The sequence below is a fragment of the Panthera uncia genome, chromosome D1 (genome assembly GCF_023721935.1).
Source record: "Panthera uncia isolate 11264 chromosome D1, Puncia_PCG_1.0, whole genome shotgun sequence".
Classification (NCBI taxonomy): domain Eukaryota; kingdom Metazoa; phylum Chordata; class Mammalia; order Carnivora; family Felidae; genus Panthera; species Panthera uncia.
Genome location: NC_064808.1, coordinates 67,633,982 through 67,778,160, shown reverse-complemented (window position 1 = coordinate 67,778,160; position 144,179 = coordinate 67,633,982). Strand labels below are relative to the sequence as shown.

At 39.0% G+C, this 144,179-nt stretch overlaps 1 protein-coding gene and 1 pseudogene across 1 annotated transcript; one reads left to right on the top strand and one right to left on the bottom strand.

The window, feature by feature from the left end:
* Nucleotides 1–15,422: 15,422 nt before the first annotated feature.
* On the bottom strand, nucleotides 15,423–15,908 carry LOC125938176 (transcription factor BTF3-like; annotated as a pseudogene).
* Nucleotides 15,909–30,524: 14,616 nt separating this feature from the next.
* On the top strand, nucleotides 30,525–87,626 carry RAB38 (RAB38, member RAS oncogene family). The gene is made up of 3 exons (XM_049653192.1): nucleotides 30,525–30,912; nucleotides 52,882–53,162; nucleotides 86,518–87,626. Exons 1-3 carry the CDS (start codon nucleotides 30,711–30,713, stop codon nucleotides 86,668–86,670), a joined length of 636 nt encoding a protein of 211 aa, XP_049509149.1. The 5' UTR covers nucleotides 30,525–30,710; the 3' UTR covers nucleotides 86,671–87,626.
* Nucleotides 87,627–144,179: the final 56,553 nt, after the last annotated feature.

Below are 144,179 nucleotides of genomic sequence, written 5' to 3'. Positions count from 1 at the left end.
TGGCTTTAGGGGGGAGACCTTTGGATACTTGGTTCTCCAAGGAAATAATTCTCTATTTAGGTTACCACTCACTGGTTAATCACAGTCAGTTTTGGGTATGATACATATAATTCCTAATATTGTCAGAAAGAGAGTTGGGCTGTGTATTCATCAGGATAATTAACACTAGCTGCTGAGGAAAACAAATCACACTGGATTAAACAATAAAGTGTTATGCCCAGAATTCGTGATCCCCAAAGACCACCAGGGAGCCGAGTCCAATGCAAAAGCAAAAGAGCCTTTATTCGAGCTAGCTCAAGCTCAATCTCCTACCTGCACAGACGCAGCGGTGAGATACCTGAGAGAGAGAGTGAGTTTCAAAAGCACAAAGGTTTTATATGGGTCTAGGGGCAGTTGGTGAGGTAATGGCTGTGGCCTGGGCAGATTGGCTAGGGAAGGGTCCGAGTCCTGTTAGGCAGGTTGCCAGGCGTGTTTTGATCGGGAAGTTTGAACGGGTGAGGTTACTCAAGGAGAGGAGGCGTGGTCTGAGGTTTCTGCAATTTTCCCGGAAGGGGGCCATGTCGGGGACATAGTCACTCAAGGTGGAGGACACAGAACAAGATGGAGTCGGCCGGCGTAGGTCCGCTCTTTCAAAAGGTTTATGTATTGCTTGTGTTACAGTCTGCATAGTGTCAGGTGCTTTTCAGGGGATTTGGGAGTAGTGCTGGCTTCCAAACAGTGACTCGGGGGTATTGATTTCCCATCATGTAACATGTTTTCCATCATCCATGGTCCCAGACCCCTCACTTCTAGGCATAAGGTCAGAGAAAATTAGATAAGAATCACTGGGGTGGTTAGTAGCCAAGCCTATATAGTGGTACATCTTCAGTCATTTTTTATAGCTCAGACTCTAGTCACATGACACCAACCCAAATACAACGAAAGCTGGATAATTACTTTTCCTGTGTTTCCTGGAAGAGGAAATGGAATCAATCTGCATCTGGCTAGTCTATGACAGGAGGCTGATAGATACAACTGTCTCCCCATAACCAATACCAAATCCTAGAACTACTGTGAAGCTGTTCTTTCCCAGCTACACCTGAAAAATAGATCCGGTACTAAGACAATTTCAGTCATTCCCAGATAATTAAACATAACTTTAGTTCTAAGAAAAAACTCAGTTGTAATTGAAATGTCCAGTATGAAAAAAAAAAAAAATGAAATTCCTGTGAAACTAAAGCTTTCCTTTTCATCAATTTGTATGAACATCATGTTGGAAAGCCAGTTTTGGGGTAGGAAACTTCTTTTCACTAGATGAGATCCTTGAATTCTCTAGCATTGGTGTAGGGAAACAACACAGAGGTCAGATTCAGGAGATGCCATGTTTCAATTGTATGCTTTTGATCTGGAGCTAGTGGCCTCTGGGCATGGTGAATGGTCAGTGATTTTCTTTTTCCCCTGTCATGAGGCACATTTGTGGCTTCCTTGGAGATTTCTCAGTTGGAAACATCGTATTTTTACACCCTTGATGTTGGAAATGTCTTCCTCTTGGCTATCCACTCATGACTTCTACCCTTTTCTTTATGAATCTAAGAAACACATTTGTAGTGAGGCTGACTCTTGGACAGAGTCTATTTTAAGGCCCTCTCCAGGCTGACTCCCTCCTATGCAGTTCCTTGTTGGTTCTTTGACAAACACACATCTTCTCCCATATCAGTGAAAGTGAAGTTGCTTCATGATGTGGATACCACTTTTCACTGTGGCACTGGGACAGTAGTTACAGATTCATTTAATATTTCTCAGATATTAGTTCCCAAACTCCAAGGGGTGTATATCAAGTTGTCTAAGTGGTCTTCTTACAACCCTTCTCAGTAGGATGGAAACAAGGAGAAACACACCTTTTGTCTGGGAACAAGTCATGGGGAGAAAATATCATCACATCCTCAATTACTTTCCTTCAAAACTTCTGTTTCCTTTAACCTCAACTCGGGAGGTGGCTTTTTAGTCATGTTCTTTGCAAAATCTGTATAGCATCCTTGTGGAATTTTGAGGGATTGGGTATTGGCATATATTGTTTTGTTTCAGCTACAGGGTTGCCCTCAACCAATACTGAGAAAATTACCAATTTAACATACTTTTAGGTTAATAGTAAGTAAAATTTCCAAGGAATGATTTACTTAAAAATTAAATTAGAATGGATTGGCTAAGTGTCATGTCATACTCGTTTGCTTTCGAACTGGGAAAGAAACAGAAAGAATTAGAACCTAATGCACTGAGAATTTCTGGACATCATCTTGAGTGTGCTCAAGAGATTGTTGTGAGTGTGGGAAGCTCATTGCTTGTATGTGTCTCTGCAAAGTGGATGTTGAGAGCGTATGGGACATGAGAGCATATAGGAAGGGACATGAAAGTCACATCCTATTTCATGCCTTTCATGGCATGGCATTCACACATATCCATGCTGGATATTCAGCATGTAATGTGAAGCCTTTTTGATCACTTATTAAGCTGAAGGTACCCTATCATACTATCAAATTATGAGAGAAACTGCCATGGGAGAAGGAGATGTGTACATTTGTACCTAAAACTAATCAAAAGCACTTATGTGACTATAGTAATGTGAGACAAAGTAGACTTTAGAATGTGGAATATTACTGTAGAGAAAGAGTGTCAATACAAAATAATAAAGAAGACACTTTAACCAGAACACGAAACAATCCTAAATCCTGGGGTTTAGACTGAGGGATTGGCAAGTCTTAGTCTCTTTGGTACTGAAAAACTGGGGGAGATCCAACTATGTTTTTCAGAGGTTTCCACATAGTTCTTGGGCCTCCTGCCTCATACTACTTCAAAATCTGGTAAATGTCTCTAGGGAGCGGTTGGCCCTATGCTTGATGCTGACCTCCTTGCACTGGTCTTTCTATTCTCATCATCCCAAAACTAAGGGAATTTTGACTTTCCCTTTAGAATTTTTTGCATAACTCCCAGCCTTTGTGTAGCCCCAGAATTTAGGAACTATTTTATGAGGGCTTTTGTGATATTGGAATTTAGTAAGAGATATATAGTTGGTCTTTGTCTCAGTTTTTGGCACAGAGCTCCTAGAATCCCTGGAATTTCCTAACTGCTGACAGAGATCAAGGTGTCTTTTGTTATGTTAATCAAGTGACTTAGAAAGCACCTAAAGGTAAGAAGCAGGAGGGAGGGGCTACTTGCCTATGAAGCCAACCTTGTGATTTGAGGATTGAAATTTTCAGTCCCACCCAACCTCCACCTGAGAGGAAAGGGGCTGGAGAATGAATTCAGTCACAAATGGCCAATGGTTTAATCATCCCTGTGTAATGAAGCCTCTGTGAAAACCCAAAGGACTGGGTTAGGAGAGCTTCTGTTGGCAAACATGTGGAGATGTGGGGAGTGGTGTGCTTGGAGAAGGCATGGAAGCTCTGTGCCTTTTCTCCAGACCTTGTCCTGTGCATCTATTCTATCTAGCTCTTCTTGAGTTACATCCTTTTATAATAGACCAATGATCTGGTAGGTAAAATGTTTCTCAAGAGTTCTGTGAGCCATTCTAGCAGTGAATTGAACCCAAGGAGGTAATGGTGGAAACCTCTAGTCTTTATATAGCCAGTTGGTCAGAGGCATACATGACAACTGGGGCTTTCAACTGACATCTGACATAGGGTGGGGAGTCTCATACAATCAAAACTTTACCCTGCAGAATCTGCTGCTGTCTCCTAGTAGATAGTGTCAGAATTGAGTTAAATTGTAGGACACCCAGCCAGTGCTGGAGAATTGGTGGTCATGTGGAAACCACCCACACCTGCCCATGTGCTCACACACACACACACACACACACACCCTAGAAATTGGGAGCAGAATCATTATAGCCTTTAGGGTCCCTCAAATTTCCAGTTTGTTTTATCCCAGCCATGTGTGGCTGGTAACAGCTTGCTATTTCTCTTTCTCCAGCAAAGGTCCTAGGCCTGGGCCACTCCCAATCCTCTGCTTGGGGTAAGAATGGGCCATAGCCTTAGTGGGGAACAATGACTGGAGATCATCAGTTCACTTACCCAGGACGCAAGCTTCTCTGAAATTTCAATCTAATCCTTGTTCCCACAGCATCTTGATGTCTTCAAAATTAGGATTTATATAATTTATCTGACTTTTTCTAGGCTTAATTTTTTAAATCCAGTGGAAGTCATTGTATGGAAACCAATTTGACAATAAATTTCATATATTGAAAAAAAAATCCAGTGGAATCTAGGTGTGACCCAGCCTACTACATTTGAAAGTAGAGATCCTTTGCTCTAGTAATTTTTGAAAGTTAAACTATCTTTCATTATATTAAATCTTCCCTAATTTTATGAATCATCTCTTGAATTTGGGAATTTCCTGTGTATAGAGATATAATCACCAAGCACAGTTTATCAAAATAGATTATTTTCTTCACTGTTTTTTGTTTGTATTTTGTTTTTGTTTTTGTTTTGAGAGAGAGTATGTGCATGGGGTGTGGGAGCATAGGGAGAGAATCTCAGGGCTCGATCTCACAATAGCTAGATCATGAACTGAGCCAAAATCGAGAGTCAGAGGCTAAACAGACTGAGCCACCCAGTCACCCCTGAAATAAATTATTTTCCTTGAGGAGCAATGTAAAAGGATTTCTTTGAAATTCAGTCTCTGTCTGGACACATGAATTAATAGTTGCAGAGTTGTGAAAATAATATAAAATATATGAAAAGGCTTTGGGAAAATGAAAAAGAATATACAGATCTGAAAGGTCTTTTATTATAAGGTGGAGGTAAAGAACAATCTGAAAGTAGGATGACTTCCCTTTATACTATTTATTTTTGTAAGAGCTATAGAGATATTATGCCCAAAGTAAAGTTATAGACACTCTTCTCCTAAACAAAAACGTCTCAGACATTTAAGTCCAAAAGAGGAGAGCAAATGTCTTTTTGAGCATATATTTTTTATTGAGCTATTTTCATGTAAATTATCTCATTGAATTTTCAGACTCTCAAAGATATCTTCTACATTATAAAAATAAGACAATTCAGGCTGCAAAGGGTTAGGAATCTTACACAGAGTCACACAGGTAGGAGATCAAAGGGCCAGCATTCAAACCTCTGGAAGTAACCACAAACCTAGGTAGACTCTTTGGACGATACCAAAGACGACTTTCTTAATCACAGAGAAATGAGAAATGAGATAATTCAAAGATTCTCTGCAGTCTGTCCTGTTACAGTTACAGGATAAAATACAAAAGAAAGTTAAATAGTGTCTCCCATGAAAATTACATGATCACAAAGCTCATTTACCTGGACATTGAAGCAAACCATCCTGGAAGTCTCCCTGTAAAATGATCTTTTCTCTCAACTACTAACCATGTATTAATATCTTACAATTATGGTGGTATGTTAGACAGCCATGGGGAAGGCAGGATCTTTCTCAAAAGTCAGTTTCCAGAAGGTGGAGAGACACTGTTACAAAGTAGAGGACTTTGGGGATGACATAATGGAGACCAGTTCCTGAGGATATCCTGGAAAGATTTCAAATGCTGAGTCCTCAATAAGAAGCAGTATCACAGTAGGGGATACAGAGCTACAGAGCAGTTGAGAGTCTAGAAGACAGCGAATGATCTGGGAGTCTGGAACTTCGGGAGGTAGCTGATGGGAACAAGAATAAAGACACAATGAATAGAATTAGTGCTGAAAGTTTATGAGGGAGATAGCGCAAGTGGGGCAGTAATGTTGGGTAGAGAGAGGAGTCAGTAGTAGGTGACAACTAGAATGAAGAAAAACAGAGTGGGTCTTCCTGTGGGGAAGTCATGAGGGTGATACTCAAACCACAAAAGGGTGGGAAGACAGCCCCAGTGAGGGCAAGGGACTCAGGTTGGCTCATGGAAGAAGCTGAATGAGAAACGCTTCAGTTTTTCAGCCATGATCTCCTTTGATTATCACTTGCAAGTCCTTACATTTGGCAAGATGTTGCAAATTTTCAGGCTCATAGTTCCAGTTTTTAGAGCTAAAAGTATCACTGATTGTCGTGATTAAGTAAATCTAGTATTTCCCAAGTATTACTTTTTAGTAAGAATAATTTTTCTTACTAGATTTCTATTAAAATATATTCATCTCAGTTTCAATGCAGTCAGTTGAAAGCTTTGCTGAGTAACTTCAAGGGCACTTAATCACTGATTTGATGATTGGAAAGTTAGTTTGGCTCCATTTACTAATGGTGTGTTTTACACCATTAGCTTCCCTTATTCTCAGGCCTTCAGACTCATACTGAATTATACAACTTGCTCTACTGGGTTGGCAGCTTGCAGACAGCAGACTGTGGGACTTCTTAGCCTCCATAATCAATGGGCCAATTCCTATAATATCTATCTATGTATCTATCTATGCATGTATCCATGTATCTATCTATCTATCTATCTATCTATCTATCATCCATCTGTCTGTCTCCTACTGGTTCTCTGGAGAACCCTAATACACCAGATGAAGTGTAAAATCGTAATGTCTGTAGTTTATATGCAAACATTTTAAAATATAATATTCTCTTCTTTAGTTTAAGGAAGAAATAAGTTTAGTTAAATAAATGTAGTACATTCAACTAGGTGAATTCAAATATGCTACTTAGTCTAAGTAAACATAATGTATTACTTTTCTAAGTAGTTTATTCTGTCATAGAATTCACCACTCCATATAGTTAGATTTTTTAAAAAATCTGGCCCTTGTTTTCCTAGGGCATGCACTCTCCCTATGCCTAGAATGATCTTCATACTCCATACCATTTAAGAAAGTCCTTTCAGCTTTTAAAAACTAAATCCAACCATCTCCTCTGTACATGTTTCCCTGACCCTTCTCCCTCTAATGCTACCATTCTGAAATGAATTATTCTATCCTCTGAACAATTTCTGAATATACATATTTCTGAATATATATATACACACACATGTGTATATATATATATATATATACATATATATATATATATATATATATATATATATATATATATATAATAGGGGAGGGGCAGAGGAAGAGAGAGAGAGAGACAGAGTCTTAAGCAGATTCCACACTCAGGGTGGGGCCCAATATGGCGCTCTATCCCTCGACTCTCAGATCATGACCTGAGCCAAAATCAAGAGACAGACGCTCAACCAACTGAGCCACTAATGCGCCCCAACATATATATGTCTTATTTTTACCATACTGTTTTATAGTTTCTATGTCTATCTCTCAGTGATTATTCATGGAGTTGTATTATATCATTTTCATTTGTATATCCATAGCACCTAACCTGATAACTGTTCTTAGTACATAATCAGTAAGTTTTGTTGAATTGGAATATGTGTGATCATGGACTAACTTTCCACTTCCTTAATTTTGACAGATTTTGGGATGCGCTTATTTAAATACACATACTAAATAAGATAGAGTATAAGATAATGATGAATCAGGTATGAAAACTTCCTTAAGGCACTTAATGTCTAAGATGGAGCAAGAGGCATAATATCTTCATTCATGGAAGGTTTTTAAAAATTGTCTGAGGTGTGAGAAATTTCTAGGTAGTATATTTCCATCCCATAACCCTCTTCTGCCTCTTTCTTCTTGATCCCATTTCTTCCAGTACTTTTCCTATCAAGCTTGAGAATCTCAGATATGTAGAGCATGCCCTCTACACATTTAATTAAGGAAAAGTTTTATATAAGATTTTGTCTCAAACTTGAGTAAAATGTAGACTTCCCTTAAAATGAAAACATTTTTATGGATTCCTAGTACTGGTTTAACTTACATTTATTTATGACATTGCTAAAATATGTGTAAGGATAAATCTGGATAAAAACACTGATATGCTAGTGCTTTTAGAACTAAAATATCAAAATACGTTTAGAGACTAGATACATAAATCTAGAACTTATTTAGGTAGAATTAGAATAATAATTAAATGTGATAAAGGATGTGATTGAAATTTAAATGCCAGTTTTGAATTTAATAGTACAAACTTGCATTTGCTTGTTTTATGTTTTATGTTTTGTGTACTTGGTTGTTCTTTTGAACTGCCCAGACTATTCTTTGGTTATTTTTCACTATCACTCTCATTTTAATTAATTAATTAATTAATTAATTTTTAGAAAGAGCACACGCTTATGTGTGAGCAGGGGAGGGGCAGACAGAGATTGGGGGGAGGGTGGAATCTTACACAGGCTCCATGCTCAGCACAGAGCCTGATGCAGAGCTCAATCTCATGACCCTGAGATCATGACCTGAGCTGAACTCAAGACTCAGATGCTCAAATGACTGAGCCAACCAGGCTTCCCTTAATTTCATTTTTAATAGAAATATTTTTGTAACTACCAAAACATTTTAGTAGGCCAATTTGATTCATGGTACATTATAAAATGCAATACTAAAAAATTTAAAAGACAATATAATAAAAATTCCTTCACTTTTTATGTACTAACATACATACTGCCAGTGAACTCATAAAAGCTGGTAGGTGCAAACACATGAGCTTCCCAGCATGTTTGCTTGCATCCTGAACTAACTGTTCTTCTACCAGCTGAGCTTGAGTTCAACAAGACCTACTAACATAATGCTATTATAGCTTTGAGCCATCACATAACACCAAACTGATAGAAACAAAAACACAAACCAGGGCACAGGAGTGAGTGGCAGCATTGATTTTTAATTTGGTTCTCTAGATGATTCATTTACGCCTACGTTTGAGCTCCTGGATTTAACAGGACTTCTCTGCTGCATCTCAAAAGTGTCTAGGAAACCTCCTGGGGCACTGCACCCATCAAAACATTTTCTCACTATTGGTCATTGTGGGATATAACACACCGCATGCTCAAGAATTCATTTCATTTCTTGTTTTGAGAGAAAAGGAGGTGGCATAGTAGCATTTGCCACCTAAGTACTTTCCACTCAAAATATAAATATTGCTGGAACTCTTTCTAATTATACCAGCTTTTCCTGTGTTGGCCAAAAAATGCTGTCTTCATTCAGTCCCACAGGAGTTTTGATTCACAGTCCTTCAACCTTGGCTCTCTCTGTGGTTGTATTCCTAATTTGTTACATGCATGTAATTAATTATAATTCAATGTAGAAAGTTGTAATCAATGTAAGATTTTTTATAAGATAAAATTGTGTAAGATTTCAATTAAGTGGGATTGCTTTCATCTAGGGTGTTGGAAAAGATATATAGAAATGTAATAAATGAATGATAGCCATCCCAACAATTATAACTCCATTTTTCTGGTTCACTTTGCCCCTAGCTAGCATTCAGTTCCCTTCCCTTCTCCTATTAGAGTCTATCTGCCTGACCACCAACATCAGAGTCTACACAAGGTTGTGTGTCAGCTCTGGGCAATTAGAAGAAGGTGCCCCTTTCTCCAGGTGAATGTAGCCCACCATCAGATTGCATAATTTGGTAAGCAGGGAATATGCTGGGTTTGAGTTCTCATTTTTATTTCCTTTGATTGGGTGTCCCTGTTCAAGGCATAATCTACACAATTGTCTATGATGGTGTTGACCATCATTCACTTAGATCTTGTAGCATAAATCAATTTTTTTAAAGATTTTATTTTATTTTAAGTAATCTCTATACCTAACATGGGGCTCAAACTCAAAACCCTGAGATGAAGAGTAGCACAGCATGAATCAATTTAAACTCATAAAATACAATGGAGGCTCTCAGAAATATAATTTCTTTCTTCAATGGAAGCTACTAAAAAAAAGATACTCTGTCTCATCAGACATGGATAAGAAAGCATATAGTCTTATTGACTCCAAGTTAATATCATGCGACTATGAGGTCTTGGGACAAACACTAATTAGAGGCAATATTGGTTAGGATATAACATACAAACAGGCAGAAATGGCTCAAATACAATACAATGCAGGTTTGTTTATAACTTACATAAAGACTAAGTGTTTTAATTGCTTTCCATATTTTCACGGATTAGGATCCTTAACATTTTTAAAAATTTACATTATTTACATCATTTAATATACATCACCATAAACTGCATTTGAAGTATACAATTATTTAAGTTCTTTTGTTTTGTTTTTTTTTGTTTTGTTTTGTCTTGTTTTGTTTGGAGAGAGAAAGGGCAAGAGAGAGCATGAGTAGGGGAGAGACACAGAGAAGAGAGAGAGAGAAAGAGAGAGAGGGAGAGGGAGGGAGAGAGAGAGAATCTTAAGCAGGCTTCACATCCTGCACAGAGCCTAATTTGGGGCTCGATCTCATGTCCGTGAGATCATGAGCTGAGCCGAAATCAAGAGTTGAGACACTTAACCTACTGTCACCCAGGTTCCTCAGAAGTAGATAAGTTTGATATATGTATATACTTGTAAAAGTATCACCACATCAAGAAAATTAACATATTCATCACCCCTAAAAGATTCCTTGTGCTCTTTTGTAATTCTTCCTGTCAAGCCATTCTCATTCTCTCCTCCTTTCCCTAGGCAACCACTATTCTGCTTTTGGTTACTATGCATTAGTTTGTATTTTCTAGAATTTATATACATATATACGTAATATATATGTATATGTATATGTATATGTATATGTATATGTATATGTATATGTAATATATATACATATGTGTATGTATATATATGTTATATATGTATATAGTGATTATATATATATATATATATATATATATATATAATCTATGGCATATATATATGGCACACACATGTTATTGCATGTATCCATATTTAATTCCTTCTTATTGCTGAGTAATATACCATTGTAGGGATATATGCCACAGTTTACCTATTCAGTGGTTGATGGACATTTGGGTTGTTCCCTGTTTTGAGCTATTACAAATAAAGCTGGTATGTACATCCACATATAGGTCTTTGATGGACATATGCTTTCATTTCTCATGGGTAAAGATCTAGGAGCAGTTGGATCGTGTGGGTGGTGTATGTTTAAAGTTTTAAGAAACTGCTAAATTATTTTCCACAGCATTTGCTGTATTTTACATTCCTATTTATTTCAATTTTTTTCTCTCTGTTTTTATTTAGGTTAGTTTCTGTTGCTATGGACTCAAATTCACTAATACATTCTCCTGAAATTGGTTGTTAATATCATCTAGTGTGGGGGTACCTAGGTGGTTCAGCTGGTTAAACATCTTACTCTTGATTTCAGCTCAGCTCATGATCTCACAGTTCGTGAGATTGAGGCCCATGTTGGGCTCTGTGCTGACAGCGTGGAGCTGCTTGGGATTCTCTCTCTTCCTCTCTTTCTGCCCATCCCCTCCTCACTCTCTCTCTCAAAATAAACTTATTTTTTTAATGTCATCTAGTGTAGTTTTCACCTAGAAGCTCTGATCTTTTTATTATCCCTTTCTCCAGTTTTACTGAGATACAATTGACATGTAACACTATGTTAGTTTAAGGTGTACAACATAATGATTATACACACACACATACACACATATGGTTTTTATATGCCTTATAAACCATTGTTTTAAGTATTTTGTCGTGTATTGATAGTTTCAGGAAGGAGAGTAAATCTGATCCCTTTACTCCATTCCAGTCAGAAGTTGAAGTGCCTGAGCTCCTTACATCTGGTGGCTCTTCCATTTTCGACATATAGCTTGCAAAATCTCTGTGCTTTTTTCCATCAAGCTGTGGAAAGAGAAAGAATATGAAGGATTATGTGTAGGTAATTTTATGAGTCAACTCTGGAAGTTGTTGCTCACATCTGTAACATTACCCTATGTTTGTAGGTCACATGGTTATATCTGACTGAAAGCCCAGTGGAAAATAATAGTCAAGCTGTAATCTCAGGGAAAAACAGGAAATGATTTTGGTGAATGGCTCACCAACTTCTACCACGTTGTACATTTATGGGCACCAAATACCCATTTACTCTTCCTCTCACATTAAAAAAAGACATTTATTCCATGTCGAGAGACACAGCCATCCAGGTATTTATGATCTTCAGGTGACGCTTTTTCTCACTATGAAATCTGAATTCCACCTCTAATAATTTTGCAGCATATAAAGTAAAAAAAAATATTTTTGCTCTCCCATGCCACCCAGTAGAAGGTATTGGAGCAGGGATAGGATAATTGCAATTAAAACTTCCATTCTGACAAAGAAAAGAGTGGGATTCTACTGTAGTGTGTGTGGTCCTTGCCAATGAAGTACATTCTGTCAGGCAGGCATTGTGCAGTCCCTCTTTGCTAACAAATGGAGGAGATTCCTTGATTTGATGTTTATTCTACTTTCTGAAAACATTTCATCTTTTGTTTTTCGCATGTCCTGACTCCTCTCCTGGGGGTTACCTTCCTATTAATTATCCTCCACTATCTTTCAGCAAGTTCGTTTGGGGGAAAAGTCCTTTCTTCAAGGTTGCACAACTTTCATACTTCTGTTCATGAGACTTGGGGGCCTGTATATGTTTGAGACATGAGTGTTCAAGACATTTTTAGTATCGGTTCATGGCCTCTTCAGCAATTCAATTTCCTCAAAAATAAGTAGATCTACTTGCATCCAGTCAGTTTCATCTGACTGTAGATACACCAACATTCTTTTCTAGACACCAGTCTAAAGCCTGATTCAGTTTTGTGCTTTCTCATCTACGTATCTCTTATTCTCAACTTAACAAAGCCTGGAAACCATCTGAAGGAATCTGTAGGAATGTCACCCATTACTAGGCTACTGTTGTGTTAAGCTGCTTTCAATCTTACTTTTTGCTATTTGAGGTCTATAATAAGTATCTTTTTCAGTCTTTTGGGGCCCTAAATTCTGGAATCAATAAATTACCTTTGATTTCTAATTGAGAAATAAGTATTTAAGCTGATCTCTTTCTTGCAGTAACTTGTGAAAAGCAACAAACAGTTGCAACACATACTAAGATTAAGGATCTTTTCAACCACTTCTCTGAGTGCTATAGGCTCATAACATACCTTTCAAATTACTGAAGCATTTGTTTCATCAAATGTTTTTTATCACATAATATGGATCACCAGTTTTCAAGTGTGTTCTATCAACAACTAACTTAACTAAAACTAAACAGCTAAACCAACTTTATAAAGTTTAGGTAATCCTTGGGGCCTCCTTCTGCTTCTGGTATCAATATTTTAGAGTAAATCAATAAAGTAATACAATGGCTTGAACATTAGAATTTATTTCCCTTTCCCATGAAGTCCAAAATGAGTATTCTTCATTAGCAGGTATCTTTCCTTCAGATTGCACCAACCCAGGCTTTCCATCTTCCACAGATGGCTCCTAAGATTTTGAAGCTTTTCTCCATTAGCTTGTGGGAGGAGAAAGCATGGAGAATCATGCATGGGCTGTGCATAGAAGTAGACATGTCAGTTTTGCCCACCTCTTCTTAGCCAGAACTCAGTCACATGGCCAGACCTAACTGTAAGGAGGGTAGGGAATACATACAGGGTAGTTGTGTCTAAAGGAGAAGGGGCTGAAAACTTTGGTGAATAGGTAACTAATTTCTGCATAGAAGCCAATACTGTGGAAGATAGAGTAGGAAAACCAACAAAATGGAATTCTTGACATCCTTCTTCAAGTTTCATGATCAAGTTTCACCACATGACTCAACTTTTCAACTATGTTAGCTAACATTCCTTTTATCGTCAAAGGTTGTTTTAGTTGGATTTTCTGCTACTTGCTATGTCAAACATTGTAATCAGTAGAGTTGCCAAATGGATTTTCCATTACAATCAACAAACAGTCTTTAACATAGCATCACCTCCTGCTACCTTCCTGTTATCTCTTTGAGTAAAGCAAGTCTTAATGTTGAATGCTTGAGTTTCCAGTAAAGCATTTGATGTATCAGGTTGCACACTGGGAGATTCAGCTCTGCCCAAGTGGTAAGGCCTCAACATATATCAGATAGGAGTTTGGAGGCAGGCTAAGGTCTGAAGAAGCCCTTGCAATTCATGTTTCTTTGAGGGTTAATCTTGTAGTAGGAATGTGGTCTGTGATGATCCCCTAAGGCCTCAGAACCTATGACCACACCTTTGAATTTCCCTAGAACAAAAGAAAATCAACAGATTAGTCTCTGTTTTAAACTTGACTCCTGTTTTTTGTTTGTTTGCTTTTTCTATCTTACAGATCATCTGAGCCCAAACTATTCTTCTTGGCAATACTCATTCTGAATTCATGTCTTCAGCTAAATTCAAACAGTCGTACTTTCTTTCCAAGGTCAAAATAGAGCTAAGCATTGTTCTCATCTTCTGGTGTCTGCCTCCTTTCATTTCCTTCATAACAACAGAAGCTCATTTTCCTATTTCTTTTTTCTGCTTTCAGGAATCATTTATTCATTCACTGATTCAGTCAACAAATGTTTTCTGAATGTCTGCTGTGTATCAGACACTCTTCAGTGTGCTAGAAAAAAGCCAGATTGAGCTACTTCCATAAATCGGACATAAGCTCATATAGCATTCAGGCAATTTCTAGAATGGTAATGTGATATATTGGAAAAAAATAGAGGCTTTGAGGTCAGAGACTATTGGGTTTAATCTCCAACTCAATTACTTACAGGTTGTGTTAATTATGAAATGAAGCTATCCTGTGAGCCTCAATTTCTCCTTTATAAAAATGTGGGTAATACCATTATTCAAGGTTAGAATAATAATTAAATGATACAAGGCTAGCAAAAGTCTTGGCACAGAGTAGTATAGTGAATGCTTCCTCTTTTCCACTTTTTTTCTTTCTTTCCTCTTTCTTACCTGCCCTCTATTCTTTCACCTTCTTTCCTTCCCTACTTCATTTTCTATTTTCCTTCTTTCTGTTCCAGCTTTCTAAGTTCCTAACTTCCTTTCCAGGTAAACATGCTAATGGCTACATTTTCATTTTCCAAGATTATATTAAAATTCTAACAGATACTCCTTAGCATAAACACTCCAGATTAGATGCTCTTTGAATGACCTAAGAAAGAATATAAATACTAATACTCTTTATGAGATCTGTACATTCTTCCCTTCCTAGATGGCTGCATAGGTAGTTTCTCTTTCTGACTCTAGAAGTACATATCACTGTCCAGTTGGGATGATGTCCACTGCCACTTTCCAGGCATATCTTTGAGATGTTGGCTGAGAAAGAGCAATTAGATATCCAAAATAGTAACCACAGAGGGCTGAAAACTATTTTTAAAAAATGACAGGGGGAAAATTTATTTATTTATTTATTTATTTATTTATTTATTTATTATTTTCACTAGGCAAAGAACTTTATTAATCTTGTTTCAAACTTTATTCCCAGGCCTCTTCAGCTTAATTAGCTACAAAGAATGAATTGTGTCTAAGCAAAAACTGAAAAGAGCTGCAGTGTCCCAGGGGTTTGGCTTAAAAGTATTAGAGATCCATGAACAAAATTTTAAAAAGCAGTCTTAGTATAAAATAGCAGCTCTCCAGAACTTCTTCAAGTTCTGTCTTCTTCAGAACTTGACTCCATTCAGTTTGCTTCAATTTTGGAAGCTTCATCAAAATTCTTCACAAGATCTGGAATTTCCTCCTCCTCCTTCTCTCAGGTGGCAAGTGGTCCTTTTCCATCAACGGATTGTGTGGGCAGAGCTTCAGCCAGTCTTCTTAAACTAGTCAGACTGTCTGCACCGAGTTGATTTAAGATCCTGGGTAGCATTTCTGTCAGCCATTTCCTCTCAGCATGACCTAGAATGGTCAAAGTGTTCGCTGCCAGGGATGCCTGAACTTTAGGCTTGTTGAAGTGGATCACTGTTCCTTGGTTTGTGAATGTATTTGCTTCTTCAATACGAGAGATATTGTTTACCTCTAACTTTAAGGAGAACTGAAGTTTTTTTATCATCTTCTGTAGCCGTTCTATGAGCCACTTTGTTCTTTTGGTGAGCGGTTCCTTTTCCACCGATGCACACTAGTGCTTGAATTTGATGAATTTCTCTTGGTTCATGATAGTTTTGTTCATCTGGTTGGAGCAGAAATAGGACCGCAGGGGACTAGAGTTGGCGCTTAGGGGGCTTAGGGCAGACTAGCCACGATTAGGTGCACATGAACCAGGACGCAAGATGGCAGCTCAACAGGGGAAATGTATTTTTATTTTATTATTATTTTTTTAACATTTATTCATCTTTGAGAGAGAGAGACACAGCATGAGTGGGGGAGGGCAGAGAGAGGGGAAGACAAAGACTCTGAAGCAGGCTCCAGGTTCTGAGCTGTCAGCACAGAGCCCAACACAGGGCTCTGAGATCACAGAGATCACAAACCATGAGATCATGACCTGAGTCGAAGTTGGAAGCTTAACCAACTGAGCCACCCAGATGCCTCAGAGGAATGTATTTTAAATGGAAGACAGAAAAGCATGAGGATTTAGTAAAGTTTTTAAGCCTATTTATTTATCTAATTGACTATACTTAATAAAGCTATTTGAATCTATTTCATTTTAATAGAAATTATCATAGGTAAAAAATGAGAATAAATGGGTTTGTTTGGTTCCATTTGTTATAATATTCATCTTGAAGTAGAGTATTCATTTTAGTGCTCTAGAAATTGAGTCTAACCATGTATTACATGTAGCATCATATAAAGGATATTTTTATAGAATTTCTTTGTTGAATATCACTCCAGATTAAATCTTTAATTAAACTGAAAAAAAACTTTGAGTCTTTATTGAGATGTGTGAAATGCTTTGATGCTCTTAAGATAAGAAGTGTTAAGTGCTAAGTATAATTAGATATAGAAAATTTGCACATGCTAGAAATTATGTTCAAAGACCACATTGATTTTTTGTGAAATTTGCATTTTGGATGAACTCCCAAAATATATGAAAGATAATTTATATAGCTCAAGAAGACTATTTTTATTACCCTCTATTTCACTATGGAAAAAAAAAAGAAACACAGATGTTTTATTATCTTTTGAAAAAGGAAATGATATTTTCTTAACATGCCACTTCCTGGGATATATCACTTCATACATAATGTGTTAAAAATAGGAAAAAACTCATTAAGTCTAGTGATGTTATGTCTAAAAAGCTCTATTTGAGTTCACAACTGATAATTTTCTGGGCTTTATCTTAAGTACGCTCTTAAGGGACAATGGACGATGACTATTTGGAAGAAATATGTTTCATGTTTGAAACAAAGGAAATCCCAATTATGTAAACGATTAAAATTAAGAAATCAAGGCACCTATATGATATCACTGTAATTGTATTTACATATCTACACATACACAAATACATTCCAGAGAAACAAATATAGAAATAAGTAATAAGATACAATGCGGTAAAATGTTGGCAGTGATTGTTGTTAGCTGATGAAATTATGAATGATTTCTTTTTTCTACTTTCTGTATTTGCCTCACTTCTTGAAAATATACTTGAATGAATGTATAATTTTAAAAACTTAAAAAGAATCTCTATTTGTCTCAGTGTGGTTAAAGAAAGAATTATTTCCTTTTAGTGACTACATTTTTCTCCTTCATAAAGGAGACAGTAATATATGTATAGTACAGATTGGTGAGCACAAGTTCAGAAAATTATTGCTGTTAAACACTTACTCTAAACATTTATATACATTAACTCAGTACACAGAATAACCTAACAAAGTTGCACTATATCTCCATTTTACAGGGGAAGAAACTGAGGCACAAAGAGACTAAGTTTCTTGCCAGAATGAACCCAGGAAGTTTGGCTCCAGGGTCCACCTCTTAACCAGTATCCTATGCCTGCACTTAACAAATATCTACTATGTGCTCTGAACTTTTGATGATGCATCATTGCTTTACGGTAAGCATGAATACCTCAGACCTGGATGGTTCTGCGTTTAAATCCCAATTCCAGTATTTACATGTAGTGTGTCTTTGGAGGAGGAACTTAGCCTCTCAGCCTGAGTTCCTTCAATAAAAGGGGATAATGGTACGATTCAGCCATAAGAAAAAATGGGGTTGCATTACATACTGGATACAGACACAAAAACTCCAAGATACATTGCTAAGTAGCTTTCCAAAGATCATATGGATACTGAGTGGGAGAGTCACAATTTGAACTCAGGCCTGCTTAATGCAACAGTAGCATGTGTTATAGACTCTTAGAGTGGCTAGAGAATCACTCTAGTTGGCAATGTTCAGTGATGCTTTCTTAGAGGAGGTTGAATTCTTTTGGTCTTTCAGTTTTATTGAATGGGCAATAAAGTTCTTTTAGCTCCAAATAAAGGTCTTATAGTAGAGTATTGGTATTTAGTCTTATAGAAGATTTCCTTTGGTCTAATAGTGGGGGCAACAGGAGTACTGAGAAATCATGACTCACTTTTGTATAGTAATCTCTTTAATTTCCTAAATAATTGCTCACCCATTTATCCAGTTTGATTTTTATAACTACAGAGGGTAGATAATATCACTATTACTGCTAAAATATCTGAGGCTCAGAGAGATCCAAGGACTACCCAACATCACACTGCAAATGAGTTGTAGAGCTGAGACTAGACCAAATAATTTGTCTTTTTCAGTGGAGTCTGAAGAGCCATGAATGCAAAGTGAAGAGTTCCCATTGGCCTCCCTGCTTGTATGTCCTAGGGGTCTGCTATATACATTTCCTTCTCTTAGCCAAGATGGCTGTCACTTCTCTTGTTGGGACCCATAATTACAGGCTTTTCAGTAATGCTTGTGGGCCCAGTGTTCCAAATCTTGTTTTTCCTAGTTTTGCTAACTTCTCTGTATAATAAATGCCAGGCAGCACTGACTAATTAGCAAACAGCAGACAATGCATGTTGATACATAACTTATTCTTCCGAGGCCCCTATTTACTGCCAGTGACTTGTGACCTCACTGTGAACCCTGGTGGCAATAAAGCTACCACTGTGATTAGGGTTAGAATACATGTAATCTTCTTAGCCTTAGTTGAAACTGTGAAAATCCCTTTCATCTTCAATTATTATTTATTTGGCCCTTTTCTCTGGAGGGCAAGGGGCTGTCTAATCCCCCGGGCTGAGCCTCAGGAGTCTGTATCAGCAGGAAAGAATGCCAGCCTTGCATACCAGGAGCTGGAAGACCTGGCCATGTATTGGAGAGGCCATGACCCTGGTGGGGGTGGAGATGGGGGAGCATCAGGAGCTTGCTTTCGGATGGTTATTCTCCAAGGAAACTGCTCTAAAAGTGGCTCAAGAAAACTTCCTAGCAGTGTAAAGTGTTCCTAAGTGGAAGAGAATGAATGAACTGTAAAACCTTTTATTAAAACAAAACAAAACAACAATATATAACATAGAGTAAACTGAAGTACTATGGAGTGACTCAGGAATGATTCAGCTGATTGAACTATTGCACTCCAAAGGATCTTGGGTCAGCACAGCCAAGAAGTGCTCACTAGAGATGCACAGACTCTATTCCAGAACGGCTAAGAGTGTTGGAGTATGTGTTCATCAAGGTCAAATGCCTGCATTTGATTACCTCGGAGTCCTTAACTTTAATGAGTCAGTAGCAAAGGCTTCGTTAAATAATCATTTCATTGAAGGAAGGAAGCAGTAGCAAAAAACACTCAGCAATGGCTGTCACCAGGAATACTAAACAAGACTGTTTCAGTGGAGGAGAAGACCCTTCTACCTATAGCTATAAACACTTGTTCCATGAGCCTGGAGCCTGGAATTTTGAATTTCTGTAGCTCTGATCTTCCTGAGCCTTCTGGTACCCAACAACCTAAGGATGCTCCCCTCCCTTTTTTTTTTTTTTTTTTTTTTTTTTTTTTTATCATGGAATTACCAGCCTTAAGAAGCCCAACAGACATGTCTGGGAGGCCTCTGGTCATCCTTGTGGCTCTATTCCTGTAACATGGACCAGTTTGTGTAACAGAATGCCTTCCCTGGGGAAGGTGATCCCAACTGTCTAGCCAAATATCTCTCTTCCAAAGTGAACTGGCTGAGGGAGGCTGGCTTCTAACCCAGGTCGCTAGCAACTGACAAAGATCTGGGATCTAAACCCTGATCAAAAGAAAGATATTTCCAAACCTCTTTAATGGGTTACAGTGGAGACTAAATGGACCAGAGCTAAGAGGTTTTATTACTCCCATCCTTCTTTTTTGCCCATATTTTCTTTTCTTTGACTGCTTCCTAACCAAAATTTCTGAAATAAAGAGGGCCCTTGGGTAACTGGGGAGAAAACAGCAAAAACTTGTCAGTTTTGTCCCCAAGGTGAGCTGCTATGATATTGTCGGCAAAAATCAACAAAAAAGAGCTTATTGATCAAGGTGTATATTTGTTTTTGAAAGATGTCACATTTAAAAAAAAAAGGAATGGCTAATAAAAACTTTCAGTGGAATACTTCGGAAGCAAGTTGAGCAAATTTTCTAGAAAGTCAGATAAAGATACAAAAAGGATGAAACCCTAAAAAAAAAGTCTTCATAATGGTGGTTAGATTTTAAAAAAACTTCAAGATACTGAACACAAATAAAAAGGCAAATCAAGTTATCAAAGAAATAATGCAAGAATGCTTCTGCAAAATGAAGGGCATGAGATTACTTAGTGACTTAACGGGTAATACTATAAAATTTCAAAATACCAAGAGTAAACGAAAATAAGTGGTAAATCCTAAAAGATTTCCAAAATAATTATACATTAATTTTCACTGATTTTAAAGTCAATACACGTATATTGTAGAGAATTTGGAGAAGGTATAAAGAAGAAAAATCACCATTAAGTCTATATTTTGGCAAGGTTCCTGCCAACTATACATATAATTATGCACATATGTTTGCAAAATTGGGATGATGGGAACGTCACTGGGCACTCGGAGGCCCATCTTCCCCACCCCAGCCTGGGAATGTGGGTCCTACTTGCCTTTCCTGCTCTCAGAGGGTACTCCAAGGACATAACCCTGAGATAGTTTTACTGTGTTGAGAACTGCACAGTATACCTGACTGAGCCCAGTTAGGACCTCTTCATAAACTTCTAAGATTTGGAGGACAGGTGTGGGAATCTACTCGTCTTGCTGCCACCCAAGGCAAGCGTCATACTTAAGTTCCCTTTGCTTATTAAAAATGCTACCTGTCAACCTGGAGTGGCCTACCTCTGTTCCTCTCTTCCTGTCCTCCACGTATGGGGCTGGTTTCAGATTATACCTGCGAAGTTCTCCAGAGGGTTGTAGGCAAACAGATGATAATACTGACAGCATAGATGTGTTTCATGTGTAATTTCATGTTTGCTTTTTTCCAGATTATATCCTAAACATCACATGGCACTAAATATTTTTACAAATGTGATATTTAATGGCTATAAAATACTAAATTCAATTAAAATTTTTGGATATGTCATTGTCTTTTTAACCAATTTTCTATTGATTGGTACTTGGGTTGCTACTAAAAATCTTTTGCATAAATCTTTGAAACACTGATTATTTTTTAGGATGTATTCCTAAAAAAGGAACGATTGATAAAAGGGCATTTACTATTTGTTAGATAATTATGCCTATTTTCAGGACTCACTTTTAATGCATATGGCCAGATTATCTTTGAAAAGGTCTTATCAATTTAGAGAAGGTATTTAAGAGGGGTCTGATGGTGTGGGGTAAAACAACCAGGCTGACCTGGGAGTTCATGGGAGAGTCAAAAATGGAACACAGCTCTTAAAACTTATAGTCTCATGGTGTGGGGATGCCTCCCTTTCCTTTGTTTTCTGTGGAAGCCAGCCGCAATGCTCAAGTTCCTTGTAGGAAAAACAAGCAGCTTACTGCATCCAGGGCTCAGAGTGGTTGGCACGGGCATAAGACATGGTCTCACGTGGTTCATATTTTCCATTGTCATTAAAACATTTACTGTCTGCTTAAGTCAGGACACAAAATGCAGCCGGTCTGAAAGAGGACACAAATCCATTGGAGCCTTCAGGTGTGACATGGCAAGTACTGTGCCAGGTGCTGATAGGTACAATAGATTGGGAGGAAATCTACGAAAATAATTCAGTTACGACACAGAGCAGTGAAATGACCTACGTATAAACCGCTGTTATGTGGGTGTGCTACAGAGGGAAATGACCTTGTTGGACTCTAGGAGGTTTTTCACTTAAGATGTGGTTTGGTTGCATGAAACAGAAAACAACTCAAGAAAGATTAAATAAGACAGAATTTATTCCTCTCAAACATAAAATAATTTCAGAGGTTGTGAATAGAGTGTCCTACTGAAAAAATGTAGTTTTGAAGGCGATCCATCTCAGAGTGGTAAGATAGGTCTAAGTAGGGGAAACAGAGCCAGGGAGATTTCCTTAGGAAGCAGCTGCTGATGAGCTGTCATGAGACACTGAAATGAAAAGCACAGGGTGAATGGGAGGGATTTTGGAGGGAAGAATCAGCAAAGGTGTCTGAGTGGAAAAGCAGGACACCAGCAGGAAGGAGACGAAGACGGTATCAAGGTTTGGGAGGGCCATCTCTTTAGGGGAAAGATGATGTTTCCTTGCAGGCACTTGGAGCTTGTGGGGATGCCTTCCATCAGGGCCTTGTGAGCCGAGCCTGGGCTGCTGTGGTGGTGTGTGGGGTGTGGCTGTTGCTCCAGGATAGCATGGGGACCTCGAGTGTCAGCCACCCGCGAAACGGTGCATAGGTTACTTTGGAAGGGCAAACATCTTGGCACTGATAAGATCAGTGGCATCAGGATGAGAAAGGTTGGCTGCAAAAATACTGAAACCTGAAACACTGATTCAGAGCATCTGGTGGAGAGGCCTAGAAAAAGTTATTACACAAAGATTGCTGCTGAAACCTGGAACTGGAGCTGGGAGTCTTTCGCCAAGACCCGTTCAGTGTATAGTCATTTCTTTTAAAACTTGTTTTCTCGCTTTGAAATCAATAATGTTCCCAGTAAAAATAAAATAGAAAATATACAAAAGTAGAAAAATATAATATAGCAAAGAAGTAACCTCATGATCCAGAGATCTATACCTTTCCATAGTTTTTGTATGTGTATTATGCCAAATGGGGTATTATAATATTTTATAATTTTTTTCCAATTTCAGATTTTGTGAAAAATATTATGAACATCTTTCTAAGTCATTCAGTATTTTTTCTTTCACCTCATTTATAAAGATTGTATAATGTGCCATTATATATTTATACCTTTATGATAAAGTTTTTAAGTTTTACTTATTTAAGTAATCTCTACGCCCAAATTCATAACCCTGAGATTGAGAATCACATGCTTCCCCCACTGAGCCAGCCAGGGACCCCTACCATTGTGATATTTAACCTGATGCATATTTAGGAAGTTCTCATTTTTTTCTGTGACAAACAACAGTATAATATGCATTCATGAAGTTAAATATGTACAAATCTCTAGTGATTTTGTTATCATAAATTCATACAAATGGAATCATTAGGGCAAAAGGCACATACGTTTTTAAGGTTTTTGATACATGTAACCAAATTTCCCTCCAACAGCTTTTTCTTATAGTACCACCACGATCACATGATAGTGTCCATTTCTTTGCATCTTCATGAAGACTGGCATTTTTAGTATTAAAACATATTTGTCTGTCTGAAGAGTGAAAAATGGTATCTCATTGTTTATTTTTCCTACTTCTATTGCTAGTGAAAAAAAATTTTTTTTTTTTTTGCATTATTACTGGCCTTTCTATTTTTCTTGTGTGGTGGTTGCTTATTTATAGCTCTGTCCCTTTATCTACTTGGATGTATTAAAATAATTTATAAGAGCTTTTTATATATAAAATATATTCCCTTTTTGCCTGTTGTAAATGTTGCAATTTTTTCCTCAGTTTGCATTTACCATTTGTCTTGCCTCTGGTAATTTTTAATATGTCTACATTTAAAATGTTTTTCCTTTTATGATTTCTGCCCTTTGCAGAATGCATAAAAATCCTTTGCCCGCAGTAATGCTGAAATAGATATTCACCTCTATGTCCTCATAGTACTTTCACAGAGTATAGGAAATGCACACAGGAATTTGTCTGAGATAGAATCAGAGGACTCAGATGATGCGATGTGTGGGTAATTCAGAGGGAGGAGTCAAGTGTGACTGAGTTTTCAGGCTTGGTAGACTTTGGTGAGGGTGGAACCACTGACTAAAACCAGGAATACAGGAAAAGGAACAAGTCTGTTAGGGTAGATAATGTGTTCGGTTTTGCACAGGCTGCTCTTGAAATGTCTGCCAGGGATCCTGGTAGAAATGCCCAAAAGGCAGTTGGAACAGCGAATGGAATGCACGAGTGAGGTTGGGGTTTTAAACACAGATCTAGAAGCCATCAGCAGACATTTGATAGTTCAACCAACATTTGCTTTTCAGTGAACATCCTGGGCCAAACACTAGGCTAAGGTACTTCACTGCCTCATTTCATTTAGGGTTCCTAAACACTTCAGGAGGTAGAAATTATTATCCTTATCAGGTTATAAACACCAAGGGACAGGTTTACAAAAGCTACATTTCTTTACTGAAGTCCTATAACTGGTTGGTGGTGAAATTTGAGTGTGAAACCAAGTTAAGTTGGCCTGATTCCAGAGTTGAAGCAATAGCCTTGTTTGCTCCATTGCCAGAGAGGTGGATGAGCTCAAGCAAGGAAAGGCATAGTCCCATTGGTAGGGACTAGCACACTTGGGTAGTGGGCAGCAAAGAAGGAAGGAGCCAGTGAAGGGATCTGGGGGAAGGTAGAGGCTGACATATATACCTGCTGACTGATGCTCTAACCAGAGGCCAAACATATTGATGGTGGGGACATTCTTGTCGATAAATCTGAGACCCCACTCCTGCCCCTGCCCCTGAAAACAAATTCTGTCACGGTGCTTTGCACATAAATACTCCTTGACTGACACTCCATCAGAAATTTTCTTGGGTTATCCTCTGAGCTAGACCATACCAGTCCCCGTGTCCCCACTTGTTGTGGGTTGGGGGCTCACTCCCAGAAGAGCCTTAGTATTATCAAACTATTGCCTCCTCTGAGAGCAACAGAAGTAGACTCCTTGTTTTATAGCAGAAACAAGGCCAAGAAGTCTGGATCTGGATTTTACCACATGCTACAGGAGTGTGAAGAGTAGGAAAAGCAGGGATTTAGGAATTAATGAGTTACAATTTTCATTCTGTCACTTTGGGTAAATTATTTAAATTCTCTGAGCCCATGGGGTGCCTGGGTGGCTCAGTCATTTGAGCATCTGACTTGGGCTCTGGTCATGATCTCATGGTTTGTGAGTTTGAGCCCCGCTTTGGGCTCTGTGCTGACAGCGCACAGCCTGCTTCCGATCCTCTGTCTCCCTCTCTCTCTGCCCCTCCCCTGCTTCCACCCTCTCAAACATAAATCAACATTGAAAAGATTCTCTGAGTCCCATTTCCCTCATGATAAAATGGAGATACCCACTAACAGGGTGGTCGTGAAGGTTAAATAAATTAACTAAGATAAAGGGCTTGGTGCATTGTAGGCACTCAGTACAAGGAAGTTAAAACTCTGAGTCATACTGAATTATTTCCCTCAGTGTTCTCTGATGCTTACCTTTTGGCTATCCCAAAGCTCATTTATACTCATCCATGTTGGGTGGGTTAGGAGGAAAATAAATCCTAACTCAGCCTTCCCTATTTGTCTAATGCAAGTCAAATGTGTTCAGCGAAAGTATAGAAGTTTAGATGGTAATAAATCTGCTGAAAATGATTTAGGTCATGATCTGCTTGTTTTGGTCCAAACTAAGTGGTGGGTTCAAAAACTCACCTGCAATCAATTTCTGATGATAATTAGTAAATATCCTATCATAGTTTTTCTTTCTGGGTAAAAAGTCCGACATCAAAATTCTCATGGACTGAAGTGTATTCATTTGAAGCACTTTCCATACAGAATCCATCCTGGCCTCTCTCCACATAGTTTGAAAATGGTTGCCTGCTTCCAGACACCTGCTCTGTCCTGAGTCAATACTGGATATAACTCACATAGCAAGTTAGCACAGGCTTCAGACAAGCCTAGTAGATAAAAGGGGGGCTCTTTGCATTGAACAAGAAATTAGCACAGCCTTCACTTGGCAGAACTATATATTAAAATGGTGATTTAGGAGAATTTTCAAATGTCCCTCTTTCTTGTGGATCTCATCCTCTGCTTCAGGAATAAACATTCTTTTGGACAACCCTGGCTTGTTCCTGGGGCTTGGTGTAATTATTAATAGCCCCCCCCCCCCCCCCCCCCCGCTTTCACTCTCAAGGGTCCCTTTTTGGATGATAAATTCTATTGTTATCTCTTACAGGGCTTTTTTGAAGATATATTATTTGCATTAATCTAAGAAAAATTACCATACCTTTCCTCCAGCAGAGTCTTTGGTACCCTATCTTGAAGTCATTGAAGTATTTCTTCAGAGCAATAATTAAGAGCCATATAAACTAATGAATAACTCCCTACTGCTCTCTTATTGGTGAAAGCAAATAAGGTAACTTTATAAGGACTCATCTAATAGAACAGCCCTAGGAGGGAAATATGTGGACTTCGTGTTTATGTTTGCAAAAGCAATTCCCAATTATTTTATTTATTTATTTTTTAAAGTTTATTGATTTAGTTTGAGAGAGAGAGCATGAGCAGAGGGAGGAGTAGAGAGAGAGGGAGAGAGAATCTCAAGCTGGCTCCAGGCTGTCAGCACAGAACCCACTGCAGAGCTGGATCTCACAAATGGGAGATCGTGACCTGAGCTGGAATCAAGAGTTGGACACTTAACCGACTGAGTCACCCAGGTGCCCCATTTCCCAATCAATTTAATTAGTTTTGCCACTTAATATGAGCAGAGTATGCACCTACATTGAATAGCAAGGGAATGGAGACTAGAGAAATCTAACTCTATGCTTTCTGGAATGCCATTCCGTTCCTGAATTCTGAGAACTCTGTGGTCACATACAGCTTTTACAGACTTGAGTCACCTCCCTTCCTGTTCTTCAGGAGAAGGTGTTCTGTAGTGTAGCAACTTGAGGGCAGTAAGATTATCAAAGCATCACCAGAGATGCTTTGAGGGTTACTGCGGAAAACAGGTTTCCATGGTGCAGTGTGGCTGCTGGGAGGAGCCACATAGCACAACCCCAGCCATTCTCTCTGGAGGGAAGGAAAGCCAGCTTGTCAGGATAAAGCCAGGCTTCCTTCTGGATAGACTCAAGGTATCTGAGACAGATGGATTATCAGGTTGGGCCAGATGGGTTCTTATGGAGTCTCATAATTTGGGGGGATAGGAAGGACAGTAGGCAAGGATGATCTACCTATTTGCTAATATTCTTTTCATCTGAAGGTACTCTAGCCTGAATCTAGCTTATGGTCTTTCCTCAGCTACCTGGTTTGCTATTTGCAGCCTAGTTCTGAGGGAAGAAAAGTTCAAAGCAAAGCAAAGGAGCACAGGAATGGCTTGCCATCCAAAAAATGTGCTTGGAGAGCTCTTATCTTGGGGGCAAATGCACAGCAGCTAAGGAGAGAACAGAGCCATGAAACCGGAAGAGAACCATGTCATGATGCTTGTTTTGAAATGGCTTTTCCACAGTCTTTCACCCAAATGTCCTAATTGGGGGGTGGGAGGAGGAGGGAGCAAATGGAGTACAGGATAGAAAATGCCACAGCTTTGGTAATGGTGCCATTGTGGGAGTGATTAGAATCAGCTGAGTGTCACTCCTGCCGGAAGGTGTGGCTAAAAGACCCAGAACTCTGACAGGTCAGTCACAAGCACACTCCACAGATCTTGTAACCCAACTCCCTCATTTTACGTCGGATCTTTCAGGATGTCACTGAACTGCTAGCCTGGCAGGATCACCAAGCCGCTTTAGTCTAAAAGATTTAAAAAAACATAAACCAGGAGTTATTTCTCCCCACTGTGAAGAACTGTCATGAGACCTAAATGAATGACTCTGGAAACAAATTGCAGTACTTCCTGTCTGGCCAGGGAGCTTGCTCTCCACAGTTGCCCACTGCCCCTAACAGAGAGGCCCTGTTAGAGGCAGTGAGGCTGAAGCTTTAGGATCTGTTCCTTAATTTTGTATTCTTTTGCTTAAAGACCACTCTCCACCCAATTTTATAAGCTTTAGATCTCAGAAAACCTGAATCTTGGTCTGCCTGTCCTACATGGTAAATCTAACTATCTGGTGCTCCAACATGCTTGCAATCAGAAGAGGAGACCAGGGACGCCTGGGTGGCGCAGTCGGTTGGGCGTCCGGCTTCGGCCAGGTCACGATCTCGCGGTCCGTGAGTTCGAGCCCCGAGTCGGGCTCTGGGCTGATGGCTCGGAGCCTGGAGCCTGTTTCCGATTCTGTGTCTCCCTCTCTCTCTGCCCCTACCCCGTTCATGCTCTGTCTCTCTCTGTCCCAGGAATGAATAAAAAACGTTGAAAAAAAATTAAAAAAAAAAAAAAAAAAAAAAAAAAAAGAAGAGGAGACCAGGTAAGGCTGGGGATGGCTCAGCTTGGACTAGGCTGGGAAACAGGCTGGGGCCTGTAAAGCAGCTGGGGCAGGCATAACACTGAGGGCTGCTGGCTCATGTAATGTCTCAACCCTCTACCCGCTCCTTGTTTCCACCCCCAGTTCCTTGCCCAGACCAAACTTGTCTTCAGGTCTACAGACCCAGGATTTTAGACCTAGGGAAGGCCTTTGTCATCATCCCTCATTCTGCAGGCTCTCAGAAGGGCCTGACCCCTTGAGGTTTGTGAACTCCCCTCCCTGCAAAGTGAAGCCACAGCATTGGCCAATACTTTAAGCAGGAAGACTAGTTGATTCACTTGTTAGATATAATCTGCGTGCTGTGTCCCTGCATCGGTGGAAACCAAAGAATGTGTCCACCTGTCTAGGCAGTCAATAAAACACAAAGCAGTGCAATTCTGCACACCTTCACTTAGTGCCCATTGTGAGCCAAGCTACTTCCTGAAGGGACAGAAAGCTGACAAGATATGATGCTGGTCCTCAGTATTTATATCAGAGAACAGGGTGTGAAAAGTTTGCTCCTCGTTTGCTATTTATAGCTGCCATTTAGTCAGCACCTGCTATTCAGCGGGACGTTTTATTATACATATTGTCTCTACTTTGACCGACAACTCTAGAAGGTAGATACCATTATTCTCACTTTGTGCATGTGGAAACTGAGGTGCAGAGAGGTTATGTGACTTCTCTAGGTTAGGCAGCTGGGGCATCGCTCTTCTTGTTAGGGGCTCATGGAGGCTGAAGGAGAGCATGTGTAATGTCAGATGAAGGCAGAAAGATGATGGGCGTGCCTCACCTTCTATTCTCTGTTTCACACAAGCCTGTATTGAAGTCCCAGTTGTAACACTCTGCGTGGGTTTGGGAGAACTGCTCTCTGTCTTGCTTTCCTCCTCGATAAACTGGACAAAATACTTCATAATATAGTTGGAAAGATGAAATGAGATAATGTGGACATGGCTCAGTTCCTGGCACTTTCGGGTACAAAATGATTCACTTTGGTACAAAATGCTCATCACATGGATCTGCATGCCACTTCCTCAGAAATTTATGTTTTTACTAAATTGTTGCCTTCTCAGGGAGGCCTTCCCTGGCCACCCTATCTAAAAGGCCAGCCCCATTCCAACTCTTCATACCTGTAGCCCTACCTTATTTATCACCAACTAATATGTTACAAATTGTACTTATTTATTTTTGTTTTTTTCGTCTGCCTCCACCTACAAGAAGGTAAAGTTTTTGAGACCAGGAATCTTTGTGTTATTTCTGTATCATCCCAGGCACAAATATATATTGGTTAAAAGAATAAATTAAAAACCAAACAAAAACTCCCCCTTTGGCTTAGAAAATTGGCTTTTAATTTGACTTTTTCCTATTTGACCCTGGGTACATTACTTAAAATGTCTAGGCCTCAGTTTCCTCTTCTGTAAAGGGGGAAGAATGATGGTATCACTTTTAAGACTGCTAGGATAATTAAGCGACATGCATATAAAAACTGGCACATAGCAAGTGCTGGGTAAATGCTTGCTATTATTATCACTTGAAGTATTCTGACCAGTTATTTAAATCGTCTTTCAATGTCGCCCAGAGCTTTTAGGATAGAAGAGGAGGCTAAAAGCCAAGGATACCCTCTGCGTTTTCAGCCCAGTGATTCCCCTTGGTAGACCACTGACAAAGAGTCAAAATGCTCAGTGTTCTCACTGCAAGGCTGCTCACATGTCTGGATTACCCCTACCACGTCACTGAGGAAGACAGCAAACTGAGGCTTGCCCAAGATCAAAGGACTTGCCCAAGATCACTCACCTCTAAAACCAGGGCATGCTGAACCCAACCCCCCATGTTGGGTCTCCTACAATTGTATTATCCGCTGCCTCTCTTCCAAGCTCTCTCTGCAGTGTGGGTTGGAGACACGGCTGTGAGCTCAGGAGCCCTGTGTTCACCAGGCTTGTCACTTTCATCTCCCGCAATACACTGAACTTTTCTAACTCAGTTTTCCCGCACGCAGAACGTGGGAAATAAAGCCCACACCACACAGCTTTGCGTTCAGGATCACAGGCGAGGAAAGCTCTTCGGAAACTGCAGAGCGCCCTACGAATAACCTCCGCAACAGGCATTCACACTCGAGCTCCCCCACTTCCCAGTCCCGGGAGACGCTCCCGTCTCCGCCCACCTCCTAGGCGGCGCGACGCGGGGTAGGAAGGAGGATTAACCCCTGGGCGCCTGTCTGGGCGTTTCTCCAGGCGGCCGGGGAGGAGTTCGGCCTCTCGCCCCCGCCCCGCCGCTGGGCTCCCTGGCGCCCGCACTCGCGCTCTCGGAGTCCCTCTCCCGCCCAGGCCCCTGCTGGCTGCGCTCCCTCGGTCCGGCACGGCACGCGGGCGGCCCGCCAGGATGCAGGCCGCGCACAAGGAGCACCTGTACAAGCTGCTGGTGATCGGCGACCTGGGCGTGGGCAAGACCAGCATCATCAAGCGCTATGTGCACCAGAACTTCTCCTCGCACTACCGGGCCACCATCGGCGTGGACTTCGCGCTCAAGGTGCTCCACTGGGACCCTGAGACAGTAGTGCGCCTGCAGCTCTGGGACATCGCAGGTGAGCACCCGGGGAGGAGGCGAGGGCCGGAGGGCCTCGAAGCGGGTCTGCAGGCCCCAGGCAGCGGGTTGAGGTCTAGTGTAGTTCGGGGCGCTGAGCCTCAAGAGACTTTTTCTGGTGGGTTGAAAACTTGTTTCCAAAGAAAACAAAAAAGTTTTTTTTTTTTTTTTTTTTTCTTTCTCTCTCTTTCTCTCTGGCTGAAACTTCAAGTGCATTCCCTGGCGCTTTGGGATTGTTGCTTGAACACCCTCTCACACCCTCCCCTGGGATCACTCTACCCAGCGCGGGCCCCCGAAGGGACCCAGAGACACTATCTGGAGTTGCATTCAGTTCTCCCTCTCCAGCTCTTTTTCCGGGCGTGGGCAACGCTGCGGGTGACGAGGCCCTTAGTGTCATGCCAGCCACCAACGGGGGAGTCTTCAGACCTGTTAACAGCGGGAACTAGGAGAGTTCCAGGCTAGAGGGGTTTACTCACTGCTGTTTTTAATTGCTCCTTGCTCTTGCCTCCCTCTTTACCCTTCAGTCAAGAGAGTTTGAGGTTCTCCGCTTTGGTGAAGCCAAGGATCTTTGTGTGTATGTACTGGGGGCAAAGTATTATTTCTCTCTTTCTCTGACTCTCTGTGGTCTATGAAAAGGAGCCTGTGCACATACCTTGAGGTCACTTTTGTCAAAGAGTCTATGACATTAGTCATTTCTTTCTTTCATTTTTTAAGTTTATTTATTTTGAGAGAGAAAGTGCAAACAGGTGAGGAGCAGAGAGAGAGGGAGAGAGAAAATCCCAAGCAGGTTCCAGTCTGTCAGTACGGAGCCCATCCAGGGGCCACCCAGGCACCCTGGCCGTACGATTTCTTGATTTGGCCTTAAAGTTTTCAGTGAGAAATCTGCAAACTGTGAAGCTTCATTACAATGTTTGAAACCAGAATTTGATTCTGAGGGTTTGTACCCAGAGCTGGGCAGGGCATTAGGCAAATGTATGTCTGCCCCAAGCGTGAGTTCTCGGACTGAAGCTGTTTGCAACCTGGGCATGTCCAACCCCTCATTATAGATCCTGGCTCTGCCACTCACTAACCTGCTCAGTGGCTTCAGACAAGTCCCTTCAGCTCAGTTGCATCCTTGTTAAGTGCAAAGGGGTTGGACATGGCAGCTCAGGAATCTTCCTGCTCAGTTTTAAGGTCCTCTGGGATTCGTTGTGAACAGTCCCACCTCACCTGTGACTGTTCCATGGTCTGTGGTACCAGGAGTCTTTGTAAGTGCTGGACCCAAACCCGGCACTTGTCCTTCAGAAAATAGCTTCATTTTTAGCTGGTGTATTTGACTGGAAACACTTTATCATGACTCGAAGCAAGAACAAATGTGGAAAATTTTTGAAAGGGCACTTCAAGTTCTGGGGACTGTGGTGCCTCTTTAATCATGAGCTGCCAAGTCTTATGATAAACCTTTTGGCATGTGAACAGATTCATGCATTTGAAGTCATCTTCAGCAGCTCCAGTAGCATAGGGGTTATCAGAGACCGGAAGATGTTAGCAGCCACTATCTGATTGGGTTTTTCATCTAGAAAAGCCACACTGTGTCTCTGCACTTGGTTGCTGCATTTTTTGGTGTCTGAAAACTCTCCTGGCTGTACTGGAGTGTCCAGGACTCAAGTTTAGAATTAGCTTACTGTTTCAAAGGGGATGTAGCTATAATTTAGACTTTTGTGTCAAATGCAAATAAGGATGTGACCTCAGGTGTGTTATATAATGTCCTTGAATCTCAGTGTCCCCACCTAACAGAGAGGAGAGAAAGGTATAGTGATTAAGAGCCTAAATTCCAGAGTTGAACCGCTTTTGACTGAATCCCTGTTTTACCCCCCCATGTCCTGGGCGATTTTAGGTTAAGTTTCCTAACCTCCTGATTTCAGCCGACTTATCTGTGAAATTAGGCAGAATGCTTTCTCCCAATAAATGGCAAATGAGCAAACAGATGCCAGCTAAAGGTGACTAAAGTCCCCACTATCTAGGAGAGCTACAAGGATTACTGTTATACTACCATTTTTTTTGACCATGTATAAATGCTAGGAAGAAGGACATGATATAAATATGTGGACTAAATCTTAATAAATGAGGGGGCCCCCCAGATGCTCAGTTCGTTAAGCATCAGACTCTTGATTTTGGCTCAGGTCATGATCTCAGGGTTCATGGGTCTCAGCCCAGCGTCCAGCTCTGTGCTGACAGTCTGGAGCCTGCTTGAGATTTTTGTCTCTCTCTCTCTCTCTCTGCCCCTCCCTGACTCATGCCGTCTCTTTTTTCTCTGTCTCTCAAAAAAATAAATAAGTAAACTTTAAAAAATTATAAAAAAGTAAATCTTAATAAATTTGGAACATAGAATCTGTTCCAAAATGCCCAGCACCATCTTTTAGCTTTATCAGTATTACAACATGCTGACATGAGCAGCTGAAATCCCAAGTTTAGAAATGCCCCCGAGCCATGGTTCTGGACTAACATGGCTGTGGAGGCTCTAGTGACAGAGGTCTGTGTACTTAAGAAACGTAAGAGATCTGTGTACGTATAGTGGTGTGTAGCAGGTCAGTAGGGGAACTTCTTCCCAGAGCTCTGATGTTCAGTGGGAACCTGTCTGTGTCAGCCTCCAGGGCAGAGACCCTGTGAGTTGAGTTAGAAGCTGGGCATCAGGCACAGCTGGTTGTGGGGAACCTGTGCCCTGTGGGAAAGGACGATAGGAGCATCGTGGTGACATGTTTCATGCTACATCAATAGCCCTGTGAGGAGTGAATTCATATGAAGTCCAGCCTCAGTTGCCCACCCAGATTCCAGTCAACTAACTGTACCTTACAGCACCTTCAGATCAGCCTGTCTGTCCAAACACAGGAATGATTCCCTTTCCTCTTTATTCTCAACTCTGCTATGTGTGTGGAAAGAAGAGGTGAGACTAAAAAGTGAACGGTGAGCCTCACTTTGAGCTAGTTAGGAGTGTGGATGAGATAGAGGGGATGGCCCTGTCTTGATAAAATATCAGATCCATCTGCTATAGAGGGGATCTTTGCTCATTAGACCTTTGATATTCATTTGATTCAATGCCAAGTTGGGCCCTATTTATTTGTCCAACTAATTTCCATCATATATCTCTTATAGCCACTTCAGCTGGCCAGTCTGTTCCTGAAAGACTCCAAAAATACTTCTCAGGAGGCACCTGGCTGGCTCAGTTGGTAGAGCATGCCACTCTTGATCTCCGGGGCATGAGGTCATGAGTTGGAGCCCCATGTTGGGCCTAGAGATTACTTAATTTAAAAAAAAAATGTCTCTCAGGGCTTGTGAAGTAGGTCTTGACACCAACATGGTAAATTCCACAAACCTTGTAGGGAATAGCAATCACCCTGAATCCCAAAGATTCTACATAGAGGAGCAAGTGGGTCAACTCTGGGTTCCAAAGCTCTTGATAGCATCAAGAGAAATTAAGTCATTTTGCCCAAGGCCACCTGCCTAATAAGTGGGAGAGCTGGATTTGATACAGTTTTGTTTGACTTGGAATCAAGCCATGTTCTTCATGACTAAAGCCCATGAGTCCCTGGGACATTGCTGGCCCATTGGGGTTATACCTTCCTCTCCTTTACAGGTATTCCTTCCTTAGTAAATAGGTTATCCTTGCTTTCTCCTTCCTATTTCTTTTTCTTTTCTTTTCTTTTTTTTTATTAACGTTTTTATTCATTTTTGAGAGGTAGAGAGAGACAGGGTAGGAGTGAGGGAGGGGCAGAGAGAGAGGGAGACACAGAATCTGAAGCAGGTTCCAGGCTCTGAGCTGCCAGCACAGAGCCCGACGCGGGGCTCGAACCCATGAACCATGAGACCATGACCTGAGCTGAAGTCAGACTCTTAACTGACTGAGCCACCCAGATGCCCCTTGTACTTCCTATTTCTAACATATTTTTGGATATTAATCAGAACCACTGTGCAGATAGAAAGAGGAAATGCAATGAAAATCTATTTCCAAAAATTTAATTCTTGGTTGTAAGGTTTTTAAAATAGATTTATCAAGAAAAAAGTAAATAAAAGGTTCACACTTGAGACTCTTCTATTTCTCTTCAAATCTGATACTATAATTACTCCATTAGCATTTTCAAAGAGAACTGTACAATTTTGTCTAGAACTCTTAACGTGCTTTGGGACCCAGCTGCAGGAATTGAGATAGCCATAGTAATAGTAGCTCACATTTCATATGCATTTATTCTTGCAGTTGTCCACACATTTTAATTTTTAATTCCCCAGTAAAATAGCTGATTAAGTGGAAGTGCTAGAATTTAAAATGTGGCCATGCTCAGTTCACCATCTAATGGTTCGTGGGATCGAACCTCACATTGAGCTCTGCACTGACAGCACAGAGCCTGCTTGGGATTCTCCCTCTCTCTCTATGCCCCTCCCCTGCTCATGCACACACACACACACACACACACACACTCTCTCTCTCTCTCTCTCTCTCTCTGTCTGTCTGTCTCTCTCTCTCTCTTAAAATAAACAAATAAATTTAAAAAAATTATTAAAAAATATTTGGTCATGGAATCTAGTACCCAGTCTCCTAACAGTTTTGCTCAATTTCCCACAATTTAAACATAAAACACTTTCAACATACTACAAACATATTTTAAAAATATACCTGACATTGAGTAAGCAATGAAACCTGGCTGGACGTCAGTTGCCCTGTCTGTAAATGGCCATTGTTCCATTTTCCTATGACATCACGTATTTGTATTATGTTATATCCTGCAGTTCCTGTCAGCTCTAGTAGGTTTTCACTCTTCCCAGGTTGTATGTGGCAGCATATTCCAGCTTCTTTCCTTGCTAGGTTTGTGACCTGGGCAGGTCACTTAGCTTCTGTGCCTCGGTTTCCTGTCTGTAACTGGGGACAATAGCAGAGCCTGTACCTTAGAGTTGGTAAAAGAATGAAATGGGTTAATTTGTGTAAAGTTGTGCCTATCTGACACAAAATCAATGCTAAATAAATGTTAGCTATTGCTCTTGCTTTTTTCTATTTTTTTTCATTGTATTTATTTTAGAGAGAGAGAATCTTAAGCAGCTTTCACACTCAGTGCGGAGCTCAGCACGGGGCTTGATCCCATGACCCTGGGATCATGACCTGAGCTGAAATCCACTCGGACACTCAACAGAGTGAGCCACCCAAGGTGCCCCTACTCTTGCTTTCAATTGTTATTACAAAATACCTTCACAACATTTTCCTGCTTGATCTTCCCAGCATTGCTGAGGGTATAGACAGATCAGGTGGTACTAAACTAAATCTATTTTATATCAGACAAGATGAAGAATCAGAGAGTTAAGGGACTGGTCCAGGGTCACAGGAGTTAGCAAGGGGCAGAGGAGGAAAAGTAGCCGAGGAAAAACATTTCCATCAGGGCACATCTCTGCTAACTTTCTGTGCCTATGCTGTGTGACAAGGAAGCACTGGAGGACATTAACTATCCAACAGGCAGAGCGATGGAAGGAGGCAGCATGGGCCTAGAATCAGGAGCCCCAGGACACTGAATCCCCACTCCAGTGGCCATGAGATTCATCTGGATTACAGTGCTGTGTTGTTTCAGAATTTATAAAATGCTTCCACATTGTGACAGTCAATTGGGGGAAGGTTTTGGACTTTACTGTCTCTTCAGTGTCAATTTTCTAAAAAAAAACCTGTAATTCTCCAAGGAAGTTTAGAAGAAAGGTCTTAAATATCAACATAATAGATCTAGAAATGTAGAAAGAGCTAAATTTGGCAACCATCATGTCAAGCAAAAAGCAAAAAATAAAAATGCATGTCGAGTCTGGGCCACATTCTGCTGGGCAGTTTATTGCTTTGTTTCTAGCCTGGCTAATTATAAATTTTCTAAATACCATGTGGACTAACATGGTGTGTGCTTACAGGTAAGCAGTATGTGCACTGAGCAAGATGGTGAACTTTCTAAGTAGGGTGAATGATGTGTGGGGAAAGCACCTCAGGGTTTTTTTACAGGGCATTCACTAGACTCTCCATCTGTCACAGACACATGAGCATTAGGCATGTGGGACATGTCCACTCATCTAGGTTTTAGAGGACTGGTTCTGACAGGAGAGCACATAGCAGTCTGACCAAGGAAAGCCAAGTCATCTGAAAGAAGGAAGGGATGGGGAGGAGCATTTCTAATGTGTGTGGCTTCAGCACAAATGTTTATGAAATGCCTGGTATGTGTTAGGTACTGTTCTGGGTGAGGGGAAAACAAAGAGGGATAAAGTATTGAACAAGACCCGATTCCTGACCTTAAGAAGTTCACAGTTCAGTGGGCATGATGGCACCAAGGCAAATCACAGTAACAGCGAGTGAACTGTACCAATATAGGCTACTCCAAAATATTTTGGGGGTGCAGATGGGGTCCTACCTGCACCACATCCATCCACTCTCTGAGCTTAAATTCAAGCAGGCTGGATAAAGCCTCTAACTAGTGGGATGTTTCCTGTACCCTTACCTACCACCAGCTACTCCTTGTGAGTGATTTCAGGGCTTGAAGCAGAAGTTCATTTTCTGGCTCTCGTCAATTCTGTCTCCTTCTCTTGAGAATCTTAGGCATTCCCATGGCTTTAAATTCCATGCAGACAACTCCAAAAATGTGCGTATAACCTTGACTTCTCATGACCTTCAGACGTACAGTTCTGTCTTCATGCTGGGCATCTCCTTTATGATATCTCACGCATATTGCAAGATTAGTATGTCATAGCAAAGTGGCATAAAAAACAAAGATTGTTGTTTTTTTCTCTTTTAATAAAGTAATGTATGCTCAGTGTAGCAAAAATTGGAAAGCCCAAAAGAAAACAACAATAGCAACAACAAAGGACTACAAAGAATATCCACAATCACCCCTTTTAATGATAAGTAGCACAGGGTGCTATTTGTCTGTCTATACTAGATATCTTTCACCACTCACTGGACTTGCTATACACCTTTCCCCCACTCACTTGGACTTGAAACTTGTGCCATCTTTTCTTCTTTGACCCTCCAAGTCAGATAGTGATTATGCTTCTCCTGTCACTGCTTTAGATCAAGGGCAGCACTATTATTACTTACCTATATAATAGCCACCTGTATAGCTCTAGTCTCTTCTTCCTGCAGTTGTTATGTGTACCAAGGTCAAGTTCATCTTCCCAGAACATCACCTTGGTGGCTCCACATTGTCTATAGATTGTGCATATCATGAAAAGAAGAATTAAAGCAGTAGGGATGAGGTGATGGAAGGTTGATGGCTAGAACGAGGATGGATTTCAGGCCATAGAGCCATTGGGGGCAGAATTGGTGGGGTCCTAGCAAGTAAGAAGTGACTGGAGTCCTTGAGGCCTGACCAGGTCTAGAGGAAACCCAGGATCCATTTCATGGTGGCTTCTTGTCATGAATACAGTTATTCTCATTGAGGGTTGAAATGGTACTTAAATTTTTTTTGTTTTATTTTACTGAATTTTATTTAAAAAGTCATTTTAAAATTTGAGGATTTGAGAGGTATAAGATTTTTCCTGGGAGAATTTATTCATTCACTTGATAAGCAGAGGGATTTAGGGGTAAACAAAATGGATCAATTTTCACGCTTATGGAATCTGATAGTCTGGTGGGATAATTATTTAATCACTGCTCTGATAAGTGCTCTGAAGGGGTGCTAAAAGAAAGTCAAAACAGGCCACCTACCCTAGCTATAGTGTAGGGGTGAGGACACGGTGTGGACAGCGGTAATCTGGCATGGCTATAGGTTACAACATGTGGGCCCATGAAAGGATGCATATGCTAAGCTAAAGGTTAAGAGTGATGGTTCCTTATATTTATCAATTTGTCAAGTCAGTCTTTGCAGTTTAAACACCACAGTGATTCTGTCAAATAGGTCTTATTATTTCCAATGTTGTAGGTGAGGAAACTGGGCCCAGCAAAAGTGGAGCATGGTGTCCGGTATGTAGTGGTTGTTCAGTGAAAGTGGTTTGGTGTTAAGCAGTCACTGGCATTAATACTGGAGTCCTCGCTCACCTGGAAAGTTTTTGAGAAGAGCTCCTTTGTAGTAAGGCTTAGAGCCCTTTCCCTCTTCTGATGATTCACTCTAGGGAATCCTGCAAAGCTTTCAAGTCGTTGAGAGCCCCCATGCCCTTTTTTTTTTCTTTCACTTTCTTAGATTCTGAGATGGAAATTTCCAGAGGGATATGCTGACCCTACTACTCCTGGGCTGGAAATCACGTTTATTCCCTCAAAGGAAGATCCTCATCTTCTAGGCTGGTGTACTAGAGTAGTCTCCAACTTGGCAAGGTCAAGACTGTGACTGCAGCCTGGGTTTCAAATTATTGAGTTCTGCTATTTTTTTTCCAACTGTTTGAGAATTCAATTAAAAAGTATATGATCTTAATTTACTCTTTGAAAAAAAAACTCAGGTTTTAACTTCCACCATTCCCCACTCCTTTTGGTTTCTCATGCACAGGTATTAATTAAATCCTATCTCTTCTCTCTCTCTCTCTCTCTCTCTTTTTAAGTTTATTTGTTTGGAGAGAGAGTGAGAGTGTCTGCACAAGTGGGGGAGGGGCAGAGAGAGAGAGAAGGATAAAGAGAGAATCCCAATCATCCTCTGCACTGCCAGCATGATGCCCAGCCTGATGATAAGGGGCTCAAACTCATGAACCCTGAGATCATGACCTGAGCCTACATCAAGAGTCGGATGCTCAACCAACTGAGCCACCCAGGCTCACTGCCCCCATCTCTTCTATCTTGAAAAATAACTGTCTTATCCCCTTATGAGTAGCCATGTCTTCTTCACAACTCATCTGGACTACTATAGCAGCTTCCTTATACCCATACCTTCATCAGGCTCCTCTCCCTGCTCCCACGCCCCATCGGTTTGTCATCCATAGACATGAGACTTTGCAGCATGGCTTCATTCTCCAGTCAGATATTCTCCAGTTTGGCATTCTTCGGTGGATCTCCATCACTTTCAGAATTAGAGGCTACACTTTTTACCATGAAATTTGAGCTCACCCATTCCAGTTTCATATCTTATACCTCTGACTCTTGACCATTCCAGATATCTTACAGTGGCTTCAATTCACCCACCTTCCCCTCTGTGCTGTGGCTCATATGATTGCCACTGGCTAAATACACTTTCCTCCTTTTTACTTAGATGATGTCTATGGATTCTTTGTCACAAAACCCATCTCACCCCCTTTATGAAGTGTCTGCTTGAGCCCATGTGTCCCTGGGAGGCAGTGTTTCTTTGCTCCCATAATAGCCATGCTTATCATTTTAGATTAGAAGCTCTTCACTTCTGCATTACAATGTCTTTTTCTTCCAATTTATGACCCTAGGTCCCAGCATAGTCCTTGGTATTTAGTAGGTCCTCAATGAGTGTTTGTTCATTAAAAAGTTTTTCAGCCAACTATTTCAGCATTGCTTTAACTCTAAGATATACTGTTGATCTAAACATTTCTCCAATAAAACAAAAAATAATGAATTTGTTTATGCTTGAAAGACTTCTAGTTTTATGAATATTAACAATTAAAAATGCATACATTTTATAAATGACAAATATGGTAGTCACTTTCCTGAAGATGGCATTCTATTTTATTATTTACCATAAAAATTGGAGAGTGAGCTTAAAGACCATTCTTTTTTTTTTTTTAATTTTTTTTAATGTTTATTTATTTTTGAGACAGAGAGAGACAGAGCATGAACGGGGGAGGGCAGAGAGAGAGGGAGACACAGAATTGGAAGCAGGCTCCAAGCTCCGAGCCATCAGCCCAGAGCCATCAGCCCAGAGCCCGACGTGGGGCTCGAACTCATGGACCACGAGATCGTGACCTGAGTTGAAGTCGGACGCTTAACCGAGTGAACCACCCAGGCACCCCTAAAGACCATTCTTAAAACCGCACTTCATCATTTAACCGAGTCTTTATAATTTGGAATGAAGTGTCATTTATTTGGAGGTCACATGGCAAAACTGCATCCTTATGATTTTTGGATACATTAAATGAAGTCATTATTTTGAAGGGTAATTTTCACAGAGGTAAGACCTTGACAGCTCATCAAACCGAATCCTTCATTTTACAGAAGAGAAAGCTGTGCTCTGAAAGGGGGTTTGTATTAGTTTCTCAGAATTTTAGAACGAGTTAATGGTAGAACTGGAACCAGAATGTAGGCATCTCTAGTTTATTAATGATGAGATTTGAAGAAGCTTATTTTTTTTTTAATTTTTTGGTATAGTCTTAAGCACTGAGACACCAAAATAATTGAATTTGGTGGGCACCAGCCCTATGGAAATTCATGCAGTGAAGAAGAGAGGGTGATGGTCCCGGGGGTACCCAGAGACATCCATAGTCTGGCTTCAAATAGCATTCCTAGTATTATTTTCCTCTCTTCTCCATGATGAAGCTTTGCTTCCTTGTTCACACCCCATGGTCATTGCCTCTACGCCCTTGTTCCTGCTCTTCCTGTTGGTTCACATGCCCTTCCCTTTATTCCCACATATCCAAATCCTATATCATGTTTAAGACCCATCCAAAAGGGCAACTCCTTTACAAAGACTTCCCTAATTCTCTCTTTCCAGCAGTAACTTCCTCTTCCCTTGAACCTCATGCAATTTTTTTTATGCTAGTGTAGCACTTCTTCTTTTAACCTTGTTTTAGAGTTATTCATACCTCTCCAGATAGCCCTCATGTGTTTTAGCAGGCATTGCCACAGATTGTTGCATAATTTCCAGAAATGACTGTGGAGTCAGCAAACAGGTAGAGAAGGAGAAAGCACTATATAGGAGGAGAAACAAGCAAGGACAGGATTTTGGAAGCAAAGGAGAAAGGATTTTAGGAGAGGATAGTCAATAGTTTCAAATGTCTGAGAGAGATCAGAATTATTTCTTTCCGCTTGGAGTCTCTACTTTTTGTAGTCTCTTTTATCCTGATACGTTATTTAACCCTTCTTTCTCATCAGCCTTGCATTAAACTGTTCTCTCAAGAAAAGTGATGAAAAACTTGGCTTCTTGTATGAGCTCCTCAGCCTAATGGAGACAAGGAAAATATCTGTAGTGGGAAGGATTCAGACAATTTTCAGTCTAATTTCTAGGGAAAAATTTAAAGCTAATCGACAAATTTTTTGTTGGGAGGACTATTTTTCTCTATGTTATAATGTATTATTAACAGCTACCATTTATTGGGTGTCAGGCATAGTGCTATGCATTTTTATGTATCATTTTATTCATTGCTCTCAGTGAGAGTATCTGGTAGGTACTATTTACTAATCCCATCACAGCACTGAGAGAACTGTGCTTAGACAAGCTAGAAAACAGATCAGCAAGGAAAAAAAAAATACATAAAACTTTTCAAAAGCCATACAAATCGTAAGGGATGGTGGTGGCTAGGAACTGAGATTTGTTTACTGTTTTCTAACTACTCTGTTCTGCTGTTTCCTAAGTGTCATACAACAGTGCAATCACTTTCACATGCCGTAGATTAAGTTGCAGTTAGAAAACACACCTTATTCACCTCACACCTATCAGAATGGCTAGCATTAACAACTCAGGCAACAGCAGATGCTGGCGAGTGTGTGGAAAAGAGGATCTCTTTTGCACTGCTGGTGGGAATGCAAACTGGTGCAGCCACTCTGGAAAACAGGATGGAGGTTCTTCAAAAAATTAAAAATAGGACTACCCTACAACCCAGCAATTGCACTACTAGGCATTTATCCAAGGGATACAGGTGTGCTGTTTTGAAGGGATATATGCACTCCAGTGTTTATAGCAGCACTATCAACAATAGCCAAAGTATGGAAAGAGCCCAAATGTCCATCGATGGATGATGAATGGATAAGGAAGGTGTGGCATATATATACCATGGAGTATTAGTTGGCAATCAAAAAGAATGAAATCTTGCCATTTGCATCTACGTGGATGGAACTGGAGGGTATTATGCTAACTGAAATTAGAGAAAGACAAATATCATATGATTTCACCTATATGAGGAATTTAAGATACAAAACAGATGAACATAAGGGAAGGGAAACAAAAATAATATAAAAACAGGAAGGGGGACAAAACATAAGAGACTCTTAAATATAGAGAACAAACAGAGGTTTGCTGGAGGGGTTGTGGGAGGGGAGATGGGCTAAATGGGTAAAGGGCACTAAGGAATCTACTCCCGAAATCATTGTTGCACTATATGCTAACTAACTTGGATGTAAATTTTAAAAAATTTTAAAAAAAGGAAACACACCTTATTTATTTTAAAGGAAGAATTTTTTATTTTTTGAACGTTTATACTTTTGAATAGAGCTAAGAATTAAATGCACACATTATTGCTGAGATCATGGAGTTTGCTTGGCTTAAAAACAACCATCTTAATATACTACTTCTAGGCAGGATAACCATAGTGACTAAAGATAGAAAGAATTGTGATGCTTGATGGTATTGAAATAAAAAATAAGTCTTATGTAGGACAGAGGGATACATGTGCATGTGCATGTGTGTGCCTTTTAAACTTAAAACAGTAATTTAGAGAATGTAGAGGCTATAGCATAAGTGCTCAAACTTTTAGTTCACAGCATTCTTAAGTGTCAAGTCATATTTTCATGGTGCCTCTAGGTCAGTAGGATAACAGGCCAAGTTCTATATATTTGGGACATGGAACACCTCAAAATTTGAGTCAGAGTAGACATCACCACTCTCATTTCCTGTTTCACATTGATTTTCACATGACTCTTGTATTTGTTTTTGTTTTAGAGAGAGAGAGAGAGAGAGAGAGAGAGCACATGTGCATATGAACAGGGGAGGGGCAGAGGGAGAGGAAGAGGGAGAATCCCAAGCAGGCTGCTTGCCCAACATGGGGCCCAAAGGGCGACTTGATCTCCTGATCTCAGGACTGTGAAATCATGACCTGAGCCAAAATCAAGAGTTGGACGCTTAACTGATGGAGGCATCTAGGTGCCCCTCTTGCTTTTTATTACACAAACTGAAAAATCCAGTTTCAAAAAGATAGGATCACATCAGCAGGAATGTAGTGTTATCTAAGGTTAAAATTGTGATCTACCTCAAGCTAGTAGTTCCTGAGGTGTTTGATTGATCTTGAGTACCATTGTGTTTGCCTTGAAATTTTAAAATATCCTATTGTACCCCTGTGAGTTCACTGAGACACCCCAGAACACCCTGGTACACATCTTGGGAATTACAGCTCTGGAGGAATCTGGAAATTCTTTAAAAACAAAACCCTTAGAGTCCTAGACTTGTGAGTTATTTGTGAAAGTGCTAAGACTTGTGAGGTTTTTGTTTTTGTTTTTTTACTGTCTTGTGAATTATTTATAAAAATATCTATAAATGTTACTTAGAGGCGATATCTCAAATGCTAAGTAATCCCAAACATACCTTTTTACTTAATGTGTTTGAGCTTATATTCAGTGGAGATATTTTTAGGTTGTTTGTTAGGTATTTGTTTCAGTTGTAATTAGTTTAATTAAAAACATGGCATGCTGATTGTTTTATATCCATTCATGCCAACTTCTCTTCTGTGATTTGGTTTCATTCCCTCCCTGTATCCAGTATTGGCCATTCTATCACTATATGATCTTATTTCTCCATCCAAGTGAGTTATTTTATCTAAACTGAGTAGTTTAAGACCTCAGTCAAAATTAATTCTGACAAAAAAAAATTTTTTTTGAGATACCAAGGCACTAATTGTCTCTCTCTCTTTGACCCTCTCTCTGTTTCTCTCTCTCTCCCACATACACAGCCTGAAATTTAAATATAAATATAGAATTGAATGAGAATATTTTGAAATTTAATTTAAAAACAGATCACTCTAATTCATTCATCTTTCTTTTCTATAATGTTATTGTTTATGGACACTTGAGAAACCAATTGTTATTTTTTATGTCATCTTACTCTTTCACGCTTTAGCTTATTAATTCAGTACACTGCATCTAACTTTACTTTCTTGTTGAATAGAGGTAGGATTTGCCTGTAAGAGATGACAACCAGTCATAGGATGAAAGGAGAGCCATCATTTATGGGGAAACTAAAGAAATTGCAGAAGGAGCTTCAATGGTTCTGAATTGGGGACAAGTTTTTTCAAAGTGAATCTTAAGAATGAGCAGGAGTTTAGGGGTGCTTGGGTGCCTCAGCTGGTTAAGTGTCCGACTTCAGCTCAGGTCACGATCTCACAGTTCGTGGGTTTGAGCCCCTTGTTGGTCTCTCTGCTGACAGCTCAGAGCCTGGAGCCTGCTTCAGATTCTGTGTCTTCCTCTCTCTCTGCTCCTCCCCCACTCATGCTCTGTCTCTGTCTCTGTCTCTGTCTCTCTCAAAAATAAATAAACATTAAAAAAATTAAAAAAAAAAGAATGAACAGGAGTTTGGTAGGCATAGAAAATAAATTAGTTGGATCAGAGATCTTGCTTTATTTAGTTCACCCCTCTCCCTGCTGCAGTTCCTGCTCACAAATAAGAAATCGATGTTAGCTGTTATTTCATTACATAAAGAGTACTTGTATTACAGTTCTGTTCTATCACATGAGTCTGCTGTGAGCATAGCCTAGGAGCCTCTCAGAGTGTGTGTGTGCTATGGAGACGTAGAGAACAGTACTTGAGTAATTCAACAATGAGCTCAAGAAGCTCAGTGTAGTTAGGGACGTAAACTGCAGAAATTTGCAGCCCATCAAAAGCAGTACAAGGCAGGGCCTGCATAAGTGGGCAAGCAAGTGATAGAGTCAGTGCCATGTGAGTATAATGGAGGAAAGAGTTGAGTATGGGCCAAGTAGAATGCTCCAAGAAGGTAGGGTTTTGTACAGATTCGAAGAATAGTTAGGACTTAGATAGAGAGTAAGGGAATGGATATGTTCCAGTGGGAGTGGAGGGTGCCAGGGAGTGAATGTGAATGAAAGCAAGAAGCAGAATTTAGGAGAGCTGTGCAAGTCAGAGTTGTAGCAGGACCTTGAGCTCAGTCTGAGGATCAGCCTTTAACTTGATCAAGGTGTGCAACTTTGAAAATCCCACAGGAGCCCAGAGGATAAGAGTAAATGAACTCTTTTTTCTACCTGGCAAACTCTTACTCATCTTTCGAGGGCCTATCTGAAGTGTTTGTTGCCAGTTCAGGATCACTCAAGCTACTGCTCCCTGTTTCTGTAGGAAATAGGAACACAGTTTCCTTGTAATCCTGGATCACATTTTGTTTCTCTACAAAATTCCATTTACAGTAGGTGGATATCCTGGAACAAGCCCAAGTGCATTAAAGAGTATTTTGATGCAAAAATAAGCAAACATGGGATCCTAAGTAATCATTTATAAGAGGCTTGCAATAAGAAAAAAGGATCAGTAGCAACAATTTCTTTAAAATAAAATTACATAAATTTCATTAAATTCTAAATATTTCGTTAGAGTTAGTTTTTATAAAATTGATATAATTACCCACACTTAAATGTAAGGTGGAGTTTTGTGGTATATGACAATGTGACATGCATAGCATCTCAGAAAGTTATTTTCCCTTTAAAATTGGGTGTTTGGTACTAGTCAGCTCAAATGAACTAACTCCTAAACATTACTCATATGATGTAGACCTTGTATTTCTAAATATTCTGAGTTTTCAAGACATTCCAATATCTGTCTTATTAGAGATCTTCCAATTTATAACTGTTGGCAAGTCGTCCAAATTGCCTTAAATCTTGTGTAGGTCACAGAACATGTTAGCAGCCCAACATCCAGTTTGTGGCATCTGCTGTAGGCAGTAGGGGATCCCTGAAAGTGTTTAATTAGGAAAATGATAGGGTGAAAACAGAGCCTTGGAAGGTGAATTTGGAAGAGGTGTATAGAAATTAAAGTACAAGTTCAATATCTAGCCCTGACCACAGCCTGAAACTTCAGCCTTATATATACAACTGCCGACTCAACGTATCTGCCTAACAGACATCTCAAACCTAACATATCAGATCCTGACCTGTTTCCACAAAAGCTACACTTCCAAAAGTCTTCTCCATTCCAGTTAATGGCAACTCCATACTTTCCATTTTTTTCAGCCAAAAGTTCTGGAGTCCTGCTTGCATCATCTCATACTATACATCTCCTCTATCATTTCAATTTCCAGATATACCCAGGAAGCCAGCAATCTTTACCACCCTTCACCATCACCATGTTGGTCCAAATTATTGTCTCTTGCCTGTCTCCTCACTTCCAACCTTGACACCCATAGGTCGTTCCTTAATGCAGCAGCCATACTATCTATTTACTCCTGCTCGTTGATGTTTCTCAACTGCTCACAATCCTTCAGTGCTTCCCTCTCTCATGCAGGATAAAAGGCAACCTTCTTATAATGGCCTGAAATTGTTTCCAGTTTGGACCCTGAGATCTGCCCATCTCACTGCACACTACTCTTCCCCTTGCTCAGTCCTCTCCAATGCAGACTCCTTGTTCTTCTCTGAATACTTGCTTCAGAGTCTTTGTGCTGTTCTGTCTAAAACCCTCTTCTAAATATCCATATGGCTTTCTCCTTTACCTCTTTTTGGTCTTTACTTAAATAACACCTTCTTTGTGGGCCTCCACTATCCATCCTGCTTAACTTTGCCTTCCCTCCCACATACCATTTTCTCCTTTCCTACTTTATTTTTCTCTGTAACACTTCACCAGCTAATGCAGTTTTATGTGTACCTTACCACTGTTTATCTCTTTCCACTAGAATGTAAGATTCATTAGGACACAGACCTTTAATTATCTTTTCTAGTTGCTAGAACAGTGCCTGAAAATTAATAAGCATTCAAAACTTTGTTGTTCAGTGAATGAAGGAGGTGAGGCAATCCTAACTAGAGTGGTTTCGATGGGAATGGAAAGAAAATGATGAATACAAGAGACATGGCAGAGGGTGAGCCTTAAAGTCCAGTTAAGCCTGCAAGTATCTGCTGGGGTGAGGGGAGGTAAAGAATTAAGGGTTATTCCTTCACTCGGTGAGGAGACCTTACTGAGCACTCACTGTGTACTGAATGTTCAATACACTTGTCATGGGGGTGCTTAAACCTGGTTCTGGCTAGGGGGAACTTACAATTTTGTGAGGGAAGATTACACATGGTTAATGCCAGTATATCAGCCTAGGTGACTTGGAAAAAAAGTGATTGATTGATACATTTCTGTCACTGGCTTGGTGGGGCAAAGTAGGGAAGAGAGAAGATGAGACGGTTTCAAAATGTTGGACGGAAGGTAAGATGGGCCCTTAAAAAGTGGACAAAACCTGCTCACGAGGATGTCAGCCAGACTCTGATCCTAGTCTAGATTTCCTTGACTCACTCTTCAAAACCAGCTTAAGCTATTGTAAATTCAGTAATTAGATAGATTTTTTTTCCTCTAGATCCTTGTGCAAGGTCCATATTTACTCTCATTTTTATCTTCCTGCTTTTCATTCTATTATTCCCTAGAAATAAAGAGCATATCTGTATCTTGGAGGAAATTTTAGCTCTATGGATTGTGCCATGACCCAAAACATATGTTATTTTGAATAGAGTAAATTGATTCCAAATTTCTTAAGAATATGAAAATGATTACAAAAGCATAACATTCCAGTCTAAAACTTGTTGCAACAGATATGCACCTAGCCCTGTTAGAATAATGTTAATTTTCTCCATCAATGAACATCTTTCGATTATTTACTGGAAATGAGAGTATAATATAGAGCAAGTGTGTTAGTACACAGCACTCGTTCATGAATATACGATGATGTTGTATTTTAGAGGAAGAAAGAACTTTAATTTTAGCTTATTTCTGCAAGAGTATCTTGAGTTTTTACTATATCAAATAGGTGGAAAATAGGCCTCAGATTTATAAGATCAAAATATGATCAACTTGCTCTTCAAGATTTTACAGTGCTGTAGTGGAGACTGAAGCATGAATATATAGCATAATAAATGTAAATGATGTCAGGTAAAGAAAATGCTACAGGGTCGTGAAAAAGTTGGGAGGCCAGGGAAGGTTGCAGAACTGTAATGGCATTTCAGGGCACAATTATAGGATGTACAGGATTTCATTGGACAGAGTGAGAGGAAGAAAGATGGGGAAGGAATTCAGGTTTTGGGAATAGAGATATAAAAAGGAAAGAAAAATCCAGGGAGTAATGGAGGATGTGTTTTAGAAAGAGTAAGTACTCTAGTGTGGCTTCGCCATGGAGCACTTGAAGAAAGTGACAGGAGGAGAGTTTGGAAAGGTGGTTGGAGCCAAAGTCTCCTTATCTGCAGTTTTAATAAAGGTGTCTATTTTTAAGCATGTAAGAGGCACTGAAGGGCTAAAGCAATAGAACATAATGGTAATGTTTACATTTTGAAAGTGGATTAATACAGAAATGGTTTTAAGATTTCACCTAGGGACTGCTTAAAAAGATAGATTCCTGGGCCCCATATAAAACTACCATGTAAGAATCTCTGAAGAACATGGCCCAGGAATGGGTGTTCTATAAATACCTAAGATGCATTTTCTTTCCTGCTTTATTGAAATATAATTGGCATATAACGTGTAAATTTAAGCTGTACAGCATGATGGCTTGATATATTTATATATTTCAAAATGATTACTACGATAAGATGAACACCTCCATCACCTTACATAGTTCCCTTTTTTTTTTTGGTCTGTGGTGGGAACATGTAAGAACTACTCTTTTAGCAACTTTATACACATAATACAGTACTATTAATTATAATCATCATACTATATATTAGATCCCACCACTTATTTATCTTATAACTGGAGGTCTATATCCTTTGGCTAACATCTCCCCGTTTCTCCCACTCTCAGACTTCAGCAACCACCTTTCTACTCTCTGTTTCTACAAGTTTGACTTTTTTGGATTCCACATATAAATGAGATGATACAGTATTTTTTTCCTCTGTCTGACTTATTTCACTTACCATAATGTTCTCATAGCATTTGCCATGTTGTTGCAAAAGGAAGAATTTCCTTCTTTTTTGTGGCTGAATAATATTTCACTGTATGCATATACCACGTTTTCTTCATTCATTCATTCATTCATTCACTGGTAGACACTTACGAGGTTGCCATGTCTCATTCCTTGTGGACAATGCTGCAATGAACAGGGGGGTGCAGATAGCTCTTTAAGATAATGACTTCATTTCCTTCCTGTGTATGCCCGTCTGGTGATCCCTTATGCTGCCAGAATGTCTGAAGACCTATGTTTATATTTATATTTATTTTAAGATCAGTAGCAGTGCTGATGGGGAAGAGGACTGATCAGGGGCTGCTTCTGAAACAGAAGCATTGGTAGAATGTTGGAGACCCTTTGGACAGAGAGGCGAAGAAAGAGTCAGATGACTTGAAGGTACCGCTCTGGGGCACAATATTACTAGTGATGCTGAGAACTGGAGGGAACACAGAGGGAGTAGGAGGTGGAGAGCTGGTTGCCTGCATCTGAGGAGGTTGATTAGAGGGGTTGCCAGAGGCAATAACGAATTTAGTTTCCGGTATCCAATCCCATTTCCCTATTTTACCAATGAGGAAAGCTGAGGCTCAGAATGGTACGGTGACTAATCTGAGGTCACAGAGCTGGTTGGTTAGTAGTGGAGTGGTAAATGGATGTGCCCAGTTTAACAGAAAACCCAACACACTTCCTCCTCTTGTTTCTATGCCTGTGTAGAAGATTCACAGCTTGATTATGTGCACTGAGAACATCTATAGAGTATTAATTACCAAGTGAAAATCCATTAAATAAACATTATGACTGTATTGCTTATGTATATTTTTAGATGAGTCTGTGACACCAAATGGACTACTTAAGGCCGTTGGGACAGAGGGCCACGCATTAATTTACTAGGAATATTTTAACTCTAGAAGCAGGAAAGCAGCGAGGGACCTAGGAGGTCAGCCAAAACAAATTCATGCACGTAAAACATGCCTGACATACAATAATAAGCACAGGTGAGAAAACGTAGTCTTACGAAGAGGAATACATTTGTCTAAGGCTGCACTGGTAACCAGTGATTAAAATGAAGACCGGTGTCTTCTGACCATTTAATTTACTGCCTTCTGCAGCAAGGTTTTCCAAATTATTACTGCAGCCATCGTATTAACTTTTGTGGTTCAGTTGATTGCTTTGTCATTTAACTTTCCTGGAAGCTGAACATTGAATCATGAGTCACATCGACAGGGCTATGGATGTGTGTGTAGAATCTAAGAGAAAAGAGAACCTACCTGCTGAATTGGATCATTTTTAGTGCAAGCATCCAGTATGACACTTCTTAGTTTAGCAGTTCAAGGGCAAAAAATTATGTATTTCCAGCACAAAGTACAGAGCCTGGACTGTATTAGCTATCCAGTAAATGTATGTTCAATGAGTGATCTAACCCCACAGGGAGTTTTTGAACTATGGTCTTTTTTTTTTTTTTTTTTAAGTAAGTTACCTATGATACTCTCCTCAGGTCTCAATATTGGCCATTCGTAGGGATTCATGAAAAGTCACATGGTTCTCATTCTTTTAATAAAAAACAGCAGAGAGAGAGCTATCAGCTGACAAAGGAAGGATAAAATGTGAGTGCTAGAAATGCCCTTTTCTGAATGTGACCTCTTATCAGATCACCGGAAATATAAACTTTTCAAGTCTACCAGCCCAGTGACCTCAGTGTACAAAGATCACTTTTTTCTCTTTGTTTCTGATCTGGCACACATACCCTCATGAACTCAAACACACACACACATACATACAGATTTTCCTTTTTGAATTCCTATAAAGGTGTTAAGCCTATACATTGTTTTTTTGCATTAGTCTTAAAAGTGACCCTTTGCCATAAATTTTAAATGTAAAAATCTTTCTTCTTCAGGACCTCCTTACTCTATTATGAAAATCTCTGGACAAGCAGATTATTGAATAACCCATGACTTTGCTTTTCATCTGATTAGTTCCCTGAAAGGGATCATAAGACAACTGTGCAAAGCCTAGAGGCCTTCAGAGTCCCAAATAATCACAGAAGCCTTTTTTTCCCCTCTCTTCCTGAAATGTCATGGCCACCCTGAGCAGTATCAAAGGAGATCACTGTTTGCATTAGGAACTAAAAAAAGAAAGAAAATAAAAGAAATTTAAAACTCATTTGGGAGAAATGAAAGTTCATCTGTGGGTTGTGTGTCATATGAAGAGTATTATACCTCTTTCTTTGATTGACTAGACAACTATGGGGAAGAAAACAAAGCTTCTGTGGTGAAACCCATGTAAGGAATGTTTTAGGATCATCATGTGCTGGCCCCTACCGAATGCTCTTCTTTCCAGTGATACATGCGTGAGCACACAGGCTCACACAATATAGGACCATTAGGGCGGAACCCTTGACCTGCATCCATTTTCACTAGTGCTATGGATCATTTCCTCTTCAAATCTGCAATGCTAATGCCCATGTGAATATCACAACCTACAAAAGAGTTTTTTAACTTGAATTAAAACTCACCATCACAACATCTCGTACTCAGAGTTAAATGTAAAGTGTTTTTAAAATTGTTGACCTATATGTCCTTAGATATAGGCCAGTTCCGGCGTTTTATTCTTTTTGAGAGAAGTTGGCTTATTAAATACACACCTCGCTTTATTTTAATTTTTATAACTTTATAAGACTCTTCACATGAATAAATGACCAAATCAGAATAAAAGGCCTTTGGCCATACACTTCTGGAGTTTTGGGTTCAAAAAATATAAACCCACCCTTCATTAGCTCCTGTCTTCAGCTACTGCTAGTGGATAGAGTTACAACCAATAAGATTCATTCCATTTTGTTAATTAGCTGAAATCCCAGTCAATTTTGGTCATAAATTCTGCTCTGGAACTCTGGTTTCACTACCTACATCATACTGATTGTGTACTTAGCTCACTCTTTAAACATAAGTACTGAAGCACTTTAGTGAGGGATCTGCTCACACTGGACACCTTGAGAGTTTCCAGTATATGATTCAGTTTACAATTGTAATGAGTTTTTGATTTCTCTTTCTTTTTGGTGATAGGTCAAGAAAGATTTGGAAATATGACAAGGGTCTATTACAGAGAAGCTATGGGCGCATTTATTGTCTTCGATGTCACCAGGCCAGCTACATTTGAAGCAGTGACAAAGTGGAAAAATGATTTGGACTCAAAGTTAAGTCTTCCTAATGGCAAACCAGTTTCAGTGGTTTTGTTGGCCAACAAATGTGACCAGGGGAAGGATGTGCTTACGAACAATGGCCTCAAGATGGACCAGTTCTGCAAGGAGCATGGTTTCGTAGGATGGTTTGAAACATCAGCCAAGGTAATGTGACCTTAAAGGGGAAACCTATTAGGCAAGATTCACAAAGACAATAATCATATAATCATTATCATCATCATTATGATGATAATATGTGTTTGTTTAGTGATTTGTATTTCCCAGATTGTTTTAAGCTCTTTCTCATCTCAAGAAGATGAGTTGGCAGGGCAGAAATTACTATCCACAATTTAAGATGATTTTGGCAGGGGCACCTGGGTGGCTCAGTCGGTTAAGTGTCCGACTTCAGTTCAGGTCATGATCTTGTGGTTCTTGAGTTCAAGCCCCACATCGGACTCTGTGCTGACAGCTCAGAACCTGGAGCCTGCTTCAGATTCTGTGTCTCCCTCTCTCTCTGCCCCTCCCTCAATCCCTGCTCTCATTCTGTCTCCCTCAAAAATAAATAAACCTTAAAAATTTTTTTAAAAAGATGATTTTGGCTAAGAGAGCAAAAAGCAACTTGTACATGGTCACAGTAATAATAGTTAATAACTGTGTTTGTTTAGTGAGTGCTTATTATATGTCAGGCATGTTTTACGTGCATTTTCTCATTTAGTCCTCAATAACAACCCTGTTAGGTAAGTATGATTTTAGAGTGAATGAAAGAAATGGGCCTTGCATTCAGTGTCACTGCCTTATCCATGTATTAATTAATTTATTCCATCAATATTTAATATGTTCTTCTGTATGCCAGGCATGGTGCTTTGCCCTAGAAATGAAAAGATGGCAGGAACGCAGAACTACCACATTGGGAATACTGGAAGAGTGGAGTGAGAAAGTAGTTAGCAAGTATCGCTGTGAAGAACATCGTGTGGTTTGGCACTGCTCACTCTTCAGGTGGTGGAGGAGTAGCAGGGAGTGGGGCAGAGTCAGGGCTGGAAGATGAAGAACCCAATGTGGTGTGATAAGGATATTATTGTTCCCATAATGCCCCATGCTGCCATCTCATCTGTCAGATGCATGGTTTTTGCTTTACTCCCTTTTGTTTTTGCTTATATTTTTGTATCTCAGTATCAGAGAGAGAAAAAAAAAAAGCTTTTATGGTAAATTTTGAAAGTGAAAAAATACATAAATTAACATAACATATTGTAAGTTTACATATATGTTAAAAATGTAAGTATAAAATATATGAAACATTTTATATATTTTATATTTATAAATTATATTTTATAATATATATTTGTATAATATTTATATATTTTACATATAAATGTATACATATATTTTACATTATTAGGATTGCATTCTGCTTAGTTTTATATCATAATTTTCCCATTTTATTTATTTGTGAAAAACACAAAATAAATACTTAGGGAGTGGAGCACAGGCACTGTGCTGGTTGTTTGGGATTCAACTATGAATAAGATAGGCATTGTCTCTGTACTTATGGAAATCACAGTAAGGCCTTATTGTGAACATTTGTGCAATCACTAGAGAATGGTTTGAAAATATAACTTTAGTGGACATCATTCAAATAGGCTGAGGAGGAGTCTGAGACCTGTTTCATGCTGGAGAGAAGAATGGTCAGATTTTCCTCGGGGACTAGGGCAAGACAGACTGGAGGCAGGTCAACCTGGAGACAGAGTAACGTAGTAGTGATTGAATTCCTGTGGGAAAATGGCAAGGCTTTGAACGAAGGTGAAGGCTATAGGGATTGGAAAGAAAAACCTGAGTTGAGACTATCACTGAAATTCATTTATTTATTTTTAAAACTTTATTTATTCATTTTGAGAGAGAGAGGGAGAGGGCGGGGGAAGGACAGAGAGAGAGGGAGAGAGAAAAGCCCAAGAAGGCTCCACGCTGTCAGCACAGAGCCCAATGTGGGGCTTGATCCCATGAATCGAGAGATCATGACCTGAGCTGAAACCAAGAGTCACATGTTTAACCAACTGAGTCACCCAGGTGCCCCTCACTGAAATCTGAATACCAGCAGTTGTTAAGCAACTGAGTGGGTTGGGGGATGGTAGAGATGGAGAAGAGGGTGGTGGTGCCACTTTTTCTGTCCTAGTTGGGATGTTCCTTTGTTCCCCTCATGTCCTGGAGAGTCTCAATGAGAGTGGTGTCTCTGAGCTGGCCTGTTTTGGGAAGTTGCTACTTCTCAGTGCCTGGCATTTTTGCCTTCCTTGGAGCCACGGTGTGCTATTTTGTCTTTTCTTCCAAAACCTTTTGTTTCCCTTATTTCTTGGGATTATCTTTTAATTCAGGCCACAGTATCCATCATTTTCTACTGCCTTTCTACTCTACTTGTCAGTGAACCTTTTTGGTTGGTTTGTTTGATGAATTATTGTAAAGAGAGAGATGCAGAGCAAAACTCACAGGTCTGATTAAATTACACAAATTAAAGAAATATGACATTTTTTATAGTTTTATTTTTGGATGTTGATATTGCTGTTTTCTTTTTAAATTCCAAAATGTGTGTGAATTCACCTATTCTCTTTATTCCTTAGCCCTATCCTCAGTTTCACTCTACAACTTCTGCATTTTCCTTCAGATTCCTTTCTTTCAAAATAATTGCTTTCCTGCTCAAAACTCCAGGTACAGGGGTAGAAAAGTAAGATTTTAGAGAACTCCTTTTCCCAATAGGTTACTTTCCATTTGAAGGGCAAACTAGAATGAATGACTCATATATATGATGAGGGAGTCTTCCATCATTCATTCATTCATTCATTCATTCATTTAACAAATATTATTGAACACCTGTTATGTACCAGATACTGGGAATACAGAAATGCATAAAAAAGACAGAATCCTGACCTCATGGATAACAATAAAATATAAATTAAACACATAAGATGGTATATGGGGAAAAGTGTTAGCAAAACAAATAAATAAATAAATTAAATAGAAAAAGAAGAAAAGAAAAGAAAGGAAAGGAAAAGACCTATGAGTTTGTGAGGAGGGCTGAAATTGCTTGTAGACCAAAGGACCTTCTGGACATTTTCTTTAACCTCACTTTGACATTTCTTGTTCCACCATGGCAGTCAAACTCTGCTTAAGAGCATGAGGTTCATTAACTTAAGGCCTGACTGACCCACTGTACTTAGATACTGGATTTTTAATCCTCCAAATCCCTGCCAGTGTAAACTTTGAAGAGAAGCTTTGTACAGAGAGAGGGTGGAGGGATTTCACAAGCCTAAAGTGTGCTGAAATGCTAAAGAGGGTACAAGGCCTCATTGTATTGCACTCAATGACTTCTTCCCTCCAAACATACTGCTATTGAAATTGTCCCAAATGTCTTAATAATGAAAATGTCTTCCCAGTGCCAGGTTAGTATTCAAAGTTAATATCTAGCATCTCAGGAACAATACTGCAGCATTGATGCTGGAGTGTCAAACTGCTCAAAAAGTCATTTTTAAATGATCTCTGATAAAGCTCTGCTTAATTTCTGAGGATAGTATTACAGCATTTACAAAATAGAGGCCCAGATCAAACTGTCTACCCAAAGACAAGATGGCAGCATGTGGAACTGCGATCCATTTATTCTTTGATTACAACATTTGGGGGCAGGGAACATTTCCTATAGAGATCTTTGTCTTAGAAAGTGAATCTACTAACAATTAGAATCCTTTTGTGGGATGTCATGATCTGTCTGGTGATAAACAACTGATTTCCTTTTTTATGACTCTAAAACTTCTGATGGACCAAAGGCCATGACCTTTGGCTTTGTTGCCATGGCCACATCTTGTAGCAGTCCTGCAGCTTGGCCATTTCTAAAGCTGAAACTAACAGGTTGTTTGAAAAGTCACTGGGACTAGCCTCCATCTTGATGCTGACCTTGCTGCTGAGGGAAATTTGCCCTTTTGCTCTTCAGTCTTGTAGAATAATTTTCCATAAGAGTTTTTATGTCTCACTGCTATTGCTGGAACACTCATGGTAGCCTCTGGCTGTGATTTAAGAGAGAAAAAATTAGGTGTATGCTAGCATCTATGATCTTTTTACACCATTTCTTCAAATATTAAAACCAGAGGAATAAAAAGAAAAACTGTTGTGAATAAGTTGAGTTTTCTTTAGTTTTCAACCTTTATATTCTTTTTTTTTTTCTCAGCCATGTTTACTTGAATTCTACCTGTGGATTCACTAGGACCAGATAATATATAATTGGGGGTGATTACATGTCCCATTTTCCAAGGGCGTTCCTGGTTTATACTGCTGTCCTGGCATGATTATTGGAACAACCCATTCTTGGTTTGTAATTTGAATTTACATGGTCACCATATAGATCAGGAGCTCTAGTACATCTCACTGTCCACATCAGATCTTAACTCTACTAATGTCTATTTTATGCACCCTTGTGCCTAAGCCCAGTCTCTATAATATGTTTTGGTAGATTTGTCTCTTTACGATGACAGCCTTGGTCTGTTCTTGTTGGAGCATCCCCAGAGTTGGCAGTCCTAACTTCTGGGCCCTTCTCACTGGCTGATGGGGCCCTGCTACCTGTTGAGCCATTTACCTCGTCTATTCTTGGTGCCCATTACCTGAATCTCCACCAGTTGCTTCTTTTGGATTCACTTTCTGGCCACACCCACTTACCTTCTAGGGTTGTCAAGAACATTAAGTGACATAATGTATATGTTATGTCTGATCACATATACACACCACACCTACCCGTCAAACATAACATCTCTGTTATCTGTTTGCACAACCCATCCTCTGGTCTGGATGTCACCGTCTGTACTTAGCTCTGATGCACACAACAACTGCACTTGGTGGAAGGGTATGCTTCTATATCTTAGCTCTTTACAGGCTGTCCCATCCTGCTTTTATGGTGCAGTGGTTCACACATGGCTGTGTTTAGAAACAGGAGACCAGGAAAATTCCTGGGTAGATGGGAAATAGTGGAGCAAGTAATATCTATCCAATGGTGGTGACAGGAACCAAAGTCACAGAAAGAACTTCAGTGCTCCTGACTCATGCTCCCCTCCACCTCATGCCCTACTCCTGGCAGATTTCCATGGCTGTTCCTATCCTATGTATAGCTCCATTTTAGGCCCACTCTCTTTCTTAGAATGTTCTAAAATCACTGGGTTCCCCAGGAAGAAATTTTCTTACATTAAACTCCACTCAATTTTGGTCTCTTCCCTGCAGTTAAAAAGAAAAATGTTGGTATTTGTCCTTCTGGGAGAGGGAGTATACTCAGAAGTGTTCTCTATAAGAACATATTAATTTCTTACAGGGAGGAGTAGGTTTTCCTCAGTGTAATGGATGTTTTTCATGTATTTTGGATTTCTAGCAGTTATTACACATGTTTGCTATCTTTAGGGGAACCCCCAGCCATAGCAGGCTTACCTTCTCAGGAAGAACCCATAGAACTTTCTTCTTTTGCTTTCTTTGCAGCCAGATCACAGGCATGTGACCTAGATTCCACCAATAATACTTATTTGAGAGAGAAAGAGAGAGAGCATGAGCAGGGTTGGGGCAGAGAGAGAGAGAGGAGGGAGAGGATCCCAAGCAGGCTCTGCACTGTCAACACAGAGGCAAACCATGAGATCATGACCTGTGCCAAAACCAAGAGTCAGACGCTTAACCAACTGAGCCACCCAGGAGCCCCTCCACCAATCATACTGATGGAGAAGTGGGCAACTAGAGGAAGAAGGTACAATGTAAAATCCATTTTTTGGTGGTGGAGAGGGGGGTGGAGGCAGAGCAGGACTCCATCCTTGGGAGACAGCAGAATTTTCAGGGTCCTATGTTTGACCCAGAAAGATAATCACTGCTGGCCCCAGGGACAGTTGCATTCAAGTTCAGTTCCTCGAAGCTTCACAGATTATGGGACGCAGTGCTCATTGGTGGCTGGCATTGTGTCCTTATCAGGCCTTTTTTATGTAGGGCTTGAGTTTCTGGAAGCTTAGGCTTGAGCCTATTTCATAAGACTGCTGAATAAATGTACAAGCTACACAATATCTCTTGAATACACTATTCCGTATTTGGCACTTCAGATTCTGTGTCTTACAACTGAGAACCTGGATTAATATACATGGTTGAATATGTTTGAGAAATCCAACCTGAATAACTGCTTCCCTTGCTGCAGGACTTCTTAGGACTTTGATATTCTAATGTGCATTCTGAATCTCCAGGAAGAACTGTGGCCCTATCTCTTGCTGTTTTCTATATGTGAGCTTCATGTGGAGATTTTCATGCAAATGCACTCATTCAATCCTTCTCATGAGCCTACAGAGTAGGCATTATTATTATTACCATTTTAAAGAAAAAAAAAAAAGTTGAGACTTGAGTGACTTTCCTAAAACTGTATAACTACGGCCTTTAAAAATTTTTTTTCAATGTTTATTTTTTAGAGAGAGAGAGAGACAGAGCACAAGTGGAGAAGGGCAGAGAGAGAGAGGGAGACACAGAATCTGAAGCAGGGTCTAGGCTCTGAGCTGTCAGCACAGAGCCTGATGCGGGGCTTGAACTCACAAGCTGTGAGATCATGACCTAAGCCCAAGTAGGACGCTCAACCAACTGAGCCACCCAGGTGCCCCACTACTGCCTTTTTTTTTTTTTTTAATTCTAACATACTCTTTTTGTTCTTTCATATGTTAACATTTCAAAATCAAAGTGTGCCCTATAGCCAGTGTGATTTCTAAAAATAAAAATGATGGCTTTTTCTGCTGTCTCCTTCAAGAAGAGGAGCACCTGGGTGGCCCAGTCGATAAGTGTCTGACTCTTGATTTCGACTCAGTTTGTGATCTCCTGGGTTTGTGACATTGAGCCTCACGTCCAACTCTGCCCTGAGAGCGCAGAGCCTACTTGGGATTCTCTCTCTCCCTCTCTCTGCCCCTCCCCCACTCATGTATGTGCGCTCATACTCTCTCTCTCTTTCTCTCAAAATAAATAAATAAGCATTAAAAAAAAAAAGAGGGGTCTACACCATGCAGCAGTACCTAAATGTGTTTGGTCATGTGGAACACTTAACAAAATAGTGGAACAAGCTTAGGAAATGCTGGCCTAGAATTTTCATTTAAAAGGAAAGTTTTCTGTGTTTTGTTGTTTACTGAGCTCTTATTATTATTATTATTATTGTTCTGCAAGCTAAAATATGCAGCAGTTAAGAAGTGGCTAGTTTTTCTGGAAGCTGCCTGAAGAGTAGTATCACATATGATTTATTTCATAGGCTTCTAGAAAATATACACTTAGAAACATAATGCATTCATACAAACTGAAAATGCATAGATAATGCCATCTGGGTATGGGTAGATGGCTATTCTAATTCACTTTTAGCAGATTGAGTAGAGAACACCATTTAAAAAAAAAAACAAAAACCTTTTATTTTTAAATTGGGTAGTAGGCCATCTCTGATTATTCTCATTTTTCAAATGTCAAACCATGAAAAAATTCTTGACAGTCACTGGTGCAATCACTGATTCAATACAATTTGTATTGAGTGACTGTCCAGGTCTGTGCTGTGAATGATGTATATTAAGGTCTTTCTGAGTTCAGAGCATGTTATGAGGTGCCAGTTCTTATTCTTAAAATGTTAGAATTTCCTATAGGAAATAGATCTTACAGGTTTTAAGCATCTGTCTCCAAAGAATTTAGATGAGGTTGTAGGATGAGCGTTCACTCACTTACTTTGTCCCAGCACATTTAACCCTGTATTTTCAGCTGGTCTGATTAGAGCTGTTTGTAGTTAGGGACATAAAAGGAAGGGCCCAATCTGGAATCTATAATCAGAGCCAAGTTAGAAGATGTTATTTAAAGGAAATGGTGGCAGTGTTTAATAGTCTGTAGCACAACCATTGGAATCACTGCTTCTGACAGATTCTTAATGCCCTACAACAACAACAAAAAAAAGCGACTTGTTTCTTGAAGTTGAGAAGAGCTTAAGTGCCAGAGCCTGAAACTCAAGCTACTCACCTGCTTGTGAATCAATGTAAATTAATAATAATGTTTTGATTTTTATCTTTAGCCAAATTGGTTCTCTAGAGGTTTTCTAGTCTGTGCTTAAAATTTTCTAGAGAATCTGAGATCCAACTATGACTAAAATGTCGTAGGAAAGTAGATGTGGATCCTCAGAGGATATAGTCACAGGTTGGTGTGCAGGGGGCAAGGTGTTCCATATGTCCTTCTCTCCTGCATGTTTTAAATTTTCATTTCATAAAGCTTAGGTCCTTCCTGTCTGACATTTGGACAGTTTTAATAGTCTATTTCCACACTTTGCTTATGATAGTCTGTACTGCATGGTGCTAAAAACTCAATCTACCCAAGGGATCACTTTGATAATTCAAGAATCTTCTGTAGGCCCTACTTTTTGATTCAAATTTAGACACCTTGGAACAGGGATCAGCGAACTATAGCCTGCAGCCCAAGTATATAGCCTACCTCCTATTTTGTAAATAAAGTTTTATTGGAGCACAGCCATGCTCATTGATTTATGTTTCTGGAGTCAGCTTTCCTCCTGGATCTTGATCTCTAACCATGACTTCTTTCCCAAACTTCAGACTTCCATATCCTTCTGGGTCTCTACCTGGATTTCACCCAGACAACTCTTCAAACCCAACACATCTGAAACTGAATTCATTGGCTTTTCTGCCAGTCAGATCATCTGATGTGGAGACCTCACATCCACCTGGACATCTAAGCCATGCACCCTTATAACTAGGTTACTCACCCTTCAGAAATCCCTTGTTCCTGAGCATAGAAAACCCACAGTGAGATTCTTTCTTGCCCCTTTTTTGTCCTTCCATTTATCCCTAATGTTACTGAACTGCTTCACATCCCCTGTTCACATCTTGCTTTTCCCTTTGTCTGGGACATGCTTCTTACAGTTATTCACCTCCCTCTCATTCTTCCTTCAGAACTTGACTCAAGTGCTATTGGTTACCAACCCTCAGGTAGTCTCTCCTGTTTCTTATCACAATTGTGTCAAGATTCTTTCTTTGTGAGCCTGCCCTCTGTACTGCACTGTGAAATCTTCCTGGGCAGCCACCAGCTCAGTGGCTTGCACATCCATAGTGGTCATTTGGTCAGTGGTTATTGGATGGAACAGAATTGTTTGCTACACTGCTTCTCAAGGACTCTTTCAGAAGATTCTTTTACCCTATTATTCTTTTTCCTACCCTTTATGGGGGTATTTCTGTCCTTAGAGAACTGTGCAGAAGGAGAAAAATTAATTTACTACTATATTTCCCAGGAGGACTCCACATTACATAACTGCTTTCATCCAGAAACCTTTATAGATCCTTTGCACAGCAGGGAGGTTGCAGTGCCCTGCAGTGTGGAGGGGGGAGCAGAGAAAGAAATGAAGATGAGGGAAATATCCCCCCTAATGCCTTGGGCCCTAAACTGGGAACTGCAGAATTCTTTTCCTGGTAACACCGCACAGCATCCCGCAAGAATCTCCCATTAGCCTGTGGATCTTATTATCTGGCTTATTCCTCCTTCACACCCCAGGACCAGAATTTAGTATCTTTTCCTCATTGAAATTCCCATCATCTTGTTTACATGCATCTCTCCTTTTGTTCAGCTCCTGTCATTTGAGCCATGCACAATGGCTAGCATATTGGCCTTTTCTTACTATTCATAAAATGGAGTTCCAGAGAGGCTTTGGAGAAACCAGGCCCAGACTTCAGATCTAGTCCAGAACTCTATCCAGTGACAATGATTCTTGAAAAGTTGTACATCAGGAACTCCTGAAGAGCTTGCTAAGATTCCACATGGCTCAGCCCTGCTCTGAGGTGTCTGGAGGTGCATAAATGTATGTTTTTAGAAAACGGTCTTTGGTGATGTTGGTATGCACCTTGGTTGAGATGCATTGTGTTATACTTTGTTCGTTCACTCACTCATTCATTCATTCATTCATTCCTGAAGTATTCCTTGAATAGCTACTATGTGTGTGTTCAGGTAGGCACTTTGCCAACCACTGGGGCACTGATCATAAAGGGCATAGATTCTTCCCATTAAGAACTTCCCAGTCTCCTAGAGGCAAACTCATATAAACAAATAATTATAATGCAGTATGAATTTCTGTAAAAATTGGTGGCTTCTATGCGAGGTGTAGGAACACTTGAAGGAAAGGCTGTTATCTGTGCCCGAGAGTGAGACAGCTTCCTTGATGTTTGTTGTGTGTCACCAAGGATGAGAGAGTCCCCAAAGGAAGATTGAAAGGGGACTCGTAAGAGGAACTCCTTTTTAAGGGGTGCCACGCAGAGGGTCTTTAGAAGCCACTGTTAGGAGATTCTGGGTGTTCTTAAAAGCAAAGACAAGCTTTTCATCTTTACTCTTAAGATATCTTAAGTGAGAACATGTCACTACTGCAGTTAGTAGCTTTACAGTAATCAGAAACTTGTCAATACGAAACCACAAAGAATCTTATTATTAAGAATCATAGTTAGTTTATATTTATGAAACACACTCATACTCTTATTCCCAGGCCTTGTCCTAAGTGCTTTATTTGTTTCATTTACTTCTCACAAACCCTCATGAACCACATAGTGTTATGCATGTTTTACAAATTAAGGAGCTGAGGCTTAGAGACGTCAAATGATTTACCCATGATCATATGGTTAGCAAGTGGCAGAGTCAGAATTAGAACCCAGATCCCTCTATTCAAAGGGATCTTTGAATAGTTTTTATAAATCCACTACTATTCTCCATTGTGTTCTGATTTCTAAACATGTGTTGAAATCTCTTGAATGCTGCTGCATATTTTCTCATTCTTTTAGTTCTTGAGATGCTAATTGAAATGTTTTATTTCTTTCAAATCATTTGTTTTCAGTGTTTTGGCAAGGATAGGGAATAAACCTATTCCCTCAGTCTGCCATGTTTAACTGGAAGGTACCTGTGCTCTTTGACCTTTTTGCTGATTATCTACTTCATTTCTGACTCAAGTTTAGTCATTATATAATTTAACTCATTATAGTTTCTTTTAAAATTAGGGTTATTTTATCCTCATTTTATTATGTGGAAACTACAGCACAACGGGATTTAAGTAACTTACCCAAAGTCACACAACTAGTGAGTCTCAGAGCTGGGACTTAAACTCAGGTCTGATTGATTCTGGATATGCCTGGTGCTTTCCATACCAGCTTTCTACTTTGAAAAAGACAACCAACAGGCAAAAGCTGTGTCTCTTCTGTCAGAACCACTGTCAGAACGTTCTGGGAAGTGTTGCTTCCTTGTGTCTGTAGAGGTTTTGTTACTAAGACATGTTTGTCTTCTCCCTCCCTGTGTTACTTCATTATCTTTCGGTATTGATTTTGTTTCTTCCTGTTTTGTGGTCATTTACCTTCTTTGATGTGTCTTGTTTGCCATCTTTGACACAAGTGGTCTTAGATTTGCGGGCAGCAGCCCTGCTCTCCCAAGGCCTTCTGTTTCATCTCTGTCTGCTTCACTGACTAGTGAGGTATTGATTTCTTGGGAGGGCCTGCTGGGATTGGAGGAAAAACCAATATCCCATTAGATAGAAATGAGAAGCAGCAGCAGCTTCTCAGAAGCTAGCCTCAGAAGTTGACCTAACATGCTAGGACACTGTTCAAAGACTAGGTTAGCCAGACGTGTCCAGGGGTATTCCGAAGTGATTAAATTTGTCCTAGGTATAAGGTAGAAAAGTCAGTGATGGTAAAATCAAGGGTTGTAAATCTGTTTCCATGAACTAAATGAGGTTGAATCATCTTTTGAGAATCATTTGCCTGTCAAAGGTTGCTTCAGGGAAGGAATTTCTCTGTAGAAAGCTTTTCTAATTCTTGGTCCCTTTGAATTTTCTAGTGTAGGCATAATCTTTGTGTACCATAAAGCAAGTCCTCCAGTTTTTATGTTTCCCAGGATTTCCAAAATGAAAAAGAGGGTCAGAGTTGGGGTGCCTAGAATTGCCCATACAATATGTTTCTGAAACATTGTATATAAGTCCCATTTTTTAGTGCTACCTCAAGAAGCTCATTATGACAGCTCTCCCTTTGACAAGGAAAAGTTCCTTTGGAAGGAGAATTATCATCCTCTGGTTCATCTGGTTATAAGTTTAGTTCTTATGTTTCAGATTTCATAAAGGACAGACATGAGCAGTAATTTCAAATGACCAAGGTCTAAAGAGCTCAACTGTTCCACAGTAACAGAAACTCATGCTAAACCCCCAAATCATCATGTCATTATATCTTCCTCTACCATTCTGTGGAAACCTAGGACAAGTAGATCTGGAGAGCACTTCATAATCATCTTATGGTCTAACTACTTATTTTGTAGTTTCATTCAGCCATTTTTCAAATAATCATTGAGCACCTCTCCTCTATGTGACAGGCACAGTTGTGAGCACCAGAGCTATACCAGCAGACACGACAGATAAAATCCCTGCCTTCTTGAAGCTTGCATTGTAATGGTGGAGGCAGGTAATAAAGAGATGAATAAGTGCAATGTGTAGTTTGTCAGTAGAGCTAAATGCTGAGAAAATTTAAGCGGGGAAGGAGTGTACAGCTAGTGTGGCATGTAAGCTCAGGATATAGGAAAGAGTTCAAAGAAGGAAAGCACTCTTGGGTAGGTGCTACCTACCTAAGGTGGGTTTCACTAGAAAGTGTGGTGTTGTATTTTTTTATTTTTTATCTTTTGAGTTCAAGATTTGAAAGAGGACAATACTGAGCTGTAGAGATTGCTGAGGGCAATGATCCAGGAAGAAGGTGTGGCATGTGCAGAGGCACTCTGGTGGGAATAATAGAGATGAGGTCAGGAAGATGACAGGGGTCATGCTGAGTCGTTAGAGCACTGTAATAACTTTAAGTTTTGCCTTGAGTGAGATGGGAAGACACGGGGTTTGATCAGAGATGTGATAGGATTTGATGTAAACAATCATTCTGGTGGTTATGTTGAGCCTGGATTTTAGTGGGAGAAACTGGAAGCAGGAGATTAGCGAGGACTCTATTTGCAGCATCTGAGAGAGAAATTGTGGGAAGTAGTCAAAGACGACATGCTTTTTTGAACAGGCAGCAGATAGGATTTCCTGACAATTTGAATGGAAGTTATAAGAGAAAAAGGATTCTGGGATGGCTCCGCAGTGTTTGGTTGTAGCATCTAGAAGAACGGAGTTGCCATTTTCTGAGGTAGGAGCCCTGAGATGTGGAGATGTCAAGACCTAGTTTTGTATATGTTAAAATCTAGAAGACCTCTAAGAGCAGATGCCACGTAGATAGCTGTGCATGATTCTGGAGTTCAGGAGGAAAGTCCAGGCAGCAGGTCAGAGGACCAAGTACTGATCCCTGGGCACTCCCACATTTGGATGAGAAAATGAGGCTACACAGAGGAAAAGTAGTAGAGGGCAAAGGCATTTTCCAAAAAAGCTGAGATTGGAACTCCGTGATCTCTTCTCAGTGTATAACCCTAATAAGATTACATGTAATTAGCCTGAAATTTCTTTTCTTCTGCTATTTTCAGTAGTGAGGTGGGAAAATGATGAACTAGAGAAGAGTACACATTATAGGCTCTCTCTTGAAAGCATCAAAACTTGGGTTTACTCACTGTATGTCTGCTAGTTGGTGAGTCACTTTGCAAAGTAGGAAAGTGATTAAATGGTTGTCTCCCTCTATGCTATCAACAGTGCACTTTCTTTCAAGTCACTGGGAGTTCTAACCTAGGCCAGAGTGTCCCTGATATGATTGGAGATGGCTTTCACTAGGTTTTGGGGAGGTGGGAGATGTTTAAATCTAACTCTGAGAGCAATTATGTAAACTTAAGTTTCAGGTCTATGAAAAAATTTGTAAACTAAGTTCATCATGTAGATTGAAAGTCAGCTTTTATTTGCCAAGAATGTTCAAAATGATGATAATTAACATTGGAATAGTACTTTCAAATGTAGAAAGTTTCTAACATTTACTTTCTTATTTGGCTTTCACAAATCCTCTGATTTTTCTCACTCTTTTGTGAAACTCTTTGTTAAGAACTCCTGCTTGTTGTTCATGTGAAATGGCTTTAAGAACCCTAATCATTCTGATTCCTTCCCCTGGATACTCTGTAATTTGTCGATCGCCTTTCTTTCTTTCTTTCTTTCTTTCTTTCTTTCTTTCTTTCTTTCGTAGCAGCCAGGTCTGTTGATTACATACCAACAGACTGGACAGAGCATGGTATAATGAGGCTTTAACTTACCTTGGTTACATCACATTTAAAATTTTATATAGTATTTTACTGCATTAATTTATCTTAACAGCTGTATCAGGCTGTTGACATGTGTACACTCATGGTCATCTAAAAGCCTCCTTATTTTTGCAAATAGTATGCTATCAAATAAGATCTTTATGCTACTGATATGAGCTGCTGATAATTTGAGCCCAAGTGTAGGATTTTACACTAATGTCCATTAAATTTTCTTCTGAAGCTTTAATCTATGGTTCCAGTTTCATTTTTAATCTATTTGCTTATAAAAGTAAAGTGTCAGTTTCAGTTAGGGTTATGTGCATACAAGTTTGGAAGAGACCCTAAAAACAACGACACATGGCTGTTGACGAGGGGTTGCTTTCAGGTTCTAGAGGCTGACGTCACTTTCTAGCCACGTAGCCTTTCACAACCTGGCGATTTACCTCTTCAAGGTCAGAAGGAGAATCTGTCCCCAGTCATCTACAATGAAGTCTTATGTAAGGTAACCTAATTAAGGGAGTGAGTATCCCATCATATGCATAGGTCCTGGCTATAGTCAATGGTCATGTATTCCAGGAGGTAGAAATCTTGGGGATGGCATAGACTTCTGCCCACTATACTTGTTTTTAGACAAGAATAAGTATTCTGGAAAGGTTAAGGGTAAAAGACATGTAGCAGCTGGGTTTGCCCACACCAACTCCTCTTTTTTAAAGTTTAGAAAACAATAGCTTTACTAGAAGCTTACCCAATAGACGTCTGCTTATATTTCATTAGTCATAGCTACCCTTAGCACAAGGAAGCCAGGGAAATCAAGTTTTTGCTACCTACATATATTGGGATTCTGTTGGAAAGGAAGAGGAGATATCATGTATTGTGTAGATAGCCAGGGCATGAATGGAAATGCCAAAGTGCAGAAAGTAAATGTTATCTAGTTTAGGAAAAATAGGACTTAATAATGAAAAACAAGGGGTGCCTGGGTGGCTCAGTCAGTTAAGCATCCAACTCTTGATTTCAGTGCAGATCATAATCTCACAGTTCATGTGTTCAAGCCCTGCGTCGGGCTCTGCGCTGATGGTGCAAAGCCCGCTTGGGATTCTCTTTCTCTCCCTCTGTCTCTGCACTGCGTGCTCTCTCTCTCTCTTTGTCTCTCTCTCTCTCTCAAAATAAATAAACTTAAAAAAATAATGAAAAACAAACTCACACATAAACTCCTACCTAGGATTAATCACTGTTAACATTGTATTTCCTAATTGCATCATATTATATGCAACCTTAACATTTATCATGGGCATTTTCCATGGCATACTCTGTAAATATAATTTTTAGTAACTGAATCATACTGCGTCATAAGTCTGTACCATAATATCCTCTATAATTGGCCCTCCTTTTCTTATTATACATTTAGGCAATTTTTACTTTTCTCTGTTATAATGTCATGATAAGTATCTTTATATGTAAATTATTTTATATATTTAAGATTCCTTAACTGGGCTTTATTCTTTTTTATTGGACTTTATTCTTAATAGAATTACTAGATCAAAGGGAATAGACATTTGTACAGTTCTTATTATATATTTCCATATAGATTTTCAAAAATGATGAGCTAATTTATACTTGCCAACAATGAACAGAAGTGTTTATACCTCTATAAGAACACTCTAAAAATCCAAATTTCATCATGTCACTTCTGCCTCTTGTATGTCTAACAAAAATTTGCTCAGCATGCCTTTTATGACTTCATCCAAACTTCTGATAAAATGAGGTTAGTTCCCAGCAGAATCTTGAGCTCTGTGCTATGATCTACTCATTTTAGTAGCCACGGAGCCTGTCCAAATGCACCTTGTTCACAGGATGTGATGGGGGGCATTATACTAAAGAAAAGGTTTGAAAGGCAGTCTCTTGATTGCTCAAACTGAAATATTTATTATAAAAGAAAAGGAAGTTAGTTTCTTCTGTTAGGTTTGCCTTCTCTGTGTCATCTGTTAACCTTGTGCTACATTATTTAAGCATTCGGCTTTCCCTTCATGACAATACTTTTGCTCTGAATAAATCCCAGTACTGTCTTCTGCTTTTATCATTTTCTCCAGGCATGTCTTTAGACTTGGTTTGAGCATCCTGAGCCTATTTGGATGAGTTCAGACCACCCTTGAATCTTTTCTGAGTTTACTTCCCTTCTACTTGTGTACATGTTATTTTTAAAACTAATCTTAACTGAGATGTTCCTGTAGTCAAACTCATTTCTTTTAGATCTCCTTCCTCTTTCTTCTTCACTGGGCTACTCATGACTGTATAGTTAGAATTTCTGTTCCTGAGTTTATTGTCTTTATTTTTCTCCAGACTCAATCTTATGGGTTGTTTTCCATCTGTGAAAAAAATCTACATATATGTTTCCATTTATTCTCTATAATTTTATTTTCCAGTGTATGAAATATTTCTAGATGTGCTGTCTCCTTCCTATTGTCTGGACTTTGATAAATGAAGATATTGGGACCTACACTATTCATGCTTCAAAATTAATTACTCCTCTGTTCCACACCTTTGAATGTGAATGTTAACGTAGTATGTGCACCTTATAAATAACTTATAAAATAACCAGACTTATAAAATTGAGTGTTGAAATTATCTGTAATCAAACCACCAATTGATTTCACTGCTATCATTTTAGTCTGTTCCTTCTAATCAAGGCTAGGTGTCTATTAAAAAGAACTCCTTTATAGCCCTTTTAGGCTATATTTACACTTAGGGTGTCAGTGCATAAAGTTGGCTTAGTAGCTGTAGACCTAAAGCTGCATATACACAATATCATCAGAAGAAGGAAGAGAGGAAAAGCAAAAGGCACCCAGGGTCAGCAAGAAAAGCTAGGTCCTCTGAATCATATTTTACAATGCAAGAAAGTATATAATACACCTTGAATAGTTCTCCAGAACAAAGTTAAAATTTTTTTAAAATTAAAAAAATATGCTTATATATTTATTTTGAGGGAGAGAGAGTGAGTGGGGGAGGAGCATAGAGAGAGGGAGAGAGAGAATCCCAAGCAGTCTCCTTGCCGTCAGTGCAGAGCCCAGTGTGGTCTTGATCTCATGAATTGTGAGATCCTGACCTGAGCTGAAATCAAGGGTTGGTCACTTAACCAACTGAACCACCCAGGAGTCCCCAAAGTTAAGATTTTTAAAGTTTATAATTGAAGCAGAAATGTTCTTTATCTGGCAAAGTTACTGTCCTTTTGAAAAGACTTAATTCAGTGAAAATCTGTAAAAATAACCAGAAATCTGAACTAAGGTCAAGTCTTAACTTCCAGGAGCCTCATTTATTCCTTTAAAAAGTTATTAAGCAACTACTTCATACCTTTCTGATGAGGTACATCTTTTCAGGTCATTTCTGTCTCACTCTACTTACCTCTTTTTGCATGTCCAATATAAGAGCTTCAATGTCCACTTATTCTGCATATGTTAAAGTTATCAGACACCACTAGATATGTATCTGCTTAATAGTGCACAACTTTATGGAAAAATATTTTCCTATTTTTTAAAAAAAATCATACCTTGCTATGTCTGTCTAAAATATGAATATACTAGTGTTGGGTTGCCTGGGTGGCTCAGTTTGTTAAGCATCTGACTCGATTTAGGCTCAGTCATGATCTCATGGTTCATGAGATCGAGCTCCACATTGGGCTCTGTGCTGACATCTCAGAGCCTGCTTGGGATTCTCTTTCCCTCTCTCTACCCCTCCCCTGCTTGCTCTTTCACTCTCAAAATAAATAAAAAATAAACATATAAAAATAAAATAAATAAAATAAAACATGAATACATCAGTGTAGATAATTACAAATGTGCATAAAGCTTTATAGTAGATACAACTGAGGGTTTCCTGATTTTGTGGTGATTCTTTCGTGGCCATTTTTGTGCTTCTACTCCCAAACATTCCCTTTCAGTTTCCCCCACAGGTTTTCCAAATGAAAGTTACCATTTCCTGCATACTCTGTCCCTGAAGTCATCATAATTGGCTAATAGTGTCTATATGACCTGAGTGGGGCCTCTCCTGGGACCATTCTCTCCTGGACCCTTAGTTGCTTTAATCTTCAGTGTGAAGATGTGACTGAAGCCAGACTCATCTGAGTTCTTCCCCAGCACTTCTCCAGCTGAGTTTGGGGCTAAGGGACCTTTCTCTTGGGTGGTAAAGCTATGAGGATGTAAGCCCAGAGCCTGCTGGCAGCTCTCTCCCTCTTTACATGCAGAAAGCTGCTGAACAGATAGGGAAGAATGAAGCTGACCTGATGGTGTTTGAGAGCCTAATTTTATTTCCTAAGGTTTTTGGAGTGGCCTGGGTCATTCAGCAATTCTGTAACCCCTGGGAGCTACCCTTCAAATGACCTAGGCAATTCAATGGATTTCTGATTTTTGCAACCAAGAACTTATGGCTAATCATGTTGATAGAGTGCACTTGCTGTAGTAAATGATAGCTTAAATAAACGTCCTGTTCTTAAATTCTCAACTTGAGAAATCTTTCCCATTAAAGAAACGTTACTCTTAGGACTTGCACCAGTTTAACTGCATTGGAAAAAAGGCAGAATATAAATTCTCTCCTTTCACAGCTGATAAAACTAATGCCTGAGAGAAGACTTGACCTGTTCATAGTGACTAAGCTAGTTGTAGTAACATCAGGGCTAGGACCCAGCTCTCTTAATTAATGAACTGTCTAAAGCTATCCTGAGTTTAAAGAAAGTTCAGTATAATAGACTACAATATAAAAGAGCTCACAATATTTTGTTGTAATTTTAATTGGTATTAGTCCATTCTTCTCTCCCTTTCACAGCTCAGTTCGTTCATAAATTACTTGTTGGGCATGTATGTGCCAACAGGCCCTATATAAGCTGCTGGTAACAGTCCAAGTGCATAAAAGTGCCACTTCTGCTCTCAAGAAGTTTACTACCTACTGCGAAGGTAAATTTCTAAAAGACATTGCAGCCATTAAAGCTACTTTAGGGACTGTGATGGAAGCACCTGAGAGACATACCCAACCCGACCCAGCTCAGGTTGGGACATGGGGCATTGGCCAGGGAAGGCTCCCCAAAGGGGATGATGTCAGGACCTTGTCATCACGTCAGGCCCATTGTTTCCAGCTTTATTATTAACATTGTCTCTCGCTACTCTCCTATTAAAAACATACATAAACTTCCTTTGGGGCTAGCATCAGAAAAATGGAGAAAGGCAAAAATATCTAGCGCTGCTTAGGTAAGGGTGGAAGACCACAAGTATAACACAAAGGCAGTTAACAGATGTCTCTCTGCATCCATCCCCTCACCATCCATAGCCACTTCTAGAGGCGCTGCACTACTCCTCAGCAGTAATTGCCAACTTGTGCAGAGAGGAACACTAGTTATATGAGATAGCGTTCTGTGAGATAAGAGTTCTGTGATCAGATGAGGTAATGGAATACTGTATACTTGTTCTCTACTTGGAGATGGGAGAGGAAAGTGGAGCTGCTTAATTCTCTCTGACCCTCCCATCCCAACCCGAATCTGCCTTTCCTCGATTCATGTTGTTGTTGCGGATCCTTACCCTCTGCTCCCAGTTCTGCTGTGTTTCTTTGGTTCCTCACATGTCCCCCCACCCCAGATGCTAAAACCCTTTTCCATCTAATGCAAGAAGTTCAATCACATGCTACATTGCATAAGCTTCTAGGACTCGAGCAATCCAGTGGTAAAGAATCATCTTGAGGGGCGCCTAAATGGCTCAACTAACCGTCCGACTTTGACTCAGGTCATGATCTCAGGGTTCATAGGTTCCAGCCCGGCTTTGTGCTGACAGCTCAGAGCCTGGAGTCTGCCTCAGATCCTGTGTCTCCCTCTCTCTGCCCCTCCGCCACTCATGCTCTGTCTCTGTCTCTCTCTAAAAAACAAATAAACATTATTTTTTTTATAAAGAAACATTTTGGAATTTTTTTTAACTTAGCTTTTCATAAAATTATTTGGCCATAAGATGCCTTTTTTTTTCCTACCTTGTTATGAAACTTCAGAACCCACTTTGACATACCTTGCTCTATCAAAGAAGTATATTATGTTTGTGCCTGCAAACTTTCTCATAGACAACTTAGTATTTAATCAAGTGTTTTCTTTTTTTTCAGGGCTTATTATATTCTGGCCCTATTGCTGAGTTCTTTCACGTAGCTCATTTCTTTTTAATAACATCTTAAACAAACTTGTGAAGCTGACATTTTTTCTCACAATTATAGGTAAAGAAACTGAGGCACCAGTCATGCATGATTGCATGCTTGGTGACTTTTGGCGATTTCCCTGAGGTTACATAGTTAGCAATTGGCAGGGCTAGGATAGTTCTGAGTCCTTTTACTGTACCTTTCCTTTTAAATAAACCAATTTGTAAGCAATAAAAATTCAAGATACCCAACGATTATGAAACTGGAAAATGTACCCAAATTTCACCTAAAAGTTCAAAGCAGAGTAAAATGAAATCCTTGTGAATCAATTAGATGTCAGTAGCTAATTACTTCCAAGTGAGATATATCCACTCTGTAGGCCTACAGATAGAGATGGAGTAAGGATAATCCAAGCAAGGCACATTGAGAGAATGGCCTGTGGTTTAGTTCAGTTGGAGTTCAGCTAAGTGAGGGGAGCCAGCAGAGATGAGCCAAGAGAATTAAGGGGGAGCCCTGTTGGTTGGCTCAATGTAGTGGTTTGGACTAATTCTGATTAGGCAAGGTGAGACAGCAACGTTTTTCGAGCTGGGAATTAGGGTGAGGTATCATGGTCACTACACTTTAGTTAGAGTAGTCAGGGGATAGTTTGAAAGGAGTATGGAAAACAGTGGCCATGGGAAGAAAACAGAGGGATGTGACCATAGACGAGACTACATAGGGCCTGGCTTAGGGCAAAATGTCACAACAATTGTGAGATGGAGCTCATCATTATCGTTATGTCTGAGCAGAGGCAGGAGACGCCAGGGCTAATAAAATAATCACATAATGACTGGCACCATGGTTTATTAAAGTGAAGATTGTAGAGAGTTTGATGAATAGTGCCTGGTCCATGAAAAGAGATCAATGATTATTTGCTGAATAATAAGTTATTTCATTTAGTTACATGATACATCAATATTACATGGTAGGAACTATGAAATGACGCATCTCTTCTTTGCTACTACAAGCTTGTAGAATGAAGAAAAGGGTAGTGTTATTCCACAGAAAAAATAAAATTAAAAAAAAAAGAAAAAAAAATTATATAGCCTATGCTAAGCACTGCCTTAAGGAGGTTGCCCAGTCCAAGAATGACTTGTTATCCGAGTGTGGAATTTAGGAGTTAGACCTCAGAGACATGGAAGTGTAGACTTTGGTTCTACCATTGAAGCCAGGGTTCTGGTAGTTGGCTAGTACCATGGCATTCCAAACATAAAGGGAGTGCTAAAAGATGCATTTGTTTATTTTGTCAGTACATCATCTTTTATGCATACTTTTTGTTGCTTGTGTTTTCCCCCACACTGATGTTATTCTAACAATGGTGGTAGAAAGCATTTCATTTATGCTATCAGGAAAAGCAAAGGTTTCAAACTCTCTGCTAGAGTTAGTTGAGGGCTGGACAAAAGGGCCGTATATTAAGAAAATATAAACTACAGGCCTGAGAAGTAGTTGTAAAGCTCGAATTGACCATTCATTCAGTTTCATAAAAATTCTTGAGAAAAGATGATAATAAAATATTCATATATAATATATAGTCATAAATATATATGATGTTACCCAATTTCTGCTTTTGCCCCTAATATAATGATTTCTAATTCTCATAATTCTGTCAGGAGGGTGCTGTTATCTTTATATTCTAGGTGATGCCCAATAAAGGTGAATATTTTGCCTAAGTTTATTATCTAGTTATTAAATAGTGGAAGTCACCTGAAATAGCTTTTGAAATATCAGGGCATAAATAATTATTTTTAAAAGAGCAAAAGAAGTATCTAATGCAGGTCTGCTCAGCTGCAAAGCCTTTAGTAGTTCAGCTTGATTTTTATAAAATGTTTCAGTCAGTCTTCCTTCCATTTCACCCAAAAATAATGGTGTCAGATCATAACTGAAAAACAAGATAAGGAAAGGCAGTTTGACTTGTGAAATAAATTCTGTTGTGAATAAGTTTTCCTTTTCACTCCCTGCAGAGATCACCCCCATCTGAAATTATTTTCGGGTTGAAACCTGTACTTGTTACTCTGGAGGGCCCTTGTTAACAAGCTCATTCATTTGTTCATGCATTCTTTCATCCGTTCATTCATTTACTCAACGTGTTCTAGGTGCCTACTGTCAGCAGGCACTGTGCTAGACACTGGGATGTAGCCACGAAGCCCCCCAGGAGCTCCCAGTGCAGTGGAGGACACAGACTAACAAGCCATTACGTATTGACCAGTGGCAGGTGCTAGAATAGAGGGATGTTTGTCCAGCCTCTGGGAGTCAGAGGCAACTTCTCACAAGAGGATTGTATTTATCTGAGGACCGATACGTAATGTGTAGGTGCTTCATCCGTGTGTATCATTTAATTCTTACATTCTAACAAGAACCCTATGACATGTGGTTATCATTAGCCTCATTTTACAGTTTAAGCAGGAAGGCTCAGGGTTTGGATTTGCTCTTGGTCCCAGAGTCAGGGACAGTAGCAAGTTTTAAAGCTTGATTCCAAAGCTCATTCTCTTTCCATTATATCCTGCTGCTTCCTGGGACAACAATGTTCCAGTCTTAATCCTCAGACTTGGCACACAGAGGTTCCAGAGTGCAAGCATTTAATTATGATAGAAATGAATTATTAAACAGATAATTTCTACTCATAGTTAACACTCAAAAAATATGACTTTGAATTGAGTAAGTCCAGCAAATACTGTGGACACACAGTTTATTCTGTAAGTGTATCACTCCTCAGTCTTCTAACCTGTAAAATAGATTAGTAATATATCCACCTCTCAGCATGTACTAAGGGTGAAATGTGGTTACTCATGAAGCATATATAGCATAGTACCTGAGTAAATGTTCAATAGTAAGTGTTCAGTAAATACTAGCAAGTATTACTATTAAAAAAAAATATTTATTTATTTTTAGAGAGAGAGAGAGAGAGAGAGAGAGAGAGAAAGCATGCATGTATGAGGGAGGGAGGGACAGAGAAAGAGAGGAAGAGAAAGAATTCCAAGCAGGCTCCACGCTGTCAGTGTAGAGCCTGATGCAGGGCTCAATCTCATGAACCGTGAGGTCATGACCTGAACCAAAATCAAGAGTCAGATGTTTAACTGACTGAGCCACCCAGCAAGTGTTGCTGTTAATATTTTGGGTCTGGTGGGCCATTTATCTTCTCAAACTGATGTATGAGCAAGTATTTTTACTGAAGGCTGCTGTCTTCATTAATAAGGTTTATAAAATCTGGCTTAATGGTAGTTTTTATGCTTATATTTATTCTTTATTGTCTTTTCAAAACTGATTATTGGGTAGGCAAACACTGTTTCAGTATACTACTCATAGTGAGGGACATTAAAAAAACACTGTATTGAAAGCCAAATGTTAATAGAGACAAAATCTATGAATGTTTTGATTCTTTATAGCCATTAGTGGTAAGTCATACATTACATATTGAAGTTGGCAGTGTATCTCAGGAATGGTAAACTCTAAAAAAGATCTTGGGAACTGTGTGTCCCTAGTTAGCCTGCTGTGGGAAAAGAGACGGGGATGGTGAACTCACATTCCTCTAGGAGCCATGAAGTTAAGGGTATGAGAGAGGTAGGTGGCAAACTGGAGAGTGAATATGTGCCATTTAAAGACATTTAAAATAAAAAAAAAAAATAAGTAAATAAATGCCTGTGGGCCAAACATACCACACTGCAATTGCTCATTCATAATTTTTGAAATTTAGAAAGAAAGCCCTGGCCACCAAGGTAGGAGACTTGAGTCTTCATTCTTTCCATGGACATTTATAGAGAGGAGTATGGCTCAGTAGGTTAAGAGCAAGGGCTCTGGGCTTCAGTCTGGCTTTGCCATCTAACAGCGCAGAACTTTCAGGGGTCAAAGGAGAAGGATCTGAGCATGGGCTGGGGAACTAGGTGCTGAAAGTTTGACTTGCTGGCTGCGTGACCCTGGGAAAAATTTTAACTTCTCTATCCTTCCATTTCCTCGCCTGAGTTTTTGTGAGGATTAGCTTAGTTCGTAAAGGTAAACTAGATAAATGGTACCTCGCAGACAGTGAGTTTCAACAGGTTTCAACTAACTTTGGCAGTTTTGTTTAGAGGCTTCTTATGCACCAAACACTGTGCTGGGAGCCAGGAACACAAACATAATAAGATAAAATCCATTTTTAAGAACACAGGCGATAAGTGGTTATGAGTCACTGGTAAGTGCCAGGTGTGTACAAAGTGCCAAGCAGCCCTGACGATACATTTCATAATGCTGAGAGAAGGCTATTTAGCAGAGATATTTACAGAAACAAATAAGTATGCAAGCAGCAAGAGCTAAGAGGCAGCCTGTGTGATGCCAGGCAAGTCACTTTCCTTCTCTGTTGCGTTAATTTCTGCATGTGTCAAAGAGATCAATTTGAATTAGTGGTATCTGATTTCCCTGGTAAGTGGCAAGTTTGGAGATGTTTCACGGCTGAGGTGGGGTTTCTGAGGCTGCTAGATTGATGGCAAGGGCATCAGAGAAGAGAGCTTTAAAGTATGAGGCCCGAGGGCTACAGAAGACAGGGGAGAAATGGGGTATAACATGAACTTGGACATCTAACATGGAGGACAGGGGCTGAGGCAGGGCTACAGTAGAGTGGAGAGATCTTGTCAGAGGGACACAGTCTTTGGAGCTGATTTTATCTGTAGACTTTCCTCTTCTTCACCAGTATCTACATGCTGACAATGTGACTCTGTCCTATGTTGAAATCAATGACAATATAGCTCCATCTGTCCTTCCCAGTGCCTGTTAGGTAGATGCAAAGTAACTTTCAGACAACAGGGCATCATTAGGATGTGGTTTTTCTGAAGCACACTCTTCAGTGTAAAACCATGGGGTTTGGATGCAGGCAGACCTTTGCTTGGGCACTTACAACCTTTTGGCCATAGACCTTGAGAAGTCAACAGGGAGAAGAAAAAGAAAATACATAAGCTCCAAGGGTTGGAGCTGGAAACCAGATTCTGCCCCTTCCTGTCCCTGAGACCTGGTGTATGCCATTTAGCCTCCCTGTACCTCACTTTTCTCATTGGTAAAATGAGGTCAGAGCCTCCCACCTCGGCTTTCTTGTGAAAATTAAATGAAATGCCAACTTCTGAGAACAGTGTTGGAGATAGAGGGCTCAGTTTAGAGGAGCCCCAGTAGAAGAAGCTCAAGATTGAGAGGAAGCCGTTACCGGAAGGATGGGGGGTGATATTACAGATGAGGGAGGAAAGAAGTACAAAGCAGACAAAAACACAGGTGTCCATTGTGCCTGCCCCATATTAGATATGAACTAAGGCAAATGAAAACCAGCAAACTGCTTAGCACTTATGTGCTCAATAAACAAGTACTGAATCTTAGAGAAAGAAAGTATTTGAAAAGCCCTGTTCTGCGCAAGACTTCTTACAGTGGTAGTGTTACCCTGCGGGCCATCTGCTCTAATTAAAATTTCACGGGGCTGAGGAATTTAGTGCCCTAACCTCAGGGCCTCTGGTACACTTGGTGTTTTGTTTGAGGTTGATGTATTTGGAAAGATTAGAGGAGGAAGAATTCTTTGCCAGTTTTTAACTAGGCAGAAGTGAAGGTTTTCTGCTAGAATATTTTTGCTCTCTGGCACTGGGGGGTCAGAGATTAAATAATTTGCCACCAGACAGATGTTCTGAAGAGCTAATTAAAAAACTGACAAGTACCCAAGACCTCATATAGTTAGATTTATATTCCATCCTCTACAGGAAGATCACAATCACTACAGCTTAAAATCCCTATATTAAATGATACTTCCAGAAAGTTCATTTTGAAATTAAAAAAAAATGGCATTAAAGACATTCTTAATTATAGAAGTATGTCTCAAATCTGGATGCATATTTTAAAGAAATGGAGAACCTTTTTAAAAATACTTACGCTGGGCCCCATCCCAGACCAATCATATCAACGTCTGGGAGGAGGGTCTCAGTAACAGATTTTTTTGAACTCTTTAAATGATTTGAATATGCAGCCAGGATTGAGAACTACTGATCTAGAAATAAAACTATTTTAATCTCTGTATTAATCCTGGGAGACACTACAATGTAATATATGTGAACAGAATAAGAATTGGAGTGAGGTCGGTTTAAGCCGAAAAGACAGGTTGATCACAATCACATACTCCCCTGGGTAAATTACTTAACCTTGTTAAAGGTCAAAATTTTGTTACCTTTAAAATATGGCTATTAGCTTTTTAATAGATTTTTATGAGGATTGGATGTGAACATTATGTCATAAGTAAAGGACCTGCTATACGCCCAGCATGGAGTAGACACTCAGCAGTCACCCTGGTGGTCACTACCATTTATTTATTTTTTTTTGTTTTTTTTTTTTTTTTTTTTTAACATTTATTTATTTTTGAGAGAGAGAGAGAGAGAGAGAGAGACAGAGCATGAGTGGGGGTGGGGCGGTGGGTAGAGACACACACACACACACACACACACACACACACACACAGAATCGGAAACAGGCTCCAGGCTCTGAGCTGTCAGCACAGAGCCAGATGCAGGGCTTGAACTTACAAACCGTGAGATCATGACCTGAGCCGAAGTTGGAATCTTAACTGACTGAGCCACCCAGGTGCCCCATCACTACCATTTATTTTTACTAAAATGCTTTGCTGGGAATTTTAAGCCTTTTTCTTAGGTATGCTTATTAATATGAATGAAAAGATTTTGAGTAGAGACACAAAGATGAGCATACATAAACCTAACACAGTCTGCACAATAGAGCATCTTGTCACACTGCAATTTGTAAATACATCATAGTCAGATTCAGCTTGAGTGTACATATCATCAAAGTCATAGAGCGTATAAATTTCCTCCTAGAGATGTTACTGCTCTCTAGAATGAATGCCAATAAACATTCCCAGGTAGCATTTTTCACTTAAGCCAGCAGCTGTGTTTCTTTACAATCACCTGGAAAATGTGGACTTAGCTGTGACGACTTGGGTGCCAAGTAGCTCAATCAATTATATTGCAATATAATTGCCCAAAGGGTCTGAACCTGTAGTTCTATCAGGTGCATTTTGATTATCCACACTAGCCATGGACAGAAGGAGAGAGGGAAGTTTGCTGTTTTGCCATTCCTTATCTGAGCCTAGGCCCTTGGCTGTGACCTCAGTGGTATATAGACAGACAGTAGGACCAGCAATACAAATGAACCTTGCTGGAGGCCCTGAATACATGTTCCTACCTTTTTTTTTTTTTTAAGAGAGGGGTTTATTTTATTTTATTTTATTTTTTAAATGTATTTATTTGTTTTGTAGAGAGAAAGCAAGCAAGCATGGGAGAGAGGCAGAGATAGAGGGAGAGAGAGACTCCCATGTAGGCTCCAAACTGTCAGCTCAGAGCCTGACATAGGGCTTGATCCCACAAACTGTGAGATCATGACCTGAGCCAAAATCAAGAGTCAGGTGCTTAACTGACTGAGCCACCCAGGCACCTCAGCTCCCACCTTTTTTATGCTGGAAACATGTGTCCTAGCCATAGTGTTCCTTTATTTGTTTGTGGGACTATTTTGGCGGAGCTGAGATGAGGGTCTGGCGCTAAGCCTGTGCTTTCAGCATTTTATCCCTTACTTTTTATTGTAAGCATATGGTAAATATTGCGGTACGTATTAGTGTTTACTCTTCTCCTTGGACTTGTACCTGTCCCCACCACTTACTAGTGTGTGTCTTGAGGTCAGCCAATTACCCCTTCTCAATCTGTTTCCTCAGCTGCAAAATGAAGGAATCGAATACACATATTATTGTGTTCTGCCAATGAGAAAATGAAAATATAGTGATAACATTTGTTGAATGTGTATTTCTGAGTAGTTGAGTATTTCACGTGTTCTCACTATTAATATATATTAACTTATAACCACCTGTAAAGTAGATCCCTTAATTCCCTTTTTTACAGATAAGGACACTGAGGTATGGAGTGGTTAAAGTAATTTTTTCAAGGTCACACAGCCAGAAAGTGGAGGAGCTGAGATGAGTTTGGCTTCATGCCTGCGCTCAAAACACTGCATACCAGGCCTTTTCATAGAGGGCATGTGGTAAATAATAGTGTTTGCTCCTCTTCTGAGCTTCCTCTGACAATTTCTGATCTGAAATAGGTATGGCATGGCAACAGCACCATGGTTCGCCTGATAGCCATTTACTAAATACTTATTGATAGATTAATTGATAAAACAGTGCTCAGGTTGTGTACAGTTTTGCCTAGTAATGGATTTGTATCATATTGTGTTTATTGACACTTGACCTGCAGAAAACCCTCAGTGACTCTACGTGGCCCCTTAGCATTCAAGGCTCTTCAGTGATCTGGAGTGATCTGCCCTTTCCAACCTCATTATACCTCTGCTATTTATACAAACCTTGCTGGGGTTTAAGCTCAGTTAAGGATGGGACTTATTTGGTCATCTTTTTCTTTGTATGTCTACTACTTGGGGGAATCTGAATAATATTGACGGAATGAATGACTGAATGTGTCTCAGCCATCATGAGCTGCCACGTTGTTCCTATGTGCAAAAAAGCAGGTGCTAGCACTTCTTGGCTCTGATGGATCCCTTTGTCCAGCCCCATCCTCCATGATCCCATGTCCTAGTCCTGACCCCAACTAGCTTTTACCAGGTGTTAAACTTTCCAACAGTTTTACCAGCATCATCCTATCTTTTGTGAAAATGATCCTGCTAGGCTGCCACTAATTGGGCTTAGGTTTTTCTTGTGTTTCTTATAATGATGATGAGTTTTCATAGATTTGTCCACACTTGCATTTCACTCACCTCATTACTGGATTTTGCCAATTTGCACATTAATGAAAGTAAACCCTATTTAAAGGGCAGGTTAAGGGGCGCCTGGGTGGCTTGGTCGGTTAGGCGTCTGACTTCGTCTCAGGTCATGATCTCGCAGTCCGTGAGTTCGAGCCCCGCGTCGGGCTCTGTGCTGACAGCTCGGAGCCTGGAGCCTGTTTCGGATTCTGTGTCTCCCTCTCTCTCTGCCCCTCCCCTGTTCATGCTCTGTGTCTCTCTGTCTCAAAAATAAATAAACGTTAAAAAAAATTTTTTTTAAATAAAAAATAAAAAAAAATAAAGGGCATGTTAATATATGAGTGGAAGTTTAAAAAATACTACTGACTAGTCTAATTTTACATTGTAGGTGAAGGGGGGCCTTTTTAATGCTTAAGATGTGTTTTTCCTATTACATAAACATGTTTTTCTTCTAATGTATGAAAGAGAAAGGAGCTAAGATTTATTTAGCACCTATGAGGCCTAACACTGCAGTAAGAACTTCTGTTTGTTATTGCACTTGATCTTCAAAACAATCCTGGAAAGAAATATAGCATGATAAGAACCAGGCTTTGATGTCAGAAAGACCTAGGTGTGGCCCCCAACCCACCCACTGCATGATCTTGGGGAAGTCTCTTAATGATCTTGGCAGGTCAGGTCTAGTGACCCAGAAGAGGTCCTACAGGATGAGCCAAGAGGATCTCTGGCTGAGCTTAGGATGGAAATCAAATGCAAGCCAGCAGGAGGTGAAAGCAGAATTTACTGATGATGTAGAGAGAGCAGATACAGGTGGAGGGTCCAGGAGACTCAGAAAAGAAAGGAGCATGAGTCTTGTCTTTGTTTCAGGTCTGGGGGTTTTGATTAAGGATAGATGGTCCAGTGGTGTATGTACTCTCTCAAGAATCCAGGAACTGGTGAGACAAAGACAAAGACCCAGCTGTCATTCATGGGAACCAAGGGTCCTTGGTAAAAAGATGTCTAATGCTGGTGGTGTGGAATATGCATATAGTTTAACACACCTAGTAAAAGCCAGTTGGTAAAAGCCAGGATGTCTCATCTGGTCCTTCCTTAGGTGTTATCTCTTCTAGAGAAATCACTAACTCCTTGTCCCTTACAAGGAGGGCATGAGCTATATGCATTGTGAGGTGTGTGTAAAGCAGAGTAGGGGGGTGCAGATGTTGGCAGAAATAGAAGCAGGAAAGGGAGAAGAAAGCAGATTTTTATGGAGTCCTTCAGTTTCCCTGTCTCAGGAATCTACCTAAACTTAAGTTTTCTTATCTATAAATAGATATAATGACATCCATTTGGTATTTGAGGTGAGATTTTATTGCTTTCTTCCCTACACACAAACAATCGCCAAATGGGAACAAAAGTGTTGGTTTATTAATGGCTAGATAAGCAACCAAAGTTGCTTGGTTAAAACCAACCAAATGTAGGGCTTCTACAGAGAGATGTACTGGCCCATGAGGCCAGGGCTCAGAAGGCTGAGTGAAGCTACTCATTTCCACTTTTCTGGAACTGGAGACAGTAGAGGACCTGGACCTTCTAATTGGTCACATAAATAAGTGGCTGGGCTCAAGAGCAAACATGGAACTGAGTCTCTCCCAAAGAGCCAGGCTCTTTATAGGTCAGATTGCTGCCCGAGAGCAGATAGTTCAATTGTGACCCCTGGGCATAATAACTGGCAGAGGAAGAGGAGCAGAAGGCATGCCAAGCCTGGGTAAAGACGTGAAGGTGCAGTAACCCACCCAGCAGGGAACAGGGCAGAGGAAGCTGTTCTCTGTAGAATGGCTTTCAGGGAATGGGCACATATAGGAGCAAAAAGTAGCAAGGCCATCCTCAGGCCCAGCCTAACAATAACAGCAAAATCAGTGAGAACACAAACCAAACCCTTACTTCATAGGGCTTTAAATGGGATTAAGTAAATTATGTGTATAAAGTGCCCGGCATGAACACACTGGGCAAGCACCAATGACCACTATAACCTTTAAAGAGAGGGGCGCCTGGGTGGCGCAGTCGGTTAAGCGTCCGACTTCAGCCAGGTCACGATCTTGCGGTCCGTGAGTTCGAGCCCCGCGTCAGGCTCTGGGCTGATGGCTCGGAGCCTGGAGCCTGTTTCCGATTCTGTGTCTCCCTCTCTCTCTGCCCCTCCCCCGTTCATGCTCTGTCTCTCTCTGTCCCAAAAATAAATTAAAAACGTTGAAAAAAAAATTAAAAAAAAAAAATTAAAAAAATAAAGAGAAGCAGTTTTTCATCAGGTAAGTAGTGTCATCAAGACCATTGCATAGATGGAATGGAATGCATAGAGGAATGGAAGGCTCAGAGACATGAATTCTGGTATGGTATAAAAACCAGTAACAACAACAAGAACATCACAAACAAGCAAAACATAATTTTACCTTGTTTTAGATTTGGGAACCCTTGGAAGCATTTTTTTTTTTTTTTTTTTTTTTTAAGGGTCTGGACATGAAAGAAAATAATCAGAGGAAATGTCCTGGAACTCCAAAAGTTACTTTAAGCTTTCATAGGAGGTGAGCTCGGAAGTGGACTTGAAGGATGGGGAACATGTTAATGAATATTTGCATCCAATGTCATTAGCCACAGGTGCCATTTGGAAACCATCACCACTTCTTACGTTTTCCACATAGTATGACTTCATGCAGTGATCTCAAAATGTATCGACAACTGACATACATAAAAAGCTCAGAGATCAGAAGTTATACTTCAGATTGGACAAGGTCTTGCAGTGAAACAAGTTGACAAGAAAGTCCTTATCTCTTTATATTGACTATGATGAAACATGTCAGAGAAGTTTAACAAATTTGACTTTACCGGAGATCAAGGTTTTTTGTTTAGGATGCCAGTAGTAAATATTCTGTATTTCTCTGCTTTCTATTAGCAGGGGGAAAAAAAGCTATTTAATCTAGATTAACCTAATAAAGAGCATATTTGAGATTTAAATGTTTGCTCCACATTTTCCCCAAATTAAAGCTTATTTTATTCTTGAACACAGATTCAAATTTCTGATGTCATATTTTTCTTTGAAGAGTTATATCCATCTGGATTGTCTAGGTAATATCACAGTAATCACCTTAAATGTAGTGACGTCAAACAATAGGGTCATAATTCTCACTTGGTGCTACATGCATCATCACGGGCCACTTGGCTCCTCTTGATTCCCATTCATAGACCCAGGACAAGAGAATTTCCATCTTTGTGCTTCCACGATTTCAGAAGCAGGGAGAAATAAACATGGCAAATTAAGCATTGCCTTTTATTGCTTCTATACAAAAGGGAGACACGTCACTTCTCACATGTCATTGTCCAATGAAAGTCACATATCCGTGATTAACTTCAAAGAGGTCAGAGCAGTCCACTTCTCCCATTTGACCGAAAGGCAGACAGCCAGAAAATACTTATAAAATCACTAATGACCGCTGTAAGAGGTGTCTTATTATTCCTATTTCATATCAATGTCACGAAAGTAGTATGTGGAAGAGGGCAATTATGAACCTAAGTTAGACTGAAGACTTATGTATCTTATATAATATTATGCTTTACTGTAAGAGTATGTAAAAATGAGAAAGTTGCCCTCTACCTTCATTTCAACCTACTAAAAGTAAGTGAGACTAACAAACACTATTTCTCTGAAGTAACAAAATAAATATATCTGCTTTTGTGAAGGAATGAAAAGTAAAGCTTTTCAAAGGAATGTGAGGCAGGGGAGGAGAAAGAAGATGCGTTGATAGGGCATCCAAGAGATACTTAAATGAGTTGCCAAAAATATTGCTCTTTTGTCATACATAGGTCTCTGCTTCAGCATTATTTTAAAATATTGATAAGAAAAACTTTTGGGGGGGTCGGTGCCTGGGTGGCTTAGTCGATTAAACATCTGACTTTGGCCCAGGTCATGATCTCACAGTTTGTGGGTTCGAGCCCCGCATCGGGCTCTGTGCTGTCGGTTCAGAGCCTGGAGCCTGCTTCAGATTCTGTGTCTCCTTGTCTCTATGCCCCTCCCCCACTCATGCTCTGTCTGTCTCTCAAAAAATGAATAAACGTTAAAAAAAGAAAAAAAGAAAAACAAAAGAAAAACTTAAAAAAAAATTTTTTTTAAACGTTTATTTATTTTTGAGACAGAGAGAGACAGAGCATGAACAGGGGAGGGTCAGAGAGAGGGAGACACAGAATCTGAAACAGGCGCCAGGCTCTGAGCTGTCAGCACAGAGCCCGACGCAGGGCTCGAACTCACGGACCATGAGATCATGACCTGAGCCAAAGTCGGCCGCTTAACTGACTGAGCCACCCAGGCGCCAAGAAAAACATTTTATTTATTTATTTATTTTTACCCCCTCTGTAGGAGAATATAAACATTGATGAAGCCTCCAGATGCCTGGTGAAACATATACTTGCAAACGAGTGTGACCTGATGGAGTCCATTGAGCCGGACGTCGTGAAGCCCCATCTCACATCACCCAAGATTGTCAGCTGCTCCAGCTGTGCCAAATCCTAGTAGGCTTCTTTGCTGGCATATGATGGAAATAATCCCATTTATCTCATGTCTCAGTTCTTATCAATTTGAGTAAATGTCAGGATAGGGATACACATGCAGCAAGCCAAAGATCTATGCCTGTATATTTCCTAAAAGAGAGAAAAATAGCAAATGTTCTTTTCATGTTTTTCCCAGCATCAGCACAGTGTTTACGAGCTTGTTAAATATTTAGTCTGTTCCAAAATTCTGTCTTGTAGCCGACCACAGTTCTGGAGGGCCACAGTTCTGGAGGGCCAGCGTCTGCCCTGTTATTTTCTTCTTGGATTCAGCCATGGCCTCTAGTCTTAAAGAGAAAGGGGAGAAGAGCAGACTAGCTGTCAAGTTCAGCACTGGCTTTCACTTTGCCCCTGGTGCCTTTGTCCAGATTTCAATACACTCTCTGTTGGGCTGACAGGCCTATTAAGTAGAAACCTTTTTTTTCTCCAGAGATGACCTCCATTTCCAACAGCCCTAAGAGTTGTCTCTGATTTAGCCCTTCAGAGTCGAGTACACAGGCTTCCTGTGCTTTTCTTGCTTTTATTGTCCCTTGCCATGCCCTGAATGTTGGTTTAAGTGAAAACTGTATGAAAAGACCTGCCTCCATATGTGCCTTTCTGTTCACTTTCTCTGACTTAAGCCGTGGGGCTCTTCTGTTCATGTAATATATATTATATATATTTTCACAAGTGGAAAATAAAACATTACAAGATGCTGTTTCCCTATTTCTGAAAATGCTTTAAGTGTCTTAATACTGTGATTTTTTTTTTTTGACTGTGTAGCCATGGTTCTCAAGACCCATTTCTAAAATTTTTTTCAAAATGCAATGAGAAAAGTACACTTAAAGGAACTTCTGGGCACTATTATACTTAGATGAGTCTATCTATTGTTCATTTCAGCATTTAGGCCAAGCAGTGTATCTACATTTTCTTGGTTAAGGAGAGGAATATATTTTCATATGTTGTAATCAAGAATATGGTCTAATAGCAGACCAATCAACATGCAAAGAAACAACTAAAATATGCATGATAATATTTTGGTTTACCCAATGGCTATGGTGCTGATATGCTGAAGATAGGTACTGCTTTTTTTTTTTTTTTCCATTTATTTACTTTTGAGAGACAGAGCAAGACAGAGCATAAGCGGGGAAGGGCAGAGAGAGGCGGGGACACAGAATCCAAAGCAGGCCCCAGACTCTGAGCTGTCAGCACAGAGCCCAACGCGGGGCTCGAACTCACGCACTGCGAGATCATGACCTGAGCAGAAGTCAGAGGCCTAAGCGACTGAGCCACCCAGGCGCCCCAGGTACTGCTTTTTAATAGCATTTAACGGCGTTGGTATTCATATTATACTCACGGGAGATTTGTCTTTTGTAGCAGATATTTTTGTGTGTCCTACCCATATTATCTTGGCATTCACTGTTTCTGTAAGTACCAACCACTCAGCTTCTTATTGTTGTTTGTGACCTATTCCCTGAGGCCATTCTCTGGCCTTTGGAGCACTTGACATGTGAGGCAGACAGATGAGAAGTTCCAGGAGTTAATGTCTACAGGAGTAGCTCTCAACCAAGGATAGCAGGAAGTGGGAGATGAGTATCCTGGGTTCCTGGGAACCACATTCTTTTTGTTTTTGTTGTTTTATTTTTTTTTAATATTTATTTATTTTTGAGAGACAGAGCATGAGCAGGGGAGGGGCAGAGAGAGAGGGAGACACAGAATCCAATGCAGGCTCTAGGCTCCGAGCTGTCAACATAGAGCCCCATGTGGGCTCAAACCCATGAACTGTGAGACCATGACCTGAGCCAAAGCTGGACACTCAACTGACTCATCCTGAGGCATACTTTATACAGCCTCACAGGGGTCCAAGTGGGATTAAGCCCTGGCTCTCACAGGGGAAACCTGCCATCTGACTCATCCTGTATGGGCTTCCTTTCCTTTTTTCCTCACTTCCTCCCTCCTTTACTGGTCACTCCTGGGTTCACTTCCTAAATAAACTTTCACTGAAATCCTTGTTTCAGGGTCTTATGGGGAAACCCAAACCCAGTCTACATTAGTTGGGACATAGGTGCCCTAAGAAGCAGATTCTCAACACCAGCTTCTTGAACTGAATCATTCATCACCCAGGTGGTAGCAAGGACCCCCTTGCTGGTAGACAATGTGGTGGAGCTAATCCCTAGCAAGCTGTAGCACCATAATTACTAAAATTGTCATCACGTGGATTGGGATAGAATCTAGATGGAAGGAAAGTCTATTGCTCTTGGGTTTCAAAGACAGATTATGGAGTTAACTTCCAGAAACTCTGTAGGAGAAAACATTATAGAGTTGATTCAGCTAACGCTCAACTCAGGATTTGGTGTATAATCTTGAAGACCTCCAAACAGCAATCAAAATAATCCTCATTTCCCTTAGCTACAGGATAGACAGGATGGATGCTGAAAATCAGGCCTAAGATTTTAGGAGAAGCAGACTTTTATTTTTATTTATTTTTAATGCTTATTTATTTATTCTGAGAGAGAGAGAGCACACCCACAAAAAGAGTGGGGTTGAGAGATAGAGAATCCCAAGCAGGCTCTGAGCTGACAGCACAGAGCCTGATATGGGGCTCAAACTCACAAACTGTGAGATCATGACCAGAGCCGAAATCAAGTCAGACGCGTAACCAGCTGAGCCACCCAGGCTCCCTGAGAAGCAGACTTTTAAAAGAGGCTGACCCCACAGAGCTAGCAAATTTCCTCCACTAAAATCAGAATTTTTATAGGAAAGAAATCATACACTGAAATATAGAAGGAGATAATTTGGATGGATGCTCTTAAGAATCTTGAACCCAAAGATTGTTCTGAAACTGTGGCCCAGAAAAAAGACCTTTACCCTTTCCTGGGGGGAGAATAGCCACTTGTCACATAAAAGCTCCACCTGAGTAGGATGTTTTAGAAGGTGATGCTTTTCCTTCTCAAGTTCTGCTCCCATCTTCCCTCATTGCTTCCAGACAAATAACTAGAATCAAGTCTCAGTGTGAACAGTCTCAGAGAAGAAAACTATGCTCTATGTTGCAGGGTGAAAAGGATTATTAATCAAATGAACTACAAAGCCTGACTAATAAGTATGGGTAGGAAGCTGGAGAACGTTCTTGAATTGGTCTTAAGATGCTGCATCAGGGAGGACAGAATGTAGCACCAGATGATGGATAATCTATTTCTATGAGAGCACTCTTTAATGAGTTAATTTTTAACATTCTGGCAAGGAAACCTGGAGCTGATCCCAATGTGCTACTAGAATAGCTCTTTGAAGCTTGGAAACAATGTTGGCCTAAAATAAATGATGTGGAGATGCCAGAACTACCTTGGCAAAGTATTAGAGAAGAGCTGTAAGGTCTCAAAGAGGTGGGCATATTATAATGTATTTATTTTGTAATATCAGAGAAACTACCAGCTGATTATGTTCCTCAGGAGAGCCCAGAAGACACTCCCTTCACTAAAACAATGAGTGTCCCCCAAACAGGGATACCAGCATCAATGAGAAGCTCACTGGTGGTTGTTCTCTGTGCCAGATTTGAGACTGTAAGTATGTTGCTGTGTTCACTGGGAATGACACCAACATGGTTAAGGTTCAATATGTGGTATTAGCATATTTAGTGCTGGGTCCTGGATCTTGAGCATCAAAAGGTGGAAGTGGAAGTAAAGCCTCCTACTATCTCTTTAAAAAATCAACTTAAGAAAGTGAGTTTCCCCTTTGTACTTCAGGCTCTGCAAAGTTAGAGGTCTTGATCATTCTACCAGGGGACATAGTAAAGATTCCGCCAAATCTATAGCTTCTTCAGCTGCTGCCTGATGTTTTTGGCTCCTCATGCCTACGGGCCTGTTGTTAGAGAAGGTTGTTAACTATACAGGCAGGGGAAGGTCATCCTTATTACCAAGAGGAGAGGGTTGCTGCTAAATAATGAAACAGGGAAGAGTATGTCTGGAAATCCTGGGGCTCATTGGAGTGCCTCTTGATGCTTCCATGCCTAGTGAGAACTAAAAGGGCAATTGCGGTGATATCATCTGGAAGAGTACAAGTAACCAGGGACTCACACTCTCAGGAACAAAGCTCTGCATGCACCACATCATGACCCTCAGCTAGGAGCAGGTTGGTCAAGGGACAGAAGTGGTAGAGGAGGGAAGTGCTGCATGTCAATGATGGTCTCAAAATTAACTACAGCAGTGGAAATGGGAGCGTATCCCACCAACCCTTTATTGTGAGTTCTCTAGTGCTCTCCCTCTGTCTTTGGGAATTATGACCAATGACTTCCTTAAAAACATCAGTGAAAGGACAGACTGAACTTAACATTAGCATAAGTGAATCTGAGAAATGCAAGGTATGGGCTACAGTAGTCAACAGCGGAGGAAATACCTGTGTCCGCCCAGCACATGGCTTCCAATTGCAGTCCTCTGAAACTCTGCCTAAAAGCATTCCCCAGGTGCATGGAGTGTATTTGTTTTGCATGCTGGACAGGCCAGAGTGCTACAGAGTTAGTTATCACCTCTAGGAGCAGTCTCATCTGAGACTGACAAACAGGCAGATAAGTACTTCAGTATCGTCCCCGGCTCAGGTGGGATAAATCTGAGGCTAACTCTATGAACCCTCAGAGGTTCCAGATGGGATTGAGGCAGAATTTCACACAGTGGTGACCTGCTCATTACCACAACTGTTTTGGTTTCCCTTCCTTGCCTGTCCTGGTTCTCTACTCCTCTGCCAGTGCTTCCAAGGATCATCTCCCAGTGAGGACATTTCCATTTTTGATTGACCTTCAAATGCTAATAATTCCTTTTTTAATGTTTATTTACTTATTTTGAGGGGAGGAGGGGTAGATTGGGAGGGAGAGAGAATCCCATGCAGGCTCCTCACTGTCAGCCCAGATCCTGACATGGGCTTCAAACTCACTGTCAGATCATGACCTGAGCCGAAATCAAGAGTCAGAGGCTTAACCGATTGTGCCCCCTAGGCTCCCCCAACTGCTAATAGTTCTTAAAACATCAGAGCATCCAGGCAATAATTTTCATTACCATGGAATCTCTAATTCACTGTTTTTCTTTCTAAATATCCTCTGAAATGTGTTTAAAATAAGCATGGTAAGATTCGAACTGTCTTCTAACCCTCACCCAGCATAGAAAATTGTTATTTACAGCCATCAAAATGAGTATTCATTGATTTATTGATTCCTTTACTCCCTCAACAAATATTTATTGAACAATTAGTATATTCCCAGCACTTGGCTAGGCACTTTTCCGAAGACACAAATGACTAAGTCATGGTCTCAGATCTTAAGGTGTTATGATCAGGTAGGAAACTCAAATATGTAAGTAATCTACAATGTATCAAGAGAGAAGTCAAATGTCCAAACTGAGATATTTCTTCTGAAAACATAAGTTGTTTTTAAATGCAGGGACTTCAGTTCCAATTGTGTTTAAGGAAATAGAATATATGTTCCTACCATTCTCTTCCTAAAACACCAGGATCTAGCCACACTAGACTATTTTGTTCAGCTAGGGCTTCCTAATGTTTACAATATTCTTTGCTTTTTTTTTTTTTTTTTTTGCCTGGAAATCCTACCCATTCTTCAAGGATCGGCATAATGACACAGACTTTGTAGACTTGTAGGTCTCTGTAATTCAAATCTCTTCCTATACTTGCTCAACTCGACTCTGTTGTCACTCACATGCCACATTATAGTGATATATTATCTGTTATTTATAGAACATGTACTATGGGACAGTCATTGATATGTAAGCTCACCATTATTATGTTATTAAAAAAATGTGTTTTTAATGTTTATTCTTGAGACAGAGACAGAGCGTGAATGGGAGAGGGGCAGAGAGAGAGAGGGAGACACAGAATCTGAAACAGGCTCCAGGCTCTGAGCTGTCAGCACAGAGCCCGATGCAGGACTAGAACCCACAAACTGTGAGATCATGACCTGAGCCGAAGTCAGATGCTTAACCGACTCAGCTACCCAGGCACCCCTATTATGTCATTTAATCCCCACAACAATCCTTCATAGAACTACTCATTTTCCTATTTTATATATGAAGACATTGAAACACAGAGACACTGAGCAACTTGCCAAAACTCACACCACTACAGACTGGCAAGGCAAGGATTCCAACCCAGGCAGCCTAATTACAATGTCCCCACTCTTAACTGTTAGGCTAGTAAATCGTAGACAGTCTGACATTTCTGGAGGGGGCAATGTTCTGAATGCAGAGCACAATAGTCAGCCCAGGAAATGCTAGCAGAGTTTACCATATGCTGGCACTGGAGAGATCGTGTCATCTTGTCCTGTGCTAATACATGAAAAACACTTAGCATGGTGCCTAAACCATAGTAAGTAATTGATACATTTGGTTATTATGATACTAGCCTGTCTGCTATTTATTTATTAAATAGAAGTAGTAAGAACAAAGCTGTCAGATAAAAATGGCAGATATTTTTGGGGTATCAAAATTAGGACCACAACAAATCTATAGAGATAGAAAGATTACTTGTCCCCTAGGCTTAAAGGATTAGGCATGACTGCTGAAAGGTATACGTTTTCTTTTTGGGGGTAATGGTAATGTTCTAAAATTGATTGTGGTGATGCTTGCACAACATTGTGAATTTACGGAAATGCATTGAATGGTACACTTTAATTGGATGGAATGTATGATATGCAAATAAATAATAAAGTTGTGATAAGAAAAAAAAGTGGGGCCATAGGAGAAAGCAGTACACAGTTATTGACTCCCCTAGTACATTACCTTACCTCACCACGGAGAATAGTCCTGCTTTTATTCCACGGGGCGGAATCTCATGAGCTGCCCTTTACCACTGCTGACATCTGCCTGGTTAGTCATCACTTCTGAATTCATGACTTGCTCTCAGATGTTGGAACCAGTGTTACACGTGGATTCAGATCAGCTGCATCTGAGCTCTTTCCATCTGAAAATATCCTTTTGTTTTCTGGGCCCCAGGCACATACAATTCTCCAACATTAAAAAAGAGTAGGAGAAATCTCAACAGAAAGGTCAGAGGTGCTGATGGACTTAGCTTAATTCTCAAAGATGAGGGCAAAATGAATCTGGGAAGTGTATATACACTATCTCACTGCCTTGATGACTAAAAATTTCCATTTCAACAAACCAACTTATTTTGTTCAATTGTATTGATTTTCAGACTATTAATCTCCAGATCCAGGCCTTGGTATATTCCTAAGTGCAATGTACTCGTAATTAATGGTAGACATAAGACTCTGGAATTCAAAATTCCAAATGGCCCTAATTATGCTTTCTATTAGGACAGAATTTTCTTTAAAAAAGGACTTAAAAAACCTTATTAAAGTGTTTTTTTCCCCAAATGTGAAATATCAAAGCATTCTATTACTTATAATACAATACAATGTTTTCTGTTTTTTCTTGAACTGCTTTTAAGAATACCTTATGCCAGATGTATAACATCAGTCACTTTGTATTCATTGAAGTCCTTAATCAAACAGCTATGAAGTGACTGCTCTGAACAAGTTGCTGTATTTAGTGTGTTTAAGAAGATCGCGTGTCAAGGTCTCTGCTTAATATATGTTAGTTTCTTTCCTTTCTCTGTGATAGTTGTTGTCATGGAAACCTGAGGACTAAAAGTCATGGGTCCCTGATCTTTAAGTTTGCTATTTCCTTGGGGAGATAGGGATGGGTTAACAAGACAGACAAAAGATACATTTATGGATCAAAAAAAAAAAGTTATTTCTGTTTCTACTACATGACATTCTTCATTTTTATTTGATCATTATAATAAATGTTAATAGTTATTGCTCAGGTCTTATATCTTTTCTAAACATAATGTCGTTTTATCATCATGACCACCCTATGGGGGCGGGGGTGATTTCACAATTTGTAGATAAAAAAACAGGATGATAGAGACCAATGTTCATGTATATCATATGATTCTGGCAGGATTTCTAGTCAGTGTATCTACCCTTTTGGCATAGTGGGCTAATCAGAGTACTTCATTCTTCCTGGCTGAAGTGACAGATCTAGGGGTATGTTAGTGATTCAGCTGAACCATTCAAAGGTCTTTTTTGTGCCTAATGTACCCCCCCACCCCACAAAAATTTTTTTTAAAATTTTTTTAATGTTTACTTATTTTTGAGAGACAGAGAGAGACAGAGTGTGAGCAGGGGAGGGGCAAAGAGAGAGGGAGACACAGAATCCGAAGTTGGCTCCAGGCTGAGCTGTCAGCACAGAGCCCGATGCAGGGCTCAAACTCACAGACTGTGAGATCATGACCTGAGCTGAAGTCTGATGCTCAACCAACTGAGCCACCCAGGCGCCCCCACAAAGCTTTACGAAAGAGGACCACAGGAAATGGCCATCATTTTCTCACCCCATGGGACATGTGACAATTAGGTGAGCACATGCCAATACATAGATGAAGAATCAAGAATGAGAGAAAGGAGGGCGGGGAGAAATGAAAACCCCATCTGAGTCCCTTAGTCCAGCTGTGCTTGAATCCTAATTTAACCTTTAACTTTGCAGTTGTGCAATGCAATAAATTCCTCTTTGGTTCTTTGTTCATTTTTTCAGGGCAGATTGATTTGATTTTCTGCCACTTGTAACTCAGATGCCCCTAACTAACATGGCTACATGGCCATTAAAAGTGGAGCTAGTGATGTTGAGCATCTTTTCATGTGTCTGTTGGCCATCTACATGTCTTCTTTAGAACAATGTCCATTCAGGTCCTCTGCTCATTTTTAGATTGGATTATTTGTGGATTTTTCTCTGTGTTGAGTTGTATAAATTCTTCTTATATTTTGGATATTAACCCCTTATTGAATATATCATTTGCAAACGTCTTCTCCCAATCAATAGGTTGCCATTTTGTTTCATTGATGGCTTCCCTTACTGTACAAAAGCTTTTTATTTTGATGTAGTCCCAATAGCTTAATTTTGCTTTTGTTTCCAGAGGAAAAAAAATGTAGAAAAATGTTTCTATGGCTGATGACAAAGATATTGCCTGTGTCTTCCAGGAATTTTATGGTTTCAGATCTCACATTTAGGTCTTTAACCTATTTTGAGTTTATTTCTGTGTATGATGTAAGAAAGTGGTACAGTTTCGTTATTTGCATGAAGCTGTCTAGTTTTCCCAGGATCATTTTTTTTCTTTTTTTCCTTTTTTTAAAATTTAAATTTTACTTAGTTAACATACAGTGCAATATTGGTTTCAGGAGTAGAATTCAATGATTAATCACTTACATGTAATAGTGCTCATCACAACTACCCTCCTTAGTATCTATTCCTCATCTAGCCCATCTTCCACACACCTCCCTCTTTCAACCCATAGTTTGTTCTCTATCATTAAGATCCCTTGTGGTTCCAACATCATTTGTTGAAGAGACTTTTTTCCATTGTATATTTTTGCCTCCTTTGTTGTAGATTAATTGACCATATAATCATGGTTTAATTCTGGACTCTCTATTCTGTTCCACTGGTACATGTGTCTATCTTTGTGCCAATACTATATTGTTTCAATTACCACAGATTTGTAGTATATCTTGAAATCTAGAATTGTGATACCCTCAGCTTTGTTTTTCTTTCTTAAGGTTGGTTTGGCTGTTCATCACTACTTACCAAGGAAATGCAAGTTAAAACCACAATGAGATATAACTTTATACCTGTCAGAATGGCTAAAATAAAAAGCACAAGAAACAGGGATGCCTGGGTAGCTCAGTTGGTTAAGCTTCCAACTTCGGCTAAGGTCATGATCTCACAGTTCGTGAGTTCAAGCCTCACATGAGGCTCTGTAGTGTCAGCACGGAACCTGCTTTGGATCCTCTCTCTCTCTCTATCTGCCCCTCCTCTGCTCACACTCTTTCTCTCTCAAAAATAAATAAACGTTAAAAAACCACACACTCACAAGAAACACAAGTGTTGGCATGGTTGTAGGGAAAAAGGAATCCTTGTACACTACTGGTAGGAATGCAAACTGGTGCAGCCACTGGGGAAAACAGTATGATGTTCCTCCAAAAATTAAAAAAGAATTACCATGTAATTCAGTAATTCCACTACTGGATGTTTCTTCAAAGAATATGGAAACACTAATTTGAAAATTTTACGCACCTCTGTTTATTGCAATATTATGTACAATAACCAAGTTATGGAAGCAGTCTAACTGTCCATTGGTAGATGAGTGAACAAAGAAGAACAAAGAAGATGTGATATTATATATTATATATATAATATATATAATGGAATATTATTCATCCATAAAAATTAATGAAATCTCTCCATGTGCAACAACATGGATGGAACTAGAGAATATAATGCTAAATAAAATAAGTCAGAGAAAGATAAATGCCATATGATCTCACTTAGATGTGGAATTTAAGAAACAAAACAACTGAACAAACAAAGGAAGAGACAAACAAACAAACAAACAAACACAAAAACCATAATCTTAAATCCAGAGAACAAAGTAGGGGTTGCTAGAGTGGAGGTGGGTGGGTGGGGTAGGTGAAATAGAAGAGATTAAGAGTACATTCCTGATGGTAAGCCCTGAGAAAAGTACAGAATTGTTAAATCAAACTGTAGACCTGAAACCAATGTAACACTATATGTTAATTATATTTGAGTCAAAAAAAGGGGAGTTAAGTCTTGTACCCAGTGTGTCTGTGTACATGGTCCTCACGGTCCATGTTCTTGACCATAATGTTTATTTAAAATAACAGCTCCCACTTAAATGGAAGACTTTTATAGGCATTGGAAGTTTAACTTCAAATATTCTTCTAGAAGGGAAATATATGAAGACATAGTCAATGGAAGAACAGGTGCTTCATGCTAATAATAACTAAACAGTCAGTATCCCCAAAATAAATATATAAATAGTGACAAGTGGCTTACAGAATAAAAATAAAGCACATAAATACTTTTTTGGACTAGATGATATCATGAAATTACTGTAGAGGAAGTTCTAATAGACATATCATACCACATGTTGTATTTAAATTAACATTTAAAAATTAATATAAAAATGTTTTAAGCAGATGGTGTTTGCCTACATAAATCAGGAGGTAGTTATTCTTAAAAGTCTATAAAGTATGATCTGGGAATCTCTCTTTTAAAGAGAGAGAGAATATGGAGAGGGATCAAAGAAGGATGGAAAAAAAAACTTGTGAAAGTGTAAAGTAATGTGGGGTCATAGAGTTTCCCAAAAGAAGCATGAGAAGGAATTTGATAAATGCCTGAAATACTGATTACTTTTAACAAAAGTGACATTCAACTATAATCTTTGGCAAAAGAAAATGAGAGGACAAAATTTAAGCTGCATTCAGAAATGCTTTGTTTAGACATAAGTACACAAAGAACTACAGTGAGGAGGTGGGGGACACGATCGCTTGAATAGGACAAGGAAAGGCAATAATGCTCAATCACAGGTGCTGAAAAATACTCGTAGTAAATTATTATTTAAAATGCCATTTGTTTGGGGCGCCTGGGTGGCTCAGTCCATTGAGTGTCCAACTTCCCCTCAGGTCATGATCTCACAGTTTGTGAGTTTGAGCCCCGCGTTGGGCTCTGTGCTGACAACTCAAAGCCTGGAGCCTGCTTCAGATTCTGTGTCTCCCTCTGTCTCTTTTCCTCCCCCTCTTATGCTCTGTCTCTCTCTGTCTCAGAAATAAATAAACATCAAAAAAATTTAAAAAAATAACATTTGTTTGACACCTACTTTGTGCCAACGAAATACATACGCTACTTAATCTCCATAACAACAGAGATATTTAGAAACTCCTAATCAGAGATATTTAGAGACTCACTGAAGGTCACACAGCTAGCAAGTGACAGAGCCACTCTTCAGACTCAAGACTGGCTGACTCAAAGACTTTATTTTCAATATGCCTCCATATGACTATATTTTATATGACCATATGTTTAGATGGCACTGATTTTTAAAACATATATTTATTTCATAGATGTATCAGTTAAGGTTCAGTAAAGAAACAGACATGATACAGTCAGTTGAAAGGGAACATTTAACATAAGGAATTATTAGCCAATAAAAGGAGGTTAATTATGGACAGTTAAAAAGAACTCTACAGGAATGTCAGGTATAGGGAAAAGCCACCACTTTTGTGGCTGAAGGAGAGCATCCAAAGAAGGAAAACACTTGGCAGAGCCTGGCCGCTTCCCACCTCTTGCCTGAGGCTGACATCAGACCTTGTTGGAGATGGTATGGCTGAGGTCCATTGGATGGTGGAGGAGTTCACTTAGGCTGAGGAGTAGAAAACCACTTGCTGGGAGGTTGCTGGCTGGTGTGCCACTGACACTCACTGGGAGGTGTGCACCTGTAGGTCTCCATCATTGCCAGGACCGTCTGGCAAAAAACCTGTCTGCTGGCAGCATTGGTTCCGAGAAAACAATCCTCTCCTTCCTACAGTACTTCTCCACAGCACCCTGCACTGGCAAAGCCTTTACACTGCGCCTGCTGGCAAAGGAGAAATATTTGTAGTGTCCAGTTCTAGAATCATAATGCAAGGAAAAGACGGTGGATTTGGAACACAGAGGCAGTAAGTTGATAACAGGCAGTGTGTTAACTAGGCTAAGTCATGATAACTGTGAAAACAAATAACTACAAACTGTCAATAATAACATAACGAAGGTTCACTTCTACTTAAATGGTCTACTTCTACTCATGATCTACTTCTACTCATGATCTGGTCCCAGTCAGGTAACTCGACAAAGCTACCCTTCTACAAGCAGAAATTCAGCTATTTTAGCTTCTTCCTTTGTGTTACTCCATCACTGAGGAGTCCTTTGTTTCTGGGATGTGCAATGGAGGAGAGGGAGAACATAGATGGTTGAGGAACAGACTTTAAAGCCAATCCTATAAGTGGTATATGTAACATTTGCCAGAACTTAGAACCTCCCACCCAGCTGTAAGAGTGGCTGGGAAATGTGCTACAGGAAAATAAAATGGACAGTGGGCATGCAGTCTTGCTTCTGTCACACTAGATTTCAAGTGCATGGTCTGTTATTAGCAGTGAGTTTAAGCAAGTTGTTGTACCTCTGAGTCTTAAATAGCTCATCTTTAAAAATAGTAACATTTAGCTCAAAATAATGCTGTGGGACTTAAAGAAATATTATATAAAGCACTAGACAATACATACTTAGACATTCAGTGATATGAGATTCCTTAAATCAATAATTATCAAGAGTTAAAGAGGGCATGTGATATGTATTAAAATCTCACAGAGGCGGTAATAATAGGAAAAATAGTCAATCTTATAGTTTTATATGTGGAAAAGTAAAAAAAAAAATCTACTATTTTTGTGATACAAATCTCAGAAGATTTAAACATCTTCCGTGGGTGAGATATGGAGAAGTTAACTTCACAAGATGGATTTGCAATGGAAGGGAATGGCAGATGGTAATAAAATGTAGAAGGTAGAAAGTCAGGTTAAATGACATATCAGAATCTGGTGTGTGTTTGTGAGAGTAAAAGAGGGTGGGACGAGAAGAGAGTGATGATTTAGTATTGATTACAAAGGGTATGGGTTAGGGGAGGTTGAGAACCACTGCTATAAATCCTTGTTAGGGATATAGAGTAGTCCCTGCCTTATCCACGGTTTCAGTTACTCCCAGTACTCCCTGGTTTGGAAGCAGATGATCCTCCTTGTGACCGATGGTGGGGTCAAGAGTAGTCTCACCTAGCTTCACAGTGCTTGCACCCCTCACTTCCCTTCACTTCATCACTCAGGAATTTTATCATCTCACATCATCACAAGAAGGGTGAGTACCGTACAATCAGGTATTTTGAAAGAGAGAAACTGCATTCACATAACTTTATTATAGTATTGTTGTAATATTTCTATTTTATTGTTAGTTATTATTTTTTTAATATGAAATTTATTGTCAGATTGGTTTCCATACAACACCCAATGCTCATCCCAACAGGTGCCCTCCTCAATGCCCATCACCCACTTTCCCCTCCCTCCCACCTCCCATCAACCCTCAGTTTATTCAGTTTTTAAGAGTCTCTTACGGTTTGCCTCCTTCCCTCTCTGTAACTTTTTTTCCCCCTTCCCCCTCCCCCATGGTCTTCTGTTAAGTTTCTCAGGTTAGTTATTGTTTTTAATTTCTCCCTGTGCCTAACTTATAAATTAAAGTTTATCATTGGAATGTATGCATAGGAAAAAACATTGTGCATATGGATTTTGGTATTATCCGCCATTGCAGGTATCCACTGTGGGTTTTGGAACCTATTCTGGCAGATAAGGAGGAAATACTATAATCTATTTGAAGCATTTAGGAATGTCCCTAGAATCTTGAACCGAGTAAATACTAAGTATTATTATTCTGATATGAATTAAAACTCAAATTATCACAAGGCAAGACAATTATCCTATGTGCCAAAGGTCTGTTTTGTAGCAACCATAGATTTCAATTTAGAGATATTAGAACCTACACTCTGGTCCTGAGAGAATGTCAAGCACTGTAACTGTTGGAGGATGCTCATCTGGCATATTTTAACATATGTTCCCATTTATTAAGCTCCTAGTATATGTGTATGTATGTATGCGTATGCATACATGCACCCTGTATTGTGTTTCAATTTGACTATGCTCACACTTTGGGTTACTTTACTCTCCTCAGGGGATTCTAATTGCTAGCAATGAAATGTTAATATGAGTTAAGTAGAATTTCCACCTGTGTCCATTTTAAGTTCTCTTCCTCCCTGCCTCCTTTTGATTTTTGGAATGTCACACAAAGAAAGCCTGAGAGATTCAAGAAGAGGTAATGGATTTTGTGAAAATTGAAAAATAAAATAATATAACAAGGAAAGGGATTTTCTTGAGCTCTAGAGCATAAACATCACTGAATATTTAATAACATACCAGGCTTGATTTTAATCCCAGAGTCTATTTTTCATAATTTTATTGTATTTAAAATATATTACATATAATCAGTTTGCATGAGAAAAAATTGCATAGACAAATTTCTTATTCTACCAAGATTGTGTTTGATTTTTATATCAGTTATAATTCTATTTGTGTTTTAATAATTACTAAAACATAGAAATGATTTAAAAGCTTTATTTGAAACAAAATACATAGGAAAGCATTTTCATTTCCATTGGTCCAGTCTATGCTCAATTCAAAATAAAAAATGATTTAGAGTGGAATTAGTTTGAAAAGAATTATTTTCTTAAAATTTTTATTTAAATTCCAGTTAGCAGTGTTATATTAGTTTCAGGTATACAATATAGTGATTCAACAATTCCATACATCACCTGGTGCTCATCACAGCAAGTGCCCTCCTTGATCCCTATCACCTATTTAACTCATTCCCACTCCCCCCACCCCGGTAACAATCAGTTCTCTATAGTTAAGGGTCTGTTTCTTGGTTTGCCTTTCTCTTTTATTTTTTTATCCCTTTGCTCAATAGTTTCTTAAATTCCACATAGGAGGGAAATCATATGGCATTTGGCTTTCTTTGACTGACTTATTTCTCTTAGCATAAAACTCTCTACTGCCATCCATGTTGTTGCCAATAGCAAGATTTCATTCTTTTTTATGGCTGAGTAACATTCCATTGTACATATATATACCACATTTTGATTCATTCATCAATCGATGGACACTTGGGCTGTTTCCATAATTTGCTTCTTGTAAATAATGCTGCTACAGACATTGGGGCAGATGTATGTCTTTGAGTTAGTATTTTTGTATTCCTTGGGCAAATACCTAGTAGCGTGATTGCTGGATTGTAGAGTAGTTCTATTTTTAATTTTTTGAGGCAGCTCCATAGTGTTTTCCACAGTGGAAATACCAGTTTGCTTTCCTATCAACAGTGCAGGGGGTTCCCCTTTCTCCACATTCTTGCCAACATCTGTTGTTGCTGGCTTTCTTAAAAAAATTTTTAGTATTCCTGTTAAGACCCAAAATGAAGACGGACTATTTTTAAATAATGTGGGTGTTTGTTCTGTTGTCTAGGTAATGATGGAGATGCCAGAAGTAAATACAATATATAGGATGCCCTTAGCCATTAACCGAGTCAGAATTCTAATAGCAGTAAACTGAGGTCAGCAGAAAAGTATACTTAACAACACTGGCCTCAGGATTGATTCTCTTGCTAAGTCCCAGAGGCGCTTTTGTGAGCTATTAGTAAAAAGAAAATAAACCTCCTTTACACATCCTCCCCCAAAACCAAGGTTGCTTTAAAAACATATTATTTTCAGATTTTTTTCCCCAGCCCCTTGTTTTACAGATGACACTAAAGTCCAAGGAGGTTCAGGGTCCTATATGAAGTCATGCAACTAGCTAAGATTTAGAATAGTGGCTAAAAGCCACATCTCTACACTTCCTCCAGTATTTCCTGTCACTGAGAGTCTATTGGGTACCAGGGACTCTACTTACATTAATTTATTTAACTGGCATAACAAATTTGCAACATGGATTTAAATTTACACTTGGCAAATAAAGAAACAGAGGCTTAGAGAGATTAAATAACTTGCACAAGGTCATACAAAAGTAAAGATGGGTTCAAATCCAGTTATGACTCTTAGCACAGGATCGTTCTGGTACACCACTCTGTCTCCTTCATATCAGGCTATTTCATCCTACTCTCTAGTACTGAAAGCTCTCAGTGTGTTCTGTCCTGTGCCCTGTGCACCAAGTTTCTGGTAAGAAACAGGTGGGCACCATCAAATAAGACCATACACACACACATACACACACACACACACACTATGTGCTGTATCTATATCTAGCGCTCTAACATAGCTGGTCTGCACTGGTTCAGAAGGCGCTCTAGGACAAATTCCAAAGGCACCTAATTGTTCTCCTTGATAAATCAAATCAAAATGCAAGTTAATGGATGCCTGGAGGGTTTGACTTCACAAAAGAGAAGCCTGACCAGTAGAGTGTTGATAGAGTGATACTATTTTTTAAAATGTTTTTATGTCTCTATTATATTCAGCCCTCTCCAGCCACTTATTTCTTTTAATATAAACAATACATTTATTCATCTATAATAATAGTATAACCAAATTTCAGCATAACAGTATTCCAAGTGCCTAAATCTCAACATCTTAAAGTTAACAATCCTATGTATTATAGTTTAGAAGGCTTAAAATGCTCTAACATATTAAGGGTATTTTTACTCATATCTTTTTTTCCCCAGTCTTAATGGGAAGTAATTGACACACCACACTGTGTAAGTTTTGAGGTGTACAGCATGACATTTTGATTTACATACATTGTGAAGTGATGGCCATAATAGGTTTAGTTAATATTCATCATCTCATATAGATACAATAAAAAGAAAAGAAAACTTTCTTCTTGTGATGAGAACTCTTAGGACCTACTTTCTTACCAACATTCCTGTCTATCATACAGCAATATTAACTATAGTCAGAATGCTGTGCATTACATCCCTAGTACTTACTTAACTTGGAACTGGAAGTTTATACCATTAACCACCTTCCTTCAATTTCCCCTCAATCCCATCTCTGGCAACCACAAATCTGATCTCTTTTCTACAAGTTTGGTGGGTTGGTTTGTTGTTTAGATTCCACATATGAGTGAGGTCATACAGTATTTGTCTTTCCCTGTCTGACTTATTTTGCTGACCAGAATGCATTCAAAGTCCATCCATGTGTTGCAAATGGTAGGATTTCCTCTTCTTATGGCTGAATAATATCCCATTGTATATAGATACCACATCTTCTTTGCCCATTGATGGACACCTAGGTTGTTTCTATATCTTGACTATTGTATATAATGTTAAATGAACATGGGGGTACAGATACCCTTTTGAGTTTATGATTTTTGTTTCCTTTGATGTGTTCCCAGAAATGAAACTTCTGGATCATATGACAACTTACTTCACTGACAAGAAAACTGAGTCTCTGTGATTTCAATATACTTACAACTTCAGTTATTCAGAAACATAGTCAGAGCTTACCCTTCTCCCTCAGAAGCCCCATCTTGTCCTTTTCTAATTTTCCAGGGCTTTGATTTTTATAGGAGTTCTTTTAAATTTGAAGGTGGTACAGATTGGATATGAATATGCAGAGGCAACAGTGTTATAGGATGAAGGAACTCAAGCCCTCTGTGAAGCAGATAATGGATTAGATCCTGGTGTACTAATCATATCCCCACACATGTTTGTGAGTCACAAGGCTGAGGCCCCACGGAGCAGCCCTGAGGCATCCTGACTGTGCCCTAAGGAGGGTTTCATTCTTTAGTCTTTGTGAACCTCTTCTCTGTGTTCCTGCAGAACAGGCACACGTATTACTCACAATCAAATATTGCTTTACTTTCTAAACACAAACTCAGTGTTTTATTCCCAACAGTTTATAAGCTCTTTGGGGCACAGATGGAGGGCTGTGTTGCTTCTGTACTTAGTTCACAATCAGATAAGTGCTAAGTGCATGCTGATTGTCTTATTGAGTTTGTTCGACCCATGCATATGAAATTGGACCTGAAACACTCTGTTCCCTACAGAGTGACTGGTACTTCATGGAGGTATTGAGGGACAGCCTGGAAATCTGAGAATGGGAACAGAAAGGAAAGTTCCTCTTTGTGTGTAAGACCAAGTCTGTTTTTAGTTAGTCCAGTATTTGAGATTTCTGTGTAGGAAATGCATTTTTAAAATATGAAGACCCAAATCTATTTTCCTTCTCATGTCGTCTTCTCAATTTTTCTTTTTAAAAATTTTCACTTATAAATTCTGTTCCTTATTTAAAACACACAAAAATAGAAGATAGACCAAATAGATCCCCCACCCCCAAAATCCTTTCATCATAATCACAGTATTGAAAAATATACTCTGTTGACATTTTGGGGTGTGTGTGTGTGTGTGTGTGTGAGAGAGAGAGAGAGAGAGAGAGAGAGAGAGACAGACAATTTTCTATGTATATATACATATACAGAGGATGCTGCTCCTGCAGGGAAATATTGGAAGAATAGAAAACAGGAGGTGGTAAAATAGAAAAGGGAGCACATTCAGGGTAACCCTATCTATACCTCCCTCCTCCTCCTTCTAGATTGGGGATGGGTGTAGAGAGCACTAGCCTAGAAGATAGACGAGTATGGGAGAAAATGGATACCACAATGACCATCTACCACTTGGATACATCAGTGGAGCTAATGGAGAAAACCCAAGCTCTAGCAATCACCCATCCCTTCAGAGAAGGAGAAGTTTCCTCTAAGTAGGAGGGGTTAGTCTTTGGCAGAGGGGGTAAAAGAGTCTTCCTGGATTAGGTACTTGCTGTAACTGGTTTTCTTTTTCCTGTTCCACTTGCCTGCCTGATTTGGCCCAATTTTTAATTGTGTTGTTTGCATTTTGACTCTGGAGTTGTAAATATTAAAGGATGCTTAAATATTCTGAACATAGTCCTTTATCATTTTTATGGGTGGCAAGTATTTTCTCCTAATACATGGCTTGCATTTTCACATTTTTTTTTAGTGTTCTGGAAAAGCTAAAGTTTTAAGCTTAGTTGAAGAGCAATTTATTACTTTTTTCTTTAGTTTCATATATTTTGTGTTGTGAGAAATATTTACATAACCCAAGTTCATAAGGATTTTCTTCTAGGTCTATTTAGTCTTAGCTTTTATTTTTAGAATATGGTCTATATCATCTAAATCTATATCAGGATAATTTAGCAAAAAGTATGAGGTAAGAGTAGAGAAGAAGCAAAAGGAATTCATGACAAAAGAAATCTTTGCTACAATAGGCAATTAAAGCACTCTAGGACTTGTAGTGATGTACATAGGTGACAGAAACCCTGCTGATGCCATCTGAGGAAGTGGAAGGATTTTCACCAGGCTGGGCCATGTGGTGTCTGCTTGTGGGGAAGGATTGTAGTGGAATGCCTCTCTCAGTGCACTTTAAATACATGAATATTCATAGAAGTCTTATTTGAATTAAAAATTTTGTTTTTCAACATTTATTTATTTTTGAGAGAGAGACAGAGTGTGAGTGGGGGGAAGGGCAGAGAGAGAGAGAGGCAGACACAGAATCCGAAGCATGCCAGGTCTGAGCTGTCAGCACAGAGCCCGATGTGGGGCTTGACCTCACAAACCATGAGATCCTGACCTGAGTTAAAGTCACATGCTTAACCTACCAAGCCACACTTGCGTCCCCATAGCAGCCTTATTTGTAATAGCTGGAACCTAGAATCAATCTGGATGTCCTCTGGATGAGTGTTTAACCAATCTGTGGTATAGCCATACTATGGCGTGCTATTCAGCAATGAAAACAAACTTTTGGGACACACAACAATGGAATATGGTGAATAAAAAAAGCAAATCGCAAAAGGTGACATACTGTATGATTTCAATTATATAATTTTTTTAAATGACAAAATTTTAGAAATAGGGGACAGATTAGTGATTGCTAGGGGTTAGGGGGAGATGGAGGTAAGGGAGGTAGGAGTGATTTTAAGAGGGCAACAGGTGTGATCCTTGTGGTATTGAAACTGTTCAGTCTCTTAAGTCAAGTGATGGATACACAAACCTATACAGATGATGAAATTGTATAAAATTTAACACACACACATACACAAATAAAATAGGAAATCTGAATAAGATTAATGAACCATATCTGTGTCATTTTACTGATAGTGATATTATACTACAGTTTTGCAAGCTGTTACCATTGTTGGAAAATGAGCAGATTTTACAAGGGATCCCTACATATTATTTCTAACAACTGTATATAAATCTATAATTATCTCAGTAAAAATGTCATTTAAAAAGTAAGAAAATTGAGCCAAGGATTTTGACATGCTTTTATTTAACCAAAAATACACCTAGGTCATATGAAAATACATGCAAAGATAATTAACATTATTAGTTATTAGGAAAATACTAATTAAAACCCATGAATGTTTTGGAGAGGATATGGCACAACTGGAACTCTCATTTATTGCTATTTGAAATGAAAAATGGTACAGATACTTGGAAAACAGTAAGGTAGATTTTTAAAATAAAAGTCAAACATAGAGCTGTCATATGAACCAGGTATCTTACTGCTATGTATTTATCCAAAATGAATGAAAACATGCCTAGACAAAAAATAGTACAGAAAATGTTCATTGCTTCTTTAAGTATAGTAGCCCCACATTGGAAATAATCCAATTATCTATCTACTGATGAATTGATAAATAAAACATGTTATATATGTAGGATGGAATACTATTCATCAGTATTCAAAATGAATGAGGTGATGATAAATGCATTAACATGGACTGAAAAATCATTATGTTAAATGGAAAAAGCCAGACACAAAAGGCTAATGATTTTATTTATGGGACATTAAAAAAAATAGAAAATAGTATTGACTTAAATCAGATTAGTGGTTACCAAAATTATGGAAAGAGCCCAAATATCCATCATGAATGGATAAATAATATTGGGGAATACACACACACACACACACACACAAGAATATTACTCAGACGTCAAAAAGAATGAAATCTTGCCATTTGCCATGATATGGGTGCAGCTAGAGTGTATAATGCTAAGTGAAATAAGAAAAAGACAAATATTGTATGATTTCACTTGTATGTAGAATTTAAGACACAAAACAGATGAACATAGGGGACAGGGGAAAAAAAGAGGGAGGCAAACCATGAGACTCTTAACTATAGAGAACAAACTGAAGGTTGACAGAAAGAGGTGGGTGGGGATGGGCTAAATGGGTGATGGGTATTAAGGAGGGCATTTGTGATGAGCCCTGGGTGTTATATGTAAATGATGAATCACTAAATTCTACTCCTGAAACTAATATTACACTATATGTTAACTAACTAGAATTTAGATAAAAATTTGAAACAAAAAATGTTAATTCCAAGAAAAAAACCAGTATAATAATGCACCATTTGAATAAAATAATGATATATTTTAACATTATCTTATCAATAAGGGCTCAGAAAGCAGTCGAGAAAAGATAAAATCCTGGTGAGATGAACTTGTTTAAATGATTTGCTGCTTTACTGGATTATGTGTGTGTGTGTGCACGTGTGTTTGTGTATAAAAGAATGTTGGATGGCTACCTATCTGAGAGGTATAAAAATGAATATGATTTTAAGTTGAAAAATAAAATATCAGGCAAAGGAGATGCTTATTGAAACAGGGAAAAAAATTAGTGGTTACTGAGGCTAGGATTGACTGCAAAGACACAGAGCAACTTTGGGGTCATTGGAGATGTTCTATACCTTGATTATAGTAGTGGTTACATAACCATATGTGTATTTGTCAAAAAGTATTGGACTACACACCTAAAATGAGTGAAATGTATTTTATGTAAATGTTATGTAAATTAAACTGATTTTAAAACATTCAGGAAAACCATGAATAAATTCTTCTATAATTAAATTGGGGATTTCTGAGCTGTGTCTTATTGTCTCCATTTGCTTTAAATCTCAGAACTGGAAGGAATCTTGGACATAGATATCTGGGTCACCCTCTTGTTTTCAACAGGATGAAATTGAGGTTTAGAGAGAAAGTCTTTCCCAAGGCCACACAGTTAGTTAATAAGAAACTTGGACTAGAAGCCACTGTCCTGAATTTCTAGTTTGTATTCTGAGGTTCTTCATTATACAGTAGTCTCCTCTGAGGATACTGACCATGCTGTATCAATTTTTTCTCTTTAATTCTCAGCTGCCCTTTCTACCTACAGTCATCCAGCTGGGGCCTTTTGTATATGTCACTCAGTGCTGTGTATATTGTTGATTTAATATCAGAATCTGAAAGAGAGGCAAGGAGAAGGGACACAAAAAGGGGAAAAGGATAGAGCATCATTCATTATGTACCTATTACCTCAATTTCACTGCATACAGATGAAAAGGAAGGTATCTTATTTTTAAAATTTCAGTTTAATGCCATCAATTTAATTTCAGATGTTTCAGATGTTACATATTTTAATTCTACAATTTGAATTTGATGTCTTTTATAAGATAAATTTTTAGCTAACTTTTTAATCTTGTTGTCAGCCCCTACCCCTGCCTTAGTCACAATAGTCATGAAGTCTCAATTACCTAACTCCAGCAGCTGAATTACTTGTGAGTCTGTTTTTGCTATCTGATTTAATATTCTATTTTTGTTTTTAGTTATTCAGTCTGTACTTTGTTGGCCTTATTAATTTTTTTAAATGTTTGATTATCTATTAAAAATAGACTCGAGATGGTATCTTTCACCCTTTTCTTTCTAGGTAGAGTAGGGGCCTGAATCCAATCACAGGCAGTTCTGAGTCAAGGCTGAGGTACAGCCCTATCAAAGGTTAGTTTACCTGGGTTCTCCTTATCCCCTTTTCAACAGAGAGCCTAATGTATTCCCAACTCCTCCTCCTTGTGAGTACAGAAATGTCATCTTCGATTCCCAAGATTCCCAAACCTGCTGAGCTCTTTAGAGGCTTTTCACTTGGGTTTAGCCTCCTGCCTCATGTAGCCTAGTATTGAGCACAAGTCCCAAGGGGAAAGCTGGCAGGGCTTTGAAGCCCATCAAATTTCTTCCAAATACTCTGCCAGGTTTTTTGTGCCCTCCACACATTCAAAGTCTTAACTGTCAGACTCCTGTCCAAACAAGAACCAACAAATGCCCCCAGGGTAAAGGAAGTGGAGAAGGTCAGGCCACATGATAAGGCTCCTCCTTTCTGAAAGTTCAGTCCCTTTAGTTCTGGCTGCATCTTTCTGCTACTTTCTAACATATTTTCTAAATTGTGTAATTTTTTTTTTTTCTAATTTCTCTTGTCAGGAGCATTGACACATCATTAGCTAGTCTATCGTACCTGAAATGCAGATCTAACCCAATGAAGTAAATGTCAGTAGGTAAAATGTCTACAATTTAAGTACTTTAAATAAACTTGGAGAAAACAAAGACTGGGGTGCAGGATGTAGAAAATAAATCTAGTGACTTCCCATTTTTTCAAAAATCAACAATTTGTTTTCATCTATTTTAACAAGAATATTACCACTATTGTTGACATTTATTATACACCAAGTACTGTTCCTAGAACTTTATATACATAATCTCGTTTAATCCTTGCATCAATACCATGCATGATGTAGGTCAACTATTCCCATTTACAAATGAGGTTATTGAGACACAGGGAGGTCACACACTTAGAGGGAAAGCAGAGATTTGAGAATGAATTTTCTTTCTCTACGACTAGACCACTACTCACATGAAAACCAGTTTTACAATTAACTGCCTGTTGTGTGAGTCACAATTACTCTACCAATGACTGAGTAAACTTCCTAAGACTCATTCACAGTTGTAATATAAAATAATCTCTTGAATTGGAAGACAGGAAAGAATTTCAGAAGTTACAGTCCTCAGGGCCTTTGCATTAATTGGTAACATTGATTAAAGCTCCATTATGAAATTCAATACACATGGCTGTAGTGAGGAGCTGTTGATCACATTTTCCTGGAATTCATTCATCAAAGATGGGCAGTTCCAGGAAGAAGGGTTCTGCACGTGGATTGCCCAATGGAAGGTTCTAGTTCACAGGGCCCTATGTTTCCATTAGAAAGCAGTGTAGGTGAATTCTTAGGCTTTTCTGAACCTCTTGTGTTATGAGATCAGTAGAGTAGAAACAGCCATGGTATAGGCCAGGCAGAGGTCCATAGACAGCCTCAGAGCTGAGAGGGGCCAACAGTTTTACCACTGTGGCCAGGAATGGTGTGTCTTGCACAGACTGACCATCACATGTGGTAATAAAACATATTTTGAATCACCTCATGTATACATGCTTATACCAGGGTTTCAGAAAAATCTCTACACCCCCACCTGCACAGACAATGGTGCCATTAGATAAAGCCAGGGAGATGGTGGGTGACAAATGCTGATTTTATGGAAAAGACTCTGAACACTCTCAGTGTTAGGATTAGGATTAACAGATTAGGATTCAGTTAAAAGATGAATTAAGATTTGGTAGAGAAAGTATGTTCAATATAGAAAAAGTCACTTTTTTTAAGATCTGAATTTGCAGCCTATGAAAATCCTACCGCTAAACTACTAGCCAGATAGACTTAAGCATAGGGTTCTTTTAGGATGCAAGAAAAACTTCTCTAATGGACAGCTTAACCAAGGTTATGAAAGAGAGAAGAGACAGTTCTCTGAATAAGAATAAGCAGGATATTCCAGGGAAGAAGTAGGCATTTAATCCTATGAAAATCCATGAGATAAATATAGCTCCATTTTGTAAGACACCAGAGTCCCAAATAAATTAGGCAATTTGTCTAAGGTCTCAGAACTAGTAAGTGTTTGAACCTATAATCAGTTAAGGGTATATATAAATTGCAAGATGTTGCCTTTCTACTATAACCTACTGCTTTTCTAGCCATTAATGCAAGTGGGTATACCTCACTAAGCTGCATTTGTGGAAAAGGACATTACTAAATGTCTTATTTTATAAGATTGTTATTAGATATTCTTTTTCTATAAGGCTTTTTTTTTTTTAGAAGTTTATTTATTTTGATACGGGTCAGGTAGAGAGAATGAATGAGGGAGGGGAAGAAACAGAAGGAGAAAAAGAATCCCAATCAGGCTCCGTGTGGAGACCAAAACAGGGCTTGATCCCATGAACTGTGAGATTATGACCTGAGACAAAATCAAGAGTTGGACATGAAACCAGCTGAGCCAGCCAGGTGCCCCTATGAAGTTTTTGTAGGTGATACTCTTTCCTCCTAGACATAACTGTGAAAATCTCTTCAAATACTACATAACTATGTCTAGGTCTCATTGCATTCCATGTTGGTATCTAAGGCCTCTCCTCCCTGAGACATGACTGCTATCTGCTCATTTTGGGTTTTGTTTGCTGCTCTTTTTCCACTTCTTTAAGGTGTAAGGTTAGGTTGTGTATCTGAGACTTTTCTTTCTTCTTTAGGTAGGCCTGGATTGCTATATACTTTCCTCTTATGACCGCCTTTGCTGCATCCCTAAAACAGAGGTTTTAGGCTGTGGTATTACCATTTCCATTGGCTTCCATGTACCTTTTAATTTCCTCTTTAACTTCTTGGTTAGTCCATTCATTCTTTAGTAGGATGTTCTTTAATCTCCAAGTATTAGTTACCTTTCCAAATTTTTTTCTTGTGGTTGATTTCAAGTTTCATAGCGTTGTGGTCTGAAAATATGCACGGTATGATCTCAATCTTTTTGTACTTGTTGAGGGCTGATTGGTGTCCCAGTATGTGTTCTGTTCTGGAGAATGTTCCATGTGCACTGGAGAAGAATGTATATTCCACTGCTTTAGGATGAAATGTTCTGAATATATCTGTTAAGTCCATCTGGTCCAGTGTGTCATTCAAAGCCATTGTTTCCTTGTTGATTTTCTGTTTAGATGATCTTTCCATTGTTGTAAGTAGTGTGTTGAAGTCCCCTACTATTATGGTATTATTATCAATGAGTTTCTTTATGTTTGTGATTAATTGATTTATATATTTGGGTGCTCTCACATTTGGAGCATAAATGTATATAATTGTTAGGTCTTCTTGGTGGATAGACCGCTTCATTATGATATAAACCCTTCTTCATCTCTTGTTACAGTCTTTATTTTAAAGTCTACATTGTCTGATATAAGTATGGCTACTCCAGCTTTGTTTTGTTGACTATTAGCATGATAGATGGTTCTCCATCCCCTTTCTTTCAATCTGAAGGTGTCTTTAGGTCCAGCATGGGTCTGTTGTAAAGAACAGATAGATGGATTTTGTTTTCTTATCCATTCTGTTACCCTGTGTCTTTTGGTTGGAGCATTTAGTCCATTGACATTTTAGAGTGAGTACTGAAAGATATGAGTTTATTGCCATTATGTTTCTTGGAGAGTTGGAGTTTCTGGTGATGTTCTTTGGTCCATTCTAGTCTTTGTTGCTTTTGGTCTTTTTAAAAAATCTTTTCTCCCGTCAGACAGTCCCCCTTAAAATTTTTTTGCAGGCCTGGTTTAGTGGTCATGAACTCCTTTACTTTTTGTTTTTCTGGGAAACTTTTTTTCTCTCCTATTTTGAATGACAGCCTTGCTGGGTAAAGAATTCTTGGCTGCATATTTTCCCAATTCAGCACATTGAATATATCCTGTCACTCTTAGAATTCTGGCCTGCCAAGTTTCTGTGGATAGGTCTGTGGATCTGTCTTCCCTTGTAGATTAAGGATTTTTCCCCCTTCGTGCTTTCGTGATTCGTTCCTTGTCTGAGTATTTTGTGAATTTGACTATGATATGCATTGGTGATGGTCATTTTTTGTTGAATCTAATGGGAGTCCTCTGTGCTTCCTGGATTTTTATGTCTGTGTCTTTCCCCAGGTTAGGAAAAATTTCCATTATGATTTGCTCACATAACCCTTCTACCCTTTTCTCTCTCTCTTCATCTTCTGGGACCCCTATGATTCTGCTGTTGTTCCTTTTTAATGAGTCACTGATTTCTCTAATTCTTAAAGCATGCTCTTTTGCCTTAGTCTTCCTCTTTTTTCTGCTTCATTATTCTCCATAAGTTTGTCCTCTATATCGCTGATCCTCTGCTCTGCCTCACTCATCCTTGCCGCCTTGGCATCCATTTGAGATTGCAGCTCAATTACAACAATTTTTATTTCATCCTGGCTAGATTTACTTCTTTTATCTCCACAGAAAGGGATTCTAATCTTTTCGCCCCCTCTAGTATTCTTATTATCATGATTCTAAATTCCGGTTCAGACATCTTGCTTGTATCTGTGTTGGTTAAGTCCCTGGCTGTCTTTTCTTCCTACTCTTTCTTTTGGGGTGAATTCCTTTGTTTTGTCATTTTGAAGGGAGAAAAGGAATTAATGATGTAAAAAAATAAAATTAGAAAAAAATTCAAATCAAAGAAAAATTAAAAATTAAAAACAACACACACACACACACACACACACACACACGCAAATCAAATAAATGATGCTAGATCCTAGGTGTGTTTTGGTCTGGGTGTTGAAAGAAGCTTGATAGAGAAATAAGGGGAAAGAAAAAAAGAGGAAATCGCTTGAAAATTTGAAAAACTGAATACACTGAAATAGAAGAAAATGAAATGATGGAAGTAAAATAGAGTTTGAAAAAATTTACACAAAAGTAAAAATATAGTAGGAAAAAAATTAAAAATATTTTTAATAAAAATTGAAAATAAAGATAAATTTTTTCTCTTTCTGTATTCAAGAAAAAAAAAAAGAAAATTGAATAGATGGACCAGCGAACAAACTGAAATACAATTGAAATTATTTCGTTTTCCCCTAGAAGTCAAACTATGAAGCACTTTATAGTCCATAAACTAAGCAGGCAGAAAGATTTGTGTTCCTGAAGAGCAAGGTTGGCCCAGTTGGGTGGGGCTTAATGTAACAGCTCCGTTCTCCACTAGATGGCGCTGCTTAGCTTACTGGCGTGGATTGTTGTGGTGCTTGTAGGTGTGTATGTGCATGTGTGGGAGCCGTGAAAATGGCGTCACCCAGCTACCCAGTCTCTAGTATGGGAACTCTATTCTCTCCTATCAGCAATGGTGCATCCATCCTTTGTCTTCAGCTTCCATCTACTCCCTGCTTTTACACTGTTACCAAGCCCCAGGAACCACCTCCCTCCTGGGTTTTATCTCAGATGTGGCTGTTTTTCCCGACCCCTTATTTCTGAGGGACTGCAGGTTTGACCTGTTCTGCTCTTCTGCAGGAGAGTCTCACTGAACAATGCCTGCATGCCGGCCGTACCCAGGAATGTTTGTGGGACCTTACTGCTGTTGATGCCCAGAGGCTGCAGCTGGGTGCCAGCCTGCCCCAGAAAAGTTTCACACGATCATGTAACAGCAGCATTTCAAGGATTATGGGAAATCATAACACACATCTGGCGCCAGGCTTCACCCCCAATGACTTGTTCTGGCACCAGCGAATGTGGTTGTTCCTCTGGGTCCACTAGGGTCTTTGCCTTGCGGGGGTCACATAGCCTCTACCAGCTGTCCTCCCAGCAGGGGAACAGCCTCTCCCCATGTGGCCCAAAGACCCCTGGACTTCACTCTTTTCCTGTGGATTCACCCTTCTTAACAGAGTACAGCCAGTTATTGAGCTGTGGATTTTCAGACTCTGCCCTCTCCCTGTTTATAGAGTCTTAATGGAATTTAAACCCTCTCTTTTCTCCTTTCTCCCTTTTTAGTTCAGTCTCTGTGAGTGTTTCCACTTTTTCATTTTCTCTCCAGCTGCTTCTGGGGGGGTGCATTTCCTGTGTTTCCCCCCTCCCCATCTCCATCCTCTCTCTGCCCACAAAAACAGCTGCCTGCCCTACATGGCTTCACTCTCCCCCAGTTCACCTCTCTGTGCTGTGTACCTGCTGAGTTCTGTGGTTCAGGTTGTGCAGATTGTTGTGTTAATCCTCAAATCAGTTTTCTAGGTGTGCAGGATGGTTTACTGTTGATCTGGCTGTATTTCATGAATGTAAGACACACACACAAAAAAACCTCCCATGCTGTTCCACTATCTTGGGTCCTCCTTGGCCACTTTATCCTTCAGGATAGTCATCTGTAGAAGTTCTCTTTGTCTGTTTTAGGTAGTGTTTGGTCCCTGGCCTAAATGTGGTACATTTTGACTAGGTGTGCTCTGGTGTTCTTGTGAAATGAGTCCTGTTACCACCAGCACTGATACCGAGGCTCTGCAAAACTCCTCTTTTGAGAGATGTGATGTGAGTAGGGCTTTGGGCTGGTCTTCTGGGAGAAGGGTTCCACCCTTCTCAATCCACCTCAGGGATTGAGGCAAGAATGACTGGGAAGGGTGGTTCCACTGGAGTGCATGGGCAAGGCTTGGTATAAGCAAGTTAGGTGGTGAGTGTCAGCACTGTGATGGTTCCCGTAGGTGGATGCTGGTGGGAGGTGCAGGGAAATGGCACCTGCCAGTTCCTTTGTTCCTGGAAGGGTCTCTCCATGAATGCTGCCTCTCAGAGACATAGAGCAGACAACCTTTCCACTGTGTGCCCCCGGTGTTCTTCAGATAAATTTTTCCAAGCTGTGTGTCCATGGGTAGTTTGCCTGCCTTCTCTCTAAGAGTAGCACCAATGTCCTCTGGGCTGTTCCTGAGGCAAGACTACTGACCTTTAGAATTCTAGGTTCTAAGCTCTGCTGATTTAAAGATCTCATAAAATTTAGGATCTCTAGCTTTCCAAGCCAATTGCTATGATGATTCATTTTCCCCATGTTCTCCCCTATGTGTTAGTCTTTCTCTCCTGACTTTCCTTGACCATGGTTCCTCTCCACCCTAGGAGTCACCATCTGTTTCTCTCCCAAACTGCATGTCTGTACTTTCTACCTTCTTTGATATGGCCTCTTCTCTACCTTTAGTTGTGAAGATTGTTCTGCTTGTCTTCAGGTCCATTTATGGGGTATTTAGGATGATTTGACAGTTATCTAGTTATATTCATGAGTCAAGATGAGCCTAGGGTTATCCTACTCTGCTGCCATCTTCCAGACTCTCCAATTAAGGCTCAGTTTGATGGTGGATATAAAATGTGCAGCAGCATCTATTCCAAGTTCCCTGATATGTCCAAATGAAATCTCTTGTAAGTATTTTCATAGAGGAAATGAAAATAAATTATTTGGAGTCCCTTTGGAAAATAAGAGTAATTTTGAGAAAATTATCCTTATGTCAAGTTCATATTTCTTAAATTCTTACAAATCCAAAATGGATTTCTGTCCTAACAACAGATTTTTTAAATTATTATAATTCGTTATTCTTTAAGATATGTTAAGATTCAAGAAAAGTGAGTCTTGGGGACATAGACCTCTACCTTCTAAGTTTATGACATGGAATTAAACTAAGGACTGAGGACCAAAGTCAGAAATACATATGTCAAGATCAATATAAAATAAAAGAACTGATAGCAGTTGAGGTCAAATTATCAGGCACAAGTATAAAACAGAGAAGTTCGTGATATGTGGGAGTTTGTGAAGCAAGGAGAAGCATAAATGAACTATCTGGGGATGGAAGGTTACCAGACAGATAGAAGTAGTTGTGGTATTTATACTTGAACCATAGCATAACCTGGGTTTAAATCTTAAACCTTGATTTTCTAACTCATCTTTGCTTTTATGGTCTACAGGAGTAGAGTTAGAGACAAAGGATAGAAGAAGGTGGGGAAATGTGGGTGTTGCCAGACGTACTAGGGAAGTTTAGAACATATAATAATTTTACACTTGGAGGTAAATCCAGTATGTAATAGAGAGAAGCCTGTTACATTCTGAATACTTGCAATATCCAGAGCCTACAGAACCAAACAGTGTTTTAGTTGAGGTGGAACTGATTTGCAGAATATAAATTCACTCCTCTGGTTGTTGTTGGTCAAATATGAGGTGAGCATCTCAACCAAAGGCAGTCAGTCAATTTAGGCTAGCCAAAAGTCTGTGAGGTTGCCTAGTGAGTAAACTCTGGCCATATGGACATCTAAGGATGCAAACAACTATCTCAACAAACCAATCAAATTTTCTCTGAAAGAGTCTAAATTGGCAAAATATAGGGAGAAAGATGGTTAATTGGTGGTGCTGGAAAAAAAAGGAGGCAAAATTTTTTGGTCAACCACAAAATGGAGCCCTAAAGTAGGGATCAACACATCCTTTTCATCTCCTAAAATCTTCAGATTCTAGAATCCTTCGAATCTTCATGACGTCTGACTGTATGAAAGAAAGTCATCATTTTTTTTGTGATTTTATATATACTTAAAATGAACTCCTGTGGCTTTAGGCATCTTTTCTCAAAGTTTATTCATTTGTATACTACCTTTGAAATACAGGTTTCTCAATAGAGTCTGTCTGATGTTAAGCATTCACCTTGAAGGGTGTATTTTTGGTTAGGGATTAATTCTTCTATTAATTTATCATGCCTATAGTGAAGACGAGAACTAATTAGCATCTATATACATAACATACTCTTTAGGATAAAGTATTTGAAGTAAATGAAGCAATATAGTAAATAGCAAAGCCTGGTCTCTTCCCTGGGAACCTCTTGCTCTGAGCCTGGGTGGCAGGTGAGATCTTCATCCTGAGTTCACTACTTGGGCATATGACCGCAGAAAAGAGTCTTGAGAATTAAGTATTTGATTCTAGGCACATTCTGCTCAACAAGCCATATGATGCCTGCCAGAGGAAAGACAAAAGTGATAAATGTCCTTCCTGTCTCCTCTCTATCCCCCTCAGTTGTATTGAAAATTATATTATGAGACTTTTCCTTATGGGACATTCCACCTTCCCTTCCATTGTTCCCATATCATTGTATAACCCACTTTTTAACTTTTTCATTTCTTCTACAAAAATAACAGATATCACATATTGAATGCTTGCTAGATTTTTGGAGCTGGAACTGTGATTAGCACTTTACTTCTGTTCCAGAAAAGTCTGAGTTATCTGGAAACAAGATAGTACCCTGCTTCCATATCTCAGAGGGTTTGTGACCTAAACTACAGGTTCTCCTAGAAAAGACAGGGGAAAAGCCAAAAGAAACCCTCTATTTGTCTATTTATCTGTATTTTCTAGTTGACCCCAAATTCCTGTGCTATTTACTGCAGTCTTAAGGAAGTTCAACCACAGAACAGCCTCAATCCATGTCCTTCTGTAAAGCAGGGGTTGTTGATTTTTTTTTTCTGTAGAGTCATATAGAAAATACTCTAGGCTTTGCATGCTTTATAGTCTTTGTCCTAACTACTCAACTCTGCAGCTGTAGTACAAAGGCAGCCATAGACAATATATAAGCAAAAGAAAATAAGCTGTGTTTCAGCAAAACTTTATTTATAGAAACAAATGACAGGTGAATTTGGATTGTGGGCTGTAGTTCAATGACTCTTAGTGTAAAGAAATCTTTCAATGATTGTTGCCTGAGCATCTCTTTTCTTCTATTTTAGAATAATATGTCACCACTTATTCCTTACAACCATGGGGATTGCTGAAAATATTTTCCTTTAAGACATAACTTACAGTTAATGAAGTTTTCCCAACCTTCATTGTAATGTTTAATTTTGATTATAGCATTTGGCACCAGGTAGTGACATAATTTAATGGAAATATAATTAGGTTTGGAGACAGAATATCTGAGTTTTATTACTGCTTTTGTCATCTATGACCTGTATGACTATTAAAGTCCCTTCATTTCTTGTGGTATTTTCCCTTTGCTCCTTGAGATACACCTTCCACTCTTTAATCTGTTCTATGCCCTTGGAGGTCTACCTCTAAGAACTGCATTCTTTAGTTTTCATGCCTTGTGGCTTTCAGTTGGATTTGACCAAGGGGGAGAATGAAGAAGAGATAAAAGTAAGAGAGATAAATGAGGTTTGTTCTGTCCTGCAGGGTCATCAAGGGCTGGCCAATTCCATTGCCAGAATGTCATTGCTTCTGTAAAGACAGTCCCAGTAAGAGTCTCTTTCTCCAGGTTCTAGTAACTATTATGTACCAGGAATATGCTCTATCCCTTGTGATTCCCTTATACTTGTCCATTCTTTTTAAATAGTCCTATTACTAAACTATTATCAAATTATCCATTTTGAGTATGTCATTTTTTTCTCACGAGGCTCAGAGTGATGTTTCTTTACACCTTAATTCTTTCTCTGTAAATAGGACCAAAATATGCAATTTGTCCACCTCACAGGGTTGTTTGTTTTTCTAATACTTTATTAAGCAAATACTCATTCAGCATGATTATGTTCCAGGCACTGTGGTAGACACTGGTGCTATAATAATGGCCAAGATGGAGTTCACCCTCAAAAAATTCCCCGAGGGCTGGAAAGAACAACACAAAATAACAGATTTATATACAGACAATGCTACTATCAAAGTGTGAAGAAAGCAGCAAAACAGGAAAGGGAAAGATTATGTGAGGGAAGTAGAAGAGCTCAGAGAAGGATGCAGGCTATGCAACCAGCTCTTGAAATGTAAAATAGACCCTCAGTCAAAATAGATACAGTGATATAAGGATCTTTCACATAAAAGTATGACCTCCCTGACCAAGCAATCTTGTCTCACTTCATTCTACTCCTTCCTTTCTGATCAATCTCCAACTTCTTCAATGGGTCATTTTTTTCCTCATAGTAACAGTTATTATTCAGTAAGACTTTATTCTCCTTTTTTCTCTTTTACTATAGCCCTCTTATAGTTCCCATTTATTTCTATAGTTTTTCTCCTTTTTGAGAAAATGGGGTCAACCCTCCAGCTTTTTACTGTATATCTGAACTCTAGCCCCAGATTCCCAATGCAACATGAAACACAAAATTCCTGACTTCCTTCTCTTAAACTACAGGTTAAGACTTTCCTCCCAACTTACCTATTTCTGGTAACTCATTGTATATTCAGGTACCTGGGTTCCAGGACTTAAGTTAACTATCACTACATATAACACCACTCTTAACATGTAATCCGTTGCCAGATGCTTCCTCTGTATACTTGTCTGCAATAGTCATTTATTCATTTAATATTCTTATTCAACATTCATTGGATAAATATTTATTGAACACTTACTATTAGCCAGAGACAATTCTAGGATCTAGGGATATAGTACTAAGCAAGGGAGACAAAAATAACCACTCTAGAATTTATATTCAAATGAAAATAAATAAATAATAAACTTACCACATTTAATTGAATCTAAGAGGTCAGTGATTATCAAATATCATAAAACCTTGGACTGCAAGTAACTTGTTCTGCAAATATTCTGCTAGAGGAGCAAACATTTCTAACAAATTTTAACTTGATAAATGAGCAATGTCTTGCAATATGAGTAGTATGCAGTGCTGAATGTCACATGATCACAACTGAGCCAGTGGTTCTCTCTCTCTCTCTCTCTCTCTCACTGTGGAATTGTGGGTGATCATTAATGCAATGTCACATTTCCACAAAATCCTTGAAAGGAGGCAAAAGCAAGCATCATTGATAAGTTCCTTGTTAAAGTTGCACAAAAAGAAAAAGATTCCATTGAGCCAATAGATAGCAGTGATTCCATTAGTGATAGTGAAAGTCATCCTACACAGTAACCATCCTCCCTCTTGTCTCCCTTACACCAGCCACAAAGGTTTTCAAAGTCAAGTACAGGTTAATTTGTGTATTTTTCCATATTTTTTGTATTTTTTTGTATTATTTTGTATTATATTACAGTACTGTAACCATTTTTATATGAATATTTTTGGGTTGTGGAATGAATAATCTGAATTTCCATTATTTCTTATGAGGAAATTTGCTTTGATATACAAGTGCTTTGGATTACAAACAGGTTTCTGCAATGAATTATGCTCTCAAACCAAGGTTTTACTGTACATTATTATTTTGTGTATCACCACAAAAAATGCTACCAGTTAAAATAATACACTATCAATTGTGAGATACTTTGATTTCATAAATGTTAAAATGTGATAAAATATTAATTTTTTGCATCTTCAGATCAATGAATTTCAATAATATAAACACATGCAATATCTCAGATAATGGGAAGTGCTAAGGAGAAAAATTACATAGAGAAAAGGGATAAGAGGAGCTGAGGGTGAGGGATGTGTTTTTTGTTATTGTTTTCAGAGTGTGTGTGTGTGTGTGTGTGTGTGTGTGTGTGTAAGAGAGAGAGAGAGAGAGCGCATGCACGAGGGACGGAGGGAGAGGGAGAGAATCCCAAGCAGGCTTCATGCCTAGTGCAGAACCTTATGTGAGGCTTGATCTCAATAACCTGAGCCAAAAATCAAGAATCAGATGCTTAAGCTACTGAGCCATCCAAGAACCCCAGAAGGACCTAATTTTAAATAAGGTATCCTGAAAGGTCTGATTGCACAGATGATATTTTAAAGGGAAGTCAGCCTTGCAGACATCTGAGGGAAGAGCAGACCAACAAAGAGAATAGTGAATACAAAAACCCTGAGGCAGGAGTATATCTATTCATGTTCAAGGTACAGTGCAGTGGCAAGTACTACTGGAGGGGATTAAGCTAAAAGAAGAGTAGTAGGAGATGAGGTCAGGAGGAATAGAAAGCCAGATTATGTAGGATCCTTTAGGCTACCATAGAACTTTTGTTTTTGTGAGTGAGATGCAAAACGATTGGAGGTTTCTACACAGAGCAGTTAAATAATCTGATCTATTTTTTAAAAGAAGGACTCTGGCTACTGAATCGAGGAAAGACTGGAGAGTGTGAGAATAGGAGCCAGTTAGGGAGCAATGGGAAAAATTAGGAATGTGGTATTGGTGGCTTGGACCTGGATGCCTTCAATGAAGTTAATAAGAAATGAGAGACTTTGAGTAAGTTTTAAAGATGGAATTTACAGATTTTCTGATGACTGAGATGTGGGATTGAGATTAAAGAATCAACAATGATGATGATGATGATGATGCCTCTGTTTTAGATCAGGGACCCTGGAAAAGTGGAGTTGCTGTTGCCTGAGATGAAGTAGATTGTGAGAGAAGCATGTTTAATACGGAACACTAAGAGTACAGGTTTGGCAATCTTAGATTTGAGATTCCTGTCAGGTATCCCAGTGGCTATATTTTCTGACACTGTTTATTCCCTACTGCCTCTGCCACCAGACTGACACTTTCCATGCTCAGATTCTTAAAACCATTACCCTTCTTTCTAGGCTTTTCATGTCCTGATTCAACAAATCATTATTTTCTTTCTAAGATTAAGGTGATTAACATGTTTATTATTTTTTAAATTTTAGTTCCAGTATAATTAACATACAGTTACATTAGTTTCAGGTGTACAGTATAGTGATTAAACAATTCTATACATTACTCAGCGCTCATCATTGTAAGTGTACTCTTAATCCCGTTCACCTATTTCACACATTCTGCAACCCACCTCCCCTCTGGTAACCATCAGTTCTCCATAGTTGAGTCTGTTTTGTTTGTCTCTCTTTTTGTTTTTCTTTGTTTTTTAAATTCTACATATGAGTGAAATCATTTGGTATTTATCTTTTCTTATTTTACTTAGGATAATACCCTCTAGGTCTATCTATGTTGTTGCAAATGGAAAGGTTTCATTTTTTACGGCTGAATAATATTCCATTGTATATGTATACCATAGGGTGATTAACATTTGTACTCAAAAACTTTCAATGTCTCCCCATTGTTTATTAAACTTAATTGACTCTCCTTGGCTTGGCTATTGTTGGGCCTGAACTACTCTGAGTGCTGGCAAATATATACAGATATGTAACTACCATAACAATTAAAATGTTGATCATTTCCATCATCCCTAAAAATTCTGTCTTGTGAAAGATATTTCTATCTTTCATCCCCACCCCTGACAATTACAGATCTGAGTTTGTCCCTAAATTTTAGCTTTTTCCAGGATATTGTATAGTTGGTATCACAGAGCATATAGCTTTTGTGTCTGGAATTTTTCACTTAGCAGGAGGCCTTTGAGATCAATCCATTTTGTTACATGTATTAGGAGTTCGTTCCATTTTGTTGCTGAGTAATAGGGGTGTTGCACAATTTATTGATCCATCCACTAGTTGAAGAATATTTGGGCTTTTCCAGATTTTGGTGATTGTGAATAAAGCCACCCTAGTGGAATGAATACTAGCCTTGCAAAAGACATGTCCATCTGGTACTTCAGAATGTGACCTTATTTGGAATAAAGCCTTATGCAAGATGTAATTAGGTAAGGCTATTGAAATAAGATCGTCTTGGATTAGTGTGAACCCTAAGTCCAATAATGACTACCCTTATAAGAGATGGAAAAGGAGAAGACACTAGTTGGTCAGGTAAAGATAGATGTGGGGATTGGAGTGATGGATCTACAAGTCAAGGAGTACCAAGGATTGCAGACAGCCGCAAGAAACTATAGAGGAAAATGGAATGGATTCTTCCTCAGAGCTTCCAGGAGAAACTAACTTTATCAACACCTTTATTTTAGCCTCCTGGCATCCACAACTATGAGAGAATACATTTCTGTCATTTTAGGCCATCAAGTTTGGGATAATTTGTTGTCATAGTAGTCTCTTACGATCTTTTGTGTGGTAATAGTTGTAATGTCTCTTATTTATAATTTAATTTAACTGACTTTAATTTTCACTAACTTTTTTTTGGGTAAGTCTAGTTAAAGGTTTTTGAATTTTGTTTACCTTTATTTAAAAAAATTTTTTTTAACGTTTATTTATTTTTGAGACAAAGAGAGACAGAGCATGAATGGGGAGGGTCAGAGAGAGGGAGACACAGAATCTGAAACAGGCTCCAGGCTCTGAGCTGTCCGCACAGAGCCCGACGTGGGGCTTGAACTCACGGACCGCGAGATCATGACCTGAGCCGAAGTTGGCCGCTTAACCGACTGAGCCACCCAGGGGCACCCTAATTTTGTTTACCTTTATAAAAAAATCAGCTCTTAGTTTCATTGGTCTATTAGGTTTATAGTCTCTATTTCATTTACTTATGCTTTGTTCTTTGTTATTTCCTTTTTTCTACTTACTTTGACTTTAGTTTGTTCTTTTTTTCCCAGTTCATTGAAGTGTAAAGTTAGATTGTTTATTTTGAAATTTTTCTTTTTTCTTAACGTGTTTATTCCTCTAAACTTCCCCCTTAGGACGTTTTTTGTTTTGTTTTGTTTTGTTTTTCTGCATCCCATAGGTATGTATTTGTGTATTTTGCAGTTTGCTTATAATTGATTTCTAGTTTTCTACCATGGTAGTGGAAAAGATGCTTCATATGATTTCAAGATGCTGGATGCATTAAACTGTGCATCCTATTGATTATAGGTCCTGTACCAGGCTCTGTGTGTCACTGGTAGAACCTGTATTTTAATACTGTTCCCAACCCTTCATTTTACTAGCAAGAACTCTTTTATTTCACTTTATTCTTCGTAATTCTAGACACTAGTATATATAGTTGACTCTTTCTTTCTACAGTATCAGACAATATCTACCTTTTAATTTGGGTGTTTAGGTCATTTATGTATAATACAATTATTGATATATTTGCATTTAAGTAAAACATCTTGCTATTTTTTCTGTTTATTCCATCCATTATTATTTATCTTGCTGAGTCTTTCTTATTGACTAATGTAATGTTTTTATATTTCATTTTATCTTTAATATTAGATTAGTAGTTATATCTCTGTGCTTTAAACTTTTAGTGTTTAGTTTAGCATTTACAATATCCATCTTTAACTTATCTACTTTCTAATTACAGTTCAACACTTCCTGTGTAGTTTGAGAAACTTACAACAGAATGCTCCACAATAATTACCCCATCCTTTTTGCCATTGTCATCATACATCTTACTCTACATATACATACCCTCCATAAAAGATTGTTGCTCTGTTTGTTTTAAAAATTCAATTTCTTTTATAATAATTAAAAGGTAAGAATATCTTCCATATTTATCCTAATTTTACTATATCTGGCACCTTTGATTTATTTGTATAAATCTATATTTCCATCTAGTATTATGTTCCTTCTTCCTGAAGAAATTATTTTTAACATCTCTTAAAAGTACTGATCTTCTAGCAATGAACTCACTTTTTGTTTGTTTAAATATTTTTATTTTTAAATTTTATTTTTATTTTGTATAGAATTCTGAAATGACAGTTCTTTTTTCTTTCAGCACTCTACAGATGTTTTCCATTGTTGTCTTGCTTGAATAATTTCTGAAATTGACTCTAATTCTTAGATTTTTAATTTAATTTAATTGTAAGAACACTTAATATGAGATTTGTTTCATTTTATGTAATGTTTCCTTATTTTCTGTGGCTTTAACATTTTATTTGTGTTTGTCAACAGTTTGAATATAATGAATATAGGTGTATTTAATGGAATATTATTATTTAAAATTAAATCTTCTTAGGATTCCCAGAGGTTCTTGTAATTAATTCTGAAAATTCTTAGCCATTAGATCTTAAATAATTGTTATTTATTTATTTTAATTTTTTAATTATTTTATTTGAGAGAGAAAGAGTGTGCAAGCAGGGGAGAGGGGTAGAGGGAGAGGGAGAGAGGCTCTTAAGCAGGCTCCACACTCAGTGTAGATGCCAATGCAGAACTTGATCCCATGACCCTGGGATCATGACCTGAGCCAAAATCAGGAGTCGGATGCTCAACTGACTGAACCATCCAGGTGCCCCTCAAATAGTTATTTGTAATACTCAATTTCTCTCTTTTCTCCCTCTGACAATCAAAGTACTGTATATAAGACCACTGCTACTGTCTTACAGTTCAGTGATGACCAGGAGGGAGGGAGGGAGGGAGGGAGGGAGTGTGTGTGTGTGTGTGTGTGTGTGTGTGTGTGTGTGTGAAGTTTCCCTGCCCCTTCCTCAATGGCTTAAAGCTTTTACCTTCTATGTGTCCTAGAAGGCAGGAAATGTTTTGTGCTCATCTCTTCCAGTCGCAGTGATCATGACTTACATGCTTGTATCACTGAGCAGGGCTGTTTCCACTTGTCTGACCTAATTCTATATTTAATATGAGCATCTAGTTAAGGCTCATAACAATGAGCTTTTGAGTGTATACTTGCAAACTCCTCCTGAGTTTTTCGGGCTCCAGGCTATTTTAAACTTTCATGCTAGCCATAGTTGGCCTTTAGAAATCCATTAAATTTTAGCTGAAGTTTTCTTACACTATGGCAGCCACTTCTTCCTCCCATGTTTTATAAATGGTGACAAAGTTTACGGGTACTGTTTGAAATTCACTCCAGGTCTCCCTGTCTTGCAACTTCAGCTATCTAATGAGCTCAAGAGAAGTTATAATTTTGGAGATTGCTTGGTTTTTTTTTTCTTGTTGCTTGAATGGGAGCACCATTCTCTTTTTGCTTTCTCCATCCAGAGTAAAAGTAACAGTTTTGTCCATTGCTCTGATCTTGGTATCCTGACGTCTGATAATCCAAGATAACTAGTATGTCATTCCTGACCTCAATCCTCAGGGTAGTTTTCTCTCTTTCTCTCTCTGTCTCTTTCTGATATTAAAACTTAGGAGAACATTGTCGGGAGGACATCCATATTTTTAATTTCTGGGAAAGTTCTTAAAATACTTCAGGCTCAAGTTGTCTTCTAATTCCCTACTTAAAATAACTAATTGTGAACTGAGAAAATTGCCTCAATGTATTTATCTTCATCAAATTAGAATGGGTTGGAGCCAGAGTTAGAGACCCTTTGACTTCATTTGGTCTCCCAAATTTCTTGATTTTATAATTCCTTGTTATAGACAGCAGTACTTTGTTTAGCACAGCCTGATTAAAGATTAAATTGCCATTTTAAGGGAAGTATAGGCTTGAATATAAAAGGTTGATTTGGGTCAATGCATTTCTATAATAGCTTTATAAAAAATTTTCAATATGAAAGTGTCACAATATATGGTTTTGATCAAATATTAGTTGAGTAAAAGGAAGACACTTATGGCTTATAGACACTTTATAGTGTCTAAAAGTCCAAAATTTTCTCTTGCATTCTCTTGCTTACATCATAGCCTTGAAATTTACTGTGTTTAAATGCTGTTCTTTTAAGGTTATGTAAGTTGCTGAGTTATCGATTGCTTTATTTCGAGATCCCAAGATCAGACAATGCCTCCATATATAAAAGAAATAATAGAATTTTTAAAATAGCTACAAAAAACTCAGAGTGTAGATGATAGATCACCCAAAGTAACTATGATCAATTAGCAACATCTAGATATTTTATGCAAACCCATCCATGATTTAAAATGTGTATACAGGGGGGACCTGGGTGGCTCAGTTGGCTAAGCATCTGACTTTGGCTCAGGTCATGATCTCACAGTTCGTGAATTAGAGCCCCATGTTGGGCTCTGTGCAGCCTGCTCAGAGCCTGGGTCTCCCTCTTTCTCTGCCTCTCCCCCACTCATGCTCTGTTTCTCTCTCTCTCTCTCTCAAAAAGTGAATAAACATTGCCAAAATAAAAAATAAATAAATAAATGTGTATACAACGAATGAAAGTGTAACTTCCTAGACCTGACATTATACCGTATGATCAACTTTGATCACCTTCTTTAACTTCAAATCTAAATATTGAGATCTCAGTTGGCCCTTTTGTGGAGTGTGTTGAGAGAGCTGAGTATTTGTGGCCTGATTTAATCCAAGCATTCTTTCTTTTGATAGACAGTTGGAAGACACTGTTATTTGAAGTTAAACTAAACTTTTAATTCTGACTCCTCAAATATACAGTGTGTGCGCGCCGGTGCGGGGCATGGGAGGAGAAGGAATAACCTCTTTGAGAATTAAATGAGATAATGTGTGAGAAGCACCAAGCTTAATACGTTGTCATTTTATGACTCAAGGTTGTTTTTCTTTCCTTTTTTATGTCTTTTAATATGGGGATTCTAGTGTTCTACTAGAATGAGTGTCACTCTAGAGCCCCACAGAGGCTTCAGTCTCAGCCCTGTTACTTAGCAGTGTGTTGTGATATGAGGAAGCTTCTTAACTGGCCTGAACCTCTGTTTTCCAATTTGTTCATGGGGGGCAGAGCAGAATCTCTTAGAGTATCATGAATATTAAATCATATAAACTTTTGCATTAGTACTGGCATCTGAAAGCATTCAGTGACTTATTTTGCCAGGTTTGTCTTAAAAATACATGAAATAAATGTGTTTAAAGTAAATGAAATCATCTATTGACCTCTTTCTGCTGCTGATTAAATACGGTGCAAGCTAAAAAAAAATTCTTCTTTTACATTTTCTTCTAATCTTTATTTTCCTCTTTTCTTCATTTTCTCAATACATCTCATTCCCTGTCAGTTTGGACATTTTGTTCTAGTGTCTGCTGTGCATCAGTTATCCCAATTGTAACTCTGTGTAGAACTATTAATTATAATAATTGGTACCCCTTACTGAATACTGACCAGATACCAGAAATATTTTAAGCACTTTATAGACATTATTTCATTTCAAACTTAGTCTTCCTTAAAGGAAAGCCTAAGATGTAATAAAATAAATCAGAACAGTGGTTGCCTCTGAAATGGGGCAGTCAGGGCTTGACTGAGAAGGAAACTATAGGAAGTTTCTGAAGTAATGAAAATAGGCTAGATCTCGATAGAAGTGCAACAGCATTTGAAAAACTCATCAACTGTGCACATAAAATATGGGTATTTCATAAAAAGGTGAATTATACTTCAATGAAAATTGAGAGAAAAATTAACCTTCTTTAAAACATCCTATGGAATAGAACAAAATTTAAAAGTATTTTAAGATGAGGAAACCAGTGACCTGAATGTTCAGGTAATTTATTCAAGTTCACATTTACTGATGGCTATACCAAAATAAAATCCAGATATGTTTAAGCACACAGCCCGTGTACTTAACTATTAGGCTATGCTGCTTCTGGTGAGACAGGTGCATCCTGACCCATGGTTTGTGATTTAACTTATTTTATCCTGTGTAACTATATGATACAGATTGAAGCAGAGAAACACGTTTTAAAATGTCCTGACTTCTTCCTGGAGATATGAGTTGCATATTTTGGATAAAACTCTAGAAAGAAGACCTATCTATTTTAAAATATTTAGCTAGGATGACGTGACCCAGGATACATCTAGTGGAATTACTTTCTCTCCCTTGTCAGCATGTGTTTCCAAGAACTTTGGGAGATTTTGAGAGTAATATTTCAGCTATGGTAACCTCAGGCAGCATATTCACATGACAGCTCACTAAGTCCTGTGGTATAAAAACTGCTGCCAGTGTCTGCTGTGTAGTGAACTAACAAGGAATCAGCAGTATCCCTAAGATGGGATTTTAGCAACCAACGTAAACCTGTTCTCTCACCCTCTGTTACAAAGCATATGTTTAAACTGCTAAATCAAAAATGTCAGCAAAGGTCCCTTGCTCCTTTGGTGATTACAAAACAAAGCAATCTGCAATGCCTTTGCAGGGCTTGGGTCCCTTCAGTGTTATTTCATTCTTGAATGAGGCAGCAGCTTTTAAATTTACAATAATAACCTTGCATGATATTACTCCTCCCAACTTCCCAACATAATGGCCATAAATATACAGAAAACTGAATCTACAATGTAAATGTAGCAAAAGGACAATTGATCAAATCAAAGGGACATTCTCCCTCTGTGTCATGATGAATATAAACTGAGAAAGGCCTTATTGTGCTGTAACCTATGTGGTTCACCCTCTGAAATTCAATACTAATGCAAAGTACTTTATATGCTCATTTAATCCTCACAGCAACCCTATGAGAAATTTGCTATTAATATGCTCATTCATAAATTAAAATGTGTTAGCTAGGTTAATTGATTTGCCCAAGGACACACATCACACAATTGTAGAGGAGAGAGCCAAGATTCAGGCCTCTTTAGCTGCCCTCCATTCCCTACTACCAAATATTCTCTCCCCACCTCCCCCACTGCCCAAATCTAGTCTTCTGTCTCTGCTGTGATGTTTCTGGGAATGCATTGGCCCTGGTAAACTAATTTTGGAGTTAAAGCCAGCCATTTTTCCTGTCCCTCTGAGTACCCTCTCATGCCCAAACATCCCTTCAAGCTCAGAGTCTCAGGGCATTGCAGATGAAAGCAAGTGCATTAAAATCTGGGTTTAAGACAGGAAGAATATTAGCAATATTAGATGACAGGTCATATTATCTATCTTATACTGGACTGATAAAAAAAAATTGTAAGTAAAACCTTAGTTTCAATAAAAATTAGAGAACTCACTATTGTGGGCTTTGAGTAGAGGAGAGTCCATATTTGTAAAGTAAGTATACACCTGAGCATCACACAGGGACCTTGGAGATAAACACAAAATCTGCCCTTTGTATCTGGATCTAAGAGGGAAATTCTGCAAGCCTGTTAAAGGCTGGGCTTGATAGAGCTCTACCCACTTAAAGATCACTAAAGAAATGATAAGAAAGACAAAGCAGAGATCACAGGACCCAACACAGGGTAAGAAACCATTTCCCAGAGACTTCAACAAATCCTTGAAAATTATTATTTACAAGAACCAAAAGAGCTCTCTATTAGACTGTATACACTAAGTGAGCAGAAACGATCCGTTTTTTCCCCCTAGGAATTCTCAGCACCAACAACAGTGTTTGATAAATAGAAGGAACTCAGCATATGCTTCTTGAATGTCTGTTGAACAAATAGGTGAGGAAAAAAAGCAAAAGCTTATGACCAAAAAATTTCCCAAAAGGTAGAGTTCAAAGATAATCATAAGCACATAATATCTCAAAGTATATAGCATTCCTGTATTATTCCTGGGAAAGCTACTTGAAGAGATATGCTTGTATCAAGCAGTGAATCTAAGATAATTAATGCTAGCTGCTTCAATAAATATTCTCTAAATCTCAGTGGCTTAGCAGAATAAGGTCTCTATATAATGTTATAGTCTGATGTGGGAAGAAGGTTCTTCTCTGTTGCTTTTTTCCAACTGATAACTGGGGGATCAAGTCTCCTTCCTTCTCAGAGTATTACACATCACTTCCAGTAGCATGGGTGAGGGAGAGACATAGAAAAATTCTCATGCATCCTAGCAAGGCCAGTCCTGGAAGTAGAATTTATCACTTTATCCCACATATCACTAGCCAGAAGCCAGTCACATGGTTCCAGCCTAACTAGAAGAGGGGTTTCAGAATGTATTTTTCCTGTCTGCCCAGCAGGAAGAAGGGAAATTTGTAGGCATTTATCCCCTTTGCCACATTTCATTGTGTTTTTTTCTTACACACATAGAATACACTCAGCATATCCATAAGACAATAACCCAAAGTCTCATCTGGTTACAGGGCTGCATCCATCTCAAAGTTTAGAATAGCCATTGATAAGTTCCTCCTCTGGATTTTAGATGTGGCTCCTTACAGTTATCTGGCTCCTGGTATAACCATTTACAATGGTGGTACATACCCAGCATAATCAAAATAAAGGGATACAGCAGTCACTGTTCCATATCAATTGTGAAATCTCACTGGCCACATGTTGGGAAGTCCCCTTACCCTAAGTATAGAAGGAAGTTCCTAATTAGGCCCTGGTTTTGCTTTCTGACAGTTTTCTTGCTCTCTTGCCCACCTAAAGACAAGATCCTCTGCACATTTTTCTCCTTGGCTCTTCCAAGTGGATATAAGGTGTGTGCTCTCTTTCAGGGATGTAGAGAGTTCAAAATCTGCCTTCTGCTTGTAGAAAATTGGGAACTTAAGTGTAATAACAAAGCTTTAAAAATGTTTTGGGGATTTTTTTGGGTGGTGAACTTAAGGGGAGAGATGTTGTCTTTGGCAATACAGTTACCTAAAAAACTTAGTAAGTTTTGATATATTGGGTTCCAAGCTGTTCCATTTGTTTCCAACTACAGTAAAAGTTCTATTGTAGATATAGGTATAAAATATACTTTATTATTTTCCCTTCTTGCCATCCCAGAATGACTCTTTCCCTTGATATAAGTGGGGCTACCTTTAGACAAGGTATGAATTGAGATACTTTATTCCATTAAGAAATTTGGGTACTTTTCATAAAAGTCTTACAAATAATTATGGAAAATTTCTAACATAGAAAAGTAAGTACATAATGAACCATTCTAATCCTATTACCCAGGTTCAACAATATTTAACACATGGCTAATCTTGTTTTTCTATACCCTCACCCTCTGGCTCCCACAATACACACATTATTGTTTTGAAGCAAAGCTTAGATAGCAGATTAGTTGCCCATAAATATTTCAATATGCATCATAAAAAGATAATTATTCTTTAAAAATATAACCAAGAATGCTCATACTTTAAAAAAGCAATAGCTCCCTAGTATCAACTATCTGATAAATTGGGTATTTTTCTGCATTTGTCTGATTTAGGATTAAAATGAAGTTCATTCGTTGCACTTGATTAATATTACTTGAGATTCTTCTCCCCTTATGACTTTTTTTTCTCCTCATAATTCAATTGGCAAATAAAGAGATAATTGATTACGAAGTTTTTTATAGTGTGGTTTTACTGTCTGGAACTCTGTTGATGTTTAATATGTTCCTTTGCCACTTGTTTGTCTGTAAATTAGTAAATAGATCTACAGGCTTGATCAGATTTCAGTTTACTTTTTTGGAAGGAATACATAATGAACAGTCCCTAGGGTGATCCCAAATAATTGTCACCTTATGACACTCATGCCTTTGTATAGTTTCCTTCCCTTGAGTGTGTACAGAACTTGTGTCTTAATTCTAACCAATAGAATATGGTAAAGGTGATGAGATGTCACTCCTGTGATTGGGTGACATTATTTAAGATTCTGTCATAGCAGACTGGAATGAGAGATTCTCCTTGTTCTAATGATACAAATAACTATGTTGAGAGAGCCTGTGTGTCAAGGAACTACAAGTGGCTTCCAGTAGCTTCCAGTAGCTGTAGTAACTGTTCCAACAGTTCTTAGGCTGTTGGAACCTAAGAACAGCCGCTAGTCAACTGTGAATTGCCAACTAGCCACTCATTCCTACCTCCACAAGGAAATAAATTCTGTCAGTGACCTGAATGATCTTGGAAGTAGGTTATTCCCCATTTGAGCCTCCAGATGAAAACCGAGCCCAGCTAATGCTTTGATCACAACCTCATGACAGATCTTAAGCAGAGGGCTCAGCTAATCCATATCTAAACCCTGACCCACAGAAACTATGAGATACTACAGTGTATGTTGTTTTAAGATGCTATGTTTGTAGAATTTTGTTATACTACATAGAAAACAAATCCAGAATATTTCACAAATAATGTTGTTTACTCTCATCAGGGATACAAACTATCTGGTGGTCTCTCTATGGTGTTAGTAGGAAAACAGTTAAAAAAACGGTTTTGAATATTGAAGTGAAATATATTTTAAAGAGTCGAAGGTAATCTCTATTTCTGTCAAAATATGTCTTCATAAATAAAATTGTTGATAGTAAAGAAAAACCATAGATGTATATCAATTCTGAGGCATTCTTTTTCAGTAAATGAGTTTTCAACAAATGGTTGAAATGACAACATAATCTTACCATCGTCCTTCATTCCTCTCCCTCCTCTCACCAGAGGAAACAACTGATACATTAATGGATCACTAGTAAGTCATTCATCTTAAACTTTCTATCCCAGAGACTCCACTAACAGTATAGTTCTTACAGAAATGATGCTGACCTTCAAGTATGAAAATAATGCAAACTATCTATTGAGACTGAGAAAAAAATGTGTTCATATTCTCTAGAGGCCTATAATATTTTCCATTTAAGACTAACTGGATAAAAATACCAAATTGAAATATTGTCAACTACAAACATACCTACATTATATTATAAAAGTTTTCAGAACTTCTCAACAACATTTTTAAAACATCATTTAATATAACATATTTCTTCAGTTCAATGTGATATTTCTAAAGCTGTTATTCCCAGAACATGTTAATGAGCCACTTGTCCTTTTAAAAATGTTCTGTGAGAATAGGATTCTGTAGTGTAGTAAAGTAAGTTGGGAAAAATAGTTGTTTCTTTTGGAAAACTAATGTACATCAGTAAATAAAAGCTCTGGGACACCTGGGTGGCTCAGTCGATTAAGCATCAGACTCTTGATTTTGTCTCAGGTCATGATCCCAGGGTAGTGATATTGAGACCTTGGTCAGGGTTAGGACTAGGATTAGATTTAGGATTCTCTCCCTCTCCCTCTGCTGCTCCCTCCAGATAGATAGGTAGATGGATAGGTAGATAGATAGATAGAGATAGTTCTGATAAGTGCTGCACTAAAGGAATGTATTTAATGCCTTACTATAGTTTCTCCAACTGTTTGAACACAGTATTTTTTTTTCCTCAGGCAACATCTATTAAAATCCCATAGACATCTATTCTAAATGTTTAACAAGCATAGTATTTTGAATATATTGGATTACCACCAATGGACTCATCTTTTCAGTGGGTCCTGCCCAAGACTATTTCAGGCTTTGCTTTCTCCTCCTGGCACAACACTTGTAATTCCATTATTTATTTTTGTTCTCTGTCTCTTCAATGTTTTCAACATGAGGTGATAAATCTTGTCTCTCTTGTTCATCATTCATTATGTCTCAATACCTAGAACAATACTAAACACGTAGTAGGTGTTTAATAAATGTATGCTTAATGATATTGTTGCTGAATCCAAATATCTGAAAGCAAAAAAGTATTTGGCATCGTCTTCATGAAATTCTTATCTGATATAAAGAAGTTCCTGGAGTGTGAATAGTGTGTAACACCCACATGTTGGCCAGGAATGAAGTACCATGGGAATGCTAATTCCTCCTTCCTCCTTTGCACTGAAAATGATCTTTCTTCATATGATCCTGTGTTTAGGGAAGAGAGAAACTATTAAGAAGTGATAGGGGTCAAGATTGCCACTGATATTAAAAGCTATTCAACAGTACTATCACTGCTATTCCTGCTACTAGCTGAAGTGTATTGGACGTGTTGTATGTGACAGTCATATGGCAACCTTGTGAAGTAGGTACTGTTATTCTGACCATGTAATGGCTGAGCAAATTGAAGTTAAATAAGTTTAAGTAAATTCTAAAAGCTAGCATTTGACCAAACTTTGTGACTCTGTAGTCCTTAACATTACTTTTAAACTTAAGGGGAATAAGTTATGCATGGTTAATATACCCAACACTCATTTACTAGGTGAGACACATACAATCTGAGAAGCTCAGTGACTTGCTGAAGATCACAAATAGTGAGTGGGAAACCTGGCACTAGAAACACAAGTCCTGGGATTCTTGTCTAGTTCTGCCATGTTGTACTTTGGCCCTGCTTGGGTTACTTAAGGGCGATTAACTTAGGCAACTGCTGTATGTTTATCACTTTTTAAAAAAAACAAGTGCTACCTTCCATAGGGAGCCTAAAGATGCTTCTGGAGAGATGAGATTCACAAAACAAAAATAAGAACAAAATAGGTACATTTGAAGCACCATAAAGTTAGTATTTCACTGCCCAGTTTCTTCCTTGTTTTATTTTAAGTTTTATTTATTTAAGTAATCACAACGTCCAATGAGGGGCTCAGACTCACAAGCTTGATATCGAGTTGCATGCTCTTCTAAGCCAGGCACCCTGCCCCCATCTATTTCTTCAAATATTTTTGCTTTAATTTTCTTTATTTATTAAAAATTTCTCCTTTTTTTCTATTATATTTAGTAGTAGATACAGCCTTATGTCCTTCCATCTGACAGTTCCAAAGATGTGGAAATTGAAAATGAAAAGAAAAATTCTACAACAGTGAAACTGAAAAAGGTATTAGAACAAAAGACCCTGTTTCATATATATGTATACTTTAAACTCATATCAAGCTATTGAGTACAATATGTATCTCATCTTTTAAAATCTGTGATGGTGAACATGTTTTTTATATATTTATTGGCCAATGTTTTCTTTATGTGAAATGCCTTCTTATATACTTTATTTTGTTTTTATTGAGTTACTCATTTTTATCTCCTACTTTTATGAAAGCTCTTGATATATTAAAAATATTAGGTTTGTTTTTTTGTGTGTGTGTATGTGTTAGAAATATTTCTCATTTGTTACATATACTTTCTTACATATATAAATTCCATTTTCCTTGTACTTTAAACACTTAAAAATTTTATTTAAATGTTTTTATTTATTTTTGAGAGAGAGAGAGAGAGATAGAGTGCAAGCAGGGGAGGAGCAGAAAGAGAGGGAGAGACACACACACAGAATCCAAAGCAAGCTTCAGGCTCTGAGGTGTCAGCACAGAGCTCCATGTTTAGGCTCCAACCCATGAACCACGAGATCATGACCTGAGCCAAAGTTGGATGCTTAAGCAAATGAGTGAGCCACCCAGGTGCCCTATTTTAAAGACTTGTAATGGAATCTGTTTAAATGATAAAAAAAAAAAATCTTCCTCTTACCAAAACTAAAAAATTTCAAGAGAAAAAGACCCTTTTTCAGAGCAGACTGAATCTAGACTTTGTGCAGTCACTAAAATGAAGACTTGTAACCACATGAAGATGACAACATAGTGAACCTGACCATTTACTCTCATTGTGACACCTCTGCATGGTGCCAGATGGGCTCCCAGCAGAGTGGATTGGCAAGTCTTCCTCGCATGCTGTGAGTCATCACATGAGAGGAAATCAGGTCTCACCCCTGTGCTGAACCATCCAGAGCAAGTCTTTACAGCCTACAGAAATTTTTTATAAACACAAAGGGCAGATAAATCTCCAGAATGGGTTCAGCCTATGAACAAGCTAGGATAAAATACTGTATCATTTGAGTTATTTTTCCTATAGGCATTTAAGGTTATATTTTTTAAAAGTGTACTTCCATTGCCTTAATGTTTCTAATTTCCTCTAATATAATATTTCTAGTTAGAATCAGCCGTCTTTCTAGAATCAGCCCTTTTTGCAATTTGATTCTTAAATGATCATAAAACAAAGTGATGTCTTCAATTGCAATATATAAATAGGTTAATGTCACTAGACATCTGAGATGTCTCTTCCAAATATATATGATTTTTTCTCATTTTGTTCAGCACTTCAACTCGTGGTTAATTTGCTATTTTCACTTTATTCGCAAAGCTTTTGCTAACTGCTTGCACTTGGGTCTCTCACAGCATCTGTGACTTTCCACCATTGGTGATTGTCATTTAGAATGTTGGTTAAAATAGTGCAGAAATGGGTCCTGGCCTGGCCTTCTCTCTTTACAGCTACCTCATCTGGAGTAGGCTGCTTTATTTCTCTTAGCCTCAATTTCCTCATTTGCAAAATCAGTAAAACTAGCAATATCATAGGACTGTTGTCACAACTGTGATTGTTACCATCTACATTATTATATTATAGAGTATCAATAATGTTGACCAGATCAGTGAATGGACAACAGTGCTTAAATAGCTCCCACTCCTGATAAATTAAATGATTGTCCCCACAAGCAATTCCAACTTCTTTTAGATTTATCTATCTATCCATCTATCTATTTATTCATGTATTTAGTTTAATTTTTATGTTTATTTATTGTGAGAGAGAAAGAGAGTGCAAATGGGGTAGGGGCAGAGAAAGAGAGAGAGAGAGAGAGAGAGAGAGAGAGACAGACAGACAGAATCCCAAGGAGATTCCATACCATCAGCGCATAGCCCGATGCAGGACTTAAATTCATGAACCATGAGATCATGACCTGAGCCGGGATCAAGAGTCTGTTGTTTAACCAACTGAGCCACCCAGGTGCCCTCCCCCAACTTCTTTTTCTTTATTCCAAGACCTTTTTATTAAGTTCCTCCAAGGTAGAATGTTTCATGTATGTTTTCATCCTCACAGTCCCTAAGAGATTGCCTTATATAATTTGAAATCTCAGCAATTTTAAGGAGGTTCAAGTACTTATATTGGATGAATGGCTTCCCTTAGTTTATTATAGGGCAAATGTTTTTAATGCAGGGACATTGACATTGTCTGGAGAAAATGTTGACTTTCACAAGTGGAGAGTACTACTAGCAGCTAGTTAGTATAGGTCCAGAATGATGGTACACATCCTAAAATACATAGGACAAACAAACAAGAGAGAATTATCTGGTCTGGAATGATAATATTACCAAGGTTGAGAGACCCTGGTATAGTGGAAAATATGGCTTTGAAGTCAGATCTAGGTTCCCATCCCAACTAACTCACTTGTTCACTTGCTTTTATGATCGTGGGAAAGTTGCTTGACTTCTCTGCACTTTGAAAAGTTCTGACATAAAATGTTACAAGAATTTAGACCCAGTGAGACAGATGAAAGCAGGGATTCTTGTCATAGTAAGACTCAGGGATCTTTGTATCTTAATAAAACTCAAGGATCTGGCTATTCTTTGGAGACATAAAGTCCTGATCAAAACTATGCTTACAGAAAGAGTAACAAATATGGTGCCTATTTGTTACCACTCAGAACACTTTAGCCTTTGCCTCTTAAGGACGCAGACAGCTTTAAGAGAGACCAAAGCATGCCAAAGTGCTAACACAAAAGATGTCAATTCCATTCCTTTCCCAAGCTCCGTGAGTATCCACAAAATTAAATATTTGCTTAATTGATTTCATAGAATAACAAAGGCTTACTTTTACCGAGATTGTTACAGTGAAGCTAAAGCCTCCAAAAGAGCCTATGAGCATCCAGAGAATCAAGGCACATGCATGCCCACCGCAAACCACTGGCCCCAGTTCAAGGCCTGCCCCAGGACTGGCCGTGAGGCAGACAAGACTCTTGGAATACATAGACTGTGGTGGATAGGAGCCAAGGATCCTCTCCTGAGGCCTCAAGACCAAAGATGTCATCTTGTTCACTATAACAGACTCAGGACAAAGCATAGTACCTGGCACATGGTAGTATTTAATAAATGATTACTGAATGAATGCATAGAAACCCTGAAACCAAATGCTCCTGAGTGGGTCTAGTAACATTTGACTCTGAACACTGAGGGGAACACTCTGGGCAGAGACAAAGGTAGTCCCTTCCCACAAAGGGCATGGGGCATATGGAGGCCTATGAGCTGCATGACTGATGACTATTGTAGGAACATCCTTGAAGGATAATGCCTCCTCTAAGAAATGAGACTTAAGGTTTCACATAAGGTGGGTAACAACAAAATCAAGTAGATTCTATTCCTCACATTAGCAGAGATACTGAAGGAAACTCCTGTTAGAACAAATAGGAATTATAAGCCAGAGACTAAAGTATAACCAAACTCAACTGAAGGAAAAAACTAGTCATGAGAATCAATGATTAACATTTATTAAGTGGTTACCATATCCCATACATTGAGCTAAATGCTTTTTACACATTTTGGTTTATGCTCACCATAACCCTAAGGTATAGATCCTATTGTTATTCCCATTCTATTGATGAAAAAAATCAAGGCTCAGAGAGGTTAAATGATTTGCCTAAGGTTATAGAATTAATAGTAAATAATAGGTCAGTATGAGTCTAGAACCTGGGTTCTTAACCACTATGCAATGCTGCTGCTATGCTGTTCAGGGAGCAGATTCCCAAAGTCACAGATTCTCCATGCCTATCAAACTGGCTCAGAGAAATAAGTGTTTATGCAGGACCGTCTGAAGATTCTACTGTCCGTTTGTTCCTCTAGGTATTGTAAAATGTATCTCTAGATTGCAAATGACCAGCAGGAATATCCCTAGGTATCATGGTTACTGTCATCTTGTTGTATGCTATATTTACAGCAAGGATGCTCTTGTGGGCACTGTTAATTAAATTAAACAGCGTCTTTTGTTTGAGGCCCCAGAGAAGAGATTCTCTGGTTTTAATACCAGAGATCACTGTGCTCTTACTAATGCTTCTGGTTTGCTTTCCTCTTTTGCACATCAAATTATGTAAATATTCATATCTCCTTATTTGTTTTGGCTGCCAAAAATGTATGGCCACTCACCTGGAAATTTATTGAACCTTACACTTCAGGTAAGTACCTCTGACTGAGGCAGAGATTTGCCAAGCAATGTTTTCCATTTGAGAGGATGCTGGAAGGAATTCCCTGACTTCCTGTCGTTTGCACCTCCTGTTAATGGGAAAGTCATGGTAATCCTGTAGGGGAGGGAGGGAAAGAGCAGTTAAAAGGTTCCAAGCACTGAACTAGGGCAGGACTACACATATATTCCCTATCCTCAAGGAGTTCATAGCCTGGTGAGGAAACATAGAAATTTAATTTTTTTCAAATTGCATTCAAGTTATGACAGGAGTACAGTTACACACTAGGGAACAGGAAATTAAAGTTTTAACGTGGGGATTGACAATTGGCCAGGACCTTGAAGCACAAAGAAAAATTTACTGAACACTGCATGCTGTGTTATTCTTCAGTTAGATTAGTCTACTGGATCCTCACCACAGCTCCAAAAGATTGCTGTGCTTTCCTCCATTTTCCAGACAGATGAAAGTGAGCCTTGGGGAAATCTGCTCTTCACAAAGCTCCACACAGCTGCTGCGAAGCTTTATGGCTGAGTTCAACCTAGCTGTCTTCAGACATACTCTTTCCCTCATACGTTTGGGCAGTACAGGTCTAAGGAGGTCTTCAAAGTGAGAATGGGTACTTTGTGTTTGGTTTTGGGGAGTGTCCTTGGTGCAGGCAGAGGAAAGGGGACAATCATTTCTGAGGCTGCTTCCAAGCTTGTGTGCTGGGCACCCTTTCCCAGGGAAGGGAATGTCTTCACTTCTAACTTGTGATAAGTGATCCTTTTGGCTTAAGTCTTTCTCCAGCTGTGCAATGAAGATTTTAGATGTGCTACATTTAAGCTCAGTGATGGAGGGGATCAGCCAGTTTTGCTCATTGCTGTATATGCCAGTGCCCGTCCCACAGAAGGAAATAACATTCATTAAATGTTCACTGGATGACCACATGAATCACTGAAGAAACTTGGGAGTTAATGTTAATGCATCAGTTTTGGTAGTTTCTATGTACCCCAAATCAGCATGAAAATTTCAGGTACTCATTAAATGTTTGCATTATAAAATCCATTATTTAGTGATAGTCCTCTGTCCAATCCCTCCCACCCCAAACTAAACACACAATTTCTACCAGGATTGCTACAACATTGCATGCCTCCTATTAGAGCAGCAATGAACCTTCCTGTAATTGCTGCTCAGCTGGCCATCTTCCCTGCTCCCCTGGAAGCAACCTGAAGTAACCTGCAGGCAGAGGCAGTGGGTCCCTGCTCACCTTTGTATTCATAGCATCCAGCCAAGTGCTGGCATAATGTAGGGCTGGCGGGTTAACAGAAAAAAGAATTAATTGATAAATTCATTAAATATTTTAGCCGGTATTACTTACCATATCAGATGATTTGCAAGTTTTTTTTTCCAGGGGAGTCACAATCCAGAGGAAAGCTCCAAATATACTTCACAGTATTCTCAAAGCAAAGTAGTACATATAAACTGTCCTCTCCCTACATGTACACACACCCCAAAGAAAGAAAAAAAATCACAGTTCTGAAATGGCGCCTAAGAAGCAGTGTGAGAGCCTTCAAAAGCAATGCAAAACAAAACAAAACAGGTTAGTGTTCATCATTGGACCTCCCGGGCCTCCCTGGTTGTCTCATGGCCATAGTTTCTTCTTCTGCTGTCTCGTCTTCTGAGCTGCTGTAGTCTGAACATCAGATGTCTCACTCTGAAAGTTTTCTATCGTATTTTTTAAATAAACCATGCATTCAAGTATCTTCTTAAGCTTTCTTCAATTATTTTTCTGTCATAATACTTCTTTCATGTGAAAGAGATGGGAAGTTTCTTTCCCTGCACTTTGCAGATGGGAAGTCCTAAGAGATGGAGGTTTCTCTTCCTAGTCAGTAAACATCTTGAAAGTGATTCAAATCATCTAGATCTTTTACTGCCTATTTCAATTCCTAGAAGATTTTAGTGGTATCCATGTATTATTTACTATTATTCAGGCACTGTGTACCTGTTGCTTTATAAATATAACTGTTTTTTTAATTTAATTTTTTATTTTTTTAAATGTACATCCAAATTAATTAGCATATAGTGCAACAATGATTTCAGGAGTAGATTCCTTAGTGCTCTCACCAATTTAGCCCATCCCCCCTCCCATACCCCCTCCAGTAACCCTCAGTTTGTTCTCCATATTTATGAGTCTCTTCTGTTTTTCCCCCTCCCTGTTTTTATATTATTTTTGTTTCCCTTCCCTTATGTTCTTATGTTTTGTATCTTAAAGTCCTCATAGGAGTGAAGTTATATGATTTTTGTCTTTCTCTGACTAATTTCGCTTAGTGTAATACCCTCCAGTTCCATCCATGTAGTTGCAAATGGCAAATTTCCATTCTTTTTGATTGCCGAGTAATACTCCATTGTACATATATACCACACCTTCTTTATCCATTCATCCATTGATGGACATTTGGTCTCTTTCCATACTTTGGATATTGTTGATAGTGCTGCTATAAACATGGGGGTACATGTGTCCCTTCGAAACAGCATACCTGTATCCTTTGGATAAATACCTAGTAATGCAATTGCTGGGTTGCAGGGTAGTTCTATTTTTAGTTTTTTGAGGAACCTCCATACTGTTTTCCAGAGAGGCTGCACCAGATTATATTCCCACCAACAGTGCAAAAGAGATCCCCTTCCTCTGTATCCTCACCAACATCTGTTGTTGCCTGAGTTGTTAATGTTAGCCATTCTGACAGGTATAAGGTAGTATCTCATTGTGGTTTTGATCTGTATTTCCCTGATGATGAATGAAGTTGAGCATTTTTTCATGTGTTGGTTGGCCATCTGGATGTGTTCTTTGGAGAAGTGTCTATTCATGTCTTTTGCCCATTTCTTCACTGGATTATTTGTTTTTTGGGTGTTGAGTTTGATAAGTTCTTTATAGATTTTGGATACTAACCCTTTATCTGATATGTCATTTGCAAATATCTTCTCCCATTCTGTCGGTTGCCTTTTAGTTTTGATGATTGTTTCCTTCACTGTGCAGAAGCTTTTTATTTTGATGAAGTCCCAGTAGTTCATATTTGCTTTTGTTTCCCTTGCCTCCAGAGACGTGTTGAGTAAGAAGTTGCTGAGGCCAAGATCAAAGGGGCTTTTGCCTGCTTTCACCTCGAGGATTTTGATGGCTTCCTGTCTTAAATTGAGATCTTTCATCCATTTTGAGTTTATTTTTGTGTATGGTGTATGC

Coding starts and splice junctions, on each gene's coding strand:
- RAB38 (XM_049653192.1), top strand. CDS start 30,711: ATGCAGGCCGCGCACAAGGAGCACCTGTACAAGCTGCTGGTGATCGGC. Junction 30,913..52,881: donor GCAGCTCTGGGACATCGCAG/GTGAGCACCCGG, acceptor TTTTGGTGATAG/GTCAAGAAAGATTTGGAAAT. Junction 53,163..86,517: donor GGTTTGAAACATCAGCCAAG/GTAATGTGACCT, acceptor CCCCCTCTGTAG/GAGAATATAAACATTGATGA.